Source organism: Zootoca vivipara, chromosome 7 (assembly GCF_965207765.1).
Source record: "Zootoca vivipara chromosome 7, rZooViv2.hap1.1, whole genome shotgun sequence".
Lineage (NCBI taxonomy): Eukaryota > Metazoa > Chordata > Lepidosauria > Squamata > Lacertidae > Zootoca > Zootoca vivipara.
In genome coordinates, this window is record NC_142590.1 from 36785646 (window position 1) to 36928602 (window position 142957).

Here is a 142957-nt window from a genome sequence, read left to right on the forward strand (position 1 = left end):
TGGGTCAAGACTCACAGCCGGCTCATGGGAGCCTTGTGGTCAAATCGCCAGGTTGTTGGCGGTGTAGGGTCAGTGGAAAGGGCTTCAGCAAGGTAACTGTAGCTGTGTGTTGTGCACTGTGGGATATCCCCTTCTGCTCTCTTGGAGCGGGACTTCCACTTCTCAACGAGGAGTTGGTGAGTCTTCGGGCCTGTGATAGCCTCAGTCCCGACTATGGGCCCCTGTGAGACTTTCATCTGGAATTTTCTAGACTTGAAGGCCTTACTGACAGCTACTGTAGAAAGCCTGGTGAGTAGGAAGATCATCATACTTAGCATTCGTATGGCTCATTTCAAGCGTTCAAAGTTCTACGCAAATTTATCTGGGTCCTCCTCATGACTCAGTTCCTTTTTGACTCCTGATTGGCCGGCAGCCATGTATAGGCCTGTGTAGAATAGATCAAATTCCAGTCAGGGAAGGGCCACAGCTCTGTAGTGGTACAGCATGAGCTTTGTAGGCAAAAGGTCCCCGATTCAATCTCTGGCATCTCTAGATAGGGCTGGAAAAGACTTCTGTTTGAAACCTTGGAGAGCTACTGCTGATCAGTGCAGGCAGTAGTGAATTGGATGCAGAAAAAGATGATCCCAACTCAATATAAGGCAGTACTGCACATTTTAAAAATACAGTATATACCAGGCATCCCCAAACTTCAGCCCTCCAGATGTTTTGGACTACAATTCCCAACTTCCCCAACCACTGGTCCTGTTAGCTAGGGATCATGGGAGTTGTAGGCCAAAACATCTGGAGGGCCGCAGTTTGGGGATGCCTGGTATATACTTTTGGTGGCGTAGGCAAGCAAGTCGGGATGGCTCTGCTGCTTAAACTACCTTTCCCCTACTCCCTCACCTGTTCCTCAAGTTCCAAATGGATCCTGACTCCAGCTCTTAGCACCATGGGCTACCATTGTTTCTAGCTTCCTACTCCAATTCTGCCTGTGGGAAGACAGGCCTGATACATAAACAGCCTGCCTATTACCCCATACCCCACAAATGTCCCAGAAAACCTGGGACATCCCATTATTTCCCGTGAGAGCATGGCGGCTATTTTGGGCACCACGATCTTGTGCAATTTTGTGCCGAGATCTCACCCCAGAAAAAAACGGGGCACAATCTAACACACTGCCCCAAATTTTGTGTTTTGGAGAGCACCACCCTAAAAAGCATGTATTTTGGGCTCTGTGGTCTTGTGTGGGTCACATGACTCACGTGGGAGCACAGATGGGAAGACATGCACCCCAGTTTTGGGACCCAGCATGTTGGAGGGTATGCTACCCAGTAACAGAGATTAACTTCAGTATCACAACTGCAAGAAACCAAACAAAACTTACTAATCAAGGTTATTTTTCATTTATTTGGAAACAACCCTTGGAGAAGCAGGCCACAACTCTACCTTGGTATTATGGATTAGAGTTCATTACCATGCAATCACCCATATTTTTCAGTGTTTTGTATTTTAGTTAATAATTAGCATTTCTATTCCACCTGGTACAAAGCCAAAACAAATGCTAACACAAACCTAAAAAGCACCAAAAAAAGCAGTAAAATTATTTAAAGCAACGAGCAGCAGCAGCAGACACTGCAAATACAGCAGCAGCCAGTTTCCAAGTGTCATTTGGAAGAATGATTTTCGAACATCCATTACATCAAAACAGCAGGAAGACGACAAAGAGGCTTCCCAGGGGAAAGAATTCCAAATTCTGAGAAGGCTGTTTCCTGTGTGGGCAGGAAAACATGGAGCAACAATCAGTGTGACCGGGCAGACTTAGATTGAACGAGAGAGCCCTTCAGTGATTCTGGGACCAGGCTATTGTATAGTTAATTTATTGTTCCCTAAATCCAAAAGTGGTTCTAGTTTAGAAAATGTACAACAGGTTAGTCCCTCTGTGTGCATACCAATTCCGCAGTGAAGAAATGAAACTACGCCTTTTAGTATTTTAGATTACAATGATTACAGTGATAACAAAAACAAACTTTGAGGCTGCAGATTTAAGAATCTGAAGCAGCAAAGAGACAAACTGTTCTTAATATCAGTTAGTTATTTGACCAAATTCCTTTTGACTTCCTGAAATAAAGAATGGAAGTGAAACAAATTATAAATGCTAAATAAATTTATAAATAAATAAATGCTGAATATTGCAAATTATTTTATACATTGAAGTGACCCAGATTTTTAACACAGTTCTGTAAATAATAATCAGATATTGTTTGGATTGTGGTCTGAGCAGAGCATATAATGGCTTATTATATTGTTTGTGTCATTTATTGTTTTCTTCAGAATGTTGTCTGCATCTCTTTTGATTTGTGAAATGTTGAATTGCAACAAGCAGCGCTGATCTGTTGTTTAAAAATTTAATTGGTGAGATTGCAAAAGATAGTCCCTCACCCGCCAAAAGTGTAGTGATGGTTGACAGCAATCCAGAGGCCTGTGTATTACAGCATAATACTAAAGAAGACGTTTTCAGAAACATGGGGTCCCAATGATTGTGGAGATATGCTAGCATGTGTGATGGTGGAGTCAGGCGGTGCTCCCAGAATGGAGACCTCTAGTGCCACCTCGTCATTGCTCTTTCACTGGAAGCATTGTGCAAAATTCCAGTGGATATATTGCTTTGTGTGTCTGCATAGCCTCCCAAGGAGTCCTCACTACTCTTCAGGATATAATTGTGAGGAGTGAGAGAGGCAATCATGTCACCTGATCATGCCACTTGAGCAGTTTGTATCAGCAGTTGCCGATTCTGGTCAGCATTTTTACTTTGCTTGAAGAAGAAAACTAAATTGTTACCTACAAATCTCATCAGGTTTAATTTTTTTTTAAAAAAAAAAAGACAAAAAGTTAAGTTGAAACTGAATCTTTACTAACTGATTTGGAACAGATGCTACATGTTGAGTCCAAACAGTCAGCCCCCCCCCCCAGTTGTGAAAGGAGAATGGAAAACTATAATCTTGACTGCCTTACATTTTTAACTAACTTCACTCCTGGGAAAGCTTGCACCTTTGAGGTGTTACATTCCACTACTATGGTACCATGAAAAGGAAGAACATGCAAAGAAACGTTTTGTTGGCGTCTGCCAATAATACTGACATTTTCTGCTTCGTACCAAGATTTCCTAAGCATCTCTTGGCACTGCAATAACATCTCCAACACAATATTCATTCGTTTCCTCCTCATACAACCAGCAGGAAGCAACAGGCAGCTCTTGGGAGAAATCCAATCTGTGGGTGACTGATTTTTGTCTTGCCAGATTTGTCTGCTGCTGTTTCGTACCTGGAAGTGACAGAGAATCTGTCATTTCACAAACAGCCTCATTCCCGCCCCCCAGCTTCCTCTCACTTGCTTGGAATAGTTTTTGAGCCAACTTTGGGGATTATAGCTTTAGAGAAAACTAGGCTTTGGAGTGTGCATGTGTCTGTGTATGTAGATTGGGATGATAAAATAATGTAGTGGGAAAATGGAGGCAACTGTTCACAACTGCTTGGTCCTTGGGAAGTACATTTTCCTAAGTATTCATTAGTTCAAACTATGCATTTCGTTAGGACAACCACCTCATTAAATTGCTGGATTGTAAGAATGAACTTCAGTGTGGATCCTCAAACTACCATTATGATCTTACAGGAGGGAGGAAGCTGTTCAAGAACACAAGGACTGCTGTGTTGAGTCAGACCGGTTCTTGCTCAACGTTAGCTTTCTATCAACAATGAGGATGAGATGGAGGAATTCTAGGAAGCAACAGTCAAAGATAGCCTATCTCTGGAAATGAAGACTGCATTTTTGGCAGTCATGGATTATAACCATATATGTTAGGTGGGCAGAATACATCCCAGGGCAGTTCTACAGATGAAACCATGCATGGGTCTAATAAGCATTTCCTTTTGCTGGGTTTTAACTGACCTTGTGCAGCCTCAAGAGTTTTGCTCTGGATTACAGTGGCGGGGAGAGGTCATGCTCTACATTCTGGTAAAATGCATGGAACTTTGCCTTGCTATTTCTTTTAAACCTTTCCAAGAGCCCATTTATCTAAAATAGGTCAGGGCAGTATAAACGAAGTTTTCAAAAGCAAACAGATCTGAAGGCATGACACACTGGTAATGGCGGTCAAAGGTGAATACACAAAACCATTTCTCAAACGGAAAGCACTACCATATTTGTAGCACAAATGTGCATCTTATCTTCATGCTATGCAACCAATAGACCATGTAGATATCTTGGAATCTGACTGTGTTATCTTAAGTGCACACCCTTTGAGGTAGTGACCCAGAACGTGTCCCTCACCTATTGACTTAATGCAAATGAGTATCATGATGGAACTCGTGTTGCATTTCACCAATGCCTTCCTCCTTTCTTCTTCTAACATTAGGGTATTCCTTGTGATGTGGATATTAACCTGTGGCATGGGTTCTATTGGCTGATATGTTCCATGACTGTGGAACTGCTCCACACAGGGCGGGGGGCGGGGTGGTATGTGACTACTCCACTTGGGACATATTTACTGGGCCATTGCCACAAGCTGTCTACCCAGAGGACAGTTTCACTCATACCAAACATGGTCCTAAGGTGGCTTAGGATGAAAAAAGACAGTAGGTCAGAGTTGTGCTTCTGCTTCTGGTAAGCAGCAAGGAAATGAGATAAATCCAAAAAGATGAGTGAATGTGGACATGCCAGTTATGATGCCATCACATTAGAGTTTTACTCATGAATATATAGTCACATTAAAATGAATTTGCAGTAATTATGTTGGGAAGCTTATTGCACTCAGAGCATCCTTCTAGAAACCCTGACATCCCAGCATCTTCCATTTCACTTCCCCACAACTGCTGCCTGTAACACTTCCTGTGTTGTCAAAAAATAGGTGGCTTCTATTTTTGGTTGTCATTGATTCTTGACAGGGCCTTTTCAGTGGTGGTTCCCCATTTGTGGCATGCCCTCCCTGGCGAGTTGTGTTTGTCTCCATCATTATTGACTTTCGGAGGAAGTTGAGCAGGACATTTTGCTTCAGGCAGCAAAATGTCCAGGGCTGCCCCTGCAATTCAGTATAAGGCAGCTTCCAATCTCTGTAACTGAGATAAAATTTACCAAGTAGCTATCAGAAAAGGGAAGTTGAATAACTAATGTGTGTGGGGGGAGATGCCAATAACCGAGTTCCACCCAGTAAACAAGACTTTGTTGGAGATTGCTCTCTGTCATGGCCCTTAGCTACTGGGGCTGGGAAAGATGTCCCAGGCAACTGAGTGTGTGGCCTATTTGATGCCTTATACACACTGGGAGTAAGCCTCACTGAACAGCATGGGATTTATTTCTGAGCAGACATACATTGGGCTCCAGGTGTTAACAAAGTGCCTTTGAATCACTCTTGTGACTCAGCAACAGTCTTGTGTTATTATTGTGGAACCAATATTGGGAGAAATATTTTAAAATTATTATGTTGAATTTTACCATGCATGGCAGAGGCAGGAAATGCAAACTAAATAAGGAAGTGACAAGCACACTTTCAAGCCAGGGCTGCTTATGATAAACCACTCAGGTAGGTTGTCCTCTTTCTCGAACTTGAGCAAACTCCACAAAGCCTTTAAGAGTACAATGAGCAGGGGAAGGAATTCTTCCAGTGAAAAGCAGGCTGCTATCAGAGCTCAGGAACCCATTGTGAGAATCCCTGCCTCGTGCCTTCTCTCGAAGTTAGCACTGGAGACACATCCGCACTACGTGCAGTGGCTCAGCTAGGCTGGGCTGTTGCAATCCTGTTGCAATCGCCACTGGGGAGAAGGAAAAGCTGTTAAGCCCGGCACGCTTACTCACACGCCCCCGTCTTTGGAGGGAGCCTCTTGTCTTCTAAACTTCAATCTGTGGCACCTCTGAATGCAACACCCGCTTTTATTGACACAGCACCAAAGTCTTGAGAAGGGCTTTTGTTTATCTAACATATTGACAGAATGCTGCTGCTGCTGCTGTTAGCAAAGATGCTGAATAAACAATGAAAGGGCAGAGCAGGTTGTAGGCAGGAGGGATGAAGATGATCACAAGCCTGGTGATGCCACAGCAATTCGGTGGGGAATGGGTGGCGGCCCAGGTAGCTGGGAACTCAGGGCTTGTATTGCAGACAGTTATGGGTGAATGGAAGAGACTGTTGCCCAGACTACTGTAGTGGCATTGGCAGGATGCAAGTTATGCCAACATTATGGGGGATGCAGCGGAGAGAACTGCTGCTGTGGGAGAGGGAAGCTGGCTCCTCTGGATTCCCTCCCCCCTTCCCAATAACAGGCACTATTAGCCTGGGGTAATTGACAAGCCTATCTTAGCAAGCAAGTCCTGCTTCATCAATTTCACATCCAAGGGACAGTTTGCATGGTTTCCCACCTTCTTTTCTTTTAAAAATGAATAATACCTGGGTGAATACTTATTTAAAAATGTATCAGATACAGGGGTGCCAACTTGAATAAAATATTGGGGGGCGGGTAAGCCCCCCCCATAATCGATCACATGACACAGTAAATGCACACCAGTTGAATGGCAAAGCTCCTTCTTCAAATATTTTATGGGGGGGCTGCTGAAGACCCCTCGCCCCCTTGGAGTTGGATGGCTTTGAAAGACAAATTCATGGAGGATAAGACAGTGAGGAGATACTAGCCACTATGGCTATGCCCTACCTCCACTACTGGAGGCAGCCAGCCTCCAAATACCATTTTCTGATGATCTCTGTTGCACTGAGGTTCTGCTTGCATCTTTCTCATAAGCATGTGGCTGGCCGATGTGCAAACAGGACACTGGGCTAGATGGGTCTTTCACTTCATCCAGTTCTGGTCTTCTTATGCTCTGGTCATGGTTTTCAGAAGAGTTGTCTGTGTTGCAGGGGAAACAGGGGGAAACGACGAATTTGTTGCTCGCTTCATCAGAGGCATGGAGTGACATCCTCAGCTGCAAGTACAGAGCAAGGGGCCGTCCGTATGCAGCAAGGTCAGAGGGAAATGAAATGTGACAATCCCAATGTATAGAAGGAATGTATGCAAAGAAAGCATACATTATTCCACCGCAGTTGTTATATTGACTCCGCATTAATAAGTTGAGTGTTTCTATCACCTTTCGCTTCTTTAGGAAAGGGTTGCTATGCTTATTTTGCATGCATTCTAGTCCTAATTGAATTGTCACCATCTGTACTTTTTACATTTCATTTCCCCCTGATCGCACTGCTTCCACACCCATGCACACACACCACAGTCTATATACACTGACAACTGAGCATTGCACTTCCTGCCTCATTCAGACAAAGTGGACACTAGACCATGAAGGTTTATGCCATAGTAAAGGTGCTTGTAAGGTGCTGCAAACCTTGCTCTTGCTTTACTGATCATGGGCATTATTCCAATAAGTGTCTGCTAGTGTCACTCCAACCAAAACTGTAGCGCTAACCATGTTTATGGGGGCAATTTTAGATTCTCCAGCATCCAGCTTAAAAACCCTGCAAAACTGGTTTGTCTAGAGACACAACAGCCTCTAGCCAAATAATGGAGCATGACAACAATTCAGTTTCCAGCATGAACCTGTCGACACTGCTGTTCCCAGACACAACAACATTACAAGGAGCACAAAAGCAGGCCCTGACAACATCTGGTTCTCAGAAATTCTCTGTGTGTGTTTCTCCCCGAAGGCTAGAGGAGAGGGCTGAAATCTGTATACGGCCCTGCGGTACAACAGTAGATAGCAAATCTACTGTGGGGCTCAGTCTCTTCATTGATTAATAACTTACAAATCACCATTTCCAGCCGTAGAGCTCAGTGGCTGCCAATCTAAGTCAACATACAAGGTTAACATTGTTTGTTATTTTTAATAAGACTATCAAAATCTTATGAGCAATGAGATACACATGCTTCTTCCCCTCTTCATTTTATCCTCACTGCGACCCTGCAAGGTAGGCCTATCTGACAGTAACAGGGCAAAGGTCACCTAGTAAGCTTCATGATTGACTGGAGGTTTGAACAGTAGCATCTACCAAAACTTGCTCAGTAGCATCTATCATCACACCTGCAGCCCACAAAGCAATTCTTGGTTACCTGCAATTGGCATGTAGCTTAATTTAAATCAGCTTTCTTGGTTTATAGAAGCTTGCTTGTAAGATTGACTTCAAGGAGGGTGTCGTACCATGCAATGAGGGATACCACAAACTTGAATTTATAATCTGCATCAGCAAGGGCTTTAGCTTCAATTCAGGAAGTATTTCCCGATAAACCCTTTAGGCTTGTGTCATCAAGCATCTCTATTAAAGCATCATATATACTTCCGAGATATCTCAGTGGTATCAAAGCATCAATGCGACTTTCCCAACTTGTTTCATTCAATGGCTTAATAGTTATGCCTAAGTCTGATACATGGCCAGTGCAAAGAAATAATTATCGATCTGTTGAATGAAACTGAAGAAACCATTCGCTTCCAGACAACATTTAACAGGCACCATTGGCTACCAAGTTTAAAAGGTGTGCTGTGATCATGGTATCTCCCCTGCCAGGTAAGTATGCTGGATTGGTTGGCCAAACATCACCCCCACTCCATCCTTAATGTAAGGGATTAGGAAAAGAGAAAACAAAAACCGAACATGTCTTAAAATGGAACAAAGATGAGCCCTGTTATTATTTTCCCACAGACATATTTACTCTTTTCCGTGGTTTAGCTAGCTTAGGCCAGCCTAAAGCTGAATCAAAGAGCCAAACAAGAGTGGCACCTTGCAAATGATGCCCGGATCTCTGAATGTTGCACTTTGTTCCTTTTTCAGAATGTTGTCTCCAAGTCATTGTCCTTAAAAATAAGACAGACCATTTTTGGGTGTCCCTTCTTGTGCTGCTTAGTTCAACCTTTAATATAGGCAGAGATTTAGGATGTTTCCAGATGCAGAAAGGCAAGTGAAATGGCAATCGACTTCCCACATTATGAAGAGTATTATGCTTTTTCCTATAAGCTGCCTTGAACGTAACACAAAGCCAAACCATGACTTAGTGTAATTACATAAGCATGAGGGCTCCTGGTGGAGATGGTGGAGGTTCCTGTGCTCCTCCCCCAATTCTCCTGCTGCTAAGCCCAGGGCCGTCTTAAGCATGCCTGGCGCCCTGGTGCGACAGATCCCTCCGGCGCCCCCCCCCATTTTCCGACGCGGTGCCCTGCGCCATCCAGCCCGGCCGCCCCCTGTTGTGACGCCCCTGCACGCGACAGAGGCGGCCCCAGGCCCGCGCGCCTCCGGAGAGCGGCCTGAACAGCTGAGAGGCGCGCATGGGGCGGCCTCCGCTGCACCTCTGGTGGCCTGGCGCCCTGCGCCACCGGACCCAAGCCTAGAGACGGCCCTGGCTAAGCCATGGTTTGGCTTAGCTTGTCTCCTCCAGACAAACCACAAGTTGTAAACTCAAGAACAAACCTTTGCTTCAGGTGAAGCAAAGGGAGAAGACAAACCTTGAGCCCAGGTTTAGCTAAGTCAAGCCATGGTTTTACTGACAGCAGCAGCAGGACCAGAGCAGGAGCAAAGCTGCCACAATGTCCTTTGGGTCAGCATTAGGGCTTTTTTTCAGGGGAGACTCACCGGAACTCAGTTCCAGAACCTCTCAGGTAGGTGTCAGTGGCATCACAACCGGGGGGGGCAGTGCGCCCTGGGTGCCGTGTCTGGCGGGGGGGTGACAAAAAGGCATGCCGTGGGAGCTCGCACCGCCAGCTCGAGCAGCCATCGCACCGCCGCAGCCACATGTGGAGGATCCTCCGTTTATGGCTGCAGCTGCAGGCAGAGGATCCTGGAGCTGGCGGCAAACCACTATGAACAGCGCACGTGTGCTGTCGTACCCATGCGCTGTACATAACAATGCTGCACGTGTTGTACATAGCGGTTTGCCACTCAAGCACTGTACAGTGGGATCCCTCCGTTGCTGCTACAGCCGCATGTAGAGGATCCTCCGTTCACGGCTGCAGCTGCGAGCAGATGATCCTGGCACCGTCCATACGCCGCCGGCAAACTGCTGTGTACAGCGCATGTGCGGTGTTGCTACATACGGCACATGCATCATACATAGCGATACCCCGCCCCGGGTGTCACAACTCCTTTGTCCGCCCCTGGTGGGTGCCATTGCTATTCTAAGAGAAAGAGGGAGGCATTCGTGGTGAGAAAGGGCTCCTTATGTACACCCCACTATGTTTTGCCTGGATGGAATGTGTGCTTGAACTCCGATGGCAACACTTGCTTGAATGGAAGACAGAGAGGGCTGTGTGAGTGAGTGTTGATACTAGCCTGCTGTGCGCAGGTAAAGTTTACATTCATTTCTCCACTCACGTTTGCTTCTGGCCCTGCCCAACACTGTCATGTTGCCCTCGGGAGGTTGTGCAGCCCTCAGGCTGAAAAGGTTTTGCCACCTCTACTTTGGACCACCCCCGGGCTTATAAATATTCCTGGTTAGTGAAATTACTATACACCCAAAGGGTAGGAAGAAATGTTATCTGTCATTTTCACACTCTTTTGTCGCCAGGTGTAAGGCAGGCTACTGAAACTGTTTTGGCAGGTAACAATAATCCATGTGAGGTAATCTGGAGTACCCACCTCGAGAACGTGCGTGCTTTTCAGTGTCCTTGTGTCAGCATCAGGTAACGAAGGTATAATCAAGAGATCAGCCAAGTGCAGCACCCAATTACAGGTTTCCTGAAGAGAAGAGCCAGCCAAGTGCAAGTAGGTGGAGAAACCCACTCTGCGGAGGCCCCACCACATTTCAAAGTGAAGAATGGCCCACATTTGAACCTGAAGCTCAGGTTCAGGTGTCAAGCACAATCATCTATGTGTGAAGCAGGTTCAGTCACTGCTGGTTTTTCCAGAAAGAGCTGGGGGAACCCTCTATAGACCCAGCTGAACTAGATGACTGGGAGCAAGGTTAACTTCCTTTGTTCAGTGAAGTCAAAAGGTTCACAACAATGACAGGCAGTTCTGCTTAGGAATCCCTCAGGCTGCAATCTACAACTGCATCCTCTGATCTCACAGAGATTTACTTCCTTCCCTGTTTTTGGCTAGGCACAGCGCTTCCTTCCTGGTTGTCAAGAGTCCTATTGCTCTGACAGCTGCTGCAACAGTATGAGGTGTCAACTTGGACAGGATGCCAAATTCTGTTGAGAAAAAAAAAGAATTTAAGCATTCAGGAGTCTTTCTGGGCCGCTGGCTAACTAATCTGAAAACTGGCAGGATCTTTCACTATTGAACTTTATCTGTTGGTAAACCAGACAAACTTAAAACTTTGAACCGCAAGAGGTAAAGCTGATTCTCCATTAAGGAGCACAATAATAAATACAAAATAAAAAGCACAATAATAGACAGCATAATAAAATAACAGCCCCCACCCACAGTTTTAACAAGCCATAGATTATTTAATGGCTAAAGACCTGGGTAAAGAGGAATGTTTTTGCCTGGTGCCATTTTTTTGTTGATGATTATTGAATTCTACTGTGTCTGGTTTATTTAAACCAACAGTCTTATTGCAATTTTAATGGTATGCTTTAATGCTTTCTATATGTTGCTATTAATGTAAGTCACATTGGGAACACTATAGTCTTCACATACTTGGAAAATAAATAAATAAATAAATAATAATAATATTTTTTTGCAAAGATCTTTATTATTTCTTACCAAAAGCAAAATACATATTGGAAATACAAAAATTGTTCCCTTTTACATCTTTTTACAACAGATTGTCCAAACAAATTTCTCGAAAACACAAATAATTTAATACCAGATTTAAGTAAACCTTTAAGTAACATGCTCATAGGAATGATTGGAATATACTCTAGGGTTTGGTAGGAAGTCACAGGAGGGTTATACTTACTGTTAAGATGGGAAAATAAGGGGCACTAAAGTTTACAATTTGTTAGTAGTATTGGACATGGTTTTTTCTATTTCGCTTGTATGAGTTTGTTTAAAATAATAATTGCATAAATAACTTTTACTTTCCATCTTAAGTAGCATAGAAATTATCTTAAGTTTGCTGCAACAGAAACAAAGTAAAAAACAACAACAACATTCGCTGCACATATATTCTCTTCTGCTTGTACAGAATTATTCATTTGTTATTACTGTATGTTTATATCCTGCCCTTCCTCCAAGGAGCTCGAGGTGGAGCACACACATCTTCCCCTCTGCATTTTATCCTCACAACCCTGTAAGGTAGGTTAGGCTGAGAGATGGCAGAAGCACACAGTTTTTTCACTTTGTTTACTAAAAATGGTGTATTTGTATATTATCAAGGAATATATATGGTTTTGTATGCTACCTTTTTTATTTCTGTGCTCAGCGTTATCTGTTTAGCTTTAAGCTGCTAAATCAGGGTAGCTTATTAGTACTCTACAGTATTGTCTTAGACAATGTTCTACTGATTTTTAAAATACTTATTGATATGATTTAGAATACATTTTAAGGACGGTTATATTCCTTTTGTTACAAATAAACAGGTGAAGGTGGTGGTGTTCTCTACATAAGGATGCACAGCTGCCCACTCAGGCTTACTCAGACATGCAATTGGAGACCATCTGCAAAAGACTGAGTTTATGCTCCATTTCATTAAAAAGAATATTTTCTTTAGGAGATTGGCAAAAAAAGAGGAATAGATTATTAATCATGTAGATTTTTATGGTGCTTTAAAAAAAATTAGTTGCATGGCAGCAGGCCACAATTTCTTGATATTTATTTAAATTTTACTTTCCCTGAGCTACTTTTGCATTATAGCAAAGGGAACACAGGGGATCTGCTGAGTGGAAAGCTGAGATTTCTAGGACTTTCGAAAGCCAACACTGCCTGATATTTCAGAACACGATAGCCTTGTACATGACTGCATGCCATATTAGCACATTGTCCCATTCATGCCCCATGCCCCATTTTTCAACTTTTGTGTGGAAGATCCTTTGATATGTCAAAACAATAGCACAATAATATCAGGTGTGGAGTTGCACCAGAGCCAATTGCCTCATGGTGCTCTGTAGTCCTGGTATTGGGTCAACACTGTTTCAATGAATGCCTTTCTTCTGCTAGATATTGTTGGGGTGATGATGTGCAAAAGCCACAGGTAGGAGATATGTGGGTACAGAAGGGGCATGATGGAATAGGCCTAAGGGCAGAACTCATATATGCCCTTCTTAAGAGCCACTGCAGAAGAAGCCCCCAAACCTACATGTCTGAAACATGATAGTACTAATTAGCAGGTCTGTACCTATATGATGATTGAAAGATAGTATTTCACCTTAACTGGACATCAATTACTTGGCAGTGTTACCTTTGGCCTCCTATAGATTGCCACAGTAGCATGCAAGAGAACAGTACTTTCAACTGACCACATAGCTTCCAAATAATTAAGAGCACAATTAATGGTCTGAAATATCATCTGCCAAAGGTACAGGCCTACGTCTTGTCCTCAGAAGACTTGGAATGACCTGCTTTGGTCACAGTCAACCCTTTAACATAACATCACATATGTATATGAGAGAGGAAGTCTCTATCTCTGTTACATAAGTGCTTACGAAAGGGAAGCAGTGGGTGGTGAATAAATGGATAGTGCACTCCAGAGGTCTAACAAGCCCAACAGATACCATTTCATTGATGGCAGCATTGTAGAGTTAGAAACTGAAGGAACAGTAACCATTTCTACATAGCAAACTAGATGTTTGAATCTTAATGACGAAGCTGGGGGCTGGAAAAAACAACAAATTTATAAAGTTGGTGTAACAGAACTTGCAGATGGAGCAAGAAAGTGAACTAATTGCTTGAACAATTGGGCAATTGACTGAGAAAGAGCCTATCCAGGCCTTCTCCCAGGTAGACATCCTGAAAAAGTCCAGGTCACTTTACTCCTGTTCTGTTTCCCATCCACCAAGCCTCCAAGGCAGCTGCTGAGAAAGAACAGCTCTCTTCCTTGGAAGCATAGCTCTGAGAGTTGCCTGCTGAGACAGCAGTCAGAATGCTGTACTTGCAATCAGTGCTAGGCCCAAGCATGGGCATAACCAGGATTTAAGGGGCAGGGGCAGAACCGAGTTAACAAAGTGACCAATTGTGTCACAGGTATTTATTTTTATTTACTTGCTTGATTTGGGAGGTAGGAGCAGCTGCAGCCCCCCCTTGTTATACCCATGGGCCCAGGCTAACCATGCCATTCTGAAAGGTTTGCAAAGTTGAACTTTTGACTCCTCCTTTACCCTTTCCTCCAGTTCTACAGGCTTGGGACCCTTGGGCATTCAAGCAAATGTATCCCACAGAACAGAACATTCCCAAAGAAATACCGTACTTATGTGTTTGGGAGTAGATGCCTTCAAATCCAAACTAGTCTTTCAAACCTGAGATTTTCTGCCAACCAAATGATGTGTCCTGATGCTTTTATCATAATACTGGGGTTGTTGTTTTGTATACCACCTTGTTATTTTTTGTATGGAACTGTGATTTATAAATGTATCCCACTGTAAATGGTTTGCTTTTGAGAGCCATTGTTATCTGCGATAGTTGCTGTCATGTTATCGTGGAGGAGTCAAAGGATGTTCACAAATTTATCTGGGCAGCCAATTCTCAGAAGGACAGTCCACAGGGCATTACGGTTTACATTGTTGAAGGCCTTAGTCAGGTCTATAAACACCATATACAGGGGTTGGTTCTGGTCTCTGCATTTTTCTTGAAGCTGTCAAGCGGTGAAAATCATGTCCACTGCCCCACAAGAAGGTTGAAACCCATTTTGGGTTTCAGGATTGAATCTGGGCCCTTCTGCTTACAATGCCAGCTGCTCTACCACAGAGCCATGGGCACTTCTTTGCGCACCTATGCACACTTCTAGGAGAGTAAACCCCACTGAACCCAGTGGAACTTGTTTGCAAGTAAAGATGAATAGGACTGTGCTGTGTTTTTAATAGCTCCATCCAAGCTGAAGGTAGAGTCTGTTTCAGAAATGGGCATTCGTTGCAGATCCTGATTAGTAGGATCTTTTCCAAGCTAAAATGAAAACATTTTCATTTCTCATGGTTGCAGAGCAGTTTCTTAACAATAATGTGCCACTTAAGCTTTCCAAAACATCAGCTATGAAATGAAGAAGCCTCAGGCATCCAAATCCTAGGCACCTTTGCCTGAAAGCTCCTTTGATGCTGATGTAGCTTATGCATAAATTAAGCATCTCTTGGACTGTGAGTACAATTCTATGAACATTTCCTCTGAAGTAAGTGCCACTGCCTTTCTTTCTTTATTAATATTGTTCAAATGCCACCCAACCACAGTGTTCTGTGGGCTGTTCATAAACCAAACACTAAAGTACAACAATAAATTACAGCACTACACAATAAAACCAGTAAACAAACCCCAGCATTAAAAATTCAGCATTTGAGTAAAACACCACAGGGAAATAATCAGAGCCAATTAACCTATAAAAGCAATCTAAAGTTCACCGGAGTCAAAAATTCATGATTTTAAAGCAGGGAAATGGGGAAAGCTACAAAACAGGACTTGCACCCAAGTTTGTTTGGAGTTGCCTCTGGAGCTTATCGTGGGTTTTGTTTTTTGCTTTGTTATCATCCCCGTCTTCAGCTGCTTGCAGAGTATTCTGAGATTTAAGGCAGCTTCTGACCCTGGGATAGAAAGGGTTAAGCTAGGTGGCTGTTCAGGTGAAGTCACCTTTTAGGTACCGTGATGACTGGGTTGAACCTGACGCTTCTCTTCCCGCCGTCCCTAGCATTTGAAACTAAGCACACCGATCTGAACCAGAGGGAGAAAAAAAAAACACAGGAGTGAAGGAAAACCTAGTAGGGATCGCGCAGACAAAGTGTTAACAAGTTCTTGGCGGGAGCTGGCCAAAACATGACGATTTTTGAACGTAAAGGGAGCGGGGCGGAATTGCAAACAAGCAGATTTTTAAGATCTCTCGGAAAGGTCTATTGCAAGCGAGTTTTCCTTTTTAAAAACAATGTCACTGATTCAAAAACAAACACACACACACCGGACCCCCTCCCCGCCTTGAAGGAGACTATCGCGCTCCGAGACGATCGTAAAGCGGCAAGGCAGAAGGCCCGGCACAGGCACAGCTCTGCCCAAAGTGCCCACACCCCCATCCCGGCAAGTTTGCTAAAGAAAGAGATCCTTTCGGCAGCAGGTATGTTAAGGAAGCGAGGTTTTGAGCCCCCTGCCCCCGATCTCCGACAGCCTCCAGCCTAATGTGCGGGCTCAGAAGCAAGAGGCAGCGAGTTCCACGGGACTGCCTCTCTCCAGCCGCTGAGCGTAGGACAGCCCGATCCCGGCACAGGCTTCCTCGGAAGGAAGCCGGTGCCAACGGGATGCACTTCCAAATACGTAGGCAGCCTCTCTCTTTCTCTCTCGCCCCCTCCCACTTTTCCCCTGCCTGGAAGCCTTAGGCTGGGGAAGGACACCGGAGGGTGCGGAGAGAGCCCTGCGAGGCGGAGGAAGGAAAATCACGTGAAAGTCAGCCCATCACACCTCCTCCCCCGCCCCTCCTCCGGATCCATGTGCCGTGAAACAGCAGCAGCTCCGGAGTCCTCCTTAAAGGACGCGATTGCCGGGTATGGGAGAGGCGCCGGTGGGAGGGATTTCTCAGAAAGCTACATAGGACAGGACTGAAATCCCATTCAGCCAAGTCCACTGAAATCAGGTGGCATCAAGCCAGGGACAAACTGCCTCTATTTCCCGCGGAAAGAGATAATTAATTTTTTTTAAAAAAAATTCCTCCCCAGCACTCTGCGTAAAGTTACCCCTTTGGGACTCTGCTTGCTGGAAATAATGGAGTATTTCTACCCCATTACCTTTTGCCTAAAGTTGCCCCTTTCGAACTTTGCGCGTGTCGTACCACCCCTTCTATTTCCCACTTGGTATCACCAGCGCCCCCTCCTCTCACATTTCCCACTTGGTATATCCAGCGCGTCCCACCCACCGACCCCGTTCCGCGCGCGTATCTATCCCTGCCCGGTTCTTCCAACCCGGCCAGAGCTCTTAAGCGGGTAACCAGATATTCAAAAACAATACGTCAGCCCACAATGCCCTGCACCGGAGTCCAGGCATTACCTCATCCCACAATGCCCCGCGAACCAAAGAGGGGGAAAAAATGGAAAGAGGGCTGGGAAGCTTCTGAAGGGGGTGGGGTGGCCATGGAGATGGGCTGCTCTGCAACAGGCTGGGCCCGGCCGCCCTCCTCCCCCCTCCCCGCGTGAGAGGCGGCTGCAGCCAATGGGAAGGCCCCGGGGTGACATCATGGGCTATTTTTAGTGGGTTACTGCTCGCTGATAAGTGTTGGGCTCCACGCTGGGAAAGAGCTCAGAGTGGGGCTGAGTGCGCGGCAGAGGAGGAGGAGGAGGCGGCGGCTTAAAGCGGCAGCGCGCCCAGCAAAGCGGCACCGGGAAAGACACCCGTGAAAGCGGCAGCAGAGACCGGGCCGGTTCGTGACGCGGAGCGCTCGAAAAACCCTCCCGTTGCTCCCCAAGGGAAGGGCGAGCGCACAGAGAGGCTCGCTTGGGCTTCGCGGTTGGGATCGCCTGGCTGGGATCTTGCCCGGACGTGTTTGATCGGCCGCCGCCGCCGCAAGCGGAGCGACAGGTCTCCGGAGCCTGGGTCCCCGGAGGAGAGCCGGTCGTGCGGGAGTCCTGGGACGCCCTTCTTGCCGCAGCTTGTTAATCGGAGACCGAAGTGGAGATCTAACGAAGTTGCAGCAACTTTTCCCCCCACTGAAAAAGAAAACTCTTCGGGGCGAGTCAGTGACTGAGGGCCACTTCGGTATTGGTGGGAAAAGAGACTGGGAAAGGAGGAAAAGCGGAGAGGACGCGAAACAAGTGTGTTTGAAAACTCGCGAACACTCCGGCGCAGCATAGGACCCTCCCACGAGGAGGAGGGAGACATCGAGGAGTCGCGGGGGGGAAAGGAGGACTTTTCCAAAGTTGTGAGACTCGCGAACCTTCATCCCCCCCCTCCAATTCGGAGCGATAAGAAGCCACGTTTTAACTCCTGGGATTCCTTGGCCGGGAGTGGGAATTCCGCACTTCGATAAAGAACTTTATTCCTCTCTTTTTGGCGAGTTGTTTTTCTGGAGCTCAGCACTCGCCGAACCTTGTTCTTAGCTGAGAAAGCCTCCGCTTGTCAAATCCAGACCTCCTTTTCGGAGTTTGGGGGCGGAAAACGGGGACAGGCGAGCCAATGACTTGTGGCAAAAAAGCCAGACTTTAATTCATCACCTCGCTGTGTTACCCTCACGGAAAAGCTGTTTGAAAAGTTTTTGTTTGTTTTTTTAGAGGGGGGAAAGGGTGGTGTACGCTGTGGCACAGCTTCCTCTCCTTGTTTGTTTGCTTGCTTGTCCTAAGTAGGACCAACTTGTGGACTGTATTCTATGACTGCAAAGATGGAACCTACATTCTACGATGATGCCATCAATACGACGTTCGTGCAGCCAGAGAGTGGTACTTACGGATTTAATAACCCCAAGGTGCTGAAGCAGAACATGACTCTCAACCTGGCTGACCCTTCCAGTAACTTGAAGCCCCACCTGAGGAACAAGAATGCCGATATCCTGACTTCCCCAGATGTGGGCCTTCTCAAGCTGGCCTCTCCTGAACTGGAAAGGCTGATCATCCAGTCTGGCAATGGGCTGATCACCACCACGCCGACCCCAACCCAGTTCCTCTGCCCAAAAAATGTCACGGATGAGCAGGAAGGGTTTGCCGAAGGGTTTGTCAGGGCGCTGGCAGAGCTGCACAACCAGAACACCATGCCCCCCAGCGTCACCACCGCTGCCCAGCCTTCAAACACCGGCATGACCCCCGTCTCTTCCATGGCTGGAAACAACAGCTTCAGTGCCAACTTGCACAGTGAGCCTCCGGTCTACGCCAACCTCAGCAACTTCAACCCCAACGCACTCAACACGGCACCAAGCTACAATGCGAGCAGCTTGAGCTACCCTCCACAACATCACCTGAACCCCCAGATGCCTGTGCAGCATCCTCGGCTTCAGGCTCTGAAAGAAGAGCCTCAGACTGTCCCAGAAATGCCCGGGGAGACTCCTCCCCTGTCGCCTATCGACATGGAATCCCAGGAGAGGATCAAGGCAGAGAGGAAGCGCATGAGAAACCGAATTGCGGCTTCCAAGTGCCGGAAAAGGAAGTTGGAGCGCATTGCCAGGTTGGAGGAAAAAGTCAAAACTTTGAAAGCCCAGAACTCGGAGCTGGCATCCACTGCCAATATGCTGCGAGAGCAGGTTGCACAGCTGAAGCAGAAGGTCATGAATCACGTCAACAGTGGGTGCCAGCTAATGCTCACACAGCAGTTGCAAACTTTTTGAAGAGACTGGAAAGTAACTTGTGTGGTGGGGCAAAACTAAGCAAAAAAAAAAAGAAGAAGGAAGTTGGGAGGTGGAAAGCTTCACTTGGGGGGCGGGCGGGAAGGAAAGGCTGAAAGGCATTGATTCCAGAGAGTGCCCCCCTCTTCCCCCAAAGCATGTGTGGAGAGAGACTGGTGTGCCTTTTGGTTTGAGGTGGTGGCAAACCAGTTGACAGTCCAGCTCCGCAAGAGGGCTGTTCTTTTCAGACAAGGCATGAAGAAGCCTTGTGTTACCTTTTTCTTTTAACATTGACCAAGACCTGCATGGACCTAACATTCAACGATCATTCAGTATTAAAGGTTAAACTGCAGTAGACACTGTAGATTTGCTTTCTCTAGTACTCCTTTAAAAAAAATGGGGAGGGAGTTTGTGGGAGGCTAACAGAAGCTGAACTATACTGCCTGCCTTCAAGTCGAGTTGTGTATGTACATATATATTTTTTATTTTATGACAGCTGATTAATGTCAATAAAACTACTTCATGACTTTGTAAGTTATTTTTATGTTCATTTGGGTTCTGCCCAGTATTGTTTGTAAATAAGAGATTTTTTTAGCAAACTTCTGAGTTTTTTTCCATTTGTAATAAAGTATATAATTTTTTAAATGTTTTTTTTGTTCTGAACAAGAAATGCATAAAGGGTTGGTATGTTTTTTTAAAAAAACCATCAATAATATGTCACCCACTTTCTTTGATTAGTACCATTAAGACAGGCATATACAGAATGAACTTATGGCTATATGTTAAACTCTTGTTAACTAGTGGCTGTAAAGAGGGGAGGGGGAGGCCAGCACTTCTATAACAGTGCAATCCTGTCCATGCCTATTCAGAAGTAAGTCCCATTGAGTCCAGTGGGACTTGTTCTCAGAGCTACATCCATAACAGGATTGCAGCTTCAGCAACAACAAAAATGTCTTTTGGCATTCCTGATTTTAAGGTGTCATAAGATTGTTTCGTCTATTAACTGGAGGGCACATAAATGACCCCCTGTTTTGGAAAGAAACATAGATCCTGCCTGTTTGATCAATTTAACTTGCAGTCTGTATGGTCTACAAGGAACTAGTGAAGTAAAATGGGATGGGCAAGAGTAGAGTTCTGTTGCATCCACTGCTCTGCACCATGAGTTATCAAATATAACTGGTCATTCCCAATTTATGTGTGCAAGTTAAGCAAATATTCTTTGCCTGAAGACAAGGAAAAGTTTTCAAAAAGGGAATTTGGCAATTTGTCACCATGTTTTTGTTATCTAAAAGAGTCTCTGTTCATGAGTATTTATTGCTATGCCTGTTGTCCAATAAAGTCATTCTATTACTCTTTCAACAGATTTGAATTCCTTTCCCCTCTTATGACTTTGTTTCACCAGAAACCTATTCCATGATAGGCAAATGGTCGGGGGGGGGGGGGGGGAATGTGTTATGAAATTTGAGCCATAAAATGCACAGGCATTTTGGGAAGAAAGACACATTAAGATTATTGCTGTTAAGTTTTGTTTTCCAATTGAAGATCTTCATATAAAGCAAAAGGAGGAATAATGTGATCCTCAGTCCGCTGAAATTACTTTGTCCGCTGACTTACTTTTGAACATATATGCCTAAGAATGTATCTTAAGGTTGCTATCCTATGATGGAACTGTGTTTTAACTTAGTGGGATGGTCAAGCTGCACGTCCCAGTTGTTTCTCCGGGGAATGCAAAGAACAGTGTCCTCTAGCTAGGTTTATTTGGAAGCAAGTCCCACCCAAGTTGCAGTCCTACGGAAACTTGCTAGAGAGCAAGGGTTTTCGAACTTGGAACTCGTTTCTAAGTAAACATGTTTAGGTACATGAAGTCTGTTCAACAAGACACTTGAGTAATGCACAGATTTAGCGTATTTCTAAACACATTTGTTTGGAAGGCAGTCCCATTTATTACAAAGGGACATCCTATGTAGTAAACATGGGATTGTAATCTTAAAATGCACCTTTATCCACAATCACTTAATGGTACCACTAAATGTGACAGGACTTCTCCGAGTAACCATCAGACTGGGCTGTCAAAAATATTTAGCTGAGACCAAGTGTTACTGCATTTTTGGGGACTTACTAAGAAAACTCAAAAGGCAAAATGTTTTCTTAGGTTCTTCAGATTTGCAGGAGAACCTTTCCCTTGGCTGAGGAGAACATCCTTTGCATGCAGTATGTCCTGCATTAAATCTCAGCATAAGATTAGTGAACAAGATCTCTTGTCTGAAATGTTGGAGAGCTGCTGTCTGTTAAGTAGACAATGGACCACGTGCAAGGTCTAGCTCTGCAGTTTCCTATATTCCTAACTTTCCTCAATATTGATCTGTATAACTTACACTTCAAAATTCTAAAGCTATTTTTGAATCCAATTACTTTTAATCTTATTAAACCCCCCACCCCAAGCCCTCTTTAAAACTCAAGACATTAGCAGGGAAGAGGTATTTCAGCAGTGCCAGAGATTGAGTCTTGGGAGTTACCAATTCTTGACTACTAAAGAAAAGAAGCAGGTTATGTCTGTCTTATGAATGGAAACAACCAGGCCTATGTTCAGAGTTGCAACCTTTCTTTGTTTTTTAGAAGGTGGGGACAAGATTTGTTTGATTTTACTTCCTGACAAACAGAAGTTCAATGGGTGTAACTCTTCCTTGAAAGTAGGAATATTTCCTTGCCTGTCTGTCAGCTGTTCAATGTATAGAAGGTCCTTAAGAACAAAAGGTGACAACTCTAGCTGAAACAATATGGCCTGCAAAAAATCAAAATTATTTTCTTTAAAAAGTTTCCTCAGTGAATAACAACTCACAAGGGGTTCACTTAGAAATAAATGCTATTTACTTCAAACGTACTAGTGGGGTTGGAGAACTGGGGGGGGGGGAACCGACATCTGGAAACCAATGCACCTTTTTGGTTTCAGATAGTACATCGGTGGACAAGTCTGACCAAACTACCAGTAAGCCTCTTAGAGCAAAACATACACCAGGAGGCTTAGTTTGGTCGGAATTGAGTTTACACTTCCAGAGTTAATGCTAAAGACATTACTTCTGGTAAATGAGCCATCATAGCCATTAGAAGAAGGCCATGGAAATTTGTGTCCCGGGCTTTCTAGACTCTACCCATGTACTATCCAAAACCCAAGGAGTGCATTGGTTGCCAAATGTAAAATCTATTCACATTATTTTCAGCTCTCTAACCCCACTATAGGGATGCGGGTGGCGCTGTGGTCTAAACCACTGAGCCTAGGGCTTGCCGATCAGAAGGCCGGCGGTTCAAATCCCCACGAAGGAGTGAGCTCTCGTTGCTCGGTCCCTGCTCCTGCCAACCTAGCAGTTCGAAAGCATGTCAAAGTGCAAGTAGATAAATAGGTATCGCTCCGGCGGGAAGGTAAACGGTGTTTCCGTGCGCTGCTCTGGTTCGCCAGAAGTGGCTTAGTCATGCTGGCCACATGACCCAGAAAGGTGCATGCGGATAAACGCCGGCTCTCTCGGCCAGTAAAGCAAGATGACCTCAGAGTTGTCCGTGACTGGACTTAACAGTTAAAGGTAAAGGGGGTCCCTTTACCTTTACCCCCACTATAATTCTGTAATGCCTTCAACATTGGGATGAGGGGGGTAGCAAATAAACATTCTTATTTCATATAGGCTTCACCCGCTGGATTTCTGCCTGTTGTGCAACTGCTAGAAAAGAAGCTTGCTGCCAAAGTTCTGAAGAGTTCAAAGCTATTTTCCTCCTACTCTTGGGAGCCCAGTGTCCCTAAGTGGCATAATGAAGCAATAATGTTTTGGGGTGAGTGGGTTTGAGCTTGTTCAAATTCTTATATTCTGCCATCCTTGCGTAAAATAGAATATATTAATAGTGGATACAGACTTTGCCTTTCTGTTTCCAACTCGTACATACTGGCAGGTATAATGTTGGGGCGTATTATTTGCTTACTGCTAAGCAGATGTATACGTTTGTATCAATAGTTACCAAACAAAGAGTTACTGGGAGGATCACAGACTGCTTTGCTAAGTGTACATAGTGCTGACATAGGCAACCCGGAAGGTAGATGATTTTGACCATATGTGGAAGAAGGCGGCAGGGGAGTTGCACAGCATGGCTGGGTGTGGCTTTGCAGCTACTTAGCAAGAGCCAGCTAGCAAAATAAGTCCGGCTACCTGGGGAGGTAAAAGGTGTAACTCTCACTGCAGAGATCTATTGTGAAAGAGTTCTAAAGCTTTCATGCTGCTCCGGAACCGCTCTGTATACATTTGGCACACCCAGAAGCTGAGCATCTTCTTGCCATAACACCCCCCCATTTTGAAGGCTTTTGGACTCTTAGTTTTGGACTCTTAGTGTTGCTGCAGTCGGTTTTTAAGAGCCTTACCCATGTGAAAAAACAGAATCTCCACACAAGTCTAAAGGAGGAATTCCTAAACGTACCACGATCTTCTCTAACACCCCCCCCCCCAAAAAAAACAACATTGCTAGGGTGTCTCCAAATGTAACAACTAATAATGTGCCAGCCCACTTACTGGTCTTGAAGTCCAGGAACAAAAGAGACCCGTTTGGCAGGGAAGGGCTTTATTTCTAGCAAGCCGCCTCCGACTTTGACTGTATGACAGACAGAAATCCAGTAGATAAAGTCCCAGCATTGAGAGGCAGCGATTGCAACACTTTATGGGTTGAATTTCTGCCTGTCATGCAGCTGTGTCACAGTTGCCAGCAATGGTTAGTGTAGCTTAAATAAAGAGTGGTTAGTAATACTGTAATAATTAATTAATTAAAAAAATTTTAAAAAAATTTATTTGTACCCCACCTTCCCCAGCCAGAGCCGGGCTCAGGGTGGCTATCATCATAAAACTAACACAGTATACAAAGAACATAAAAACAGGCAACCAATTAAAATACATCTTGAAGTTAGTTCAGAGCAAATTAAAATCTGGACAGGTGGTTAATATTCTCCAGTGCCAACTGTTACCACTGGTCTTATAAAGGACCTGTGAGCAGGCTAGGAGGCCCCTTTAATGCTTGTTCTTATACAGAAAGAGAAGAATCAGACTGAACCCCGACCAAAGGCCTGGCGGAACAGCTTCATCTTGCAGGCCCTGCAGAAAGATGTCGAATCCCGCAGGGCCCTGGTCTCTTGTGAGAGAGTGTTCCATCAGGCCGGGGCCATGGTTGAAAAGTAGCATTATCCTCAATGAAATTTGCCCAATTCCATTTAGAACAGAAATTTTAAAATCCCACTTTTAGCATCATTGTATAGGAATTTGAGTGACCTGAAACAACATTGTTAGCAAAGAAACAAGCAGCACAGAACTGATGAATGCACATGAAATTAAGTACTTTGCACAGGGTAGCCATGTGGCAAGTGCCCCCTAAAAAGTAGCTGTCTCGTGAGAACCCAACACAGCCAGTCAGTCAACACAGCAACGTGTCTAACAATCATCCAAAGAAGACAGGTAATCCTCGTTTTATAAATAAAATGATAAGTAGCACATCAGACAAGTGGGACAGTAAGCAGGCATTGAGAAAAATGCCACTGGGATCCCGTGATAGTTGTATACCATTCTGGATATCGTAATGTCAACTGTACAGTCCCCTATCAGTCAGAAAGCATTTTGTATTTTGTATTTAGTTATCACACATCTGAATTGCTTTTCAACCTAGCGCTCAAAGTCCACAATACTTATATATAATTGCAAAGTATCAAAGCAGAAAACTGCTCCAAATGTTTATCCCATAGGCATCTACAAATTTGGTACGCTAGGCTGGGAAGCAAGCTTTTGCTTCCAACCCAATCCATGTACAAAGACTGATACGAAAGGATCAGGGGCAGGTTTCCACCCCCCCCCCTCAGTATTTGCATATTTTGAGACCTGTTTGCCAAAGGGAGTTTCTTTAGCTACCTCCTGCACCCAGGGGTGCTTTCTGGAGAGATCCTTCATACCCTGCAGGGAGTTTCTACCAAACAGAAACAAATCCTAGCCCTAACATTCCAAGAAACTGACTTCTCCTTGACCCATTATGCTTCCAGTTTGCTGCACAGTTTTCATACTGAAAGTGGTCAGGTTTTAGAAAGAAAAGCACCTATTCTTCCAGAAGACAACCCTTGTGCTTCCAAGTGGGACAGTGGTCACAGCTTAATGGTGCAACGGACACTTTTCAAAGTCCCTAATGCCCAATCCTTGATAAACACCACCTGGGAGAATTTGTATGGGCATGCCTTGCTTTATTCTTAACAGCAGCCCTGCAGTGTAGATTACGCTAGCAACGAATAGCACATCCAAAGTCATCCAGAAAGCTCCAGTGCTGAGTGGGGATCTGAAATGATGTCCGCCCCGACCCAAGCTCAATGCCACACCTCAATATTGGTTCTGGGTTAGGGAGAACCATTGTCAGTTAGAGTGGATGGTTGTAGGCTAGGGGGACTATGGCTTAGTCCCAGTACAGTCATACCTCATGATACATCCGCTTCATGTGGCGTCTTTTCAGGTTACGGATGCGCTGAACCCGGAAGTCCTGGAACAGTTTACTTCTGGGTTTGGTGCGCCTGTAACCCGTATGCATGGGCAGAAGCGCCTAAACACGCTTTGTGCATGCACAGAAGCACCGCATTGCATCACGCACATGTGCAGGTGTGGCACTTTTCATGCTGTGAACAGGCCGCTGGTTCGCAACATGAGGTACCACTGTATAAGGAAGTCTTGGCCAACCTGATGCTCTTAAGACTTTTCAGTCTAGGGCAGGCATAGGCAAACTCGGCCCTCCAGCTGTTTTGGGACTACAACTCCCATCATCCCTAGCTAACAGGACCAGAGGTCAGGGATGATGGGAATTGTAGTCTCAAAATATATGGAGGGTCGAGTTTGGGGATGTCTAGTCTAGGGCTCCCACCAGTCCCAGAATGCACTGCTGGAGCAGATGGGAGTTGTAGTTCAAAACAACCAGAAAGCACCAGGCTGGCTAAGCTAGCACAAGGCAACTCCTTATTCTGTTTTGTAATTTTCGCTTTAACCAGGAATGTAGGCAGCTGCCATCTGGACATGATGTGAAAGCCAACACTGAAGCACATGGGCTGTTTTGGGCTGTTCTGTTTACACTTGCAGCATATCAGTGGAAATTTCCGCACGATGGCTCTGTTCCATCAGCCACTCAAGACGTGATTTTTATCAGAGGCCACCATAACCGGGCACTGGCGTTTACCTTATTTATTTGAAACATTTTTATACCACCCTTTTAAAAAAAAACCAGAGTGCTTTGTTAACATTTGACAATAAAACCAGTCCATTAAAACCCAAGAAATGCAGTTGAAACAGCAACATCCACAGTAACCAGACAATTCAAAATGGCATGTTCTCAGGATGCACCAAGAACTCAACAGAGCCGGCGCCACCTCGTTTCAATGCTGCAGAAATTGTTCCACAAACTAGAAAAGGCCCTGCCCCTGTGTCCTGAACCCATGACCTACCTGGCAGCAAGACAGTGTTCCGTGTCCAAAGCTGAAAGTCTGAGGGTCGATCCACACACATGAAGCCCAGAGTCCAAAGGTCAGAAACTGAGGTTCAGGGTCAGTCCAAGTAGCCCAGTCTGAAGTCCAGCAGTCAGGATACAGGCCAGAGTCAAATCCAAAACACAATCCCATAGAGGCCCCGAAGCACCAAAGTCCCTCAACATGGACAACTGAGTAGACATAGCACCTCAGCTCTGCTTCCCTCTTTGTATGCTGATTGCAGCACCTGGGCTTGATGAGGCTTGTGACCCTCACCTGTTCTGAGCCTACTCCAGATGAGGAATCACATAGCGAGCCCCACCTGGCCAGCTAGGGAGCTGGGCTGTGGGTTATTGCCTGCCCCAGCCTCCTAGAGAGTCTCTTCTGCTGCTTCCTACGCTTCAGAGCCTGCCTTGTTTGTGGAGACAGGGCCCCCTCTGGCTCCAGTGATGGGTCCTGGTGCTCTGGTTCCTGTGCATTGACCCCCACCACCTCACCATCCTCCATCACTCAGCGAGTATCTCCTACACACCATCCTCAGCTTCCCCATTCCCAACATACCCCGGTGTGTCCCAATCCCAGCTACACCCCTTGCTGGGATCGTCTTCCTCCTCCCAGTTCATGACACCCTGGTTGCCACCAGAGGGAATTCTTCAGGCTGTAGCACCACCAGGATGGCCTCTTTGGTTGTAGCCCCTCGATTGTGGAATCTCCCCCCCCCAGGTCATAATCCAACACCCTAACCACTACACCACACTGCCTCTCTGACATGTCTGGCTTCAGCTTCTGCCTGATGCCAAACATTTAAAATGACACTGCAAATCTCCACAATGAGGGCAGGGGTGCCCAGGCAGGATTTTTTTTTTTTTGGTGCTTCTTCCCATCCTTGCTGTTTTGTTCTCTGTCACCCATATTTTGTTCTCTGTCACCCATATTTGGTGCTTATTTTTACATTAACTAACCATCATTTCATGAAACAGTCAGATGTCTGCAGTGGCAGTCAACAATCAATAGTCAGAACTGATAATGAACAGAAGCCACACATTCCAGTTTATTGTGAATGCAAAGAAGTTTTAAATTCTTTGAAACACTGTAATCTGATTCACTCTCTCTGTCTCCCCTCTGTCTCTAACCCACTCTGACTCCTATGCTTCCCATCCACAAGAAAACAACTGAACTAACTGTCTCTCTCTTTCCAACTGTCTTCCCAACTGTCTCTAACTCTGGCTAAGCCTTTTAAAAGTAGGTAGGCTCCGCCTCTGGGCTTTTCTATTGGTCTACCTATTAACCCTTTCTTTCCCCCTGTACAGACATTTCCAAAAGAACGGGCAAACGCCACAACATCCCTTTCCGAATGTCTGGATTTTTTTTTTAAAGGAGTCACTGCTCTAGCTCTAGTTACAGGTAGGTAGCTGTGTTGGTCTGCCATAGTCAAAACAAAACAAAATTCCTTCCAGTAGCCATAGCTGCCAAGTTTTCCCTTTTCTCGTGAGGAAGCCTATTCAGCATAAGGGAAAATCCCTGTAAAAAAGGGATAACTTGGCAGCTATGCCAGTAGCGCCTTAGAGACCAACTAAGTTTGTCATTGGTATGAGCTTCCATGTGCATGCACACTTGTTCAGATGCTCTAGCAGCTGACAGCTAGAGACCATTTTGCAAATAAGCACATGGTGACTATGTATTTTGTTGGAACCTGAGTGTTGTCAGCAGATTCAGGAACTGAAATCGGAAGAAAACAGGAGTATGGACACAACAGGCTCTACATCCAGGTAAAGGTAAAGGTAAAGGGACCCCATTAGGTCCAGTCGTGACCGACTCTGGGGTTGCGGCGCTCATCTTGCATTATTGGCTGAGGGAGCCGGCGTACAGCTTCCAGGTCATGTGGCCAGCATGGCTAAGCCGCTTCTGGCGAACCAGAGCAGCACACGGAAACGCCGTTTACCTTCCCACTGTAGCGGCACCTATTTATCTACTTGCACTTTGATGTGCTTTTGAACTGCTAGGTTGTCAGGAGCTGGGACCGAGCAACGGGAGCTCACCCTGTCGCAGGGATTCGAACCGCCGACCTTCTGATTAGCAAGCTCTAGGCTCTGTGGTTTAACCCACAGCGCCACCTGGGTCCCACCTACATCCAGATAGGAAACTTTAAAAATGAAACCTAATATTACTCAGAGTATTGGAACCAATAAAAATGTTTAAGCAGGAGCAGAGCAGTTGCTTTGAATCCAGTGCGGCAAGATGCCTGCCTATGGTCCCTGACTGCACAAGCATTGCTCCAGTCTTAGGTCTGAACTTTCCTTCAGCCTGAGGAATAAATGGTGCTTGTGCTGCTGTCACTGTTGATCAGCTGTTCGGCTGCCAGAGTGATTTGCTGTTAAACAGCTGCTTACTGCCAAACAACTGCCTTGTGATTAAAGCAACAATATTCTCCCATCACCCACACTGCAAGATAAATTCCAGGCAAGTTTTGGCAAAAACTCATGCAGTGACCACCTGAATAATGCTAAGAATACAATCTCTTCACATTAATACAGTAATGATAATTATTTGTCATTACTTGTAATATCATCATCATCATCATCTAGAGACCGATGTCCCACCCTCATCTGAAGTGATCTCAGAGCAGATCACCACAATCTAAAATACAACAAATCAATTAAAATGAAAAAAATGCATTATCAGACCTATCTACCTTTTCATTAATAGAGTGTTCCAAGGAGTTCACATAAATTGTCGTAGTAAAACTAATGAAAACTCGGTAACAACAAATTGAGGGGAGATCCTGTAGTTCAGTGGCAGTAAATATGCTTTGAAGGCAGGAAGATCGAAGGATCCGTACACAGCATTTTCAGCTAAAAGGCTCTTGGCAAAGCTAGGAGTGGAAAAATCCATCCCTAAGACCTTGGAGCAAAGCAGGTAGGATTCAATATGTGTTCATTTATGTGACCATTACTATCCTCACACTAGAGATGAGATTCTCAAGCAAAGAGCATAGCTGCCAAGTTTTCCCTTTTCTCGTGAGGAAGCCTATTCAGCATAAGGGAAAATCCCTTAAAAAAGGGATAACTTGGCAGCTATGAAAGAGTGCCTTTGTCTCAGGCAGGGGTAAGGAAACTGTGGTCCTCCAGATGTTATTGGAATCCAGTTCCCCTCATCTGATGCTGGCTGGGGTTGATGGGAGGTGGATTCCAACAACATCTGGACAGCCACAGGTTCCCTATCTCTGGCCTAAACCTATACTCACTGCGTGAATGAAAGAGGTGAGATTTCCACCAGGCCTTCAGTGCAGTTTGTAGCACCTTAAAGACCAACTAAGTTTATATTTTGGTATGAGCTTTCGTGTGCATGCACACTTCTTCAGATACCTGAAGAAGTGTGCATGCACACAAAAGCTCATACCAAAATATAAACTTAGTTGGTCTTTAAGGTGCTACTGAAGGAATTTTTTTATTTTGCTTCGACTCAGACCAACACGGCTACCTACCTGTAACTAGTGCAGTTTGTGTTTGTCTTCTTTAATTAAGATAAGTACTTACCGTACCTAACAAGGTTGTTATGAGGAGGATGCTTTGAGCTCCTTGGTGGAAAGGCAGAATCCTGATCCTAACACATACACACACACATATGTAGTTTAAGCCCGAGGCTGCAATCCTAACCAAACTTACCTGAGAACAAGCTCCACTGAACATAGTAGGATTTATTTATAAGTGTGCCTAGGAATGAACAACATCTCTCACTTGGAAAGCCCATAGTACACTGTGCCGAATTGTGGCCTTTGCTTTCTGAGGAATCAACCAAATATACAAAATAAACCAAATGTACAACAACAAAACAGTGCATTGTGATGTATTGTATGCACACTGTTGGTACCTGGAGCCTGAAATAGGAAGCTGGGCCCCCATCACTTCAGGTCAGTCTGATCAAGGAGTGTGTGTCTGGGAAGATATCAGCACAGAGCCCTCTGCACTGCTAAGAAGGGGGTAGGGAAGAGAGCCCCAAGGCAGAATGTGGCCTTGCCTGTTTCCTTTTTGTTTTGAGAATTGCCTTCAGAAGCCTATAAAAAGTTCAGATATTTCTAAATGTGGTGTGGTTGGGCGGGTGTGTGTGTGTGTGTGTGTGTGTGTGTGGAGGGTGTTTTTTCTTTTCTTTTCTTTGCTGCCATACATGTTTTCCACCCATAATTGTTTTAATACAAACTAGGAAAGGTTTTTACACCAGAAACAGAATATCTCAAAGTGATGGAAAGTTTTATTAACACAGCACTATTGCATGGAATAAGAGAGTTCCCAAATCAATAAGTTATATATTTTTTAATTGGGGGTGGGGGGCGGGGACATATTTCTGATGCCACAATTCTAAACTTTTTCACAACAAGTTCACACAGAGGGCTGGATTCAACTAAATACTTGTGCTAGTGGGAATCGGCACAACGAGGCTTCAAGGAATGCCGACCCTCCAAGTGTCCCTGTTTTCCAGGGACAGTCCCTGATCTACAGAAGCCATCCCAGTTTCTGATTTGATCTCAGAATGTCTCGCTTTTCCTTAGGACACCCCTATTTTCATTGGAGAAATGTTGGAGGGTATGGAGTTATCCAACTCCTGAGTCGTCTGAAGACGGCCCTGTATAGGGAAGTTGCTTAATGTTTTATTATGTTTTTTATATGTGTTGGAAGCCACCCAGAGTGACTGGGACAACCCAGTCAGTTGGGCAGGGTATAAATAGTAAAATTATTATTATGGAATGGGACATCCCTATTTTCATCGGGAAAATGTTGGGAGGGTATGGGTAGGTGGTAGTGCACATAACTTGCATATAGACACTCAGGTTTGCTCCTGGGCACTTCTGGTTGGCTTAAACCCCTTGAAAGAAGCTAAAAATCCCAGCTAAAATAGTTTTTAAAAACAGTACAGAAACAACTGAAAATGGATTTTAAAACAAGACAACATGAAGTCAGAGACCTTTTCATTAAGCTAGGAAAGCTTGGTTTGTCTCTTTAGAAGACAGCCTCATGTATATTCATAAACCCAACCAAGGTCCTAGGTTAATGTACCCTGTCACTCAATAGGCCTAAGGATATCTTTTGCAGTTGCTTTTAGTTCTCCTCAAGCCCCATAGACTCATTCTCCTGTATAGTCTCCAAGTTGTATGCGTAATCTTTTCTGCCTTTGGGAAACACTCATTACCTTTCTCTGTCCTCACCAGAAGAATTTGACGAGCTCCAAGTTCACAACACCTTAAAGGGTGGCATTGTTTTCGAAGACAGCTCAGCCACTGCAATGAGGCCTCACTTAGGTTGCGGTTGACTTGAGGCACACCTTCATTTCAAAGTTACCTGTAAAAAACAAAAACAAAGAAACCCACAAACAAAGCCTGCTACCTATAAAAATAGCCCTGGTGTTTGGCATGAATGCCTGTTAAATATCTTTTCAAAGTATGCCTAGCACACCCTTAATTGCTTTCAAGAGCTCTCTTTGGCACTTTTTGTCTAGGGCCAATTCGTTCCTACGTGCAGAAATGCAGAGCTCTCAAAATCAAGCCACTCCCTTGGCTCATGCAAGGAACCTCTGCTCTACCCATTGTGACACTGAAATGCACATGGTATGTATTTATTATGTGAATTTTTAAATGGATGAATACCAAAGGTACACCTGCCCCTACTCTTTAAAGAAGGAATAGTATAAAGGCAGGGGGCTTTATTGAACATCCTTCCTATTACTGGTTTGCACAACACTTATGTGTAGCTGAGCTTGCATCCTCTCTTTATTGAGCTTTCATTCTGATTTGCTTGTAGGGCAGTTATACAACAGCAAACATTTGTCCTGCATTCACTTGTGGGGCGTTCCTACACCTTCCTGTTAGCTATTAGTTCATGCCACACTTTTGGATGCGTTTTCCTAATGCCCTTCAAACTGCAAAAAGTCCGATTCTTCTTCAGCGTGGATTTGTAGCATGAGGTGGACAGAGTCCTTTATAGTAATAATTTAATAATAATAATTTATTATTTATACCCCGCCCATCTGGCTGGGTTTCCCCAGCCACTCTGGGTGGCTTCCAACAAAACATTAAAATACAAGAATTCGTCAGATATTAAAAGCTTCCCTAAACAGGGCTGCCTTCAGATGCCTTCTAAAAAATAATAATAATTTAATTGGCTTTAACTGTACCAGGTGTGCGCTTGGATCCCTAGCACAAAAATAGTCTGGAGCCACCCAGAACACATACCCATGAACAGGAGGAGATGGGGAGCAGGGTGACTCTGATTTTCCCCTTCCACCTTTGCTCTTGTAAAGACATGCACACAGCTTGCCGATTGACTCCTGGTTGCCTCTTGACCTTCCTGCTCCGGTCAAGCTGTCCACTTTTCTTCCTTGTCTGTTTACTCAATCAACCGTATGTCTGGTATTTTTTTTTTAGAACAAATGCTTCAGGGTTTCCTCTCATCACCACAGAACTACTACAGTACCTTCCCTTTTTTTAACCTCTGCACAATAGCATTCTGAAGCTTATATAAAGCAACAGGAAGGTTCCAGCCAGGGACTCATTTGAACGCCCTTCCAGCCACAACCACCACATGTTGAGGGCGGCTGTGTGCAGGCCAATGCCACATGGAGAAGTCGGTGTGGGTCAGCGTTTTTGTAGACTGCTATGAATGGTTCTCATCTTGAGAGCAAGTCCTAACTGCTCTAGGCTAAGAGTCCGAGATGCCTAGGAGACATGTCTGTGCTCCTGGGAGAGTAAGAGAAGATAACAAGCCAACTGATTTCAATGCATTTTCTCTGACGGAGGGTGTTGATTCTGTGTTCTGTCTTTAACTAAACTGAAATAACAGGTCTGACATCCTTTTGGTGGAGGAGGGGGTGGAGAAAAGCAACTGGATCCAGTTTGTCCTTTTGATTGATTTCCCAGCATCAGCACTGAACCCACTGAAAACTGGGAGCCAAAACAATCAGCTTAGCTCAACTCAACATGCTGATTACTAAGTTGCGCTGCAGCTATCTGCCGAAGCACAGCTTTCCTCCAAAATGATCTCTCTTTTTTGGTGTGTGTGTGTGTGTGTGTGTGTGTTTGTGTGAATGAATCTCTTTACCCAGGCAGAAAAGTATGATAAGAGGTAGGTCTTTGTACAAAGTAGTTGTGCTCAAATTCCAGTGTTAAAGTACTGCCGTATCACTCTCACTTTTGACCTGTTCTGAGATATGGCCTTAAGATCTTGTTGTTACATTCTCCGAAGCAAAATAAGTTTAATTTCCTATTAAGAATGGATACCAAGGAGTCACTGCAAAACGGGGCCATTGATGTTATTTCAAGGTGCTGCTTAGGCCCACCAACAGGTGAGCAAGTGGCTTCAGGCATTTGGAATGGATGCAATGCCTCCTCCTTTCATGTAGCAATCCTTGAGCATTTTGGAGTAGACTGCTAAAACCATTGAGAATTATACTAGGGAAAAGGTTTGCTTACAGAGATTCCCAAACTTATTTGACCTACTGCCCCTTTTTAGGGGGGAAAAATACTCAGCGCCCCCTGGAAATCTACCTTCTTTAAGCAAACAAACAGAAAGATGCAGACAAATTTGTGTTGTTTAATTGTCTTCTCTTCTTTATGCTTACACCCCCCTTATTTTTATTCAATGTTCCCCTCCCATTGCAGTGGAGGTTACTACTGTCCTCCTGGATCATTCCAGTGTCCCCCCAGGGGGTGATATCACCCACTTTGAGAAATGCTGCTTAAGAGGAAGGGTGAGAGGTAAGGAGTTTGGCCACTCAGGGATCACTTCCCATCAGTTGCAAAAGCAGGAAAACAAAAGGTTTTGTCACTTGTGATGGAAAATCAAAATACCACACACCCCCTCACACACAAACAATTATCTGCTCCCCTTTAACAGTGTCTCAAATATGCCACCAGAGGGTATCTCATAGCAAGGTGGCTAAGTTGCTCTTGACTCAGAAACACAGCTGCATCAATAACTGCCCTTTGCACCCTCCCCTAAATTTTGCATATGTTTTCCTGTCCAAGTGTCCCTCCCAAGCAATGTTTTCCAATGTGTTGAAATCAGCCCTCTCAAGTTATGCTTCTCCTCCAAAGCAGAAGCTCTGACCTGAAATAGTAACATCTAAAAATATTCACTTGCCCTGATCGGTTCCTCCACATTTTTCAACGAGCCCAAAGGACAGGATTTTGTGCTTTGCTTATTAGCAAGGGCTTTTCGTTAAATAATAAGCTGATAAATAAAGCATCAAACCATCGCCAAACAGGAACCTTCTTTAGCGAGGGGCAGCTCTTGTTTGAGAAATAGTCCCCATGCAAGCAGAAGATTCACACAGTTCAACGTAGAGTCTCAACCCCTAGGCTGGTCAAGGAACTACAGTAGGGTGAAGAGTGCTGCAGTATGGGGAAATGGGAGCCAGTTGTTCACCTGATGCACACCTCATCCTGTGTTCTCGCAAGCACCTTGAGATATACCCCAGTTTGATAACTGAAGGTTGGTTCACACATATACATGCAACATTTGATGGATTCATTCAACATTTAAATATGTGAGTGGCAGTCCCGTATGCGAACTGATCCCACTGACAAACAACAACAACAAACAAAATTTTATTGCATTAGCCCAGGCATCACCAAACTTCGGCCCTCCAGATGTTTTGGACTACAATTCCCATCATCCGTGGCCACTGGTCCTGTTAGCTAGGGATCATGGGAGTTGTAGCCCAAAACATCTGGAGGGCCGCATTAGCTGGTTGGCCATAGCACATAAAGGATCCAGGCGGTAACCTACCGCTATTATACAGAGAATGTATCAAATACACTTGCAAAACAGTGAATATAAAACCATGCTATATAAGACAGAGTTTGGTAAAAACTATGACAAATCATGTGGGTCTTGTACGTTGCAAAATATTTAGAGAGATCCAAGGCTAGAGAAGGTTAGCCTGTCAAAAGGGCCCTGAGTTTCAGGGCCTGCAAGATATAGATGGCCACTCTGTGGGTAACCCTGGGGTTAAAAGGTAAAGGTAAAGGGACCCCTGACCATTAGGTCCAGTCGTGACCGACTCTGGGGTTGCGCGCTCATCTCGCATTATTGGCCGAGGGAGCCGGCGTATAGCTTCCAGGTCATGTGGCCAGCATGACAAAGCCGCTTCTGGCAAACCAGAGCAGCATATGGAAACGCCGTTTACCTTCCCGCTGTAGCGGTTCCTATTTATCTACTTGCATTTTGACGTGCTTTCGAACTGCTAGGCTGGCAGGAGCTGGGACCAAGCAACGGGAGCTCACCCCGTCACAGGGATTCGAACCGCCGACCTTCTGATCAGCAAGCCCTAGGCTCAGTGGTTTAACCACAGCGCCACCTGGGTCCCTTAACCCTGGGGTTAGCATCCACCAATAGAAATTTCATGTGGTCATCTTCCAAGGCAATGAGTGGTGAAATTAGTAAAAGGAGCCTCGGTCTTATTGCGTCGTATGGGGACAGTGAAAGAAAAAGTGGATAAAGTCCTCTATCTTTCCCTTGTTACATGGGCAGAGTCGAAGGTTGAGGGGAGTGTTGGAGAATATACCCTGTAGGAATGCCGTGGGAATGAAGTGGAAGCAGGCAAGTGTGAAGGCTCTTCTTTGGTAGGGTTTGTCAGGTCACTCAGATAGTGAGCCATAGATCTTACTGCCTTCATGCGAGGAAACCATGTGGATAGCTTGGCCGAATTGGATAGAGCCAGGTCCAGCGCTTCATCCCTGTCTAGAATCCATTTACGGATTTTGTCTTTGTCCCAAGCGATCAGAGCGGAAAAATCTGGGAGGGAATAGCGTTGACAAATGGCCTCCATGCCTTTTGACCAAGTGCGGCTACCAGTAAAGGCTAGAAAGGCTTGTTTAGCAAGAGTCGAGTTTAGGGCTTCTGCAAGTGATTTATAGTAGATGATTATCCTGATGTGGGCTCTTGCAACGATAGATGGCAGTCCCAGTTCCATTCTTAGTTGGGCGGGTATGGTCCCGTTAGGGAGGCCCAATAGCTTTCTTGCCAGGAGGTTTTGCAAGGTCTTGATCCCATTGAAAACTGGTGAAACAAACATTCTACCTGGGGGTGAGCATAATAATAATATTTTGGTACCGTAGTCATTGATCAATGATTGTGATAGCACAAGCCTTCCGTGCATTCTGAAGATACTAGGAGAACTGTTGGCGGTCCAAATGCACCAATGTAGTTTCCTCTAACTGTTGTGGACCCCATCAGTCCCAACATGTATTAGTCATTGGTGAGGGATATTGGGAGTTAAGAGTCTCACATTATCTGGAAAGCACCGTAAAGGCCTGGAGTGAGCAACACTAACCTGGATGGACAAATAGTCTGCCTCGCTATAAGGGAGTGCACTGTATCTTAGGAGTACATTGGGGTCTCGGGGTTTCCTCTTGAGTATCCAAGACATACCAGAAATTAGTAGATTTCAAAGCAAAGGAAGATGCCTTTAAGGCCACAGCTTTACCAGGCCTTTGGCCCAGCAAGAAACAAATTGACATTCCGGCAATGCAGCCATCTTTCGGTCCCTGCATGCTGCACATAGTGCAATAGTGAAGGAATGGACATGGGAGAGCAGCAACTGTTAAAGGTGATGACCTTCGGATGAGATATTGAACTGACCTCTGTTCTGGTGGCTGTCCAGGTGGAGATTAAGAATTCCACAGAGCACTGTTTGGAGAACAGCATCTTCTGCTCCAAATCTTCTGCTAATGCAGGTTTGGATTTCAAAAGCCAAACTAGCAGTCCCAAAGGAAGAAGTTTCCCGGTTCACTCGATGGAACGCTACAAAAGGAAAACAAGCCGAAACCTGTTGTTGTTGTTTTAAATGGTTAAATATTAGCCCAGGTCACTAAGCTGAATGCAACCACCTGTGCTTGATGATGGAGGCTGAGATAAGGAAGCCTCAACAATACGAATGCAACCGGTGGAGAGGCCCGTTTGGGCAAGCTGAATTGGAGGAAGTCCCAACTGCACCCAGAAATGCCCCGCGCGCAAATACTCCAAAGATGCTGACATTCAGGAGCAGCTGAAGAACTGGGGGTGGGGGACCTCAGGCCTGGGTGGCTAAATGTGGCCCTCCACACCTCTCTATCTGGCCCTGAGGACTCTCCCCACCCACACCCTTTACTGACCCTGCTACACACCATCCACCAGCGCTTTTGCCTGGATGGAATATGTCCTTGAACTCTGGCAATCCCTCTTGCTTCCCTGGATAATAATAGAACCATAGAATTCTATTCTATCCCTGCAATGCAGGAATCTTTTGGCCAATGTGGGGCTTGAACCTACAACCCTGAGATTGAGAGTCTCATGCTCTACCAACTGAGCTATCACAGAGGATAGCGTGGGGTGTGAGAATGCTTGCAGAATCAAATTTAGTCATTGCTCCACCTGTTTTTTCCTCTGGCCACGCCCACGCCCACCAGCTGCATGTGGTCCCCAGAAGCTTGTCGAGAAGGGATATATAATTTTTTTTCATTTCTATACCATTTTATATCTTTAAGGGGGGAAAATCTCACAATGCATTAAAACATATAATAATACCCCGCCCTCCCTGGCCAAACCGGGCTCAGGGAGGCTAACATCAAAGTATATAATACATTAAAACATAAAATCCAAATGAAACAATCCAGAATAAAACATTACTGAAGAAAGTCAAACATAAAGTATACATTCAAAGCAACAAAATTAGCAGGAAACCAAAACGTTTTCTTAAAGATTTCCAAATTTTTTAAAAAATGACAAAGGAGAATCACAACCACGGAATGCACATTTAACACAGCAAAGTTACCAAAAATGAAAACAAAAAATCCTTAAACATTTCAAAATAAAACATGACTAAAGGAAGTCAAATATAAAATACAAATAATTAACAAGAGAATGAAATATTATCTCAAGCATATCTGCTGTTGTTGCAGCCAGTCCTGCTCATGGTGGTTTCATGGCGGGCAATGGGCTATGGAAGCTCAGGCTCACTTGGGTCTGCATGAAGCGAAAGCCAAGATGGCCTGCGGCCCCCAGGCTGTAGAAGGCTTCCCACCTCTGAACTGGGCCAAGCTACACTTTTGCCAATTTTTTTTTTTTAAGAACGACATCAGGTGCCTGGATCTCCTCCAAATATTTTAACCAGAAGAAGCTGATCTGCCATGCTTTTTTAACCTTGCAAGTTTCAACCTGGCAACAATCCTTCATACCAAGAGGTGAAAACTGGAGCAGGGGCACTGAGGCTGGGAATGACAAAAAGAGAATCTGAAACAGTGGTGAAAAGTTAAAAGCTACCTACATTCTCCTTTCTTTCTGAAGAGAAATTAAAATTGCATCTTTTTAAAAAATAAATAAAAATAAATTGCCACCGAAATGACATTGTACGCTGGATTAAAATGCTGAGCCCACCTTTAATTTCCTCCTCTTTACAGGCAAGTTCATGACTGACTGGCAGGTTGTGTCGCCCTGTTCTTATCATGTTAAAGGCCACATGGCAAAAAGCCAGAAAGCGCTTTCATAGCCTTTTGACACGGTGCTGGGGATTTTTCTTGTCTGAATAGCAAGGCCTTATTCTCCCCGTTTCCTCTGTTCCCCATTATATAGCCCAGCAGCCATTCAAATCAAATAATGGTGTGTTGTGTTTTGTTTGTTGGCTCTGAACACACCAGCAGCAGTGAAGATGTGTGGGGCGCACTCACAATCCTTGGAAACGGTTGATGAAATATAAGCTCTTGGGGAGGGGAGGGGTGCGGGTGGAAGCACACAAAAGGCGGGTGTCAAAAGGGTCACTTTACTGAGCCACAGGGCTTTTGATTCCGGCCACCAGTACCAAAAGACGACTTGCTGTGAGACATCAAAAGGAAACAACCTCTCCTGAACGCTTTCTGTCATGGCTTGTGCAAACAGCAATGTCACAGAAATGTTAAATGCTTGAGAGCCATGTGCCACACTACCAGAGCCAAATCACAAGACGCCTTCAGCCATTACACGCAGACGGAACTCAAGCCTGCAATCCTAAACTCCCATTATTGAGGAGTAAACCCCACCAAACTTGGTAGGGCTTCTAAGAAAGCATGTATAGGCTTGCACAGTTGGTTTTGCCAACAAAGCTTCAGCAGATAGAAGATCAGAGCCTTCTCGCCAGTGGCGTCACAACAGGGGCAGTGCGCCCCAGGTTCCACATCTGGGAGGCTGACAAGGCACCCCGTGGGGTGCTTGCCCTGTTGCCCCGGCCCGGGCGCAGAGGCATGAGCAGCCATCGCGCCGCTGCAGCTGCATGTGGAGTATCCTCCGTTCGTGGCTGCAGCCACGAGCAGAGTATCCCAGTGCCAGTGGCAAACCACTATGTACAGCACATGTGCAGCTGTACATAGTGGTTTGCCACTGGTTCCACTCGAGCAGTGGGATCCCTCCATCACCGCTACAGCCTCCAGCAAACTGCTATGTACAGTGCATGTGTGTTGTCGCTACGTACAGCGCGTGCGCCGTACGTAATGACGCCGCACATGCGCCCTACGTAGTGATGCCCCACCCCGGGTGTCACAATGCCTTCGTTAATGAAATTTAGAATTATTTTCCCAGTATTGTCCTCACACATGATGCACCAAAACGCCTTAATTAACAAAGATTACACTTAGTCTAAAAAATAATATAAAATCCGGAATGTACCTCAATTGTAATGAGTTGGATTATGTTTTGAATACTGAGGACTATAATTTTATTTTTATTTAATGCTCTTGGTGCAAATATATCCTAGGCAATTCACAGTAATGTGTTTTCAACATCATACAATTATGTAATTAAAAGCTGTTGATGCCCTTCCCAAACAATTAAAGGCACTTCCCAAATTCACTATGCCTTCAAAACCAACTTCGGCGACTCAATTACAGCATTTAACGTATAAGCTTCCTTTCCCATTAGAACTTTTAAAAAAGCATTTCACTTTAAAAATCAACTTGCTGTGATGTTTACATTGTACCTCCATTCTCGGAGGCAGGATAACTCTGAATGCCAGGTGCTGGGAAGTGAGAAGAATGATGTTGCATTCTGGTCCTTCTTGCAGGATTCTCATAGACATCTGATTGGCCACTGTAAAAACAGGATGCTGGACCAGATGGGCCATCGAGACCTGATCCAGCAGGCTCTTCTTACATTCTTAACCAGATGCTTAAAAGACAACAGCACATGCACCAGACAAACTTCCCGGGGGGCGGGGGGATTATAGACATAAAGCAGCACACACACACCCCAAAGCCTCCTTCTCTTACTGCCAGCTACTTGGTTTCTGAGGGTGGTTGCCTTCCAAGAAGGGCCTCCGTTCACTCCCATGCAGGTTGACATGCTGATTTACACACAGGGATGCAAATGACTTCTAAACTCGAGGTCTTCCATAGGCCGTGACCCACTGACATGTTCAAACTTTTGGAAAGTTCTGCTCTGCATGCAAAGTGAATGGGGCACTTTCCAGAAATTATTCCCCCTCCTCAACCTCAGTTGGCTCTGGGTTTCCCACCTCTTTCCCTCAGTGAGCACTTTGTCATGCAAGGCGTTCTCAATCTTCTGTCACTACTTCGTGCACAAAGGGCATTGGGCAGGATCAGACTAGTAAGGGCCTGGAGGGGATGATAGGTTCAAGGCATGCTCCTAGCTCAAATGGGGCCCTGCCTGGCTAGGAGTGGACCTCTGCCCCAGACAGTGGCAGAGCTTCATGCTCTGGCACAGGGGGTGTGTGGAGTGCAGGTGGGGGCGGGGCTGGCGCACGTACTAGGGGCATGGCGCACCACCCGCAGGGGCGTGGCACGCGTCCTGGGGGTGTGGCGCACCACCTGTGGGGCATGGCACCCAGCACGGGCGGGGGCCAGCTGTGATGTCACCCCACCGGAATCACACTGCTGGGGGCGGTGCACTCCCACCGCACTCCTCTTTCTCCACCACTGCCCCCAGATGCCCAGTGGGATCCTGGGTGCTTGTCTTGCCCCACAGTGGGGTCTGACACTGTGGCCAACTCCCATGAGCTGGTTGGGTGCTTCCCAACCATCAAACAAAACGCCGCTCCAATAGCAAGGGCTGGCTGGAATGAACTTGCCCTTGCCCTCGTGTCATGCCAACCCCACTCACCTGCTATATAATCAATAAAGCTGCACTTGTTTTCACCCAACACTCTTGAGGAGCGTGTGCCATTCCTACAAAAACCACGAGCCACAAACCTGAGATTCCCTGGTTGGTTAAGCAACTTCAAGGCCCTTGCTCTCCATTCTTATTGTTCTTTATCCTTCTACCAGACAACCATTCAAGTGCAGAATGCCTCCAAATAGAGGACAGCGCTCTGGAAAGTAGGCGACGTGGCCGTGCTGGCTATATCTCACGTGAAAATGGGATTCTGGTTTCCAATCTACTTAATTTATTTCTCACAGCATCAAATAAGTAGGACAACTGCCTAAGTGGCTCATTTGTGCCAGTTTTCTCCTTCGACTTCTTTATACAACTATTCATGTTTGGATCGGAAGCACAGGAAGTGTGCACAGAAAGGCCTCTTCCTCCCTGATTTATGAAAGCTTTTCTTGGATAGAATGCCAGGCTGCGCTTAAAAAACAATCACATTGGCATCAATAATATAAGCAGCGTCATAGGCATCGTGAAGCTGAGGCTCCAATACTCACCTCATGAGAAGAGAAGAATCATTGGAAAAGACCCTGATGTTGGGAAAGATTGAGGGCACTAGGAGAAGGGGACAACAGAGGACGAGATGGTTGGACAGTGTTCTCGAGACTACGAACATGAGTTTGGCCAAACTGCAGGAGGCGGTGCAGGACAGGAGTGCCTGGTGTGCTATGGTCCATGGGGTCACGAAGAGTTGGACACGACTAAATGACTAAACAACAACAGGCATATACTTCTTACCAAGCATAGGTGTAGCCAAGAGGGGGCTGAGGGGACAGCTGCCCCCCACCCCAATCAAGTAAAACAATAGAAATAGAAATACTTAACTAACTGACCAATCACATTAGTCCTGCTCCCCCCTAACAAAAGTCCTGGCTACACCCATGTTACTAAGCCACACACACAAAAAGCAAACCTCAAGTTAGTAGGCCAAAGCCAGATCCCAGGAATAGGGTGCAATGGGATAATAAATGCTGGAGGCCATACTCTTTTCTTCCCTTTTCTGCATTAAGCTAACACGGCTTCTTACTTTCTCTCCACCCAGCAGGCTGCCAAGGAAGGGACAAGTCATTTGAAATTAAGCTAAGGGCTATATGAAATCCTAGGGTAACCGATTGCCCCATCCCTGATGTTATGCAAGGGACTCCTTCACTTTTCCACTGCAAGCCTACCTCCCCCCCCCCAAAAAAAAATATGGCACTGAATAAAAGCATCCTATTAGCTCCAACAATTTTTCCCTCAAGCCTAATTCTCAGCAAAGGAAGGGAAGGAGGTGAACACTATAAGCTAGATAGGGAGGCTCCACAGTTCCCCGTCTAGTTGCATCAATATTCTGATTCAGTATAAATGCTTGGCTGGTTGTGATGATGGTCCCCAACACCACCCGGTTTGTCCCTATCACATATATTAGGAGAAAGTCCTTTCCTTTCTAGTTGAGACTTTCACAACACGTAAGTGATGGAGAATCTTAAAGACACCTGGGGCTGCTGGGTGCTTTGCTGAAGTTAAAGTACCGTCTGCAATGTTTGGAAGTTTGTTTGTTTATCAGATTTCTTACCTGTCCTTCACTGCATTGGCCCACATCCAGCCCACTGCTTCCTCCAAGCTGGTCTGGCACCTGATGTGCCTCTCCTGATTCAGATGAGAGATGGGGGGGGGAGAGATGGTGACACTTCATTCCAAATACCCTGCTGACACCCAGCAATTCCAGAGAAATATTAAATACCATAGTGGAAAAGATGAAACCACGTAGGATGCCACTGGACAATTCCCATGGTTCTCACGATCAACCAACCCCCCATCCCCCCAAGTCCACTCTGCACTCCATCTTGTGCTCATTATATCTCTACAGATTGTGCCTCACTTTTGGTGTTGCTTTGCTGGAAATCCAGTTCCTATCCTCGTCAGCGGGAGGAGGTTTGTAGCTCAGTGATGCTCTCCACACAAATGTTACCATTGTTTGCAGGGAGAGCTACGGAAGAATATCATATGAAACTCTGGAGAGAAACCCCCAACAGTCAGTGTAGAGACAATGCTGAATGTTGGCCGAACCACTCATTTGGCTTGGTGTAAGCTGGGCCAGCCCTGCTATTAGGCAGAGTAAAGCAGCCTCCTTAGGTGGCAGATGTGGACGGATGGAGAACAGATACTGTGTGAATTACGTGGCTTGCCCTCTCCCTCTTAAGCTTGCCTGCTGGCCTCAGGTATGGTGGAGGTTCTGTCCCATTACCAGTGCTGAAGTAAGATTCACCTGGCCAGTCCTAGGCTTGCCATACGTCCGGAATTTCCCAGACATATCTGGAATACTGCAGTTGGAAGCAATGTAGGGGAAGAAATTGCAAAAAACAAACAAAAAAAACTTCTTTTTTTGCAGCCTCTTGTGTTCTTATGAGACAGTATGGAAGGTGAGCATGACTTACAAACACTGTTCTGTATTTTTTATGGGTGCTTGGCTTTAAAAAAAAAAAAAGGCTAAGAGATATAAGATAGCACGGCTATAAGCAGCAGAAGGCTTGTGCAAGTTCAGAAGTGCCGTGAACTAGAACAAATCATGTAACCTCCTCTTTTTCTTTTATTACACCAGGCAGGTACACTTGAAAATGTACTGGGCATGAGTAATAAATTAACTAAATATCAGTGTTGTCCAAGTAATCTGCCAGGAGGGCAGATTGATAGATAGGTAAAAGCGAAAGGGTACATTATCATTAAGCTGCAATTACATTATCTGGTTGGAGCTATCTAAAAATGTAACAGAACCTAGAGCAGAGAAAAGTGACAGATGCTACAAGCAAAAAGAAAAAACAACAACCCTTGATTTCAAAGCAAACTCCTTTTTCATATAATTAATGCAAAACGGCACTTAGTAACTATTCCAGTTACTCCTCCACAGTGCAATCCTACCGTCTTTCCCCCTTTTTAAGACGTAGGCATAATATAAGCCATAGCAGGATTTCTAAGCAATTGCGCGATACAAGCCATACCCCGAAAATAAGACATACTGATAGACCCTTCACCCACTAGCAATAACCCCCCTCCCGCCAGCCAACTCCCCCCCTAAAAATCTCTCCCCATTTTGCTGTCGTTCCACAGACACGTATTTCCTTTAAAAGCTTGTAAAAATGCACCGAACAGCCGTAGCTGCTGGCTGCCAAAGCCTCGTGGTTTCCCTTTCCCGTTTCTGAGAGCATTTTTTTAAATAAAAGGATCCAAAAATATTTTTTTAGCCAAGCTGTGTAAGCTCTACTTGGTGAAGGGGAGAAAAGTGGGGTGGGGAGGAGATGAAGGCACGAGGAAGAAAAGAGGGGCGATTGAAGAATGCAAAGGCTGTTTTCCCTTTTAGGGAGAGACCTCCGTGCGCGCGTCTGTCTCTCTCTCCCCCCCCCTGCGTCTCTCTCTCTCTCTCTCTCTCTCTCTCTCTCTCTCTCTCTCTCACACACACACACACACACACAGCCCACCTCTCGCTTCCCCCCACCTTTCCATTCAATGCACGTTGATTTCCTCTTAACGGGAATCTCCCGTGTCTGATTGTTGTCTCCTTGCTTTTACCGAAGGCATAAGGCAGCCTTTTAAAAAGCCTGCTGCAGTTTTCTTTCTACCTTATGCTGCTTGGTTGTCTGTGGAGCTGCCCCTTTAAGGATTTGTAAGTAGTTTGGATCGCAGTCCTTGCCTTGGGGACTTTTATTTATTTATTAAGGACTTTTTCCTTCGCTGTTTGCGAGCTGCTAAACGGAGCTGCTAAACGCTGCTCTACACAAAAGTTAAACTGCCGGTCCTAACAGGTCCTAACAACACGTGCTTCCTCACCTCGCTGGCTCAATTGCTTCTCAATTGCTACCATTTACCAAGTCAGCAATCTTAATTGCTGCTTAGCTGGCTTCTTTGTTCTCAGCAGGTAGCTTCTTTGCTATCAGTGACTACAAAGTGCTACATTGTTGGAACATCAGACAATGGGCAGCTGGCTGGTAGAGATCCTTGCTTGCTTTACGTATAGGCTACTGCTAGGACTGTATCACACAGATAGATTCCATTATACTGGTTTAGATTTAAGAAGCTCCAGTGTAGCAGATTGCTATTAAGTGAATCCCCACCTTGGAGGAGAGAGAGAGCAGCCCTTCGCGAACATCCCAGGGCCGGGGAGAGAGGGCTGCACACCTCCCTTCCCTCAGACTCGTAATAAAAATACCAGTAAGACATGCCACCAAAAATAAGCCACCCTGTGGTTTTTTGAGAAAAAAAAGTAATAAGACGGTGTCTTAAAAAGGGGGAAACACGGTATGTTCTGCTTATTCTGAAACAAGCTGCATTGGATTCACTGGCGCTTACTCCCAGATAAAGGTGCATAAGCTTGCATGCTGAGACCATTAACAGTGCAATCATATGTATATGTGTCTACTCAGAAGAAAGGCCAGTGGTTTTCAGAAGGTGTGGTCCCAGTGAAGCTGGCATAGGGTTGCAATTGAAATGGATTAATGTGACACGCCAGCTAGAAGGGGCTTAACTTCCTTGAGTGGTGCTGTGGTGTGCATGCTTGTGAGTTAGGGAAACATGGCGCCTAGGGCGTTCTAGGACGGTAGTGTAGTACAGGTGTTACAAATGCATCTTTCAACCTCAGATCTACTTTCTACTCATGAAATGTACATGATAATGAGCATAGCTGTCAACTTTCAGATTTGAAAATAAGGGATCAGCAGCCTCACCTGTCCCGGGGACAGTCTACGGCAGGCATAGGCAACCTTGGCTCTCCAGATGTTTTGGAACTGCAACTCCCATGATCCCTGACCACTGGCCCTGTTAGCTAGGGATCTTGGGAGTTGTAGTTCCAAAACATCTGGAGAGCCAAGGTTGCCTATGCCTGGTCTACGGTATAGCTAACAATCCAGGATAGCAGCGGGAAACGGCGCTGGAATAAGGGAATTTCCAGCAAAAAAAGGGAAGGTTGACAGCTGTGGCTTGGAATAAGGGAGTTTCCCGCAAAAAAAGGAAGGTTTGACAACTATGATAATGAGGTAAAGAATTCCTTTCACCTTGCTGAGAAAAAAGGCCATGTAAATAAATAATGAAGTGGTGTTGTTGTTCCGTGGAGATGCGGAAGTGGTTTTGTCTGACTTATCCAATAGCTTTTATTTGTCATGTCTGCTGCTGTTTTATTTTTTGTATGTAAATTTACTTTAGCTATATATTATTTGGACATTTGGGGATGTAAAACCCAATAAACAATAGATCAGGGCTTGTTGGGCACAACCAAATATTGGCTTCCATTCATATTGTATACAGTAATCAACAAGCTTTACGGTAAATCAAGTCAGCGGCTGGTTTCATAGGCAAGTTACACCTGGAAAGACTACAGCCACCCACCCTTCAACCATCAGTTCCAGGAACACCTGCTTGGGACTGCATATGGCACAGGACAGTATCCACCAAGAAAGCTCCTTTAGATCAGACTTTCCCAACCTGATGCCATCCAACTGCTTCGGACTACATTCCCCATCAGGCCCAGCCAGAATGGCCAGTGGCCGTGGGTCATGGGAATTGTAGTCCAGCAACATCTGGATGCCACAGGAGGGTACGATGACAAGTTCCAGATGTTAACAGAGCTGGCTCGAGATATGCTTGAGATATGGAACAGCAAATGCCTGTCCTACCCTTATTTCATGGTGATTAGCCATAGTGCCCTAGGCCAGTCAAGTTGTTTTGGGACCAGAGGCAGATAAATCACCCAAATGACTCTCCTGCTCCCAGCCAGTAAAAACACAACAAAAATGAATTAAATAATTAACCATTTGCTGTCCTTTTAGAGCACCCCAAATCATCTGCCTGAGGCGGCTTCTTCACTCTGCGTCACAGGAAGGCTGCCCAGACTAGCACTGTGGGCTATTTAAACTCACCGCAGAATAACCCCAAGACAAATTGGAAAGTTTTGTTGTGTCCTCCCCTAGCCTCAATCAACATCCGTGAAAGTGTCAGCCTAGAAAACTAATAAATCTATAAACAGCAGGAAGAACCTTCCTTAGTTTAAGGGGTTAAAACAGGAAACATCTTACTTTCTGCAAAAATTTACTGACAGTGCCTCATCCTGACTGAAAACCACAGGAGGCTATTTGTGTTGAAAATGGCAAGGAGGAATTCTGGCCATTTTGCAAGGAGCTCTAGGAGCTGTCTCATTTTGCTGATTCTTGAAGCTGCCTCAGCATTTGGTAACCTAATATCTCGCCATCGCTTGAACATTATGCTAATGAAAGGCTTTTGTGCAACTGCTTTACATTAAGCCTTGCCCACAGGAAAGTACGAGTTGTCATGTAGTATTATTATTATTATTATTATTTTAAGAAGACAGATGGCAACTGTTATTTGTGAACAAGCCTCCGACTCAGCCCAGTTCTCCTCAAATCCAAGCTGCTCTCCTGCAGTGGCAGCGGCATGAAGACGGCAGCCAGAGGGAGGCTGCCAAAATCCACTGGCTGCCTATGGTGCTCTGTTGCTCTTCGAGATTTCACAGGATGCGCTGCCGAGAAAATGGCTGTGTGAAAGCTCCTACGGGGGTCCAAGCCACTGAGCTTCCGGGAGGAAGTGGTTGCTCATCACTCTAATCTAAGAAAAGAGGAAAGATGATTGGCTGCAACCCAATCCTTCTCCAGCCCCCAGGAGCATCTCAACTCTGGGTACCAGGAGACCACAGGAATAGCCACCACACAGACTGTAACTTTTCCATTGCCCACTCCAGCTCCCGCTTGTGCCTCTGCTTCCCAACCCTTTTAGGTTCTGCAAGATATCTATGCTCTTAGCTTCTAGGGCTGGCCACTTGATTTCCAGACAGCCGTTCCAGGACATCAGTACTCGTCTCATGTCAATAGCCAATTTGCTCCGCTCCACTCTCTTGGTGCCCTGTTTGCTTTGACACAAGGTAGGGGACTTCTAGGTGTTTTTGGACTCCAGTTCCCATCACTCCTGGTCATTGGCCATGCCGGATGGGGTTGAGAGGAGTTGGGATCCAACAGGTTCCCCTTCCCTGTTTTACCATATCATATCCTTTAGTCAGAAGGCATCAAGGAAGGGCAACAGCTCAGCTCAGTGGTAGAGCATCTGCATTTGACCCAGAAGGTCTCAAGTTCAATCCCCAGCATGTAGCACTGGGAGAGGCTTCTGCCTGAAACCTTGGAGAGCGGCTGCCAGTCAGTGTAAATAATACTGAGCAAGATGGACCAAAGGTCCGACTCGGTATGAGGCAGCTTCCTATACTCCTAAATACAGGGCCAAGCCAGCCATTATGCAGGGTGAAGCCTCAAGGGGTGGAACAGGACACACCACTCCTGCCTATATTGTGGCACCGAAGTCCCCCAATGGTCACTATTGGGACTGCTGATTTTCAACTTGTTCATAAATAACATAGAGTGAACTGATTATGCCAAATTGTTCAGGTTGGTAAGAACAACAAGGGATTGTGAAGAGCTCCCAAAGGATCTCTCTAGGCTGGGCGAATGGGGATTCCAATGGTGAATGCTGTTCAATGTAAGCAAGTGTATATATTGGAGCAAAAAACTCCTAACCATATATATACCAACACAGCAGCTGCAGGCACACAAGTGTCTAGAGAGGCTTTATCTGGCCCCACACTGAATTCAGACTTAAAACAAGTGGGGGGGGAGCTCTGGCCTGCTGGCCAAATTTGGCCCTCCAGGGCTCCCCATTTGGCCCATGTCACATATCTGTTTCAGGCAAGTCATACCCACTTGCTTTATATCTGATGTCATTGATGAAGTCTGACATGGGGTAGGGAAGGGCCAAAGGGGGCTTTGCAGGCACTGTCAATTGGGGGGTGCCTGCAAAGCACTTTGTGCAGTACTTCCCAAGCAGCAGATAACTAGCTAATTGTTGGCCTTTTGGAAGTGCTGCCAAAAGGGCTTTGCAATCCCTGCGCTTGGGAAGCGCTGCGTACAGGGACTGTAGAAACAAAAGAAAAGAAAAGAAAAGAAAAGAAAAGAAAAGTGCAGCGCTTCCCAAATGTGCAACAAGCTCTTTGACAGGTGTCACTCATCTGAATCATTATGACGTCAGAGAACATAACGATTTTGATGCAGAATCTGCACCCCTGTGGCATAGGACAATATGGATCTGGGTTACATGGGACAATAGCTCTCATGTGCACCATTTGTTGAATGGGCACTGATGTTATAATTTTTCCCATGAGTTAACCCCCCCCACTTCCTCACCCTGATAGTACAACGCTGGTCATTCAGATCAGAATCACCATCTGTAGAAGTAAAGATGAACTCCTTGTACAATTCGTTTTAACAGTTCAGTGGTTAGTTAGACAGAGAGCTGGTGGCAAGGCATCACCTGATTGCAGTGACCTCTAAGCCTACCTCCCTTGCTGTGATATGGATCACTTGCCCCATAATGGGTCCTTGTTGGGGCAGGGGGGGGGGCTTCTAAGTTGCTTTAATTAAGTTCAACTTGAAGTACGTAATATAAATATACCATTTTTTTTCCATGCAGCACAACTTCAGACCACAGTCCTAGTACACTTTGAAGAAAGGTCTTCTAAAGTACAGGACGTTTTTCCACATAAATATGTTTTAAATCTTAACATTCACTCTTAAAACACATTTATGTGGAAATAAGTCCTGTTGGTTTTAAGCAGCTTTCTTCCAAATAAGTAAACACTAAGAGAGAGGTGAAGGTTACAGTAACACTGCAAGGGACATATAAAACATTTGGATAATCAGCTGCGAGAGCTATATTTACACTGGGTTACTTTGACATAGAGTTGCATAGGAAGCAAAGTGATAAATAACAAAGACTTGCTGGCAACTCAATATTCACCATGTTTAATCAGAAGTCCTGTTGATTTCAATGGGGTTAACTTCCAAATAGGCAAAGTTAGGATTATGCCCTTAAGTAGCAAAATCCACATGAGGATTCAATTATGAACACATTTATGCAATGATGTTTTATGATTTAAAATGTAGTAACTATTTGAGACCCCAGCACTGCCTTGTGATTTGTTCTGGCAAACCGTTAGGTTCAAAGCAATCTGTAAACATTCGGGGCAACTCCAAGGAAGAGCAGCTTTCTGCTCATTAGGAGTCCTATGGAAAGTTGTCACCCTAAATAAACTCTACGCCTGTTTTCTGGGAACGGTTACACTATAATGCAACAGGGCTCACTCAAAGATATAAGTTGGTAGGACTGCTGCCTTAGTTGGAAGTGGATTCCATTAGAATTTGCAAAGTGTACTTCTACACTGGCTCCCAGAACATTTCTGAACACAATTCAAAGTGTTGGTACTGACCTTTAAAGCCCTAAACGGCCTCGGTCCTGTATACCTGAAGGAGCATCTCCACACCCATTGTTCAGCCCGGACACTGAGATCCAGCGCCGAGGGCCTTCTGGCGGTTCCCTCATTGCAAGGTTACAGGGAACCAGACAGAGGGCCTTCTCGGTAGTGGCGCCCGCCCTGTGGAACGCCCTCCCAGCAGATGTCAAGGCAATAAGCAACTATTTTACTTTTAAAAGACAACTGAAGGCGGACCTGTTTAGGGAAGTTTTTAATGTTTGATGCTGTATTGTTTTTAATATTTGGTTGGAAGCCACCCAGATGGGCGGGGTATAATATATATATATATATATATATATATATATATATATATATATATATATATGTGATTAGCATGGATGGCCCAATTCTATAAATACACTTAGGAAGGCCACTTATGCATTGCCAGCATGGGGGGGGGGGACCAAACAAAGGAAATGCATAACCAAAAGACACACTTGTTCCAACAGTCGAACAGTCTCCCTCAGGAAGTTGTGGACTCTCCTTCCTTGAAGGTCTTTAAGCAGAGGTTGGATGGCCATCTGTCATGGATGCTTTAGCTGTGATTTCTGCATTGCAGGGGTTGGACTAGATTGACCCCTGGGATGCCTTCCAACTCTAAGATTCTATGATAAAATGTGCATGTACGCATTTATATGTATAAATTCACAATCCACTATATAACTTGGAAAGTTTTTGTTCGCTCAGCATTTGGATGTCTCTTAAGTTATCATGAACAAATTTTGCATGACAGTTCCCGAGAATAAAGAGCAGGTTTTCACTGTATGTTTGGACGCAGCTGGACACCATTTGGAATCAAAATGGTAGACCGAACCTTTTGAAACTGCAATGAACTTTTGGTTTCTTAGCACTCCTGAGCAATACTGGATACAAGGCTGCTAGTTAGAAATAATCATCATCCTTAAGATAGGAATGCAGTGGGTTGGATTGAGCATCACGCCATTATGGATGTTCTACCTGCACAGGAATTTCAGCTTGCCGGATGGAACAATCCCCCACTGCTCCCCCCTGTGCACTTTCCTGGGGGCTCTCCCAACCCACCCCAGTCCATTTCAAGGGGCATGCAGAAGGAAGCCCCACTGCACACGTGGAAGTTCTTAAGCAGGGCTCATGAAGTGAACCTTGCCCAACACATTTCACCAGGGTACAAAAGACTAGCCAAGTGACCTGTAGGCTTGCACAGTCTCCTGCCCATGTACTAATTGTATACAGTGGTACCTCGATTTACGAAGGTGATCCATTCCGCGGCGCTCTTCATAAGTCAAATCCTTCGGATGTCGAAGCGTCCATTTTGCACATTCGCCGCGCAGGTGCAGAACGCGTGCGCGGCGAAAATACTTCCGGGTTTGCCGATTTCGTAAGTCAAAACCTTCGGAAGTCGAGGCATTCGGATGTCGAGGTACCACTGTATAAGCCAGGCATCCCCAAACTTCGGCCCTCCAGATGCTTTGGACTACAATTACCATCATTCCTGACCACTGGTCCTCTTAGATAGGGATCATGGGAGTTGTAGGCCAAAACATCTGGAGGGCCACAGTTTGGGGGTGCCTGGTATAAGCAATTCAACACTCCTACTGCTCTTCCTTTTTAGGATTCATTCTCTTTAAAATGTGTTTGGATTAGCTAGCCCTTTGAGTAGAAGACTGTAAAGGAAGACACACAGACACCGTTTTGGGCTGGCTCTACCATTAGACAGAGTGAGATGGCCTCCTCAGGCAGCTATTTCTGGGTGTCATGAGACAGCAGACAGCTCTTTGTAATTTAATGATTGCATTTTTTTTTCTGCCAGGAAGGGGAAGAGGTGTGTGGGGGATTTTCTCCCTCAGGTGCCAACACAACTTGACCAGCCTTAGCTAGGCACCTTGTCTTGTGGGGGAGGGCACCATTTGTTGTTCTGCCTCAGGCAGCAAAATCCTGTCCTGGGCAAGCCCCCAACGTACATTTTCATAACTGCCCCACTTTTCTAACTTTGCAGAGGTTGTAGACTGACTTTTCTTTAGCTGAGCAAACCCTGATAAAGGTACCCTGTTTCTCATATTTTAAGACATACCCATAAAATAAGCCATAGCAGGATTTTTAAGCATTCAAGGAATATAAGCCATACCCCGAAAATAAGACATAGTGATAGGCGCAGCAGCAATGCCGGCCGCAGCAGGAGGAGGAGGAAAAAAATAAGACATCCCTTGAAAATAAGCCATAGTGTGTTTTTTGAGGAAAAAAATAAATATAAGACATGTCTTATAATATGAGAAACACGGTAAAGGACCCCTGGACGGTTAAGTCCAGTCAAAGGCAACTACCGGGTGTGGCACTCATCTCACTTCAGGCCAAGGGAGCCAGTGTTTATCCACAGACAGCTTTCCGGGTCATGTGGCCAGCATGACTAAACCACTTCTGGTGCAACAGGACACCGTGACAGAAACCAGGGCACACGGAAACGCCATTTACCTTCCAATCGCAGTGGTACCTATCTATCTACTTGTGCTGGTATGCTTTCAAACTACTAGGTTGGCAGAAGCCACGTCAGAGCAATGGGAGCACACCTCATTGGGCAGATTCGAACGGCCAACCTTCCAGTCAGCAAGCCCAAGAGGCACAGTGGTTTAAACCACAGTGCCACCCTGATAGCCTTTGTAAAACCAAGCCCTGCCTCCCTCATAAAACTCTTAAATGTCACTTTCTGCAAGAAGTTTGCATGCACATGAAAGCTCATACCAATGACAAACTTAGTTGGTCTCTAAGGTGCTACTGGAAGAATCCCCCCCTGCAATAGTTTAGGTCACTACATTGAGGCAAAGCACTTGTTCATAATGCCACCAAGAAAAATGAAAACATTTGACATTGCCGTTCCAGAACACGCCACTGCCTAGCTTGTAAAGAAAAGGGGGAAATAAAGTTATTGAATGTTTTCAATAAAGAGCTTGGTTGCATTATAGATAAGCACTGTGCTTCAATGGCTGAATCTGAAATTAAAATGCATGCTGGGAAACATTAATAACACAACTTCACTCACTACTGATATATTTATGTTCATTTATTCCAGCTGTTATGTCAGGCCAAACACCCTAGAGAATGTAAAGAAGGCATTGGAAGCCATTCAGTTACATTCAACCCGTTTTAACAGGTTCCAGGTCTCTAATTAGTTTAAAGAGGACCTTCTGCCAACTGTGGCTGTTGAAAACACTCAAAAGAGAAACAGTGACCTCTTCTGGATTTTGTAAAGAAGTCAAAACTGTATTTGGCAAGAGTCTGATATAATATAAATCCACAGAGGAGGGTTTTATTTGCTCTCCTCTATGGGGGGGAAATGTAAATAAAGGATGTCAAACACATTTCATGTTGACAAAGGATGTTTTTGAAAACTGACTCTTGTATTAATTAAGAAACATCTTCATCTTGGGAAAGCCAGGGAACTATACAGCTTCAAAGCACGCAGAGCTTCAAAGCCAGATATAAAGACTAAACAATTAGTTGAAAAACACTCATCTCCCTCTTTCAAGTGAAGATTAACTTGACTTACTGGCCCGGTTATTGGACCAGAATTGCTAGATTATACAAACAAAATGCCTTGGCGGTTACATTTCACTCCAATACAAAGGACCAAATAGAGAGTGAATTCAAATGTTAAATATTAAATGTTCATGTAAGCATCACCAAAGCTCTGACACCCCCCCCCATGCTCCCTTATGCTAGTGGTTCACAGAGAAGCCATAAAACTTATTACATGGTTGGGGCAGATGATGCAAAGTGCCTTGATTCTACTAAAGCCAGAAGATTAGGAGCACAGGAATTAGACTTACCCTGAATCACGCCATTGGTCAATATAGCCCAGTACTGCCTACAATGACTGCCAGGGGTTCCCCAGAGGTTCAGACAGGAGACATTCCCAGTCCTCCTGGAGATGCTAGGGATTGAACCTGGGACCTTCTGCATACAAAGCAAATGCTCTTTCTTCGAGCATGAAAATCTACCCACTGAGCCTCTTTGCTTTATCTCCTACATTTAACTTGTTCAATACACCACCTACAGATGGGCCACCATGTCTCAGGGTCTAACGACACATCATATTAAGTATGAATTCTTTAAAGTGTGCACAAAACTGGCCATTTCCTTTTCAAAAACTACAACAGCCATTTGGGCCCATTGGCAGCGAGGCTACTACTTTCCTCTCCAAGTGCTTTCCCAGCCAAATCTCTCTCTCTCTCTCTCTCTCTCTCTCTCTCTCTCTCTCTCTCTCACACACACACACACACACACACACACACACACACACACTTACTTTTCCCTTAAAGGTGCTGCTTATTGCAAATCCCTAAGATTCCAGGAATACAGATCCTACCTGATCCCAACAGCGTTTACATTGTTTTGTTTTGTTTTGCTTTGCATTTCCCAACTCTCTAATTAATATGCAAAACTTTCTTCGGCTAGAAATTATTAAAGCATTTGTTCCGGTTTCAATCCTACTTTCACACAAGCCACACATTCCAGACCAAAAGACACTTTTATTTATTTGTATGTATTTATTATTCCATTTTTATCCTATCTTTATTCATCCCTGTGGGGAATTCAAACTCTGGTATTCCAGGTCATAGCCCAATACTCTAACCCAGGCATCCCCAAACTGCGGCCCTCCAGATGTTTTGGCCTACAACTCCCATGATTCCTAGCTAACAGGACCAGTGGTCAGGGATGATGGGAACTGTAGTCTAAAACATCTGGAGGGCCGAATAATAATAATAATAATAATAATAATAATAATAATAATAATAATAATAATTTATACCCCGCCCATCTGGCTGGGTTTCCCCAGCCACTCTGGGCGGCTTCCAACAGAAACATTAAAAGACACTAATTTCTTAAACATTAAAAGCCTCCCTAAACAGGGCTGCCTTCAGATGTCTTCTAGTTTGGGGATGCCTGCTCTAACCACTATGCTACACTGACTCTATAGGAAGAAATACAAAAATGTTCTAAGATTGTTCTGGATCTTAATTAGCCACTTCCTATCCTTTAGTTATTCAATCCATTTTTCAAAACAACAACAACAACAATTTGCTGCTATCTGCCTATGATTGTTCTAGGAAAGGCTATATTCGGGACACAGTCCTGTATTTGACCAGTGCTGGCTGAGAATTTGACAGAAACTCAGCACCATAAGCAGAATGCCAGGGATGGTGCAGAAATGACAGATATGCTGATGAAATCTGACACCTGCAGAATAGTGGGGCTTGTGCAGGTTTTCTGCCAGTGAAGATCTGCCTGTGGGCGGGGTGGAGTCAGGATGGGGTGGCCCAGAGAAGTGCAGTTACGTGCTATGCTATACTCCTCTAGGCTCCAGTGACCATGTCATAAACAGTACAACTTTATACCAGCCCCTGTCAAAGATGCAAAGAGTTTCCCTCCTGCTGATGCCAGTGGGAGAGAAACTTCCTTAAAAAGATATGTCTATGACCACCCTGCTCACTTTGCTAGGCCGGGCATAGGATATGGTGTTGTAACTCATCACCCAATCACAGCACACCAAGTATATAAATCCAACATAGGGAGAATGCAGCTGAAGGCTTGCCCCAATGCCCCATGCCTAGAGCTCCCAAAGGCCAGTGTTGGTGATGGGGAAACCGGGAAAGGGAGGGGGGGATTTGCAGGCACAGGAGTGGTTTCCAGAGACCTGTTTGTTGGGCATTTGTTCTCATTGGTTTGTACGACAATTCTGCAGAGGTTATACAACACTGCCATCAAGTGGGAAAATTATCCCACATTTTCTATTGCTTCCCCCATCACATTTCTTACTGCAAAAAGTCTACTTTTTAAGCATGAGAAGCCTGTAGTGCTGTTGCTGTTTACCACAATGTACTCATCTTCTTAGAGGTGGTTTAAGAAGAAGGGCCACGTTATTTCAAGAAGGAGCATAATTGGCATCTATTCAAATGGGTGAGAGATCCAAAAGTGATAGCAGTCTGGAAGCGACCAGCCTGGAAGCGTCCACAGAGAAGTGGCTTCCAGAACATATCGAGGAACCTGAGTACCTCACTTCTAGGGGGAAACCCCCACACCCAACAATAACCCCCATTCCGATCCAACAACCACATCCCACACAGGCAAGCAAGGGAAGTGGGAAACATTGGCTGCAAAGTGTGACAATGGTGACCCATTTGTTCAATGTGAACATTTGTTTTTATATATACCCCACTTTCTTTGAGGAGCTTCCTCCGCAAATGAGGAACTGCCCTCCTTGCGGAGAGCTGTGTATTTTGTGACAGCAGCATGAAGCTGTAATAAAAGGACTATAAATCTATCAACTGCTCGTTAATTCTTATCTGTGAAGTTACCAAAGGGAGGGGAGGACTAATTCTGAGCTTGACACTCTGTGTTGTGCCATCCCATTCTGTGGCGTTCCCACCCCCACCCCAGCATCGCTTGTGAGCAGCGTAAGGAAAATGGAGCCCCTGCCTGGAGGGATGCTGGGTGACTGGTAGAAAGAGCAAAGTTGTTGCTGCCCGATGGTTTTGGGTGCGGTGTCACTCTTTTATACGTTGTGTGGGGATATATCAGAATACACCCCTGCGCAACATGCAAAAGAATGGCACAGCACTCAAAAGCATGTCCTTTTCACTGTGGCTATGTGTTCACAGATGCTGGGGGCCTATTTTCTGTTTTTATGCTATTTTTGAATTTTCTCTTTTGTGTGTTTTCTCTTCTACTCCTGGGCTGCATGTGTATAGCCAACCTACCTGCTTAGCAGTATGCTGCTGACAGACCTATGTAGTTGTCTGCATTTTTTTTTTGAGTAGCCAGTTCTTTTAATGATTATTCCATACAGTTTTTAATGGTTTTTTTTTAAAAAAAAAATTTTGTTATATTGCTGTGCACTGCCCTGATATTTTGTGAGAGGACAGACTATAAATATGTCTATAAATATAAAATAGCAGTGATGTAACTTTACTCCCAGTGTAATTGCTATGTAGGATTGTTCTGCTAATCTTCTGTTTATTAGAAGCCGTCATTATAATTTGCCCATATCGCTTTAATGGAAATTCCTAAATTGTTAAAAAAAATTCCTCCTCGAGGACAGATGTGTTTTCAATGAGAATTCGCCTTTATCAAAACGCCATGAGCTCACAGCACTGATTAAATTATTACATGTTGTGAAAGGTAAAATAAATGTCTTAGTTCTCGATTTTCTTTCTTGTTTCACATATATGGCCCTTTCATAGCATGCCATTATGTTGCTGTCTGAAAAGTTTCATTGTTGTATGTACATTGCTTAGGATAGGTTTTTTTAAAAGTGGCTTATGCATTTTTCTAAATAAATAAAATAAATGCGGCATCTACTTTTTTTGAAACATTAAACTCATTCTTAGCTACTTGCCCTGCAGCTTTTGATCACTGTGTGATATGCCTCTGTGTAACTAACTGACGGGTATACAATTTTATCTTAATGTTACACAAAGGCTAATTACATAGCAACAGTTACTAGCCTGCTTCTTTTCTTCTGACATGTTTGACAGATGGGTCACACATGCCAAATACTTTTTTTTTTAAAGTTTCTATCCATCAACAGCTTAGCTACCAAGTTTGAAAACTTCCTCCCGATTTTATCTTGCAAGTTCTTGCAATGCAACCATTTTTTTACTGGAATACTTTTACTGAGTTTTGTTTTGTTTAAATTCGTCAACTCCAGTCTGTTGTTAAGGAATAGAAAAGAGGATTGGAAGGCAACAGCATTGCACAATGAAAGGTGAAAAGTTTATACTCTCCCTTTCCCCCCTGTGTGTGTGGTTGTCGCTGAGATTTCCAGTTGGACCACCAGAATATTTGTTGGCAGAAACTGGAGCAAGCTTATGTAACAATCTGCACTTTCTCATGCTAAATGCTGAACTTCAAAGGCATGTTTAATGTATTGCGGGTGCATAATCTAAACACATCATGTATTCAGCTGGCATGTTCACAAATCCCTATGCCACAGAAGTACTGAGAACTAAAAAGAACGAACTTGTAGATGGCATAAGGAACCCTGATCAGCTTCTGAACTGGCTGATAGAACATGGCATTTTTACACCGGAGAAAAAAATGGTCTTATCCTACTACAGAACAAGAACTGCAAAGAATTCCCGGGTCCTGGATATATTGGTTTCTCAAGGTGAGCGAGCTTGCAGGCTCTTTTTTTATCCATGTCTGAAACAGATTGAGCCACAGCTGTATAACAACATGAGGAGTTATGTCAGCAATGTGAATGAAAGAATTGGTGATGCCAGAAGGCAACTGATAGGGTATCTACTGGAGAAAGATAAAGGGTGGGTTCAAAAGGGTAAAGATCCTCACCAAGAAAAGAAGGATAGCCCCAGACAGGTTTTAGCTAAGCCAGAAAAGCTGACTCAGATCAAATGTAAAGTAAAACAGGATTCAGCTGCTGTGAAATCCCAAGACAATTCTTTCAATTCTCTTTCTGTCTTTGATTCTGTGGCTAAAGGTAATCTTTCCTATTTAGAAAAAATCTTAAAAGAGAATGATATTAACGCAGTAAACTCTGAAGATGAAACCCTCCTACACATTGCAGCGGCTCACGGGCATATAGAAATAATTGATTATCTAATTGGCAAAGGAGCTAAGCTGGAAGTTAAGGATAAGAAAGGAAGAACCCCACTACACAGAGCTGCTGAGAGAGGTCACGGCGAAGCTGTGAAAATGCTGCTCCAATCGGGTGCCAACATGTACACCTTGGATCAGGAAGGCAAGAGCCCACTTCATTTGGCCCATCAGAACCACCACACCCATGTTCTGAAGAGCATCCTGAAAGAAGAGGCGAGGCGACACAAGAACCAACACAACTTCCTGCACATGGCTGCTCTCAGAGATGACAGTGAGCTGCTGCAAGCCATCCTAAAGAATGGTGCTTTGAAGGATGCCAAGGATGAGAGGGGACAGACTGCTTTGGGCTATGCCGTGTCTCGAGGGTTTGAGAAGACTGTCCAGGTTCTCCTGGAAGCTGGAGCCAACATTGATTCTAGCATCATTGATGTAGCCTTTAACAGCAACAGTCAATCTCTCTTCAAGTTATTGCTGGACTATTCCAAAGGCATGTCGCCGGCTACGATGGTGTCAGCTCTCTTTAAAGCCATTCAAAAGGACCTGCATGGCATCGTAGCAGCTTTAATTGACAAAGGTACCGACAAAAACGCCCTCGACGAAGCGCAGTACACGCCACTGCTTGTGGCGTGTGAGATGGGCAAGACCGAGTCAGCAAAAGTTCTCATTGAAAAGGGAGCGAGCCTGAAGGACAAGACCCCAGACTCAAGCAGTGCTTTACATCTGGCAGTTCAAGCTGGAGCCTCCTCCATTGCAAAGATGCTCCTGAGCAAAGGATTGGATGCCAACATTGCCGGGCAGGGAGATCAGACCCCCCTCCACGAGGCCGCATTGCACAATAAGGAAGGGCTAGTTGACTTATTAATAGACGGAGGTGCGAAAATTGATTCGGTCACTAAAGAACTGCTCACTCCCTTGCACGTTGCAAGTTATAAAGGCCATGTGGAAGTTGCGCAAAAGCTGCTGCGACGAAAGGCTAATGTCAATGTTAAGGATAAGCAGGCAAAGACAGCTCTGCATCTTGCTGCTGAAGCAGGAAATCCTGCTATGGTAGAACTGCTGCTGAACTACAATGCTGACTCCAACGCAACAGACAAGGAGAAAAAGACCGCGCTTCATCTTGCAGCCATGGGAGGTCATCTTAGCGCAGTGAAAGCACTGTTAGCGAAGAAGACCAGGTTTGGTGCAAAAGACATGGACGGATGCACATCTATGCACTATGCCACCATCAATGGGAATGTGGAGATACTACAGGCCCTTCTGGCTGCTGGCAAGAATAAAAATATTGATGACAAAAATATTTGGAGGAAGACGCCGCTACATCTTGCAGCAGAACATGGACACAGCGACCTAATACATTTCTTCTTGAGCAACGGTTCAGCCATTAATGCTCTGGACAACAATAAGGACACACCATTGCATTGTGCTTGCAAAGCCGGTCATTTTAACTGTGTGAGCGCATTGGTCAGCTGGTCTGAGGGGGGTAAAGCAAATCTACAGGCCACAAATAGCCTGAAGAAGACTCCACTTCAAGTAGCAGAATCCAGCCCTACTGAAAGCCAGGCTCAAATTGTTACTCTTTTGAAAAAGAAAATGTTATTGATAAGATAAATGTGCTAAGAAGAAACTACGTAAGAAGCACAAGTTGTTTCTTATTGGTGTCTAGTGGTTGGATCTCTTGATTATTTTTATTTGAAGGAGGGAGGGTTCCTATAAACAAGCCCACTATAGGTCCTAGCCTTAAAAAAGCAACCAGCCTGTCCACTGGAAGGAGTTGGCAGAAGTGTTTCATTGCTCCTGAAGCAACCCTCTCTGCATTCCTACAGAGGCAGGGCTTCCCTTACCTGCTAGCGCACTTGGTTTCTATTCTGAGCACAGAGGAGGAATGGGGCCCTCATCTCTTCTCCTCCTCAAGCCTACTCACTTGCCTGCATGCAATTCCATGCTGCCTACAGATACTTTGTTGTTCAGTCGTTTAGTCGTGTCCGACTCTTCGTGACCCCATGGACCATAGCACGCCAGGCACTCCTGTCTTCCACTGCCTCCCGTAGTTTGGTCATACTCATGTTCGTAGCTTCGAGAACACTGTCCAACCATCTTGTCCTCTGTCGTCCCCTTCTCCTAGTGCCCTCAATCTTTCCCAACATCAGGGTCTTTTCCAAGGATTCTTCTCTTCTCATGAGGTGGCCAAAGTATTGGAGCCTCAGCTTCACGATCTGTCCTTCCAGGGAGCACTCAGGGCTGATTTCCTTAAGAATGGATAGGTTTGATCTTCTAGCAGTCCATGGGACTCTCAAGAGTCTCCTCCAGCACCATAATTCAAAAGCATCAACAGATACTAGGCTAGTACTTAAATACTGTCATGGAAAGCTTAACCTTTTCCTGTAATGGCTCCAAGCACATGGAACGCTATTCCATGGGTGGGGTGGGGTGGGGGCTAAGCTATCTCCCTCCTTGCGAGTGTTGTTTTGGTTTGCTCTTCAAATGTATTCAGTTCGATTACCGCTTAGCATTTAGATTTTAGTTTTAGATCGCCTGCCTATCTCTTATTGTTCCTGATTTGTTTTGATGTTTTATTGTTGCGTGCTGTTTTATTACAATTGATATTAGCTGCTTTGGACATAACCTTTTCGGGGTGTGGTTGGGATTACAGATATTACTGTACTAGGAGGGTTTTACCTGGGTATAGCCAGGATTTTTGTTAGGGAGGGCAGGACATTGTTGGAGGGGCAGAACTGACATGATTGGTTAATTAGTTAAGTATTTATACAGTATTGTTTTACTTGATCGGGGGAAGGAGGGAGGTGCCCCCTCCCCCTCTTGGCTACACCCATGGTTCTGCCCCCCAGCTCATTCCATTTGGCAACCTCCAGTGTCCCCATATTAACCCCCTTTTTATTTCCTTTTTCACCCCATGCAATTGCTAAACCTCCATTTCACCTTCCCAACTATATTTTTGAAGCAGATACTCTCTTCTGTTCTGCAGCCCAACTTTGCACCTAATTTCACCCATTTCCCCCTATGTCCATGCCTCCCCCTCCATATGGGGACCCCCATTCACACAGCCCCCCCCTCCATGCCTACTCTCCTCTCCTATTTTGTAGTCCCATTTGCACACATACCCTCATGATTATATGTTATTGTATCTTTAAAACAAATAAAAATTTAAGAGAAGGTATGTCAGTTAGCTTGTTCAGTTAGAGAAGGTTAAGTTTATGGTTGTTGTTTATATATGGGTGTTTGCTTGATAATAAAATATCTGAATTACTGCATTGAATCTGGAACTTCATGTTGAAGGTAAAACATCGCTTCTCGGCCTTTTGGCTAAGATAAAGTGTGTAGTACAGTGGAACCTCGGTTTATGAACACCTCGGTTTATGAATTTTCAGTTTATGAACGCCGCGGACCCATCTGGAACGGATTAATTCACTTTCCATTACTTTTAATGGGAAATTTCGCTTCAGTTTATGAACGCTTCAGTTTATGAACAGACTTCCGGAACCAATTACACCCATGTTTCAGTTTATGAACGCTTCAGTTTAAGTACTCCGCGGACCCGTCTGGAACGGATTAATCCACTTTCCATTACTTTCAATGGGAAAGTTCGCTTCAGTTTATGAACGGTTACTCCGCGGACCGTCTGGAACAGATTAATCCACTTTCCATTACTTTCAATGGGAAAGTTCGCTTCAGTTTATGAACGCTTCAGTTTATGAACAGACTTCCGGAACCAATTGTGTTCATAAACCGAGGTACCACTGTACATGGTAGGAGTGAAACACTCTATGGGAACATACTATGAAAAATTTGTGGGGTCCACATCCATTATCTCTCTCATATAGGGTAGCTGAGGAATGGAAGAAGGAAAGTACTGTAAGTGAAGAGGTGGGGGCTCTGAAAGGGGAAACATACATGACTGTTTTAAGCAATGGCAGAAGTCTGAACAAAGCAAGGATGGAGAACACTTAGAGTATTACTTATTTCATAAAATTTGTACAGTACACTGCTAGATTGCAAAAACAACAAAAACCTTCAAAACAATTTACAAAAAAATATAAAACCAATTTTTTACTTGATCATTGTACCTGTTCTTCCTGCTATATTGTTTATTTATGGAATTTGGGTCCCATTATTCCTTCAACCAAACTGCAGGAGGCAGTGCAAGACAGGAGTGCCTGGCGTGCTATGGTCCATGGGGTCACGAAGAGTCGGACACGACTAAACGACTAAACAACAACAACATTCCTTCAACAAGCTCAGAAGAGGCTTAAGCAGGATAAAGCTGAGTCATGCTGACATCATTTAAGGCAGCTGAGGTGCTGTCTGCTCTCACACAATTCTTGGTACCTCAACAACTTTATAGTTAATAAGCTGAAAAGATACTCCCACATTTATGATTTCAGTCCTCTCTTTTGTCGTAAATGGTATGAAATTTCTCGTTAAGGATATGCGAAATGCGTGCATTTTATAAAACTCCTATACCAAGGAATAGGGCAAAAATCTAACATCGGCAGTGGCTACTGGCGTGTGATAGACGTATTTTTAACTGAATTCTAAGTAGGACCGGAATGTTACTTTTCTCACGGGTGAGAGCTCTCCTTTAACTTCTGTCCTTTTCTTTTGATCAATATCCATGGCTTGCAACCAGAAGAGGTCATTTTATCCCGTTTTAATTTCTCCCCGAGCACTCCCACTTTCCCTTTTACGTTTTCATTGTGGAAGCTTCCCCTTGTCATTCAACTACTGTATGTGTGTGTGTGTATAGAGACAAGAACATACTCGATTCTATTTACCCAGCTGCTTCTCTCTTCCCATCGCAATCCACTTCCTACCAAGCTCTCTTCCTATTCCCACCGCGCACTGCCCCCCCCCCCAAGTTCGCCATCCACGTTAGAGCTTGAGGCCAAAAGGAAGGGCGCCCGCAGCTTCGCAGCTTTGTGAGGCGCATGCTCGCAACTCTCTATGGTTGAAACGCAATCCCTGGGCCGGCCTTGGAAGCCCCGTTTCCTGTTTTGCTCCCGCGACTTCCGGTGTCGGCGGCTGCGGCGTCGGCGGGCGGGTGGGTTTCGGCATGGAGGCCGTGGAGGAGCTCGATGTGGACGTCGAGGGGGACGCAACGGCGGGGGGCGCCGGGGAAGCGGAGCCGGGGTGAGTGCAGGGAGAGGCAGGCTTCGGGCCTTCAGCCGGGCCCCGTGAGTTTATGCCAGGCTCCTAACGGCAGCCCCTTCATTGGCGGCGGCGGCTGCCTCAGGCAAGCCATGGCTCTGACCGGGGCCTGGCCGGGGGTTTTTTGTAGCCTCAGCGCCTGGGCCTCTGGCAGAGGTCTTTGGCGGTGGGACTCCCTCTTTCTCCTCCTGTATCTTTATGGAAGTGCTCAGATCTTGTTCTGGCCTCACAGCCGCGGCCGTTATGTCAACCTAAAGGAGCAAGAGAACGTTTATTCTTATTAGTTGGTCTCTAAGGTGCTACTGGAAGGATTTTTTATTTTTATTTTGACCTGAGTGTGTTCCTCGTGTGAATGCTACCAGAACAAGGCATGCCTCTCCGTTCTTATGGAGGCAAGACAGAGAGTGGTCTGCTTGGCACCCTTAGGCGAGGAAGTGTCAATACCCCCCCCCCACATTTCTCTAGTTAAATTAGGATGTCCTAAGGAAAAGCTGGACATTCTGGGATCAAATCAGAAACCGGGATGGTTTCTGTAAATCCAGGACCGTCCCTGGAAAATAGGGACACTTGTAGGGTCTTGTGATGATCCCCTCAACAGTGCGCAGGTGGTCCAGGAGAATGACATAAATGAGCTCCACAGGAGTAATTTCTGACCTGACCTACCTGACAGCTGGTGGGTGGGTTTCTCTCCTGGAAATCTTCTGGAGGAGAAATGAAACAAGAGTTCTGACACCTTGAATACATTTAATGGATTTATTATAGCACAAGTTCTTATGGACTTCAGTCTCACTTCATTAGATGCATTGAGTGCCATCAGTTGCTTGCATGTATAATTCGTGGGAGGGGAGCTTCTAAAGCAGCAAGATCAGAGGACTATGAAATGCAAAAAGCACACTTCACTTAGGGTTTCAGTGTGTGTAAGCACAGTGGTGGGTTAGCCACTGCTGACTTAGAATAATTCCTTCTTAATTTTGACACACACCAATGCATATTCACAGCACTGTCAAAAACGCTTAAATCAGTATCCTTCCTTTCTTTCCATTTAGATGGATCTGTCTGTAGCACAGGTGCCACAGGAATAAGTATGAACTTCTTACATTAGTTCCTCTAATGTAGATCACTTTGCCTCCCATATATTTGACAAAGGGAACACTTATTCTTAAAAATAAACACTTCCTGAGTCTCAGGATTTGATTTCCTACTTGTGAGAATTGTGAGGTAAAGCATCATATGGGTACATCATATAATAGCTTAAAATGGTCTCTGCTTAAACGGTTTGCACCTCAAATTTATTATTTCTTGTACTAGCAAAAAGGAGGTATAGGATTGGGTGCAAGGTATAGGATTGGGTGCATTAAAATGCTAGCAGCTTCTGAGAGGATCAGTTTTTAAAGTATGTGACTTTTTTTATTTCATTTCAGAAGCTATGAAAATCCTTCATCCAGCTTACTCCAAGATCATTACCTTGATTCAACTTGGCGAACTGATATGGGTCTTGTAAGTGAACTATGAAATGGACTGTTAACTCTGAGTGAACGTCCATCTTTTTGAAGACATCTTAAGAGGTCTTTCTATCACAATCACTTAAATAAGTTGGGATTCAAAGGGCATAATAAAAATACAACTTGTGCTGCTCCATGGAAACATACTGAAGGCTTTGAATGATCTGTGTTCCCAGCTAGCTGTGTAAAACAGCTGATTGCAACCTGAATTTTCTATACACAGATCTTGTTCAAGTGCTTGCACAAGGAGTATTGCTGATCTGTGCATGACAAGGGACCTCCAGATTTCAGCCATAAAATCTAAAGAAGTGTCATGCCTATGTTCTTTACAATATGCTTATTGAAATTCTTTTCCATGTTCTTTTATCATAGTTTTTAAGAAAGTCACGGGACCGCCTCTCCTGGTATGCCCACGGAGGACCTTACGGTCCGTAAATAACATTTTGGAAGTCCTGAGCCTCAAGGAGATTAGATTGGCCTCAACCAGGACCAAGGCCTTTTTGGCGTGGCCCCAGCCTGGTGGAACGCTCTGTCACAAGAGACCAGGGCCCTACAGGATTTGACATCTTTTCGCAGGTCCTGCAAGACTGAGATGTTCCGCCAGGCCTTTGGTCGGGGTTCAGTCTGACTCCCTCTCCCTTTTCATAAGAACTTGCATGAAAGTGGCCTCCCAATTTTTCTCACAGGCCCATATAAATTCAGCACAAACAGTTGGGCCTGGTGAGCATTTAAGGTTCCCAACCCTAATCTGCGGGTTGCCATCTGATTGGATTTTATTCTGATCCTGATCTGATTTTAGGATGTATTTTAATTGATTGCCTGATTTTATGTTAATGTGTTATACACTTGATGTTAGCCACTCTGAGCCCAGTTTTGGCCGGGGAGGGTGGGGTATAAATAAAAATTATTATTATTATTGGTGCAAATTTCTGTTAATCTTTCAAATTCATTATTTGCCACAAATTCCCTGGGAGATCTTGAAAATAAATGTTGGATTTAATATATAAAACAAGTGTTCCATAACTTATGTTTTTCTCCTAGCCATGGAGTCTTGATAGCACAATTAGTGAAGAAAACAGGACTGCCATTGAGAAGATGTTGTTGGAAGAAGAGTATCCTTTACTTATTAATCAGCATGACAAAATAAAATCCTCACCCCAGTAAGAAATTAAGCTGTAGTGCAGGATTATAATCAATAGGCTACACTTCGTGATTAGAAATTGCTCCCTGACTTCCTGATGGAAACTCTCATTAATCACCAAGGTGCCAGACACCTCTGGCTTCTTTAACAAGAGAGCCTTGCTGTTTCTATCCTTCTACTTGCGTCTGATTGATCATTAAGGTCTGATGAATTAACATAGCTCAGTCAGCAGGTTTTTGTGTCCTTTGAGTAGTCCTTTGTTTTTTATTTGTTTTCAATTACAGTCCAATAATAGCCTCATTATAACAATAGCAATTTATAATACAATTATTAATACGAATCATTTAAATACCAAATTATATAATTTAGATAAAGTGGCCCTCCGCATGCTAGATTTGATGATTTTCTTTATTTCTGCATTCCAAAATCTTACAGTATTAGTTTCACTAACATTCCAGTCATAATAATAATCCCTTATACAACTGCAATATTAATAACTTCTATTCGTGTTGACACATTAAATGATTTATAAAACTGCAAGTAAGGAACTCGGACTATATCCTTGTTCTTCCTTTGTGTGGCAGTTATTCTGACCGTGGTGCTTCTTCCTGTCCTTGTAAGATATTACCGGTATGTCTTTCTTTCCCCCGATTGTTGCTGTTATCCATCATGCCTTGGGCGGAGCTGATATCCCATTGTTGTTCCAGAAATTTCTGCATCGCTCCATCCCGTGCTTCATAGTTTTGCACCAAGAGCTTTAACAACTGCTGCAAAAGTTGCTCTGCCCCAGTAAATAAACTGTTGTCACCATTTTTCCTCTCTGCCTGGGAAGAAGAGTGGTCTGTTGAACTGCAACCTGTTACTGAAAGTTGCACAGTTGGTATCAATTTTCTGGCTTTATACTTTAATCGTTGACATGCTTAATAGGGAGTAAGCCTCATTGGACGTAGTTTGACTTCTGACCTTTGTATTTCTCTGCATTAAATAATGTTCTGCTGGTTTTGCAGTTAGTTTATAGCTAATCCATTTACTACAACCTACAATCCATTGGACTGCAGTTACAGATTTCTGGTATGATAAATTATTAATTATGAAAAGAGTAGCATGCAAAGAACCTCATTAACAGTACTTTAGAAAATCCTTAATGAATTCCAGATACTATCTATCTAGCAAATCCCTTCCAGAAAAAATTTGGCATGAACTGAAAGAAAGTGATAAAAAGTGCACAAAAAGGTAATATAGAGTGTAATATTTCAAAGGGGGGAATTCGTGTTAAAAAGACTCACTATCTTTACAAACTTGCATTTGTCTTGCTTTGTACTTTACAGCCACAAGAAAGAAGCAAAAGTAACGTATGTACTTCTAATGTCACGGCTAAGAATTAAGTGATTGTACTGAATATCTAATACCTTTAGGACTCAAGCATGCTTTTTTAAAAAAACCCCTGCAATAATTGCATTTTTAATGCTGCTTTCTTTGTTGCATACCCTGACCCCACCTCCCACTTTTTAAAAAATAATAATAATCTAGTTTTCTATTTAGGCAGTTGACTAAAAGGCCTATACCCAGTTTCCAAGTATATTTATGTGCATGTTAATTCTAGTGATTGAGATTAATTTAAAAATAATAATGTACATTTAGATACTGTTTTCTGGCATCTTTTTGTTTCACACAAAGGCATTTTGCTTTATTTTTTATGTAAGGATACGCTCACCTACAAAATCAGCTAGTGGATCGCTAAAGTGGACAGTGAAAGAAAAAGAACTATTTGAACAAGGACTGGTAAATTTTTCCTGTGGTTAATGTTTTAAAAAGTAGCAAATGCCCTTAGAAGTGGAAATCTCATGTTCTTCAAGTAATTAAAAGTGTTTTACAGTTTTACTGTATGGCGTGTTATTTGTTTTCAATTGTAACAAAGTGTTATTGAAGAGCTTTAATACTAAAATAGTTTCATGCTGGATGAGATTCCTATGCAAGCTGACATTAATTTTTAGATGAAGTGGGATTACTCATGTATGGTATAGGTGCCTAGCTACTTAATGGGATTTTAAGCCATGGGCTCAAGTACTTTTCCTTCACTTTCTCAAAACTCTTAGCTGCAATCTTAACACATTTCTCTTGGTAAAAAGCTGCCACAGAGTGGGAGAGAAAAAGGTTTTTAGTAAGCAAGTAACGAAAGCACATCAAAGTGCAAGTAGATAAATAAGTACCGCTCCGGTGGGAAGGTAAACGGTGTTTCCGTGTGCTGCTCTGGTTCACCAGAAGCGGCTTTGTCATGCTGACCACATGACCTGGAAGCTGTACGCCGGCTCCCTCAGCCAATAACGCGAGATGAGCGCCGCAACCCTAGAGTCGGTCACGTCTGGACCTAATGGTCAGGGGTTCCTTTACCTTTTTAACTTACATGGGGTCAAAAAGCAGTGGAAGCTTCATATGATATATTAAATTGATTTGTTTTGACTTAAGTGCTAAAGTCATGTTTACTTTCCATTAGGCTAAATTTGGCAGAAGATGGACAAAAATTGCCATGATGATTGGAAGTCGCAATGTTCTCCAAGTAAAGAGCTTTGCAAGGCAGTACTTTAAGAACAAGGTAAACTTCATATAACAACTTTCAGTTGACAGAATGACTTAGTAGCAAACCTTGCCAACAGATAACTAAAAAGGGATTACTTTGTTTGAACCTTGCTTTGTATGTCTCCCGCAGCAAATGATTTTTGCTTTCATGTTTAATTTCCTGTAATATTGGCCAACCTGCATTTTTCAAAAAGGGCTTTTAAATTTGATTAAACTTTAAGGGAGAACTCTACTGTTCTTTGTCCACTGTGGACAAAGATCAACAGGGTTATTCCCTATCAACCTTGCTCAGACATGAGCAGCTGAGGTCCATAAGAGGAGGACTCTTACCATACATCACCATACTGTCCTACTAAATTTACTAAATAAAGGCTTCTTAAAGTCTGAAGCAAGGAACACATACTTTTCTTTTCCACAATCAAAAACAGCTGGATAAGTTTTGAGGTGGCAAATGCTAAGCTGTGATAGAAACTCGTATTATTATTTGGTTTGATAAGCTTTATATTTCCCTTGTGAATGTCATTATCTGGGTACATACACATTTTAAAAATAGAGCAGTTATGGGGAAATTCACCAAAATTGGCAAAATTAAAGGTCTTTTGAAAGAGGGCCCAGTTTTTATTAGGGAATTTAAGAAATAAACAAACAACCATGACTTAAAATTAATGTCTCCTTTTAGCTACTGTTATTTATTTAGACTTTCTTACTTTGTCATACTTAACTCATTTTAATGTACTTCTCTGTTAAGGCAAAAACGGATGGCTCAGAGAAAGTGGAACTGCAGCAGTATGTCAATGTTCCTCTTCCCAGTGTCAATCAGGATGATGAAGGGAAGGTGGTGTCATGGGCACTCTTAAGAGGTCGGGCAGACCCTAATCTAAATGCAGTGAAAATTGAAAAATTATCAGATGACGAGGAAGTAGACATTACAGATGAGGTGGATGAGCTACTTTGCAATGTACCTCAGCAAGAAGCTGGAAAGTCTGATTTATTAGATATTCCAAAAAGTCCATCAGGAGAGAGCAATTGGACAGAGCCTATCTTGGATTCTGCTGGACACATGCCTTCAGTTCTGTTAACATCAAGATACATTCCAAAGCCAGAGCAGAGCACAGTTGAAAGTCTAGAGACTGCAGTGTCATGCTCTGAGAATGGCGGTCATGGAACCATGTTTTCAGAAAATCAGAAATGTGATGGGAAAGGAATTTCTGATGATACTGATTGGTTTCCTCATCCAGAGAATTGCAGAGAACAGGGAGACTTCACTGAAAACAGTCTTCTTTTCCATCCTTCCAATCAACTGGAAGAGGAGAATCAGATAGATGCAGAGGAGCTCAAGCCACCAGATCAAGAAGTAGAAATAGATAGGCAAACTGTGCTAGAAGAAGAAAAGCAGGCAATACCAGAATTTTTTGTGGGACGACAAGCCAAAACACCTGAGCGCTACCTGAAAATTAGAAACTATATTTTGGATCAATGGTAAGCAATATAAGCCTATTGGAAAATTATACAGTAAGGGGAATGTATGCAAAGCAACTGTGTGGATATTTAATATCCTTCCTTTGTTCAATCCATTTTCTAGACAAGTGATAGCCAGTTCCTTTATTGACTGCAGCTGGTTGATTGTATCTTTCTCCTTTGGAGCTTGACCAGGGTGGGTTAGCTCAAAATTACACATGTTGTTTGTTGGCTAGCTTACCCCCAAAAGTAGGGAACCTGCCAGACCCTCGTCATTTGGCCCATAAGGTTGTGCTGGCCAAGCCACAGCCATGTGTCCTACACCTGGTGTCATATATGATGTCATGTACGAGTCATGAAAAAAAAATGTGATTGAGCCGAAAGGGAGCCTTGCACACACCAAGACAAGGAAAGTAGCTGATTGTTGGGGCTCACATAATGCATTGCCTTTACCTTCAGGGATTTCAAAGCATTTGGTCAAAAATGGTACATCTGACATGAGGTGATGGATAGGTGGGCAGCTGTGCCCACTTGTTAATACTTGGCTCATGGGGAGTTGGGAGATAAGGCTCTGGCTTAGCCCATGAGAGATGACTTCTGACCCAGGTGGGCAAATCTCTGCATGAGTGGAATGGTTCGTGTTTAATGGACTCCTACTACTCCCACTAATGGGATACATCAATGAATATCAAATGCTGCTAACTTAATTGCCCAGGTAATGCTTTATTTTATCATTTGTGGTGGTCTTTTATTATAGGGAAAGAATCAAACCAAAATATCTGAACAAGACTTCAGTACGCCCAGGGCTGAAGAACTGTGGGGATGTTAACTGTATAGGACGGATACACACATACCTGGAGCTAATAGGAGCAATTAACTTTGGTTGTGGTAGGAAGAAAACTTCAGTCTGTTCATTTAGTTTTATATTTTTATTCTGCTTTTTCACAAGAGTCTCCACAATTGCTTGTAATGTTCATCAGTTCTATCGGAACACATTTACTATATAGAAGCTAAAACCAGAAAGCAAATGGGCCATGGAAAGCATATGGGGGCACATTTAGAAACATATATTGTAAAATTCTGAACAGAAAGAGATGGAAAACATGACCAGTGTGGTTGTTGGTTGAGGCAGAAGTTAGTCCAGAAGGTGCCATGTGGCAATCCTTAACTTTCTCTTAATTATAAATTTTACCCCAAATCCTTTTATTTGTCCTTTTATTCTAATTTAATCCTTTGTCCTTTTATTCTATGTTGCAGCCTATACACCAGACTTAAAAAATACACTTATGTAAAAAAAAGGGGACTACTATTTAATATAATTCCTGTTCTTATGGTTACCATGGCTGTAGTGGTGTCTAGAAATATGTGACTTTCTTGGACAAGTGATGATTAGTCCTCCTAAGTGTTAGATCTGTTGCCATGGCAGCAGGCTATGGCCAGCTAACATCCTTTGACTGCCTGCATAGATGCTCAGAATCTACATGTAGTTTTGTTTTTGTGTCCATTCCCCACTGATAGGCTTCACAAACCCTTCCTTTCCCTCTCTTCTTACTCAAGTTCCTCGTCTGTGGGAAAGCTAGAACAAAAAGCAAAGCTTTAAGCTCAAACCTATCCTCCAGTCATGGTCAAATGGATCCCCCCCAAGAACCACAGGAAGGAGTTGTACTGGGTCAGCTAAGAACTGAACGTAGCTGAATGGAACATAGTTGAATGGCAAGGGGAAGCTCTGCCATTATGTGACCCAGTTTGCTTGTCACATTAAATAATGCTTCTAAACAAACTATGGTTTGCATACTGTGAACAAGCAGCATGCTAGTTCACACTGCAAAAGTGTCACTGTGTCTATTAAAATACTTAACTAAACGTCCCTGAAGGACCCAGCCACCTGATCTACACCATTTGGGCCTAGCTTCGTTTTTGGATAAAGCCATTCAATATTTTTTCATATTAAAAAAGGACAACCCTTTATCCTTTCTTTTCTTTCTTTTCTTTTAAGGCTTTGAGAAATAATTGGATCGGTACTATATATTCAGTGAATGGAAGCTAAGAGACACCTGCTGAAATAGTGTATCGTTCAATATGGCCTAAATGCCACTGCCACCTGATATTCATGTTTTTTCTCTTAATTTTCCTGCTGTTGTTTGGCTTGGTTGGCTCAGATGGCTAAACATTAGGTGGCATCATTGTTTTGTTTGTGAGACACATGTCATGACTTTCATGTTGTGAAGAACAATTAAACAATTTATCTTTAACTCTTGGTGATTAGAATTCAAAGACATTCAAGAGTAAAGCCATCGTTTGCTTGTGACATCCAGGTAGCTCACTTCTTATGCATCTGAGTTAGTTCTCTTGCTCATTTCTACAGAGCAGGCGATATATAATAGACCACAGCAAGTTGACAAAATTCGACCCAGAGAAGGCAAAGACACTATAGAAGCATATCAGCTTGTGCAGCGTCTACAGTCTATGGTAGGATGGAAATGTAATTTATGTGCCACATTTCTTCTTTTACTGCCTTTTGGTCACATTCCTGCAGAGTGTTACTATAGTATTTCTGATTGGGAAGCAAACTAGAGTACCTTTTCTCACAAACATTGCTTAGATCTTTCTGGGCTAAATAAATTATGTATTGGAGTTCTGCACATAGTACTATTTTGGTATGGGACTTTTTAAATTATACATTGCTTTCAGGAAAGAATGTTTGTCAAATACATAAAAAGTGGCTCTTTGGATCCAGTGCACTTCACTTCACTGACTGAAACAAAATAAACCATCTTTTAAGAAATCAAGTGAATAGGAAAGAAACGTACTGTATATGCAAGGTGTGTGCTTATGTGTATGTCCAGAAGCTGTAATCAGATGCATTTTTACTTTGATTCAGCATATAATTTCAGGGGTTGTTAAAGCTCCACTGAACTTCACTGAGTATCTCTACCATAAGTAGAAACCTTGCAAATGATTGGTGCATAGAAGCAGAAGTACTGGATTCTGTGCTTTATGGAGTGAATAAATGGCAGTGCTGGTTTCTTAATTCTTATAAAGCATGTCACTACACTATCTGTTGCCAGCTTGGAATTGGCCCACATTTTGGAGTATAGTAAGGCAACGTTCACTATGGGCCCAGGTGGCTGATGGCTTAACCTTGACACAAGTTCAAAAAGTAGGTTCAGACCAGTCCAAGTAGACCAGTGATCTGTATTCAGAAGCTTATTGTGAGCATGCCAATCCACATTCTGCTACTCCACAACAATAATGTGAACAAATGCTGCTGACTTTATGCCCTTGAACAGACCTGCACATGTGTTTCTGTTTGCCGCAGCGTACAAGGAGACGGCGCGTCAGAGACCCCTGGGGAAACTGGTGTGATGCCAAAGATTTGGAAGGACAGACTTTTGAGGTAACATCACTTTTAAACTTTTCTAATATTTTTCAACTCCTCGTGAAAGTCAAGCTGTTCCTGCAGTGATACGCTTTTATTTAATTATGTGAGCTGTAACTGTTACACAAGCTTTGAGGTTTCAGGGTGGCTTACAAACATTTAGACTTAAGTAAAAATATTAAAATATTGCAAAATATAAGGATAGAAGATTGAGAAGTCAGGGAAAATAAAAAAAAAACCTTTGCCTGATGCCAAAATTGCATGAAGGTAGGAACAACATGAGCCTCTTCGGGTGAGCCCTAAATCTGGTGCTGACCTCTGTCACATCCCCCGTTACTTGCCTTTTTTATAAACTAAAAAGCTCCAAATTTTGTAACCTTTCTTCGTAGGGAAGTTGCTCCAGCTCCTTGATCATTTTGTTATTGTGTCCTAAAACATGATTCAAGAGCCAGTGACCAAAAGTTCAGAACCAGAGGTCATCCATGAAATTTATATGCTGTAAGTTTGAAACAGGCAAAATCACGAAGTGATTCATGTAATGTGTGGAATAAACTGTTGCAGCAGTAGCATAAGTAAATAGATCTAAAGTTCGTGAATGAAAAATCTTTGTGTAAATAGGAGATAAAATACTTGGGTATGGGACTTCTGTGTTCCAAACCAGTATACTTCTTAACGTCAAATCCCACTGAGAGGCCGTATTTCCTGTTTCACGAGCTTCCCTAGAACATCTACCTGTAGTTGCTGAACTAGGTGAACCTTTCAGTTTAGCCATCCAGTGGTCTTAACAGAAGCATTATGTAGTAAGTAGGATAGAAGGCTAGAGGTGGAGTGACAAAATCTTATGCTGTTTCATAGTTTGCTTGAACTTGGAACACTAAATGGAAAAGTGAAGGAAATTCTTCCAGCTTTCTATAAAAACAAACAAAACAGCTACTTTTGGTCTTGGTTTCCTGAGCCCCATCTTTACAGTGACAGCAGCTATGGGCACCTACTAAATTCAGGACAACTGAGGTTCAGTGTGCTTAAGCCCGCTGATTGAACTTCAAGCTGTTTTAACTAATCATGATGTTTTGTTTTTAGCACCTTTCTGCTGAGGATCTAGCTAAGAGGAGAGAAGAGGAGAAGCTGAAACCACCAAAAGCATCTAAAGGACAAAGGCAGCCCAAAAGGTTTACATTTTTGTATATGCCTACAATATATTTTAGAAAAAGTAGCTTATGTTACTTTCGGTATGACTCCTGCCTATCGGCAGCACTTACATTGTACTACTTCACTGAGCCCAACTGCAGTTCACAAATGTGGAGATACTCCTGTGACTCTTAAAAACTACCACATAAGTCTACAAGTTCAAACAATTTGCAAGTTTTGTATATAGTATTTAAAACTACAATAGAAAAAATGTGATTATTTTTTTTAAAAAAAATGATTTCCCCCCTTTATTAATTGTATATTTTCAGAGCAATTTTCTTTCATTTTATAGTTCATTTGATCCCTTTCAGCTGATCCCTTGCTGTTCCTTCACAGAAGAAAAACCAGTAAGTATGAGTTAATAAATAAGCAAGAGCACACCTTTGTTTACTTAAGCAGGCTTTCCTTATCATTTTTATCTTTTCAGGAGCCATTCCAAGTAACGGTAGCTGCAGAGGCACTTCTCATCATGGACCTGGTAAGAACTATACAGTGGTACCTCGGTTTGCGACCGCAATCTGTTCTGCGGAGCCAGTCGCTCCCCGAAGGCACGCTTCTGCGCATGCGCGAAGCACCAATAGAGCGCTTCTGTGCACTGTGCAGATCGTTTCTGCGCATCTGAGCGCCGCAGATCCCGGATGTAAACACTTCCGGGTCCGCGGTGGTGAGAAACTGAAGCGGTCGCAAATGGAGGCGGTCGCAAACCAAGCATTGACTGTACTTTATAACCACTTTTCTGATTTGTTTGGTTCCTTCAAAGCACAAAGGGAAGGCTTGATCCATGCCAAAACCACAATTACCCTCCATATTGCTGCTGTTGAGACTACTGCTATACAATCCGCACCCTTTAACTGGCTAAACTTTTTTTTTTTTTGGCTTACCTAAGGCATGGGTGATGGCTGTAACAGCCCATAATTTCTTGTTTCTGTAGAAGATGATAACCCTGAGATAATCTCTAAGCAGGTATGGCAACAAGCTGTCATAAATGTGATGCTGCTGCACAATAGTATAATGCAGTATAATGTGTGATTAGTCATGCCAGAAGAGAAACTCAGAATGTTAATATAACCACCTACAAAGGAAAAGTAAATTCTATCTTTCTTGCTGAAATGGGGGAATATTTGTATTTTTGCTTTTTTCATCTGTTGTTGATCCATAAGTAACTGTTGGATTCTCAAGGCTGCTTTTTAGTGCTTTTCCCACTAACTAAGTAAAGATGGCTGTGTAGTTTTTGATCTTCACAGTCCCTTATGGGAGCACCTGACTTAATTTTTTATCAGCACTGGCCAAAATGCCCAGGTGATGACCTGGTTTAGCCCCAGGAAAAGGGAGGGAGTAGGGAGTACATAAAGCTCATTCACATAGCACTAAACCACGGTTTAGGGTTGGGTCTAAATGCAGCATCTGTGTAATTATTGCTGATAAAGCAGAGGTATGAAGAGGTTTCAGGGTGTGGGTAGGTGGGGTTATCATATATGCTCACTACAGAACTCTTTAAGATATCCAAATGATATTTTCTTATGTCTTTAGCATGCCCATGTTTCAATGGCAGAAGTAATAGGACTGCTAGGTGGAAGATACTCTGAAGCCGATGGAATAGTTGAAGTAAGTATCATGCATGTTTAAAATTCTGTAACATGAGAGTGCAGGCCTTATCTGGGATGGCTCCCTGAATGTGGAATGCCCTTCATCTGAGAAGAATGGCTAGTGCTCACTGTAGTGCCCTTTCAGCACCAGCTAAGACCCATCTACTTTTCCAAGGAATATATTTTTATGAAACACTACAGATTTTTTTATTAAAAAAACACATTATTATTATTGTTCTTGTTTGTTGTTGTTTTATCTGCTCCTTTGGGACATTGTTATAATATTTATGGTTTAATATGCTTGTAACCTGTAGTAATCAACATAAACACAAAACAGCCTTGATCTAGTTAGTGCAATAGGCATTAAACCAGCCTATTAGAAGCACCAGTTCTTACTACCTGTTCATGTGCTCAGAGGGATTAGAGGGAAACAGGATTTTCTTATGATCTATCAAGGCATCTTTGAGTAGACTGGATGCACCCCAAAGGGCATTGCAGCATCCATGTATAAGTATCCTTTAAGCATTTTACTATATCCTTGTAATACTTTTACTGTAGTCAGTATGGAATTCAGGAAGCTGCTAGTTTTTTGAACAATGGAGCAATCCTACATCCAAGAAGCTGGTTCAAAGCAAGGTGTGAGTGAAGCTGGTGAAAAGTATACCAGATTTAAACTCTTCAGGAGCAGGGCTACATATGGCTGAGTTGGGAAAGTGTAGCAGAGGGGAAACAAGCCTTTAAGATAGTATTTGAGTTATATCACCCTTTTTGCTGTAATCTCTTGTCATGCCAGTTAAAGTTCAGCCAGGCTTGGGGGGAAATATGCCAGCGTATCTCTTGCTGGAACACAAGGATGAGGAGTTATGTCAGCATAGCCTGACTACCCTGAGAACCTCCTGGCTCAGGTGGCTTTCTGCTGGATCCTAGCCCTGTTCATCCCAGCAGATTTTGCTCTATCGGATTGCTCCCTATGTGTATTGTCCTCAAGAATCAAACACTACACCACCACGGAATTGTAAGGCCTCCAATCTGATTGGTTCATTACAGATTTGCGCAGCAGAACCGTGCAATAGCATCAGTACAGGATTGCAGTGTGAGATGGACCCAGTATCTCAAACACAGGCATCGGAGACACTTGCTGCTAGAGGTTACAGTATTATTGGGTGGTATCATTCTCACCCTGCCTTTGACCCTAATCCTTCAATACGAGATATTGATACCCAGGCAAAATACCAGGTAACAACCCCCCCTCCCCGGGTGTATGATGTTGAGCAAAGGAAAACTAGAAATGATGTAAATTATAATATTTCAAAGTATTATCCAAATAATTTATTGACCCTTTACTTTAAAGCGACTACTTCTAATTGTAAGATGTGGGGTTATCAGAAAGCAAGTTTGCATTGCATTCTTTATTATTTTCATAGACACACACTTAAACAAAATAAAATTATTGCCCTTTTATATTTTTCCATACAGAGCTATTTCTCCAGAGGTGGGTCAATGTTTGTTGGTGTGATCATAAGTCCTTATAATCGAAATAACCCTCTTCCGCATTCCCAGATTACTTGTCTGGTAATCAGTGATGAGACCAGTCCTGATGGATCCTATCGTAAGTGTTTTTAAAAATTATTCTTAATGCCTGTCTGCTTCCTATCTTCATCATTTAAGTTACATTTTGAAAGAGGAAAAATTCGGTGATTGGTAAGACAAGGGAAATAGCATATATAATTTAAAAGACAGAATAAATATACTACAATGGGCTGCAGCCCTAACACTGGTTACTTCCAAGTAAGTCCCATTGGATCCAGCAGGGGTTCCTTCTGTGTAGACATGGTTAGTATTAGAAACTTTTGGAATATAAGATTTGCACTGTAAATAATATGGGGGTGTTTTACTGGAATGGAGACCATAATGTTAATCCTCATGGATATCAATTACTGCATGTTTTAGGGGGTTGTGGTAAGGTTGTCTTTTAAGAAATGAAAAAAGCAATAGCACAAGGTGATCAGGAATCAAGGATTCATTTGAATCACTCTGTTAAGAAGATGAATGTTTTTGGGTGATAACCAACATTAGAGTGGAATTGTTGAGATTAGTGAATCTAAGTAACTTATATTCACTGACTGCAGTGAATCTTCTCAACAGTAGATGGATATTGCCTTCTTTGTGTAACATTCCATGGCCTGGTTGGGATGGAACAATAGAATCAGAATTTACGGGTTCAGATTGCAAAAAATCCTCGCACTCACCTCCTGCATACAAATTCCCCACCCCCCTCTACCCAGATGATGAAAGGTACAGTAGATTAAGAACACTCCTGGGTTTGTTTTAACTAGAGTTAATAGTGATCACTTGTAGATAGAAGGGTCAGGTAGGGAAGGAAATTCATGCACGTGGGTGGGGGTGGAGAAAGCACGTAGATTTGAAACTATTCCCTGAACACTAGGTCTTGTTACAATTAAATCTGGCTCAACTATTTAACCTTGTGCTCCTTCTTTCTACTTGTATACAACTTCCCTTTATGCTGCAATTTATTGCTTATCCTATAAGTGGGGGGAAACCTCATCAGTATCCATGAAATGTCTGAGAGGCTGTAAGTATAGGAAGCACTTTTTTCCTGAACACTTTTTTAAAAAATCTGATAAAATATTATTATTCACAAAGCAATTTTGATAATTGTGAAGAATAAATCTTTTAAAAATAGAAATCTGATCATATGGAATACGGTGAAATTCAAAAGTGCCAAAGCTAGTCTTTAATCTCTCAGTGACAAAGCTGGTCTTGAAATCCCTCTTTTGATATTATGCTTTCCTTAGCTTTCCTTAGCAGATATCCTGAGCATGAGGACAATTGCAGTTTGAATATCATAAATGAAAATGCAGATTTATCTTGCTGTGGAAAGAGAAGGGGGAAAAGTATTGTGAATTTCAACCATTGAAGGTTTACATGTGCAAAATGTTGTGCATATGAGAGCGAGAGAGAGAAGGAGAGAAACAGCCTAGTTCCCTCCAGATATGTTGAACTACAACTCCTATCAGCCCTGGAGCCTGGCTTAAACAGACATTTGTCATGTGATACAGGACTTCAGAAATAGAAGTCCAGAGCACTTTGAATGAATGGGAGTTGTCCCGTGCTTCAGATCAGAGTCTTTGCATTCAAACAAATATTTCTACTCAACAAAATATTGCTGTTAAACCTAATTCTGAGATTGAAGCTTCTTCAGGCTACAACTAGGCTAAATGGGCTCACTCTTGACAGTACATGGTTGTTTTATGTGCAAAAACTTTTGCTCTTCTCAGGAATTTAAGATACGCATGTCAAAAAGTAGGAAGTGTAATATTCCATGCATAATATGTTTTAATGGCTTGCAGGCCTGCCATACAAGTTTGAAGTGGGACAGATGTTGGAAGAACCTAAATGGGAATTAGTACTGGAAAAAACACGATGGATAATTGAAAAATACAGGATGTCTCATAGGTGTGTGGCAGCTTGCATTTCAGAATCTTGTAGTAAGCCAGTTCCAAATTACTGTATTTGCATTTCAATACAGAATGTTTTTATATATCGACTGATACAGTGTTGTCATATTCTTCCAACAGCTGGGTGCCCATGGATAAAATCTTCCATAGAGATTCAGATTTGACCTGTCTGCAGAAGGTAATAATCGTAAATACTTTTGCTTCTTGCCTATGAATACCTAAAGAAGTCTAATCTTGTCTAGTTATAATAGAAATATTAAATATTTGTGGAACTGGGTTGAAAGCAACAGGCATATGCAAAAGCTACCCAAACGTAACTAATGTTTGTTGGCTACTGATGTTTTGTGTTTGCCTTCAGGGTGGCTTGTTGTTTTGGTTTTTGCAAATGGGTTTCAAAATGTTTTCGTAAAAATGTCTTTTGATTTAATTGTTACATTTGAAGATGGGCTACGAAATAGGATGTTTTCCTGTCATGGGCATCATTTTGAGGTGCCTGTCTCTTAATCGTATTATGGGTGTCTTACATAGGCAGTGAAAAACAAATTTATAGATGGTGCTGTGTGGAATTATTTTTCTTGGGCCGTAGATAGAGATGCTAGCAAATTAGAGAGGTTATTTTACTTTGGTCACTTTTGCATGGATTTTGGTAAAGGATACTTACAGAATTATGAACATTTGTGACAAGTTGCACATATAAATAATAGTACGTGCTAGTAGATTTTAAAGTTCAAATGTGTTAACACACTGTAGGATTATTCACTGCTGTGACAGTTTTTTGAACAGAAGCCAGTTGTTGAATGAATGAAAGATCTGTGTAAGTGGTCAGATACAGTTCAATTAGTGCTAACATATATAAAGCAAGTCCTGGAGGTGTTCGGATTAAGGAATACCAATAGATTTGTGATGGCTTTTCTTCCTAAATGTTGCTTCAATGCTGGTTTGTTTGTTTGTTTTTTCTTCAATCTGAAACTAGTTGTTGGAGTGTATGAGGAAGACTCTAGGCAATGTGGCAAATAGTTTCATCGCTGAAGAATTCCTGGCACAGCTAGAAAACCTATTCCTTTCAACATACAATAATGAGAAATGGAATGATACTACTGAAGAAAATAGCATGTGTCCAAATGACTTGCCAATATGATAGTGCTGAAAAGAATAAATGCTCACTTTATTATAAAGTGTCCATTCTTGAACGTGACAGCATCCACTGCGGCTCAAGAAAATGACTGTTACTGAAAGACAGTGTGAAACAATCATGACTATCTGATCTCTGACATAACTTCTAATCTTCTGAAATTATGGTTGTGTTGCAATGAGATGAATGAACTACTTGGCAGCCCACCACTTGGATAAAACAGTTGTGCCAATTGTTGCCCCAAATAGCTGAAGTGATAGTGTTCTGCTTGCACCAAGAGTTATTTGATGTTAACATAAATTAGTTATTGCTTACCTTGTGCCATTTTAGGGAACACCCCTGTGTTATACATTTCAATGTCTAATGCATCTGCAAGCACATTTTGTCCAGTGGATAAACTGAGTTGTATTGCATATTGCTGAAATCGGGAAAGGATGGAAAACGCGTCATAAGACAACAGTGATGATTTCTCATTGAGCATCTCAGCCTTGAGTTTCTCACTTGATGTGTGCCCAGCCCATTCAAGAGGCTTACTGCTTTCAAAAGAAGTCTGCGATAGCAGAACAATATTGGACTAATAAATCCTGCATATCAAATTCTTCTATCCAGATTAATTGTATAGATTTGCAGAGTTTGGGTAGCCTTGTTCATTTCTCAAGAACGAGGGAAAGAAGGCTGAGACTTTCCAAACAGAAATTAAGAATTGTGCTTAAAGCATTCCCTTGACCCTTGGGTATTGCAGCTCAGAATATGTCCTAAATATGAAAGACATACAAAGGAGTAAGAAATTTTTGTAAGGATTATAAAACTTTATTCTTGAATCCCAGGTGGACTTCTTTATTTTTATCATGTGGAAGTTATGGATGAATGTGCAACATGCTCCACTTCAGCCCCTTTAGTTCAGCATTAGAATATATTTGACTCAGTAATCTTCTGCATGCAAGGGACCCTATATAATATTTTGAAATATTACCTGTTACTTGACTCCTAAGACCATTACGACATTCCAACTTGCATGTGATACAATGCCTCATCATCCCCACTGAAATTCTAGCATATTGCTAAATAATATTTGGGAATTCCTCTGGATTGGAATATCCAAAACCATAGTTTATGTTTTACAGAGTTATGTGATAATCATATTGCAGCTTCTAAATTTTATTGTTTACCGTACATCCTTATTGTAAATCTACATATTTCATAGGACGGCAATGTAAATATTGTATATTTGTACAGAAGAGAATTACTGGACTATTTGACCCTCATATAAAAGCACAATACAGGTATATTTGCCCGTGATGTCTTTTATCAGGAATTGAGAAAGATTCTATCATTAAAACAATGCAAAGAACTCTTCTTGCTCATATTGCCCCTTCAATAAATTGTGTGAAGATGGTATCAATGTTGTTTGGCTTCAAATTTGTATTTCTGTGCATAAAAAAATTATAAAAATTCCCACGGACATTGCAGTTTCATTTGTCATAGATTTGCATTTAGGAGCATCATTTTGTATCAAATAATTAAGTACTAAATGTTCTGGGGTTCAGCTAAACAGTACAAGATCAATTTCTAGTTGCACATAATCCGATCTTCAGGTCAAAAAGCCAGGCAGACTTTGTTGCTTGTTCATTGTGTGTAAATATTAAGATTTTGCACTGGCCACAAGATTTGGTTTTCATCCTGATTTGGCACTTATTTGGAAATTGGACTGCTGGATAGTTTGTCTGAGTCAGTTCTGGATCCAAATTAGCTTTAGAAAAATGAAGCTTAAGTCCCCCTATCATTAATCAAAAGTGGCCGAGGATTTTTTTCTCCTTTTCTTTTGACAGAATTAGATAACATCTTTAGGCAAAGTAGCGCCTCCAGAGTGCATATAGCCTGCCAAATCACAGACAAATCGGTCAGGGATTTATTGTGCTGGGCACCTTTACAATTTGATTTTTTTTTATAAAGAGAAACATCTATAGGTTTTTTTGGGGGGGGGAATTGGATGGCATCTACAGGTATGACGGACTCTTCTGAAGGAATGTATGCTGCTAAATTGCATAATGATCACTCCAGTGGTTTTTCTGAAAGGGGAAACCATTTTAAAGTTTGGGAAAGGTGCCCCTTCGGTAAGAAACCTGCCCAGTTGCAGACAAATAGTGCCAGGGGGGGTCTTTGTAGTGGGCACATTTAAAGTTGATTTTGGTGGAGGAGAACTATACATTGCAACCACTTGGTTTGGTGTGCAATGATTTTTAATGGAAACAGCACACATCAAAAAAGTGCCCCATGGAAAGTAACCTGCAAAATTTCAAGCACACAGCTCTAGCAAAGAGCACAGGACAGAAAGGAGCAAGGTGATAAATTTGACACCCCTTCCCCAAAGCACTGTGATTGGAGAGCCTTGGTAGAATAATTCCCTCTGATTTCAAGTTAGGCCTGTCTGTCACAAAAGAGCTTTCCACATCCTGGTGTTATGTCAACCCTTGGGGGGAAATGCTTCAATTTCTGGAGACACAATGCCATAGTTTAACATCTCGGTCTCTGAATTATTTTCATCAGTCCTCTGTTCAGGATACATTGAAGAGATGCCCCTTTGGCTCAGACAAGCCCAGAAAATTCCTGAAGCAGCCCCACTTTGGTTCTTCATTTGGGAGTTACCTGAATTGTTTGCACACCCCTAGTAAATACTCCATCATTACAGCATTTAGCTCTCACTGACACAGGAAAAGAATCAGTTCTTAAACAATTTCATGCTGCAATTATGAGCAAGCTGTTTGCAGTATCTCTTTGCGAGGGCTTTATTTTGCAAATCAAAATAAACTGTATGACATCTTTATTTTACAGCATCTGAAGATGAGAATTATCACTTGTTAGAACCATACATTCTGGCATCAGTGAGCAAGTTCAGGCTATTTGTGTAAATACTACAATGGCTGTAATTAGCTGTGGTTGAAACCTGGATGAAGCCAGCAGAGGGAGCTATGTAACAACTAATTTAAAGGAGTGACTCCTTAATTTATAGTAATGTCCCAGTTATCCCAAAGACACTGAAATACTTTTGCCGTTGCAGTTACTAGTACATATATAGAATTATAGTTGGAAGGTACCATATAATCCAAACTCCTGCAATGCAGGAATCTTTCACCCAGTGTGGTACTTATATGGACAGAAATGCTCTTTCTATAACTATAGCAGTAAAGTGCTGAAGTAGTTAGCATTTTACCAGTGATTGCAATAACTTGATTCTACCCCTCTGATTTCTAATAATAATAATAATAATAATAATAATAATAATAATAATAATAATAATACCACCCATCTGACTCAGGGTGTCACCCAACAAAATATTAAAATCACAATAAAACATCAGCCATTAAAAACTTCCTTGAACAGGACTGCCTTTAGGTGTCTTCAAGTCAAATAGTTGTTTATATGTTTGACATCTGATGGGAGAGCATTCCACAGCTGTATCGCCAAACCAGGGAATTTGGACCCCAGCAAATTCATGGCTGCCCCCCAGTTCTGTTAGGTTCTAACTAAAATTCAGGTTGCAAAATCAGCTTCAAATGGTTTCGCTGACCCTCCCCTTAGAAGGAGGTCACCATCCAAAGATTGGGGAGAGATTCCCAGCCATCACGGGATGAAGGTGTTTTTGGTTTTTGTCCACTCTGTTGCCCAGTAATTAAGCTTGCTCACAGTAATTAAGCTGGTCAAAATTCACAGCACTAGTCTCTTTAACTCAGTAATAAAAGGCTTCTGTAAGCTTGGCATCAGTGTGTCAAAAGATAAAGAGGCTGGAAAAGATAAGGAGTGTAATCAGCAGGAAGTCATGCAAACCGCCCTGGACTCACTTTATAAGCTTCTGAGCTAATGGAGGTGAAACGCAGGAAGATGGGAGGCAAGAAAAGTGGTTCAGTGGCTTTTTGTTCATGTCGCTTTTTGGACATGCAGCTGAATATTAGATCAGAAGTGCAGTAACAACAAGCAGATGATCAGATGTGTCGTAACATTTACTCAAATCCTGGGTAATAGGCATAATGAGGAGTGGTAGCTGGTTGCATTAAATCTAAATAGGTGTGTTTGTGGGGTGGTGGTGACTAGTGAGATGGGTTCTTTGGTTCCTTTGCCAGGCTGGAAGCCGCAGCACTGCAGCTTCACCCTGCACTTAACATGGCAGCACAAAAAGGCCAAGAGACCTTCTTTGTGAAGGTTCTTCCCTATGCCAGACTTTACATTTTCCAGCAGCTTGATGCTAGCGTGTGGCATGGTCTGCCACTCACGCATCACCCAGAGCTTGTTACGCCAATAACAAGGAACTGGGAAAGGAACTGCTTTGGTTCTAAAATAGCATTAAAGAAAGGTGGAAAAGACAAGGATACAGAGTTTTAAGGGTGATTAGCAGCTCGTGGCCAGCTACTGGACCAATAGTTATTTAGACTGCAAGCCAGTGCACAGTTACCTGGGAGGAAATCCCACAGAACTCCGTGGCAAAGCTTTCTGATGGATGGGATTCAGCTATTAGAAATATTCCTGATTTGTTGTCCTGTAGCTTTGTGTTCTCCATCAGGTAATGTGATTGAGAAAAGTCTCTATGTTTGTTAGCAGAAATTTATTTTGAAAAGGAGCTTTCTGGAGATAAAATGGTGTTTGTAGGGCAAAATTCTACTAGTTCTTTGTAAGGGCTAAAGCAGGCATCCCCAAACTGCGGCCCTCCAGATGTTTTGGCCTACAACTCCCATGATCCCTAGCTAACAGGACCAGTGGTCAGGGATGATGGGAATTGTAGTTCAAAACATCTGGAGGGCCGATGTTTGGGGATGCCTGGGCTAAAGCAAGACCCAAATATGTCAAGTTTTTTTTAATACTTAGGGTGATCTTTCACTTAAGTTTTGCTTAGAATTAATGAACCTAACTTATGCTGTTCATTGAATTCTATGCATCTGCTCTGAATAAACCTTGGTGTGTCCTAGGTGAGATTTGCACCACTGAGCTGCATGTTCTTGACCACTCTGGTTGTTTCCAGACAGAAGCTTAATATGAGTTGGCATTTTGATTTAGATGGTGTATGGATGCGCCAAGCCTGCAGTAAACACCCATCTGCAAGCCCCCTGTATTATAATAGGCTCTTGAATGGTAGTGTCTTCCATGTATTATTCTTTCATGGGAACAGAAGGGGAGTTTGTGTATTGGCTTGCCTAATCATAGTTCAGGATTGGATTGAGTCCAAAGTATAGTATTATCCAGGATTCATGTAAAAGGAGATGTATTTACCAAGCCAATTGCATCTTCCAATTAATTATGGTTCTCACTAGTTGAGTGGCTTGTAAAAAGTAAGCAGAATGGAGACCAAGCCATCTCATTCACTTCTCGACTTCACCCACTTCTGTAAAAGCAGATATATGGATCTAGACTTGTTAAGCCAGAATAAGATAAATTGCACACATACTGACAAGCTGCATGGTTAAAACAATTTGGAAAGTGTTTACAGTGAGCCTTGCCATGTGTGGATTCAGTTAAGAGCACACCCTGGTGAAACCCCATGGAAAGAACAGAGTGATATTGTTGCAAATACTTTATTTATATGAATTCTTATCCACTCTGTACCACAAAGGCCCAGGAAGGGTTACAACAATAAAATAACCATTATAAAACAAACATGTACTTCAGAAATAATAATACTCAACATTTGCATAATCCTTTCAAGGTGCTTCATAAGCATTATGAAGCTGCAATCGGTGAAACAAACTTGAAAAGTAAGTCATTATAATCATTTCCCCATACTACAGGTGAGGGAACGGCTGACTGAGTAAGTGGCCTGCTAAAGGCCACCTATTGACTTCCTCAAACCAGGGACTTCCTGATGGCAGCCAGTCATTTAATTACCATGCTATAGTGCCAAAGTGGCAGAATAGACAAGTACCTTCTCATATCCCTCCTATTTATCCAGTGGGATATATGCTTGGTGGATGGGCGTGCCGTGCAAAATAGAAAACTAGCACTGTGGTTGAAGTTTCCTCCATGAAGTGCTAGGTTTCTGTTTGCAGGGAGGGCTTTTTATTTTATTTTAAAGAAGACAGAGGACCTTTTGCTTGCAGTGGTGCAGTCAGTTCTGCCACCTTAGCAGTTTGTCACTTTATCCTGCTATGTGAGGACACCAGGCCTGTGTCCAGGGGCTCATTTTGATGGCAATAAATCTCTGATGAAGTATGAAATGATCCTGTTGTCCTGCTTCTCAGATCTCAGGCTGCTGTTTCCGGTTACTCCTCTTTTTTTTTTACTATTACTCTCTAGACACCTTTCATCAGTGAAAGAACCCTGACAACTTTGCCTGGTATTCCCCAAGCATTTCCTGGCCCCACCCCTATTTTCTACCTACTTTCCAGAGAACGTTGGTATCTGTGATATAAAACCACACCCAGACAGATCATAGAAAGAGTCGTCTCCTGCGGAAAGATTTGCATGGCTCCAGCAACTATGAGTAGGGGCAGGTGGTGCCCTCCATACATTTTGGAGGGCATATTCACTGGGGTTGATGAGAATTGTGGTCCCAATTTCTGGAGAGCACAAAGTTGGCAAAGATAAATGGAAGGATATTCAAGAGCTGGTTTTTGGATATATTTCGTCCCAAGCCAATATATGCCAGAGTCAGTTCTATAAATTAACTGGATATGTACTTTACCCCAAGCCTTTAAAAAAGAAAGAGCAGAGTCTTTTGTTAGCGATTTCTCAGTGCACAACAGAAGCATGTTAGAGCAACCTTTAGCACACATCCACCACCTCTGCAGAGGTTGTGTAAACTTGGTCTTGAGTGAGTTCTTGTGACAGTGGTAAGCAGAAGACAGGTTTTCTTACAGTGCAAATCCCCTTAGAAATCAAAATCCCATGGAGTTCAGTGGGGGTTCATTCCCAAATAAGTAGTATTGCAGCCTTAAAGAGTGCATGTGTGTGTTTAATTCTGTGTACATACACTATTTTATTCTAGTATCAATGGAGCCTGAGTACCTTTTTCCCTATGCAGTCCACACGCAATCTAGATCTACTGCATATTTCTGCCCCCCAGAAAGGGGCTTCCTGAGAAGCTGGTTTCTTTCAAAAAATAAAAATAAAAACTCATTCCAGATTACAGGTAGGTAGCCGTGTTGGTCTGGATCGAAGTAAAATAAAAAAATTCCTTCAGTAGCACCTTAAAGACCAACTAAGTGCGGCTCAATGTGGTGCCTTCCATAGTTCTGGTTACAGGTAGGTAGCCGTGTTGGTCTGGATCGAAGTAAAATAAAAAAATTCCTTCAGTAGCACCTTAAAGACCAACTAAGTGCGGCTCAATGTGGTGCCTTCCATAGTTCTGGTTACAGGTAGGTAGCCGTGTTGGTCTGGATCGAAGTAAAATAAAAAAATTCCTTCAGTAGCACCTTAAAGACCAACTAAGTTGGTCTTTAAGGTGCTACTGAAGGAATTTTTTTATCATTCCAGATTGGTTCTGCAGTTTGTCCATTTAGAAAGAGGTGGAAACAGACACCAGCAGTCCTGGCAATGGGGTGTGTGTTCCCACGTCTACAGCTGCCCAATGACATTGTGGGTGGGCATAAGCCAGGATGCCAATCGCCACTTCCTTCTTCAGTCATCTGGGGCATGTGCATGGAAGAAAAGGCATGAATAACCCAACCAAGGGGAGGGTTTGAGATGCTTATCAAGTAACCATGCCCATCCTTGCGGGAGGTAAGATCTAGAATAATTTGGACTTAATCTAAGTGGAAAACAGTATGTTGAGGATAAGCGTGAATAATTCTGGATTGAGAAAAACCTACATTTTTCTGCCATAAACGGGTTGGTGTGTATGCAGTTTATAGTTATCACCTTGTCATCTCACCATGTCAAATTTGGCCCGCAGGGGGCAAGGAAGATAAGTGTCTGTCAGCTGATCCAGTTCCCCACCCCTAACATATGGGCGGTGAATTTTGCATTAGGCTTAAAAGGGGGCATATGTGTATATGTGTACATGCAGACAGGGCTTCTCTGAGCAAGTGGGAACCTTGACTGGCCAGCCCTGTTGGAAGTTCAATGGGGACCAATCCAAAGGCAAGAGCTTCTCCAACTTTGTGTGGAGCAGTTTGGGAGGACCCTGAAGAACTGAATGGGAGGGAACTGCTTGAAACCAAAGTGCATGTCTGGAGGTCCATATGCAGCTCTTTGAATCATGCCCCACATCTGAGATCCCAGCAGTCAAAGGGTGTGTGTGTGTGTGTGTGTGTGTGTGTGTGTGTGTGTGTCAGTTTTCATTGTGTTTTTTGACCACTTTGAGATCTGTAGCCCCCACCCAAGCTGCTGTCTCCATGGTTCCTTGGACATGTCTGCTGTTTGGATCTTAGCCTCTCTGTCTGCTAGAATACCACCTATGAAGTATGGTAATTACTCAGAGTTTTGATTGCAAAATGCTTCCTGAAACTTCCCTGGTGATCTTAATCATTGTATTTTTAACTTTGCAAAGCTCAAGTGAAAGTTACTGTGTCTTTTATTGGCTAAGCTTGGAACATTTCAAAAGGAGCAGGTTATGTTGTGACCATCCACAAGGAGCAGAAACATGTTTTGTTTTAAAATGAGATGACTAGCGAATCCATCAAGGATATGCAATAACACCAATTTTGAAAATCGTATTGGATAACAAGAACCCTACAGGAAAGACTAGCATACGCCATATGCCCTAGTGCAGGCATAGACAACCTTGACTCTCCAGATGTTTTCAGACTACAACTCCCATGATCCCTGACCACTGGCCCTGTTAGCTAGGGATCATGGGAGTTGTAGTTCCAAAACATCTGGCGAGCCAAGGTTGCCTATGCCTGCCCTAGTGGTTTGACACAAAAATGGACCTATAGGCCCCTGGAGTAATGTGTTTTCTGTGTACAGAGAGCAGGTTTGGATGGTCATAGCAGAGGACAATGGTAAAGAATCCTGAAACCTAATAGAAGAAGAAACTGTAATGGGTGTTATTGTGTTAAAACAGCCTGTGCTAATATGGCACCCTTCAGGCGTTGAAACTACAACTCCCATTAGCCCCAGTGAGTACAGCCACACTGCCCAGAGATGGTGGGAGTTGTAGGCCTAACCACTTGGAGAGCACCCTGGTCAACAAAGGCTGAATGCCCCTCACTGATATCATAGGGTTATTTGTGCTGTTGTTTTCAATCTTAATCCCGCTCCCCTGATGTAATTTCAGGCCTGGACAGGGCCTCTCCATGAGGCTCAAGGCAACAGAGATCAGTGGTATGGAGAACAGCATTTCCTAAGAGTTGATTGTGAAATGAGGGCCACTTCACACATTACACAGAGGGAAAGCCCAATTTGACACTCACAGGGCACACTTAAATAGGGAGCTATGGCAAATCGCAGCTACCCCAATGCACACTTTTGGTGTACTGTACGGTTGAATTTTATTAGGTATACATTTTTAAAAAGTGATAAAAGGCAGTGAAACCCACATTAGAGGGAGGCAGTTACCGTGGCTGGTGATGAGAGTTGTCATCCCAACAAAATCTACAGAGGACAGGTTGGGACTGGCTGCTTTGGGCATTCCAAAATTTTTAGGTATAACACTGCTTCCAGAACTATCCTATTGTCTGCTCACCCCCCTGACTTTCTTACCGTAGTTTGGTGGGTTATCCACGGAAATGGCTCAGAATTACGTCTTGAATCACTTGACACATAATGAGGATTCTCAAAGAGAGAGAGAGAGAAAGGAAAATAAAAGGAAAGGAAAGGAAAGGAAAGGAAAGGAAAGGGGGTGTTCCGGAGGCTCTGATCTCTTCCACTTTACCTCCTGTCTCCTTTGAGTACTGACCACTGGAGCAAGTGTTTGTCTTCCCTGTTTAGTAGGCCTCCTGGGTGGAACAGAACGGAGGCTGACTGGGCTTGGCCTCACAGTAGCCTCCAACCCAGCACTTATGTATAGTTTGGCCCATGGGGTGGGCACGTTTCTGTATGCAAAGAGCTTAATGTAGTATTGGTTTCTGTGTTTCTGGCCTGATGTGCTTCCTCCTTCAGTGGGAGGAAAGAAAAGGAGGTGGTGATGGTGGAAGTCTTGGCCATTATTGCTGGAATTACCTCACTTGTGATTACCAGGAGGTGAGGCCGAGGGTAGGGAAGTATGAGAAGGCAGAGAGTTGCTGCCACTCCCTACTGAAGAAGGTGCAGCTCTCTTGGTCTGTGGGTTTTCTGTGTCACCACACACCTGCTTTGTTTGAGCGTCACCAGCCAGACTGGTTGGGCAGGTCTGATGGTAGAAAGAGAGGCAGCTGTCCCGCCCTAGCACTCAGAAACCGGGAGGCTCTTGTTGTGGATGTGTCTTGTCTTCAGGCCCCGTCTCTCCCTAAAGACCTCTTTTGCTCATCCTCCATGGAGTCTGCTTTTGGGGCTGCCCTGGTGTTGATGCTTGTGGCCGCATCAGCTGCCCAGAACGACTGCTTTTGCCCAACGTTTAACCGGGCGTCTTGTAGTTTGGAGTCCGGCAGCTGCATCTGTACAGCAGGAAGTTTGAACCAGAGGCTGGACTGTTCGACGCTGATTCCAAAATGTCTGCTGTTGAAGTCGGAAATAAAAGCCAGAAAAGGGAGGAAATTTTCCAGGCCCGAACATGGGTTTATGGACAATGATGGACTTTATAACCCAGAATGTGATGCCATGGGCTTCTTCAAAGCCAGGCAGTGCAATCAGACAGAAAGCGGCACTTGTTGGTGTGTGAACAGCGCTGGGGTAAGGAGGACGGACAAGGGGGATCTCGACATGAGGTGCAACGAGCTGGTCAGAACAAGCTGGATCTACATTGAGATGAAGCACAAAGAGCGAAAAACGCCCTTGTCTGAATCAGAAGTGGCAAACAGCTTCCGACAGTTCATTGAAAACCGCTATTTGCTCCATCCGAAGTTCATCACAGCAGTTGAGTACAAGGACCCATTAATCCATATCGACTTAAAGCAGAACATTTCAGACAAGTCTTACAGAGATGTTGACATTGCAGATGTAGCTTACTACTTTGAAAGAGACATCCAGGGTAAAACCTTTTTCCCATCCAATAATATGTTTGATCTCTATGTCAACGACGAACCTCTAGCTATTGAAGATATCCTAGTATACTACGTTGATGACAAACCACCAGAGTTCTCTATGCAGCGCCTGACAGCGGGCATCATTGCAGTGGTGGTGGTGTTAGTCCTGGCCATTGTTATTGGGATAACTGTGCTCGTGGTTACCAGGAGGCGGAAGACGGGCAAATATGAGAAGGTTGAAATTAAAGAGATGGGAGATATGCGAAGAGGACAACATTCATAAGTGCCTTAATTTGACTGTAGAACTAAGATTTTGACATGGGCGGAATGGAAAGAAGACGGCAAGATTACTACTACCGTATGTCTTTTGAAGGTGGGGAGGGCACTTGGTTTTCTTTTTTAAAATTAATGTTTAATCAAAGATAAAAGCAACAGCTTTGTAAAATGTCCACAATTCCAGATTGGAAAAGCGATTGGGATATAGTTAGCATTTTCCTTTAATTATAGTGTACTATGTGATAAAAATAATAATAATTTGAGATGAATATCAATGTGTTAGGGACAAAATCCCTGTACTGTACCCGCTCCTGAACTTTTCCAGATTTGAGTTTTTTAAGAAAACAATGTTCTGTAGCTACATGGTTAGTTTAATTTATTTTAACTGCATTTCTACATCTTTTTGGGGTGTGTTTATGTGTAGCTATCCCCCAATCCCCCACCCTGTTCTCTTTGGCCCAAGCTGCTAAAGTGTGTGTGTTCTGTCTGTACATGTGAGACGGACTTTCTATTATTAAAAGTGTTGGAAATGTTCCCTTCTTCCATTTAAACCTGATTGTCTCTGATCTAAAATATTTCTTTTGTAAAATAGTAATACCTGCTGTGAACAAATGTCAGCGGAGCGTTTTCCGTGGAACTGGTGTGTGTGTGTGTTTATAATGTAATCGTCATTGAAATAAATTTTCTTAACTTTAAACTGTTGCTAAGTTTCATGCTGTGATTCTAAAGGATTTTTCCTCCCAGCATAGGCTGCCCGTGGTCCTTAACTATCTCCTGGTGTTTTACTGTAAGGGTAAGCTTTTCTGCCCTTGCTGAATTCCAGCGCTGGGAAATCTACATGCCCACCATGTACTGGGTGGTGTGATATAAATTACTCAGCATCCAAAGTAAATGAGATAACCAAACCATTGCCAGCCATTTCCATTTCTTGGAAAGTGTCGCCCGTTTTCATCTGGTGACAGCAGCTGCTGGTAGTAAGCATCCTGGTGACATAGTCACTGCTTGCGGTCTAATCTTTGCCATCACAGTCCAGCTGGCAAGAAACCCCCAAAAACCTTTCTGCTGTTTTAATAGCCCTAAAATGACTCAGTACAACGTAGTTGCATATGCGATGGAGTGTACTCCCCTTGTTAACTAACTTGCCCAGGCAAGATAGGATCTTCAAGAGGAATTTCCATGCTATTGTGCCACTTTAGATTGTTCATCTTAGCCACAGAGCCTCTCCCCGAAAGCAGTAAGTCACTACAAGCTATTAAAATTGTCATTACAAACTATGGTAGTTGTTACAGGCCACCACAATCTTTGCACCATAATCTGTAACCACTGCTGCTGAATGAACAAGCACTCCTCTATATAGCTGTGAGTCGCATGCTCTGGAAGCATGTCCTTTCGTTGTAGAGGCTGTTTTGGTTTTGCCGCCCAGGAATAGAAAATCGCCCCTTTTCAAGTCAGAGGTACCCAAGTGATCTTAGAGCTTCATTCAGATGTTCTGCAGAAAGGTTGCAGAATAGTTGAGAATATCTGTACTAGGTCCTGCTCTTAATTTTTTCTTTTTTTCTGACAACAAATGTCAAGGCTATTTTGACCAGGGACAGAGTTATCAAATAAGCTAAGAATGAATATATGAAAAAAAACACTGCTCCAGTACAGAAATATTGATATGTAAAGAACAAAGTTTGTAAGGGGGAAAGGTTACAAATGCAAGTAAAATCAGAATATTTGTCAAATACAATATAACAACACAACTGTAAAAATAAGTTATAGAATTAAGGTCAAGCAATGATGGAAGGAAGTCAGATTTTAACTCACATTGCGAGTTATGTCGAACCGATGGTGGTGGGGTGTGTGTGAGGTGGTGGGGTGCTTTGTGTTACTAACATGTACATATGTGTAAACCTTTCTTTCTGTTATTTTGTAGAGATAAAACTTCAAAATAATAATAATAATAGTAGTAGTAGTAGTAGTAGTAATAATAATGCAGCATAGTTAAAGGAAATGAAAGATTATTAAAGAGACAAAAAAGGGGGGGGGGTATTTTGGCCAGGGACAGAGTTATCAAATAAGCTAAGAATGCCTAGGGCCCATAGTTTTCATAATGTGGGTGGCAATGTTGCGAACATACAGAATGCTCCAATTTCACTCCCCCAATAAGCAAGTGGGCACAACAAACCTTGGTTTAGTGTTATATCCAAACCAGGGTTTGTGGTTTGTTTTGTTCCAAACGAACCATGGTTTGAAGCCAAGGTTTGCTGTTTACTCACCAATTGTGGCTTATAAGTTTTGTGCAGAATTTTATTTTTGTTTTAAAATATATTATTTGCATGCATCTATGGATAAGATCAAATAACACCCCCATTATTTGTTATGTCTAATCCCTGGATTAGACATAACATTAAACCAAGGATTGTGGTTTGTTGCTCCTGTTTGCTAGCAGGGAGGACTAAAATAATCTGAATGTTCGTGGTAAACTATTGACCATGTGACTTACTATGAATTGTAAATGTAGCCCATGGATCCAATGGCTAATGAGTAAGAAAACAAGTGGAAGTAATCATAATTGTTGCAAAAAAGCAGAAAAAATAATTGAGAATTGATGGGTTAGGAGAATACTTTCGTTTCTGTGTGTGAGAGTAGACTAGGCCATGCATAGCTACAGATGTATCAAAGTTTCTATAATTAATTAACCCCATCTAAAAGTGGATTTCTGTATGCCATCAAGACTCAGTTGTATACGCTGCTAAGGGATAAAGAAAGCTCAGAGGTCATAAATGGGGAGGGATGCACTATATGCCAGCAATTAATCAAAAGAACAGAAAGATTAATTGCAGCAAGACATGCAGAGAACATCTCTGGCCATATGTCATTCTAGCTGGCATAAAGACGCAGGAAGAACCTGACTTTTACAAACTCCACGTCCTTTCTGAGTCAGGTTGCATTCTTTTCTTGCAATTTCAACCTTCTCACCACTCCTACTTTTCCTCCTCTACCTACCTGTGGCTGTTATCTCATTCATTTTTAACTGGGACCTTGTGATGGCTACCAGTGTTTTACCAAAAATGTTCACAGAGTTTTTAATTTCATGGGAAATGCATGAAAGGGAATCATAGACTGTGAGCAAATTCAACTTACCCTTTCAATATGCTGAGTTGTAGACCGACTTCAATCCATACTTTAGTGAGTACTCATAGGAGGAAGAAGATATCCAATTACATCACCCACACACCCAGATCAAGTTCATTAGAGGTCTTATCACAGACCCATTCCAGTGTGAGATCAAATCAACCTGCAACTTGCTCTATGATAAAATAATCCATAACAGGCACTGGAAAAGCCAAATGATTTACTGAGGCAGGCATGTTGATGGATAGTTGAAAGGGCTGTCTAGAGGTGGGTTTGGGGAAAACTACTTTTATTGTATGGTATTAGACCAAAAACTGAGAATAACACTACAGGAGAATCCTAGAAGCTCTCTCCTCGATCTTTAGCCTTAACAACTTTTGTGTCCTAGCAACTCTTGCTTTAATAGCCAGCCACAGTTCACACTCCTTGAAATTGTTTATTCTTTTTGAATTCATGGTTAAAGCCTCTCTGTTCTGCTTCTACTGTAATCTGGTGTAGTCGTTTGTGTGAGTGGAAACAGCTCTTACCAGGACATCATTGGAGGTTGGTTGACTAGGGGGCATGGGGCACTGCCCTCAGCCAGCCCTCTTCACATGCATCCCTACAGTCCAGGGAGTGACCCGAGCTGTTAGCTGCCTCTTCTTTAGCGTCAGCTTTGCCCTTGTAGAATTCAGCAGGAAGGACGAGGAGGAGAAGGGAGCAAAAGTAGAATTAGTTGACTTTGACCGAGCCTTCTGTTGGCTTCCCAACTTTACATCCCACCAGTTCCAATAGGCGCTAGACACCATCAACGGAACTTCTGTGTGTGACAGTTTCTAGCCTGTCATTCAGTTGGGGAGTTACAGGTAGGTAGCCGTGTTGGTCTGATGCAGTCAAAACAAAATAAAAAAATCATTCCAGTAGCACCTTAGAGACCAACAAAGTTTGTCATAGGTATGAGCTTTTGTGTGCATGCACACTTCTTCAGATACACTGAAACAGAAGTCACCAGACCCTTATGTATAGTCAGAGAGTGGGGAGGGGTATTACTCAGAAGGGTGGTGGGAATAGGTGATTGGCTGATAGGAGTGGTAAACCTGTTGATGACTGTTAACAACTGTTAACATCTGCAATTGGTCTTGCAGGAAAAAGCAAGGGGTGAGATGGCTAAAGAAAGCGTTATCATGTATAATGAGATAAGAATCCGATGTCTTTATTCAGACCAGGTCTCTCCATGGTTTTAAGCTTGGTAATGAGTTGCAATTCAAGCTTAAAACCATGGAGAGACCTGGTGTCAAAAATTGAACTTGGTGCTTGTCCATGGATTCACACAATTGGCTGATCAATGGCCAGGATGCAGTGCAGAGGGTTCTCAAATGCCTTTTCTGTGGCTACTATACATCCAGTGGGTCACGTTCTACTTCTCTGATCTGTGTCACACAAAAGCTGCCTTGTCCAGGCTTACCCAGTGGGCAACATTCACTTTCTCTAAGAATGTGGAGGGTCAAAATGGTTGCCTCATTAAACATGATCCAGTTGTTGCTAGAGCTGAAACCAGCCAACAAAAAATATTTCACTTTAATCAGCACATAGTAACAGGTTTTGCATCCAGTTTCAGTAATAAGAAAAAATAGTGATGATTGTTTTATTGAAGAATGGAAGCCGCTTTTTTGAATTATTTAAAGAAATATTATAGTATGAAGAACCCATGAGCAGGATTTGAACTATGAGCAAAAGAAAGAATTAGACATTATTGTATTGTGATTATATAAGAGACAGAAGATAGCGTGCAGCAAGGGGCAGAAATAAAAAAAGGGAAGTTGATAAAACAAAACAAAAAAAATATTATGTATTAGAATTATATGTGAAATTTGTAGAAATTTAATAAAACATATTCATGCTTTCTGATGAAATGGAATCTGACCCACAGAAGTTTGGGCGACAATAAATTTAATAGTTGTTGAGGTGTAAGAAAACTCTTTGTTGTTTTAGCGCACGTATGCTGTATATAATGTAAAGTGATCTCACCACATTGGAAATGGTTTTCTTGTCCTTTGACATGCTTAGGAAATATATAGATATATCTAATCACAAGTGCTTTACAAAAAAGCTAGGTATATGACAGTTGGAACAGTTTAAGTAATTAAATAATTGTGATAAAATAGTGATAAACACTACATAATTTATATCTTAGAGTTTTATCCACTTCTTCAGAGAATGGGTTGTAATATTAACAAATTCCCTATTCCTTAATTGGGATGGTTTAATACTATTACAGCAATAATCTTTCCCATGCAGGTACAATTACCCTTTTCAAAACCTTCCCATTGATCTGTTTCAGGGTTTTGATAAATTTCTAAGTGCTGCAATTACTTCATTTTAATGCTAAAATTAATCTTAAGATGTTACAATTGCCTATCAGAGCAGGAAGACCTGACTTTTTCTATATTATATTTTTTAAAAAATAATAATAATATTGTTTGGCAGCTGGAGCACTATTCCTTATGCCACAGTTTTGCCTCGTTAAAATTTTGCACACGCTGAATAAGCTGACAAGATCCTCATTTTATTTTCATGAAGGTCTTTGCTCCCTGAGGGACAATACACTTAGAATCCTACTCCAGTACACTTCACTACCTAGGAAACAATTATGGGGAGACACATGGTGTTATCTAAATGAGAGGCAGAATGAGAATGGATTTGTAATCCTCCTCTGAGGTTTTAGCGATGGACCCCAAAAGAACTGGTGACATTTGCTCCCATTATTTCTCAGGCAATTTTTATTTGGAATAAACGTCTGTTCCCACTAGACATGTGTATGTGTGTGTGTAAGTGTAAAAAAATGTCTTTTTACTCACCAGAAGAAAAACGCTGAACAACAGTATAATAATTGGATCTTTCTAGTAAATGGCCTGTTTGAATGGGTTCTCCAGCACACAAAGGGTGGGGGGAAATCCTAGTTCTAATTCTCTCTCTAACCTCTGTCCTTCCCTGAATATTTACACAGATACAGTACAGTTACTTTGTACAAGAATCTTAAAATCTGTTAATTCTTTCTTGGGACTATTGAACAATATTTGCAAGCATAAAAAGGTAGAGAAAAAATAACAAGATTTCACCCATAATCTTTTAGTAATCCATCACACTGAGGAACCTGGCAGCCAGGGAAAGTTTATATTTTATGTGTATTTAATTGTATAAACAGTACTCTTTGGAGGTAAGGTAAATTCCATTTGGGCTTGCATTTACAAAAGTCATGTATCTATCATACAAAGGGAAATTGAAATTGTTTTAGCAACATTTTATTCAGCCATTTCAGGGTTTTTCACACATACACTCCAAATTTTGACATCCATAATCCTATGAAATTTTAATTCTGGAAATGGTACGCATCTCAGCAAAATACAGTTTCAGCTCCTCCTGCTTCCCCCCCCCCCGCCTTTTCTAGTCACATTGTTTGGTAGGCAAAGCAGGCCTCCTGTTAATGAAATGCAGATGGTGTTTTTCTATTTTCTTTTCTCTTTATCTCAGTAGCAAAATGCTCGAAGCATATTTTAAAGGGATGCTATATTCCTGGATATACCTCAGAACTTGCCCTTGGTAAAACCTGTAGCAGCCAAGGTCTATGTACAACATAAGGTGTCGGGTGTTTTGTATAGAAAATAATTTTAGTTCAGTTGTCCAAAGGTTGACCTAAGGCCAGAGTCTTTGGGGGACTTTATTTTAAAAAGCTCTTTTTGATCCTCTCCTCAAAATAAAAGGTGTTATGTCTTCATTAAAATTCACGAAGAGCCGCAGCCTTTAATAACTACTTATGTCTTTAGATCTAGCTGCCTATTTAAAGAAAACCAGCACTTACACATTTCTAATTGTATGACTATACATGCCACATTTCTATATTAAGAGGTATTCACCGTTGGATTTCAATGGAGTTATCCTGTAATTACTCATGCTATATTTGGTGACGACTTCAGAATATTAATATGTAGGATTGCCAGTCAGGGGTGTTTTAGAAAAGCAGGGTGCATAATGTGAATTTAGTACCATAACATATGCTTCATACACCCACAATTGACAGAGTGTGTGCAGCAGCCATGTTCAGATAGCAAGTTAAACCATAGTTTAGTGTGACAAGAATGAGTCACAGCAAGCTGAGCCTCTGGCATGTTTGAAATGGCATGTCAGAACCTTTCACTCTTCCATTAACCACAGTTTAGTGTGTTTCCCTAAACCAAATTGTTGTTCATTTTAACTGTGGTTGTTTAAACAAGCCAACTTCATAGCCCATGGTTTTAAGGTGGCTTGTTTCAAACAAACCATTATTAATAGCAAACACAGTTGTTTGTTGTTTCTCACAATATGAGAAGCTGAAGCTAAGCCAAAATGGACGTGAATTTCTCATAGCCAGGTTGGAAGAGACAAGGGGCAAGCCTGAGGCTCACTGTGGCTCGCTCTGGTTTAGCAATTTCCAAAGAAGGATTAGGTATCAGTATCAGCAATTTAAGAACATAGAAAGAACCTGCTGGATCAGGCCAGCGGCTCATCTAGTCCAACTTCCTGTTCTCACAGTGGCCAACTATAGATGCCTATGGGAAAGCCTTAAAGGAGGACATGAGAACAAGAAGTCTCTCATGGTGGGTGTCATACATCCTGTGAAGACTTCTTGGCAGGGCTGGTCCAAGGGGGATGACGAATGGGAAGCATTGGGGAGGGGCCAAGTGGTCTGTTGGGAGAAAGCACCACCCCTGTGCCATTGCATGTTCCAGCTGCGGAGGGAGAGCCATCTGATCCAGTCTCCACCCTGCCTTGAAGCTTTTCCCACCTCAAGGAAGGTTTCTGAGCCTAGGTTGGCCAATGAGATGGATGCACCGCTCCATATCTAAGGACATTCCATTGGCCATGTCAGCACCGAGAACAACACAAATGACCGCACCTGCCCTGCTCTTCAAAAGGTGGGTCAAGCATGTGTGTCGAGTGTTGAGACATCTTAGCCATTCATCTTAGAGCGCTTTTGAACTCCTGACCTGTGTACCTGTAACCTGACCTGTTTTTAGACCCTGTAGAGAATTTTGGAATGAAGCCTTTGGCAATAAAGTTGAAAGTTCAAGTACTGTGTCTATGAGTGGGAGCCAAAACAGTGGGTCTCAGGAATTTTCAGCTGTCTCTGGTAAGAACTCCGGTATCTGAACCAGGCCACAGTCTGCAAATGTGAAGGTGTGGACTGCAATCCTAGGTGCATTTGAAAGCACATTTATAAAACATGGCTTCCCCTAAAGAAACCTGGGAACTGTCATTTAACCCCCGCAGCTGGAATTTCCCAGCACCCTAAACAAACGACAGTTCCCAGGATTCTTTGGGAGAAGCAACAGGCTTTCATATATGGTGTGGATGCGAGCTTATACTTGTTTGCCCGGGAATATGCCCCATTGAGTAGTTCAGTGGAACTTTCCCCCAGAAAGGAGCATATAAGATTCAGCCTGAGTAAAGGTAAAGGTAAAGGGACCCCTGACCATTAGGTCCAGTTGTGACCGACTCTGGGGTTGCGCGCTCATCTCGCATTATTAGCCGAGGGAGCCAGCGTATAGCTTCCAGGTCATGTGGCCAGCATGACAAAGCCGCTTCTGGCAAACCAGAGCAGCACATGGAAACGCCGTTTACCTTCCCGCTGTAGCGGTTCCTATTTATCTACTTGCATTTTGACGTGCTTTCGAACTGCTAGGTTGGCAGGAGCTGCGACTGAGCAACGGGAGCTCACCCCGTCACAGGGATTCGAACCGCCGACCTTCTGATCAGCAAGCCCTAGGCTCAGTGGTTTAACCACAGCGCCACCTGGGTCCCTTTCAGGGAGTTTTAGTGTCAGGACTGGCAGCTTGACAGCTGCAGCTAATATTTTATTGCAAGCCTCATAATTTTATGCCACAATTATTATTTTTAAGACACTCAGCTCCCAGAGCTACTTATTTCAGGTTCATGGGTAATATCTCCTTTCTTGTTTGCAAATGTCATCTTCAAAAGCAATGCATAAATATCTCTCTAAATATTCAAAATCTCAGTTCCAAATCTGTAGAGTAAACCTGTTCCTTACTGCTCTATAAATATTTCACAGTGGTTTAACATTCTTATTATTTTATGAATACTTAATGAAAGATAAGCATTTTTTTGAAAATAGAGGGGCTAATGACTTGCAAGGTTATGCCATCCGTCTGGCTGAAGGGCTGACAGGATGCAAACATGACTTGACAATGGAGACAGTGTTGTTTGCTGTTTCCAACATTCCCTAGAATCTTGGAAACAGCAAACACGGCTCCATATTTCTGAATAAGGCACAGGAGAATTCAACCCACTGCCTTCCTTTTAAGGTGATTTGAGGGCCCTAGTTCAGTTCCCAAAAGAGCCCCCCCTTCCTCCCAAAAGGAACAAATGGAATAAAGTCTCACAAAATATGTCTTATGGTTTATTATCACAAAAGCTTCCATGGGCTACAAAAAGTACTTGTGAGTCTGTTCAGCTGCACAATCATCAGCAAACCACAAACGAAAAGCATTCTCCCAACCCTGATAAACAAAAAGAAAACATTATGAGCATGTGTAGTTTCACATTTTAAACTCACTCAACTTGTCTGTGTTTTTGCTCACTTCCTACCGGTACTTTAGGCTATTCACCAACTCTCGGCCTAACCTATGTCATAATGGCTGTTGTGAAGATACAGAAGGTGGTGTAATACGGCTGCAAAGGGGAATTTAGTGCTTGCATCATTTATTTTGTTTACATATTTATATACCATACTTTCCTATGAAAAATCACAAGGTGGCGTTTCGAGTTCGCTCCCAGGTTGGTGGGGGACTGTGGAAAGCAGAGTGATCTTCTTTTGAGCTGCTTTGGGCAGGGGTTGGTCCGCTGCCAAGTTCTCCACGGGGAACTTAGTAGCACAGCTGAACGCAACAGGATCACCCTCATTACCAGTGACAAGAAGCCTCCCTTGCTGGGGCACTTTAAGGCCCCTGATTGTGCATAGGCAGCTGTGTTTCTACCAGCCCCACTCCTCATGTTGCAGGTGTGGGGCAGTTGGGCATGGTTTTAGGAAAATGGGTTTGTGCCCCAAACAGGAACCCATGCAGAGCCAAATTAGTCCCACAGGTCAGAGGTTTTCCCACCCCTGAGCTGAGTGAGCCTAGTGCATCTCTGCTTTCCAGCCACTCAAAACTTTTCACAGCTCACTGCTTGGTTCCTTTAATGCCTCCTTAGATCACAAGTAAACTCTGGTTCTGTATTGGATGACAGGCTAAGGGCAAGAAAGTTTATTATACCACTTTTATTTGTCTTGGGGTTAACTGATGTGCTCCTAGGCCAGGGGTCAGCAATCTTTTTCAGCTGTGGGCTGGTCCACCGTCCCTCAGACCATGTGGTGGGCTGGACCATATTTTGAAAAAAAAAATGAATAAATTCCTATGCAACACAAATAATCCAAAGATGCATTTTAAATAAAATCACACATTCTACTGATGTAAAAACACCAGGCAGGCCCCACAAATAACCCAGAGATACATTTTAAATAAAAGGACACATTCTACTTATGTAAAAACAAGCTGATTCCCGGACCGTCCGCAGGCCGGATTGAGAAAGCTATTGGGCCGCATCCATCCCCTGGGCCTTAGGTTGCCTACCCCTGTCCTAGGCTCTAATTGGGGTATGCTCTGGGCCCTGCAGCCACTGAAAAATATCCTCTTTACACTATGGTCCATTATGGCATAACTTGGGCAAGGCCTCACCACCATAGCAACCACTTGTTTGTCTTCCCCTAATTTTGAAATCCAGATGTTCAGGAGGAGAAAAATCTCTGTCCCCGCTTGCAACAGGAAACACTGTTCATGAGCCACTGTTTAAAGGTTTCTCCCATTTGTTTTCTCCAGTACCCCTGGCCTCCGTAAGAACATACCTACAAGGGCTGCCGGATTTATAAAGGACTGGGCTATGGGAAAGCCACCACACATGGACATTTCCCAGTGTTACCTACTTGCATGTAAATGCACTTGCAATGTACGTGTGCCCATTTGTGCCCATTTGAGGGTAGTGTAAGTGCCCCAACACACTTCTGAACCATCCATCGCTGGTGTACTAATGGAAGTAGCGGCAGATCCGCATCTGGCAAGCATGGCCGTAGTCAGGACTTTTGTGGGGGGGGACAGATGTGATTGGTCAGTTAGTTAGTTAACAATTTCTATTTGTTTTATTTGATCTGGGGGGGCATAGCTGCACCCCCTTGGCTACGCCCATGCTGACAAGCACATTTAAAAACCTTGTTGTACACATGCCACCCGCAGCCACCGCATATGGCATATTTCTGCATTGCAGGGGGTTGGACTGGATGACCCTCGGGGTCCCTTCGTTACAATTCTATGACTGCATTCCATCACTCCGGACTGCCGGTATATAGGTGCAGAATCACATCTCTGAATCTCCTTCACGCTCAACTCGCTCACAATAAACACAGCGGCTGGAGGCGGCCTTCTCTCGGTCGCGAAACAGGGAAACTCCGCCACCGATTGGCTCCCTCCCCAGCCCGGAAGGAAAGGAAAGCGGCCGCCCCAGCCGTAGTGCGCCGGGGGAAGAGGCCGCTTGGCAAGGCCTGGCGCACGGGGAGGGCGAAGGGCGCGCCTCTCCGCGGCCAAAGGGTTCCAGAGGTGGCCACTGCGTCTTTACGCGCAGCGCCCCTTATCTCCAAGGTCGGGCGGGCGGCGAGTAAGGGGAAAGCGCTGGTATCTCAAGCCCCCCCCCCACTCCATTACGTCTTCACTTGCTGGAGGGATCGCCAGCCGCCGGAGCAGAGGATCTTGCTCCTCCCCCCCCCCCTCCGCGCCTCGTCTCTGACTTGAGCTTTTGGCAACCTCGCCTCCTCCTCCTCCTGGAACGAGTTTGTTCTGTCGCGGCTGGTAGGTGACGGGAGTGGCGATGGCGGGGGAAAGGCAGCCAGCCTTGTGGGCGCACAGCTCCCGCTCCTCTGCAGGCTCGCGTTATAGGGAGGCGTCCCGCTTGCTCTCTATTGGCTCCGGTTTCCCTGCTGCTGCGCCTTCTTCGGAAGGCGTTTCCCCTTCCTGCCCTGGCAGCGTCTCCTGTTGACGTTGGCCAAAGAGGCTCAGGTGGCGCAGGGAGGCACCGGGTCGGTTCCCCGGGCCGCGGCGCTTCTGCGCCAAGGGAAACCTGGGTTCTGCTCGCGTGGCTTGAGACGCAGGAGAGGGTGTGCGTGTCCTTCCTCGCCCTCGAGCCTAGGAGCTGAAGGAGACCCCGGGGCACCAGCTGCGATGGATGTTTCTGGAACCACAGGAGCCTGTAGTTGGAAAGATCTTGAAGTTAAAAGCGTGCGAAATTTATTTAGCCAAGCAAAACGTTACATCGTCTCTCTGGTCCTCCAGGTCTCCGCATTGTGACTCTGCTCTTGTGGCACGAAGCCACCCAAGTCACAAGGCGAACCCGCATTTCCCCTGATACTCATGTAGCAGATAATATGGTTTAGGATTCCCACCTAATCCAGCCGTTCCCTGTTGGTTTTAATTAGCAATGGAAATTTGACTTGAAATTTAGGTGAGAAATATTTGTTCTATGAGGGAAACAAGAATGGCTCTACTTACCGAAAAAAACACCTGCCTGCTCCTCATTTTGCTTGCCCTGGTGCCCCTTTTTTGACATTTGGATAGGTCAGTCTTAGTTAAAGCCTCACCTATTTCGTTGTGTCATTCTCTCCATGCAATTGTCTCTGGGTTCAAATATGACAGCCAGAATCTTCTTCCCTCACAGGGAGTTGGCTCCTGATATTGAAGGTAGTACAGTCAGTACATGAACTTTCATGAGGGTGTTTTCCATGGGACACGAGTGCATTGTTAATGAATCTGTCCTGGACAGCCAAAATATGACAGGAAAGTGCCCAAGCTTTTGACTTCTCAGGCTAGATTAACCCGGTGCCTTGTAGATTTGGACTATAACTCCCATCAGTCCCAGCTACCACAGCTGTGCTGGCAGTGTTGCTGATGGGAGTTGTAGTCCAGAACTTATGGAGGGTACCAGGTTGGAGGAGACTGGGCTAGATGGTAAACAAAGCAGGGGGTTAGCTGTTAGTATACTACTTGGTGCTTATATAGCACTTCAGAGAGCTCAGAGCATTTTACTTGGAATCTCAATAATCCTTACAACAACTCTGCCAGGTAGATCAATATTACTATCTCTATCTTGCAGATGGAGAATAGGGGGGTGGAGATGAGAGATTGTGGCTTGCATAAAGACACCTAGTGATTTAGTGATGGAGGTGATACTTGGAAACTTTGAAAGGGAAGCCAGATCAGAGAGTTAATGGAAGAGGTCGACTGTTGGCCTGAGGGAAGGAGTTTGCTGCTGACACTAAAGAGAGAACAAGGTAAAAAAGTGGACAGAGGGCCATGGGCTATGGATGCCAAGGAAGTTGCGTGTGTGCCGAATTTCATGTGGTGGGTTGTATTCAACTATCTTTTATTCAGAGTAGGCTCCTTTACATTAATGGCTGCAATTAACTTAGGTCCAGTAATTTAAGTGAGTACAAGTTAATTATTCTGAGTAAACAGTAGTTGACGGCAACCCAGTGATTTGAACTAATCAACCAGAGAAATGGTCAACTAAAGAACAGAACTGGGACCTGCATTTACTGCAGTGGGATATTACACCCAAGTCAACCTTTTCAACTCTGCAATCACTTCATTGTATCCCAAATTTTGGTTGGAAACCAAAGTTTCACATATGGAAAATAAGTGCCAGTGGCTGTGTTCAGGATTCTTACATTGGTTCCAACCCTTGATGTTCTTATGGGGACCGCATATTCTCTCCCACTCTATGTGTAAATTGCAAGTTTAAAAAATGGGGTAGATGTATTATATAAGTCCTACTCATACAGGCGTGTCCTGTTAGGAGAAAAGAGTGCAAGGCTCACTCCCACACATTGCTGTGTACTAACTGGTTACCTGAACTATGTGTGATGTAGCTCATGGATGTAAAGATTCTGTGTGACCCATTGGCTTGGTTTGGACTATTTTTCTGGGCTTCCGAAACTGTTGTTCGGACCAAAGTGGGGGAAGTCTATCTTAATAGTTTGTTAACTTGGGAACTAGCAATGGGATAGGGGGGGAACTGTACTCGTTTGATCCTCTTTTCCTCCTCAGTGTGGTTTTCCCCCATGCTTAATAGTGTGTCTGTTCAGCACTTCATTTCTGGCTTTTGCTAAGCCTGAGTTCCCTATTATATCTGGAGAATTCTGGCTTATTGTCAGATATTATACTGGTGTGCTAACTAACACTGACAGATTTACACAGTTTTGGATCCACAGCTCTGTCTTTTTGTAAATCAGAAATGAAGCAGAACAGTGGAAAGGGTGCAGGTATTTGGCCCTGGCTCATGCTCCTAATTCATAAACCATAGTTTTTGAAACCTGGAACAATAATCTGAACTAGGCCATTGTCCCCAACAACTACTCCTGACACTTTGGTAGAACCATGCTGAGGTTTTCCCAATACCCAGTACTGAGTTCTAGTGAATACAAACCCTAAAAGAGCATAATGTCTTCTAGCGTTATCATTTGCTATTGCATCATTAAATATATATATATATATATATATATATTATATTCTTGATTTACATTTCTAGGTGTAACACGCGTGTGAGAGAGAAAGATGGCTGCTCTTAGTGGCTCAAGGAACTGTCTTTTAACTCGATTTACATCTTTGGCCTGTTGGGGAAAGAGCATTAATCCTTACAAGTTTTCCAGCGAAGCCTTGAACAGCCACCAGCATCAAGTGACTAAGTGCCAGTCATGGAACAAAAGTAAAAACAGAAGGTGCTACTTAATGACTGAAAGTTCCAACACCTACAGTAACCTCATTGATAGAAGTCAAGTGTGGCTTTTGAACCCTAAGAATGCAGGAATTTTCAACGTCGCACACAGCTGTTCTAGGAGGCCTTGTATTCTCTCTGAGCAAAGGGCAAGAGGACTTTCCTTTCAAAAATCTCGACACTTGACTGCTTCTCACGATGTCCAGTTTCACAGGCCTTTCCACAGATCTTCAGCATTGAAGGCGGCTCCCGTTCCAATCTTGTGGATCCTATTGAAGCCAGTTCAGAAAATATTTGCTATCATCCTTGGGAGGTAAACATTAATATTGCTCTGCAAAGCAGACTATAGAGTATACTACATTGTTGCAATGTAAATTTAGATGCAAGCTTAATAGGATACTGTACTTTGCAAAGGTCATATGAGATTGTTTGGTATGCTCATAACGGTGCTAAGCATAGCTGCCAAGTTTTCCCTTTTCTCGCGAGGAAGCCTATTCAGCATAATGGAATTTCCCTTAAAAAAAAGGGATAACTTGGCAGCTATGGTGCTAAGGAGCCTTGCAAATAGATGGTGAAAGCTCACTTCTTGCGAGAATCACTGCTGCTTTTGTGTCTCTGCTCCCCTCCTCCTCTCACCTGTTTTAAAGCCTGGTGAGGTTAGCTTGGAAGAACAGGTGTAACTTGGATTAAAAAAAAGGTAAAGTACATTCCTATGCTGTTTCTCAAACTGTTCCCCAAACTATGTGAATGTTCTACCTCTATCCTCCAGCAAAGGATGCTAGAATAGCATTGTGGTACTTTCTGGTCCCCTGCCCACCCTCCCAGTACTGAGGGATAATGCCTCCTGGCTCTAGGCACTAGGTCAGGAGTCAGCAACCTTTTTCAGCCCTCAGGCCATGTGGTGGGCCGGACTACATTTTTTTGGGGTGGTGGTGGTGGAATGAACGAATTCCTATGCCCCACAAATAACCCAGAGATGCATTTTAAATAAAAACACACATTCTTTTTTTTAAAAAATTAATTTTTTATTGATTTTACATAATAAGATTTTACATAATATCAAAAACCATACACATACATAACATATTTTTCACATTCTCCTACCCCCCTCCAAGAGCCCTCTCCTCCCACAAGAGACCCCCGAAGGGAAGGCAATCGAATGTGGTTCATTTTATAGTTTGGTCTCTATCCCCCCTCCCCCCTTCCCCCCAGAACCTCCCCCTGCCACCAAGAGGTCCCAGGATGGCAAGGATAGGCACAGGCGAATATCCACCCAGCTATTATCTAACTTTAACGTTCAAAAACGATAAAAAAAGAAAGGATAAAATAAAAATAATAACCAAATAAAAACAAAAAACGAGAAACCACAGCATAAAAATATGATAAAAATAAAAACAAAACACATAACATCAAAAATTCAAACCTTATCTAATTTCCTAAACATTGTCTCTTGGGCTTCCCCAGACCCCCCCCCCTTTGTTGATTTTCATTTGCCAGCTCCATCTTTACAGTTTTCACTATTTACCAACCATTCTAATCTCATTTAATTTTAAATTGTCCATTTAGCCAATAAATCAGATTATCAATAAATTTTTTATTTGTTTACTTATATATCTCCTTCCATTCCCCTCCTTCTCCCCACACCCCAGAACTCTCCCTGCCACCGAAAGCCTCCAGGGCACGGAAGAAAGGAAGAGATGGCTCTTTTACAGCTGGATCCCCCCCTCCCCCCTTCCCCCCCACTCCGGAAGTCCCCCTCTGCCACCAGGGAACCCCAGAACGGAGACGACCACGGGGGGAGGGTTAGAGAACCCCGCTATCCCATTATTCATTTTTCCCAGCTATACTAATAATCTCCTTTCAAATCTAAAAAGAAAAACACATCTCTGTTCTACTTTCCCTCCCTTGCCTAAATTTTTCTGCAAGAACTTTCATACTTTTATAAAATCTATATCTCATTTTCTTATTCCATTTTAAATCTTATCTTCTAGTTTTAGCCTCTTCCCCCCTGTTCACGGCACCTCCCTTCTCGGATCAGCAAATTCCATAATCCGTAAGCCAGTTTCGAAACCGTTTTAGCCAGCCTTTAAACAAGAAACCTTTTTCCATTTACCCCACTCCCTTTCTGCGAAATTTTACATGTCCAAATTTTCCATTCCCTCGCTGTTGCCCCTTTATTGTTTGTATCATCCACTCAATGTAAGTAATCCTCTCCCACGGTCTTTGTTCCCTATGGGTATTCTGAAGTCCAGACATAGTTTCTGCTCCCCCTTCCATGGGAGCGTCATTCCCCTGATTCACGTGCTCAAAAACTTTTTCCTCTTTCTTCTCATTACAGACTTCCTCCTGATCCAAAAGTTGACATGTTTCTCGCTTTCCTTCTATTTCTTCTTTATTCTCTTGTTCCAACGTTTTTTGTCCCTTGTCCCCTTGAAGAAGTCGATTTGTTTCCTCTAATTGAGCAATCTGTTTATGTGTTCCAATAGTAAGTTCCCATAAGAGTCTCAGAGTTTTTTCTTTAAATCCAACTGTGTAATCGTATGTTGACATTTTTGTACTCCTCTCAAGGACACAGTGCTATCCCAGAGCACAGGAAGTGTTAGCATTTTTCATTCGATCACCATTTTTCCAAACTGGTTACAATGTATTCACAAATTAAAATTCATTACTTGTTTCTAAATTGTAATCCAAAGGGAGTTTTCGTAGGCAACTTTTACAGCTCAGTTTATCAACATTGTTTCAGAACTCCCTATTACACAAATCTTGCTGAGTCCGCCAGGACCGCCGATTCCAGCGGTAGTAAGAGACTCTTCTCTCTTATTAAATCTCACACTCTCCCCTCTGCCTTATCGCCAAGGGGGATTTCAGCACAGTTCTTGCGGATGCCTAGATATAACAAATCCACAAATGTCTTGGCAATGGGAATTTTCTTAACTGTTTCCACTTTCAATCAATATGGGGGAGATCGGCTTCCGTTTTTTAAATCTCCTCCCACTCCAAATTTAAGTTCCAATAAATTTTTTAACTTTTTTACTCACGGACATCCACTTTTTAAATCCTTTTTCTTTGGAAGTATTCAGCGCTCTCCGCCTCCGGAACGGAGCTTCTCTCTGCGAAGGCAACAATGGTGCTCAAAATGGCCCCGCGACTACAACCCTCCTCGCTCTGGAGCTCTTATTAGAGCCTACCAGAGAGTTGGGGAGTCCGAATTGGGGCACCGCTGAGACTTTCCGTCCCTATAACGCTCGATATAGGGCTCTATGGGGTGCAGCGTCGCCCCCGCTGCTTCCCCTAAAAACACACATTCTACTCATGTAAAAACACGCTGATTCCTGGGCCGTCTGTGGGCCGGATTGAGAAGACAATTGGGCCGCATTCGGCCCACAGGCCTTAGGTTGCCTACCCCTGCACTAGGTTGATAGTACAGTACCACTTTTGATTCTTGTAAAGAGGATGGGGCAGGAGGTGTAGGAAGGAGAGTGTGAGTATTGTGCATTCTCGGCCTGGAACCATGATAAATTGCACCTCTGTTTCCGTGCTTTCCCATGGTAGAACTTGAAAGCAGTCCCTGCTTTGGGGATATGTTTTGTTTTTTATGGGTTTCCATTTACCTTAGTCAAGTTTTAATTGCTTGAAAGGCCAACTGCTTCCTTGATTTGAAATCTGTGAAGCTGTCAAACACCTCTGAAGTGGAGTATGCAACTCTGTTAGTCGCTTTGGTGGGAAGGTAGGAATGAAGCAGAAGAAATAAACATGCTTTAAATATGGTTAGTTTGAAATGGCATCAACTTGGTGGCTTAGGTGCAGAGCGTTCATCCTGTACTTTTTGTTCTATACTGTCTGAGCAGTGCCTTTTTCTCCTAAATGCCACCAGCAGACACTTTATTATCCTTTAAAAACATTTCCTCTTTATAATAAAATAAAATTTAGAATGTTTTTAACTATGTTGCCAAGGCACACCTTGTTGTGTAATTTTCACCAAGGAAGTAGTTGCGCCTCTCAAGTTTTTAACAGTGACTCAGCGCGGTGAGTTTCGTTCCTTGCTTGCAGACCAATCGGTTAACAAAATTTGGATCTTGGTAATGCACTTCTAATATTAGGAGCACATCCTAATCTCTAGTCACCTTTCTAAAATGTAATTTGGCTACTAATCTCCAATCTAGATATCATGTGCACATAAGAGGGCTGCTGCAGCACTGTCCCCATGCAGGTCCTATCCTGCTGAGGAAGCCACACCTTGGCAAACTTCCTGGGATAGGAGTGGAAGGTTCTCAGAATCTGGGGCATGGCATATATAGGCCTGCGTCGCACTTGGATTTATGAGCGCTGGTAAAGGCATGTGTCTGATGCTTCACCTTGTATGCTGTTTTTCTGGATTGGAGGTTGAGTAATTTAGGCTTAAGAATAGGTAAATCACAAAGCATGCATCTAGTTTTCTAGTGTATATATAGTTCGTGATCCAGAGAGCTCAGGCTTGCGGTAAAGGTAAAGGTACCCCTGACCGTTAGGTCCAGTCGCGGACGACTCTGGAGTTGCGGCGCTCATCTTGCTCTATAGGCCAAGGGAGCCAGACAGCTTCCGGGTCATGTGGCCAGCATGACTAAGCCGCTTCTGGTGAACCAGAGCAGTGCACGGAAACGCCGTTTACCTTCCCGCCAGAGCGGTACCTACTTATCTACCTGTTCTTTGATGTGCTTTTGAACTGCTAGGTGGGCAGGAGCTGGGACCGAACAACGGGAGCTCACCCCATCGCAGGGTTTTGAACCGCTGACGTTCTGTTCGGCAAGCCCTAGGCTCTGTGGTTTAGACCACAGTGCCACCTGCATCCCTAAGGCTTGCGGTAGTGCAGTAGAATTTTTAACTTTGAAGAGCTGACTCCTTCACTTCCCCATGCCACGTAACAAATCGCTTTTGAAAATCATCCTCAGTTTTGGAAGTCCTCAGGTTTGCCTTGTGGCATAGAGGGAGGACTTCTGTTTGAGGAAAACAAGTTTAAAATCCCCCTTGGAGTTTTTTTTATAGTGCTCTGGATTCTGGCCATAAACTTTACATATTCACTATGCAGGCCAAAACAGCAAATGATGCTCCACTTGTGCTTTTGCAATATGGATGTTCTGTTGCTGCTCAAGGAACCATCTATTAAATTTAAATTGTATTGTATATACAAGTTGGGCCCTGTGGAAAACCATCATGGTATATCCCATCCCTTATTAAACCTTTCCTTTGTTATTAAATGAACACATTTTTCTTCCTGTAAATAAGGTGTTCCAGTGTTTTGAAACTTGGTTGTTCTTCTTATTCTCCAGAGCAGAATGTTGTTGTTTTTTTAAATAGAATATAATAGTTAATGTTTTCTCTGCCTTTAAATATGCATTAGATTTTTGTTTTGGCTTTCCCTTTCCATTCTCAAAGGCTTCATTGAAGCCAGATTTTAGATCTGTAGAAATTAACTTTTAAAAAAAAAGTTTAAAAGGAGAATAGCTTTAGATTATTTAAACTGCTGTTTGGTTCCTCAAATTTAGCAATCTCCCACTTTTTTTTGTATACAGTGGAACCTTGGGTTACGTACCGTCCTGCTTACGAATGCTTCAGGTAATGAGCTCCGCTAACCCGGAAGTAGGTCTCCTGGTAGTGAACTTTGCCTGGGATGCGAGCGGAAGTCACGTGTTGGCAACGTGGCGGCAGTGGGAGGCCCCATTAGCGAAAGCGCGCCTCAGGTTAAGAACTGTTTCGGGTTAAGAACGGACCTCTGGAATGAATTAAGTTAGTAACCACTGTAATATCTTGCCACTTGCCTGGCATTACATTACCTCACTTTTGCTTCCTCTTCATTTGAAATGGAAGCTCTTTCTGTACAAACATGTGCATGCTAAGTAGGTACTGCCCCATCTCTCCCTATTTATTTGTTCTTGAAATCCATCTTCTTTTTAAACTCACCTTCTCAGCCTATGACTTGCCTTAACCTGGGCACCTTAAAAGCTGCCTGATCCACCTATGGGTTTAATATGTACAGAAGCAAGACTTTGTGCGGATCCCTAGCTTTGCGGGCAGCTGTATGCAGAAATGGGCCCTGGTTTCCTGTCCAGCTGTGGATATGTGCACATAGCCCTTTAAATCCCAAATATGAAGCTGCCCATTTGTTTGATGAGAGTGATGGTGGTTCCATGCTCATTGTTTGCCCTATCTTCCTCCTGTTCACTTCCCATTCAGCTTTCCTCCTTTCTTACACCAGCTCTCTCCCCCCCCACTTCTTCTTGTGCTTATGCACAGCCCTCAGCTGCTGTTCCTCATCTCTCAGACTCCTCATAATGCACAGCTAACCAATCTCCTTAGGTTGAGAGGCCCCACATTCCCCAGGTATCTGAGACCAGACTGAGGAGTACTGTTCTGATGAGGAGTGGTGGGAACATTCCCCTCCCTCTGCTCCTGGCCAGGATCCTGAAGCTGCCCAGGAGCAGTGGAGCAGTGAAGATTTGGAACAGTGGTTTGCAGAGGGGCATAGTTCTGAAGACAAAAGTTGGGAAGAACTGGGGGGGTGGTGAACAGCAAAGTGAAGAAGAACAGGAAGAGAGAGAGCTAACAGACTCTCTCGCTGGAAAGTATTCCGCATATCAGTCCAAGGTCATGCAGATAAGGTGGCTACGAGATCTGTTCTGGTTGCGAGATCAGGTTGCGAGACGGAAGAGATTGGGGGGGGGAATCCTTCCTTGGGAACACCTTCAATTCTGATAATGGATGCTTTGTTCTTTTGCTGTGATCATTAAAGACTCTTTAAATGGTAAGGGACTCTTTTCGCTTTCTCCTGCTTATCTACGGCCAAAGGCGGGGAGGAAGCCAAGTCCCTGGAGTCTGACACCTGGTTAACCAGCAAACTTACAGTGCCTCTCTAATTCCTCATTTCTCTCATGTGTACAAGAATGTGCAACATATCTGTTTTACTCTTGTAGGGAGTTAGGTATCAAAGTGAACGTTGCTGCAGCCTGATAGCTTGTTGTGTCAGTGTCACATTAAACCATAGCCAAAGACAACTAACAATGTTAACTATGGTTTAATGTGAGCACTCAACGTGTTAGTATATGCCACTGAAAAGTTTTTGCTCTGCTCTTTTTCTGTTTCTGATGTTCCTAAGCTTACAGGAAAGAGAGCCTGGCTTGTTGTTATGTCCAAACCCAGACCTATGGTTTCTTTCCAAATAAACCACGGGGCAATCAAGGTTTGTTCTTGGCATACCACTTGTGGTTGACACACCATGAGCCTCAGGTTGGGAACTCAAAACAAGCCAGACCATGGTTTGTTTTCTGGTGGCATAGCAGGTGAAAGAACTTTGGGGCATCGTGAACTAGCATGCTATTTGTTTGCATTAAGCAGAGAAGCTTGTCTTTTAACTCAACCAATTAACTGAATGCGATGCTAGCCTCTTCGGAATGCATCCTGTGGCTTCAGCGTGGCAAGTATGGTTTTTAAAAATGGTGGCTTTGTACTCTCCTCTTCTACAAGCAGGGTGCTGGTAGCATGGCTATACATGCAAGACTGCCAGGTATGAAGAGCACATTCACTTCTGCTGTTAAGTTTTGACATTTATAACACGTGCTGGTAGCACTGATGAGGGTGCAGCAGTTGGGGACACGTGCAATTCGCTCTGGCTTCCTTGAACTTTGCTGTATTTGTGCCTTGCAGGAGCATAAGAAAATGGTGGAGGGCACTTCCTCCAAACAAGAAGGAGCTGTTTAAAGAAGCCGCAAGAAGAAATAAATGGAAGATAGCCTTAGGCCTGTGTACTTTAGGAGTTGTATTTATCCTGTTTTATTTTACTCACTTGGAAGAGACACCAATCACTGGACGTTCTCGGCTTCTGGTGTTTCGGAAAGACCATTTTGCTGAATTGTCCCAGATGGAGTATGCCATGGTGGGTAGCTGTTCAAAAAAGCAAATAATAATAATAATAATAATTCCCCTGCCCCACTTAGCAGTAACTGAGATGACTCACAGTAACAGTTCAGGGTCTCCAGCTCTACTACTTGAGACCCTTATTAATGCACAATGCTGGTGATGGAAGATGGGAACTTCTATGAAGCATATATCCTGTTTTCTGGCCTTCCCATGTAGCTGAGGGAATTTTTCTTCCATTTAAGGAGTATTGGTAGTGCAAGGATTGAGAATATATGTTTTACTGCTTGTTACATGAGGAAGATGAATATTGCTTGTTAGTAAATAATATATGTATATATAATTGCTGATGTTTTCCATGTCATTAGGTCACCTTTCCTGAGTTAAATATTTTGCTCAAGCACATCATTAAATTTTATTCCCTAAATGGATATCGTACAGCAGGGCATGTCATTTTAGGGGGTGAAATTTAATTTTTGCAAATTTCTTCCATGAGGGGGGGGGTCTTAAAAATATGTTTTTGGGTGTGAGGGATTCAAATCTGCTGTTATATTTGCGATTGGACAACATTTAGCTGGCTAATACTATGTTTGATTAAGAAGCAAATAAACTGCTTTCGGAAAGCCAAATAATTTTAATTTTGCCTCCTGAAAGTGTCAGGTAAAATAATAAATGCATATAATATAAGTAAATAAGAATAATATTAAAATATAAGTACTTGGCAGCCATTTTTAAATTATTTCTATGCAATTTTACACACATTTTTACTTACCAAACAAAATTAGATTAATGTAACCAAAATATCTCTTGAATTCCCAAGTCATTCTATAACTTTTTAGCACCCTTCGGTTTGGGAATTTGGGAGTTGAAAAATTCATCATGCCCTAATAGTATGGTGTAAGTCTCCTCCCTGCTCTGAATCAGATTGCGTCATATGTTATTTTAAATTTATACTGACCTCTCTTCCATGGATATTCATGCATATTGTACCTCTTAACTGCAATTTTACTTTGCTTGAATCGGTCAGTATGCTGCACCCTTTTTTTCTTTTAGTGGGTCGAAGAATTTAAAAGCAGAATGTTGCCTGAAACAGACCCCCGTTACCAGGAGGTCAAAGAAGTCTTTTTGCATCTGATTGACAGCAACAAGGATTTTCCAGGACTCTCTGAGTTCAAGTGGACTATCCATGTGGTGGAGGGGCCAGACATTAATGCTGTTGTGCTTCCAGTAAGTAAAAAATCAAACACAAAAGGTGAGATGTAATAATTCGGAAAGAAGCTACTGACAGCGCATTCCTGTTGTCCTTGGGAGGCCAAAGGATTTTGCACATCTCCCTCTTGGTGGTGAGGGTGGGGGTGGAGGGGTCGTAGCTCAGAGGCAGAACATCTGCCTGCCTTTTCCAGATTCAATCTCTGGCTTCTGCAGGCGGGGCGGAGAATGTCACCAAATCTGGATCCCTGCCAGTCAGTGCGGACAGTACTGGACTTGACTTGGTACCGCTGTCCTTCCTCTGCCATTATTGCTTTCACAGTAGAGAGGGGGAAAAGGTGTTGGAGAAGAAGAGGAGCTTCTGGGACCCAGCCTCCCCTAATCCACATACACGGGTTGACGGGTTGAGAGAAAACATGTCCTGAAATTTGCGTGCTGATTTTCTCTCCTTTTCTGACCAATGTGCTGAAGAAAAGGAGGAATAAAGAAGAAGCACAACTTCTCTTTTTTTCCTCCATTCTGTCTCTCACCCCCCGCCCCAATTTTGCTGCTGTGTTGGTGCTGTTCTGGCCGAGCTCTGGGTTCACCCCCCCCCCACTTCCACTCTGTGAAACAATTTGTTTGCAGTATTATTTTTCCTCTCTTTGCCTGCAGAATGGACAACTGTTTGTTTTCACTGGTATGCTGTCTGCTGTGTCAGATATCAATGAGCTGTCTTTCATTTTGGGACATGAACTTGCTCATGCTGTTCTGGGACATGGGGTATGTATTCTGTTTTAAATAGTGATGTTGCCAAAGCCCCCTGAAACTAAAAACATACTTGTAGTCATAGTTGACCAATGTTGAGACCACCATATTTGACTGGAATTATCCAGCGATGCTCACAGCCTGCCTCTTTGGGCTAGAAAGCTTTGCTCCAAATTCTGACCTGTGGTGTTAATTGAACTGACACAGTCAGAAGTTAGGGGTGTGTAGTACAACTGAATAGTTCTTTATAGGCCTTCCTTACCCAGGGCTGGTGCTATCCAGCATCCAGTGTTTCTTTTGTCAGCATTGTAGCTTCATACAGTGTTTCTCAAAGTTGGATCTCCAGCTGTTGTTGGACTACAACTCCCATAATCCTTAGCTAGCAGGATGTGATGGGAGTTGTGGTCCAACAACAGCTGGAGAACCAAGTTGGAGAAGTAACAGCAACTTCTGCGTCTTCACGTTTTGTAAAAAGGGTCAGTAGACAGTGCATCGTTTTGCATACAGGAAACCTTAAATATCCATATGCAAGATTAGGAGATAAATAGGTGGTTTCAAAATACAATTTCCCTTGTTTTAAGGCAGAGAAGGCAAGCCTGATGCATTTTGTGGATTTCGTGCTCCTCATTCTTCTCATAATGATTTGGGCTGTTTGTCCTGGAGACAGCTTAGCAATCGTAGGCCACTGGCTCCAATCTTGGTTTCAAGAGGTAAGTTGATCAACGTTCTACAGAGCATTCGTCTAGCTCCTGCATCAGGGTGTTCTTTGTGGGGGGAGATGGGGATGTCTCTGTGTTACAGGACACAGTGCGTCATTTAATAGACTATGGACCTGATCTAGCAGTAAACGTACGGTCTTAAGTCAGCTTGCGTGTTGGATCTAAGAAGCGGAAAGAAACTGCAGTTCAGCCTGGGTGAGTAGCTAATTACAAGCCCTGGCTTGCCTTTCCCCCATGGGAAGCAGATCTTGATCTCACTGTTTTTAAAATAAGACAAAGTCGCAACAAATGTAGGTCACTTTGTGGGTGTATTATGCACACTGTCATAGGTGTGGTTTGTTTGTTTTTAAAAAACACTATTGGATTGATTCATGAAAGACACATACATTGCCTTCTAGTTTGTAAACTTCAGACTGTTGTGAGCTGGGAGTGAATGCTAGGAAATGGAAGTACTTTGTTATTTCCCTGGCCGCTGCTATGAGCCAGTAAACATTTTTCTTATAAACTCATTCTGCTGGCCCTAGACATACTACTGAGTGGAGCAGACTTACCTAGAATCAATAATTCAAATTCTACTGTAGCATTCATCACCCACAATATTCCATCTCTGGAGGGTGGCATGCGTTTTGCAATAGAACTTCCTTCTCCTTTTAGGCCTTTGCATTTCTAAAGGTTAGCTTGATCACCCGGAAAACGATTTAAAATGCAATATTGTTCTTCGTACATCTGTTGAGCCAATATTGTGCTATTTTAACATTCTTGGGTGAAATCCACAGATCTCCCCAAGTGATCCGAGAACCTCGGATGCCCTGAGATCCTTCCACTTGCCTTTCTTTCTTTCTTTCTTTCTTTCTTTCTTTCTTTCTTTCTTTTTCTTTTGCTCCGTGCTACAAGGCTCATTAACCAGGAACCGAGAAGAGAATAAATGGTCCTGCTCTCCCTGCAAAGTTTCTTATTACACTTGAACTTCCTGCCAGTCAGGAATAAAACCAGAGATGTAGGAAAAGGCAGTTCAGTAACCTATCCTAAAATGGCTGAGAGAACCTGTCAGGATGATCAATGATACTTCAGCACCAGGCTTGCTTTATAGTACACAAGTTGCCAAACCCAGTTCTTCGCTCTCTGTCACATTTGGCAGTTTCTTTCCCTTCACGCTCCAGAAGTGTAAAATGCCGGTGGTAGCTCTTTTCTTTTTGAATAGGGAGGTGCCAGGAAAACTTCTGAGGTTGCAGAATTGTGGTGATTTTATTATTGCTGTTTCTTGGTTTCCACAGCTGTCTGGGCTGGGTACGGTGCTGCTCCCTCTAGCAATATTCCATATTCTCCTCTCAAGTAAATGTTGTAACTTTGTACAGTGGTACCTCACAAGACGAAAATAATTCATTCCGTGGGTCGTGCCGTCTTACGAAAATTTTTGTCTTGCGGAAACAAATGGCAGACGGCAAAAAAAAAAGCGGCAAAAAAAAAACGTCTTGCGAGACGTGGCCATAGAAAGCTTCGTCTTGCGAGGCAACAAAGAATCGCTAGACGCTTTCGTCTAGCGAGTTTTTAGTTGCGCGAGGCATTCGTCTTGCGAGGTACCACTGTATTATCACTCAGACAACCGGAAGTCAATAAGTCGCATAATAAAATGTGATTTCTGGTGACCCACAAGGCACTGAGCAAGACCATTTTGCTGTACCTCTTTGAAAAGATTGCATTCTCAAATTAATTTTTTTAAATTTCATTTGGTACTGTTCATAAACCACCTTTCGTTGTGAAAAATAAGGGCAGTTTACAAAATAACAATATAACATAGTTAGTGCCTTGGAATAATCGTATGGCCAGGTAGTTTTTTTTACCAACTGGTAAAAATGTGTTATTTCCAAGTTTAATACATGATTTGTTTGAAAAACTGCATCCTCAGATCACTGAATTAAAAAGGTCCCACTATTGTCAGTGTCACCGAGACACTCTGGAAGGGGAGTATGTTTATGAAATCTGTGGTCCATGCAAAATACGAGGTATTTCAAATGCAGTTGGAAATACGGTATCAATTCACACGGACTTTGCTCTATTATAGAACTAGGGCAGGGGGCCCTGTGGCCCTGCAGATGGTTCCTGACTGCTAGGCATGCAGGCTGGGGCTGATGGGAGTTGGAGTCTATCCACCTCTGCAGGCCCCATGTGCTCCCCATACCTGTAGGGTTAAAATGAAATTTGGCAGTATTGTCAAATATCAGGCGGAAAAATCAGGATTGTAAAAAAAGAAAAAAGGAACAAACGTGGGAACTGAATAAATTCTATTACAGCTGAGGAGAGTCTTGAGGCTGTAATAAGGCATGTCCATCTTTCATATCCACAATTTACTTTCAGTTGGGCTACTGCACGGGAAACCTGCTATCCAAGGTTTTTTTTTGCTGTCATAATTGCAGTGTGAAGCCTTACAATGTGTGGGTAATTTCCCATGACATTTTGGGAACTGGGCGGCAGGTAGATTGGAGCTGGGCAGGGCTTTCCTTGGGGCGAGACAGTGCCTTTTCTACAGTCATCCTAAGTTGTCAGCATCTGCCCTCATCACCGCTCTCTCTGATTTTGATCTCTGTGCTCCGCTGTCACCGCCAGTCATTGGTTTACACTGTATTATAACTCGTCGATATTTGCATTACGTTTTGCATTGAAAAGCTTTAATATGAGGGGGAAAGCACTCTGCATGTGCTCCAAGGTGCTTTTTCCTTAAGACCTCTGCCATGGATTTAAAGGTGAACACACATATTTCGGTGGCTCAGTGTTTTTTTTAACCATCTGTAAAATGGGACTATTGACAGCTAAAGGGTCTAAATGCAATAAAGCACACAAAAGGTAAAGGTAACGGGACACCTGACCATTAGGTCCAGTCGTGACTGACTCTGGGATTGCGGGGCTCATCCCGCGTTATTGGCCGAGGGAGGCGGCGTACAGGTCATGTGGCCAGCATGACAAAGCCGCTTCTGGCGAACCAGAGCAGCACATGGAAACGCCGTTAACTTGCATTTTGAGGTGCTTTCGAACTGCTAGGTTGGCAGGAGCTGGGACCGAGCAACGGGAGCTCACCCTGTTGCAGGGATTCAAATCGCCGACCTTCTGATCAGCAAGCCCTAGGCTCTGTGGTTTAACCGACAGCGCCACCTGCGTCCCAATAAAGCACATAGATGTCTTTTTATCTTGTATCTGATGTGTCTGCAGAATACCTCACTGCTTTTATTATCAAAACCCATCTGGCTGCATGCATTTTTAGTTTCCCTTTTTCACCTGTGGTTAGCTCTGGCCTCTTGTCATTATTCGCCAGGCCATGCAAATACTCCCCGCTTAGCTGCACCCACTACCGGTACTTCAATCTATAAAACGCTGGAGGATATCCTATCATTCTGTCTACTATAGACCAGAGAGAGAGAAAAAAGTGAAGAAGTATCACTGGCATGCATGACTTCTATTGGAACCAAACTCTAGAACACAGCAGGTCCTCAGCCAGGCTGCTAATGCAACTGCTGATTTAGCTGCTTCCTAAATTCCCCAGGAAAAATGCACATCATTCTACAGCTTCTTCTCTAAGCCCTTTGCAGAAAGAGTAGGAGGGGGAACGCTTCTGCTGAAACTTGCCTGCTTGTTGCATGTAAGTTAGGAAAATGCTTACTTTGGTTTCAGAAACTGGCAAGAACAAAGTTCTGATGTCTCTTTCCTTTCCCTTCTAGTTGCTGTTCAATAGGCCATATAGCAGGACATTGGAAGCTGAAGCTGACAAAATTGGGCTTTGTTTTGCTGCTAAGGTAATAATAGTTTTTGGCAACAGAATAGAAAAATGTTCCTTTGCTTCATTTTAAGTAGACAGTGTTTTTCACAAATGGTTTTCTGTGTGTAGTTGTACCACCTTAAATAAACGGGTCTTTCCCTTGCCATCTGCTGTATTAGGGTTTTAGAACTCGGGCCAGGAGGAAGATGAATTTCAAGTAAATCTTCAAAAGGTTTTATTAATGTAATGAAGAATTCAAATAGGAATCAATTCCAGTATAATAGGCAAATAAAAATAAATTCCAGTGAAAAAATCCCAGGACAAGGCCCTGTTTTGACAATTCTTCGTCAGCAATGTTTTAATGGTCAGGGTGTACCAAGTATGGTTTTAGTCTTGTATTTGCTGTTTTTGTGTTTTCAAATGTTTTTGATTGTCTTGTGTGTAAACCACCATGAGACGGTTGCTTCGAATGTGATTAATAAAAATGATATTATGAATAATAATTTGGGATTTCAGTATGAGGCTCATCAAAATACAAAAAAAACATTACCATTTCGTATGTACAGGAATGGGATAACTGTACCACCACTGCCACCTAGTGTTAGTATTATCATTAGAATTTTTTTATTATTAGAACACACACAAACTAGTTACTAGCTTGACTGCTGGGAGAGGAACAAAGTTAGTGGACCACTTATTTTCACAGGCATTTTTGCAAACAGTGCTGTTCACAAGATCTTTTATTCCTCTGGGTGAAAATCCACCAAGCTTCTTTCTAGGGTTGACGATATTGCCAATGCTTATTGGTTTGTTATAATTATATTTGGCCTTTGAGGATACAGAAAAGTAGGAAGCGTTTATGCCCAAAGGAGCAGCTAATGCTTCAACATGTACAGTGGTACCTCGACTTACGAACGACTCGACAACTGAATTTTTCGAGTTACGAATGGGGGTAATGGCTGCGCGCTTACGAATGTCTTGACATCCGGGAAAAAACCGCGGTGGTTTTAGATAGGGATTTTTCGAATTTTTAGATGGGGTTGCTTCGACTCATGAATTTTTCCATTTCCAATGCATTCCTATGGGAAATCGCGTTTCCAATGGCGTTTTTCGACTGACGAATTTTTCGACCTACAAAGGTGCCTTCGGAACGGATTAAATTCGTAAGTCGAGGCACCACTGTACTTAAAAGGATGACTGGATGAAGGGAAACTGCCTTGTTCATATTTATTTGCTTGTTTGCTTTTTCACCTCGCTTTCCTCCATTCTGGAACGAAGGGCAGCTTCATATAACAAATGGTTAAAACCACCATCTTCAAAGAAATATAAAACATAAATAACAAATTCCTCCCTTATAAGAGATATCACAGTGCAGCTGCTTTATTAACCAAGGGCCATAGGCTCTGGCTCCTGGGGGCTGAGACACTTCCTCCCCCCCATGTGTTTTGTGTTGTGCATGAACGATGTCAGGATGTTGCACAACATCTCCTCAATCGCCTGGAGAAGCTGGTGCCTCTGATAAGGGCGCACATCTCCCCAGCACACAGTAATATTTATTATCCAAATGCCTGGAACATCTTTAACCTGGCGTCTTAACCACAGCTATGGAAGACCTCTAATTGCCCGGGAGAGTTGTGGGTTTCAGACCATTCCAGCCTAGGAAGGTATTTGAGTACTAAGCCAAAACAAGGGAAAGGGTTAATCAGATATTTATAGGAAAAGTGATGCCACTGAGAAAAATATTTGAAAAGAAATGTAACTTGGGACCATGTAAATGTGCTGGTTGCTGGAGAGAGACCTAGATCTGTGGAATCAGTGCTGCTACAAATGCTTTGATTGTTAACCAAAACTCTTAAAAACAACAACAACAACAACACACACACACACACTCTCTCTTTCTGTGTGTGTTAATTCAGAGAAGTATCGGGTTTCAAGCCAAATACAAATTTATTTATTTATTTATAAACAAGCTCTTCCCTTCTTTCCTTCCGTGGTGTGTTTATTTGTCTCGAGCACTTTATAAGTCTGTTTCCATTTCATCCATTTTTCTGCAGCAGATCCTTCTTTGCCTGTAAAGGTCAAGAACTTAACCCAGATGGTTTTGCTTCTATTAGCATAATTGGTATCTCCTCCTCTTGCATTGACATATGTGCACAAATGCCACCTGTTCCGTTTCAAGAGTTGTTTGCATTTGCAGGCACTGTGCGGTTTTCTCATGACTCGACTTCCAGTCTTCAATACCTTTATTTTTTTTAAAAAATCAAAAATCAATATAGGTTGGTTTTGGTTTTTTAAAAAACAATTTCCCAGTGTTAGTTGGGTAATGTTAAGCAGTTCTTCCTTTTACTCTTCCTTTAGCATTTAGCATATGCTAAATTATAACCCAGTAGTTCTGTAATTTTAATTTTAATTTATAACCCAGGAGAGCCAGTGTGGTGTAGTGGTTAAGAGCGGTAGACTCGTAATCTGGGGAACTGGGTTCATGTCTCCGCTCCTCCACATGCAGCTGCTGGGTGACTTTGGGCTAGTCACACTTCTCTGAAGTCTCTCAGCCTCACTCACCTCACAGAGGGTTTGTTGTGGGGGAGGAAGGGAAAAGAGAATGTTAGCCGCTTTGAGACTCCTTCGGGTAGTGATAAAGTGGGATATCAAATCCAAACTCCTCCTCCTCCTCCTCCTCCTCCTCCTCTTCTTCTTCTTCTTCTTCTTCTTCTTCTTCTTCTTCTTCTTCTTCTTCTTCTTCTTCTTCTTCTTCTTACCATTAGCAAGGTCCAGCCTTTCATTTGATATAAATGCTCATTTATTTTACTTTTTTCTCTTTCCCATGGTTTTCTTCTTTAACCAGTTTTCCCTTGATATCATAACATTTATGATACTTTGTCACTTACATTTCCCTTCTAGAAAATGTATTCTTCTGCTGCCAGCTCTGACTATTATCGTCTCAGGTTTCATGCATGGTGAGTCATTCAGAGTTGCATCTGAACCAGCTCACCTGCCAAGCACTTTTTGCTCAGCCCAGATATTAACAACTTGATTTTATTTCGTTAAGGCTATGCCTGTTGCTCCCAAGAGTTTCAGAGCATTGAAGACGTGGAGAAACCTACTTATCTAACTATGCTTTTTCTCTGCTTTTAATGTGGAAACGGCCAGTGATGTTTGCAAGCATCTTAAGATTGCAGTTCAGTATGTTTCTGAGATATCGCCTTCTCTTTCTTTCTAGGCTTGTATGGATGTAAGAGCAAGTTCTGTATTCTGGCAGAAAATGGAGCTCGCTGAGACTCTTACAGGGCAACCAAGAGTGCCAGAATGGTTTTCTACACACCCCTCCCATGAGAATCGAGCTGAGCATTTGGACAGAATTATTCCAGAGGTGAGGTTGTTTGGGTTTTTTTTTGGTGTGTTTAAACTGAGTATCATTTTTCACATGTCTTTCCCATCCTTCTTTGAGTTACCAAGGGTGGTGTATATATAGGATTGATTCGCACACGCACACACTCCAAATCTAATGGTCACTATGGGTTGCTTTCTTTGCTCGCAATTTTCTAAGACAAAGTACAAATACAAGTACTTGGTGCATATTGCTTAGATTTATTGAAATCTATCTTGCGGCATACCTTCAGCTTTTTTGCAGGAACTAATAATAATAATAATAATAATAAAAATAAAAATAATAATAATATATTATTTATACCCCGCCCATCTGGCTGGGTTTCCCCAGCCACTCTGGGCAGTTTCCAACAGAAATATTAAAATACAATAATTTATTAAACATTAAAAGCTTCCCTAAACAGGGCTGTCCTTTTAGAGATGTCCTCTAAAAGTATGGTAGTTGTTTTTCTCTTTAGCATCTGGTGGGAGGGCGTTCCACAGGGCGGGTGCCACTACAGAGAAACTGCTAGGTTGGCAGGAGCAGGGACCAAACAACGGGAGCTCACCCGGTCATGGGGATTCGAACCGCCGACCGTCTGATCAGCAAGCCCTAGGCTCAGTGGTTTAGACCACAGCACCACCCATGTCCCAGGTAAATGTGTATGCAATACTATTTCAGCAGCAGTAGGAAGCCTTAGACTACAAAGACGATAATGGATTTACCTAGTTTTCAGTATACTCCTTCCAAAATACTGTAAATTAAATCAGACGAAGGCTTCAAACATTCAAGATATCACATGAGATAGGCTCAAACATGCAACTTCTCTCTCTTCAGCAACTCTTATCCTATTCCCATTTCCTATTTATCATTTATACATTTGCAAACTGCTTTGTACTCTTTGCCCTCAAATGATCCTGTCATTATTCATATTTCAGTCATGTCTAGGGCCATAATCCTATGGCAAAGGTGAGATTTGAAACCAGACCTCTTAGTCCAGGCTAACTGTTACCTAGTATTAGAGCACAAGTTTGTCCGTAAGTAATCTTAATGGAGTGCTTTAATGTGGCCTCAGTCTCAATGCTTTTTGGATTTTTAGCAGTGGACGCTAGTCCAGGCGATTATGAACAAGCTGTTCCTCTAAGCTTCTGTCAAATCTGCCGTTTCATAGGATTTGAGCTCAAGTGCAACTGCTTGTCTCTTGGGCCCTAACTCACAGGCACTAGATAATAACTGGTTTGCATGCAATGTTAAACCATATTTAAACAGAAACTATTGGTTAATGCAGAGCATCACAACACGCACAGCTAATAAAGTGCAAACTTCAGTCCTCCTCTATTCTTGCCATGTAACAAGCCAGAGTCTCGTTTGTCATAATGTCTGAAGCTCATAGCTGTTTTTTCCCTCCATTTCCCCAAACAAAGGAACATTGGGAGGAAGTTTGTTCGAATAAAACAAGCCATGTGTCTGAATTCAATGAAACAGGAGTTGGGAAAGAGCAAAGCAAACAGCTGTTTGCATTAAACTATAGGTTGATTTTAAAAGGGGGAAATTAGAGGGGCCTTAATATTTTAGGAGTAATGTTTTCTCTTCACATTCTAATTTCATGGTACTCTTGGCTTGAGCCCATACCCGCGAATTTCTGGTGCAGTAATAATACTTATTAGTGCTGTGGTCCCCAGTCTTTTGCAGCAAACAGTTCATGAACCTTGTATGCTATGTCCTGTTTGATCTGTAATAGCAACTTTTCTCATCAGAAATTGGTTTACTGTTTAGGGATGAGATGAAAACCAATTTATACAGAGCAAGTTATGTACTCCTTTTTATATGTTGCTAAATAATGCTGTTTTGAAAGGCATCAGTTGACATGCTTAGTGTTTTCTTATTTTTTTTAAATGAGAACAACTACCAAATCTGAAAATAGAGTGCAAATTGCAAATACACATATTAGATGCAGAGTCTGCAAAATAATGGTGATATATAATGAAACAAATTTATACACAAATTGGCCAGTACAGACATAATCTTAGAGGGCAAGAAGATAATTTATATTGGTTATCTTCCAGTCTCCTCTTCAGTCAAATTTTTCTGTGACAGGAATAGTAAGTGGATCACAAGTGTGACATGAAGGATCTTCTCGCTCGGCTCACTCTCCTAGCCAGCAGTATCGGGAAAGTTCATTAACCGTTTTTGTTGTCCTTGGATTTAGGAAGAGAGTTGTGGTTTGCATGTTGTTCTCCTTTAGAAATGGCATGTATATTGTGCGTTTTGTTCGTTGACAGTTAGTTAAACTGAAGGTTGCTCTGCTTTATTTGGAGACATACTTCGTTTTGTTTTATTCCATAAAGTTGCATGCTTACATATAGATTTGCTTTAACCAGGCTTTGTCCCACAAATCATAGGTTGTCTCACAGATGAGAAAACACACCATGACTTCCCACCCCCTCCCCTCCCTGAACTTGCTTTGTTTTCCAGCTGTGCTTGCCTTGTGCCTCTCTTGCTTAATGAATGTCTGGGGTGGGGTGGCTGAACAAACCATGGTTAAGCAAAGTTTATGGATTTGGACATAATGCCATGATTTGGATTGAATGTTCAAACTAACCATACCGTGTTTCTCATATTATAAGACACGTCTTATATTCATTTTTACTCAAGAAAATAAGCCTGTGGCTTATTTTTGGGGGTGTCTTATTTTTTTAAAAAATTACCTCCTCTTCCTGCTGTGGCTCGGTGCCCGGAACTGGCTGCTGCGCACTTTGTTGGCGCTTCAGCAGGGCACGCTGCTGGGTCCTGCCGGGTTGGGGCTCCAAGCTGTGCGCGCTGCAGCTCTTGCTGCGTCCCGCCGCCGGCTTGGAGATTGGCAAAGCGCGCACTGCTGCCTTTGCCGGCTCCCGCTCCGTTGGGGCTTGGCAAAGTGCGCGCTTTGCCGAGCCCAGACTGAGCGGGAACCAGCAAAGGCAGCAGCCCGCCGCCGGCTTGGAGCTCGAGCTGGCAAAGGGTGGGCTCCCCGCCGTGTAGTGCTGCTCCCATCCGGAGGAGGCTGCCATGGGTGCCGAGACCCCGCCTCCTCTTCCTCCTCCTTCCCCGTGTCCTTGTCTCGGCTCTGGCTGAGCCGGAAGAGACGGTGGGAGAGCAGCACAGCGCAAGCACAGTGTGCACCAGGGAAGGAGGAGCCAGGCCAGGCGGAGCCGCCGCGCTGCAGTACACGAGCCGGAACACGCATCGCTTCCTCCTCCTTCCCAGCTCCCACCGGCGGATCCTCTGCCCCGCCACAGCCGCCCGGCCTGCCTGTCTGCCCGCCCTCCGGCTTCCCCACGCCAGAGGCTCCTCCTCGCCCTCCGGCTCCGGCTGCACTCCCTCTCGCGCTCCCGGCTGCCTCCTTGTCTGGGTCCCTGCTTGCAGCTGCCGCCGCTGCCGCTGCCTTCTTCCTCCTCCTGTCTCTCGCCTGGGCATGTCGTCCCGTTTTCCCTCTCGGAAGGTTCTTGCTGTCGGCTGCTGCCTGCTCCTTCCTCGCTTCCCGGAGCCGCCCTCTCAGACCTTTGCCGGGTCCCGCTGGGTTGGGACATGGCATGGTGTGCCCTGCCATACCAGCATGTCTTATTTTCGGGGTACGCCCTATATTTCGCTAGGTCTTGAAAATCCTGCCATGCCTTATTTTGTAGGGATGTCTTAAAATATGAGAAACACGGTAGGTAGGCCAAACAAACTATAGTGGTACCTCTGGTTAAGAACTTAATTCTTTCCGGAGGTCCGTTCTTAACCTGAAACTGTTCTTAACCTGAGGCACCACCGCAGCACGATTTCTGTTCTCATCCTGAAGCAAAGTTCTCAACCTGCGGTACTATTTCTGGGTTAGCAGAGTTTGTAACCTGAAGCGTTTGTAACCTGAAGCGTTTGTAACCCAAGGTGCCACTGTATGGCTTAGTGTTTGTGCAAAACCACTCAGTATAGCTTACAATTCTTACAAACCCTTCAGGACATCAGAAATTATGATTAGGCATTTGTTATTGTTATTAATAAGAATAATAATTAAAATGTGTACACTAGCTTTCATCCAAGGTTGGTTCTCAGGGTGATTGACAACATGTCTGGTATATTATGCTAAGGGTTGAGTCAGGCATTTGATGCTAAGGAGGCTGTCGATGAAGAAGTTCAGATGATCATTAGAGAAGCTGACTCTGGAATAGAAATGCAGCCTGCTATGGACTGCTTTGTACTCCATCTGAAGTCCCAGGGGGTTCAGGAGCTGGCATAGCTCCTCGATATCCAAGTGGAGTGCCTTTGCCCAGCTTCAGCTGGTGTGCAGGCTGCACCTCTTCCTGAAGTACCAACTCCTCCCACAAGAAGTGACCCAACAGTTGCCATTGATATTAGGCAGATGCCTTATATTTTTTTTAGCATGAGTTTAAAACATTTTTGTTTAGGCAAGTCTACCCTAGTTTTTAATTATTTGTTTTTAACTGTAAACTGCTTAGAGGTTTTGCTACAATCAAGTGGTATGCAACTTTCGTTGCAGAAGAAGAAGTTGTGATTGTCACCAAAAGTCATGCCCTGTGTTCTGTTGCCAAGGGAGTACACTTGTCAATGACACAAAACCAGGGCTTTTTCAGTGACAGTACCCTGGTTGTGGGACTCTCTGTAGTTCAGCTGGTCTTGCCTTTGATGGCTTTTAAGCATGCAGTCAAGATCTTTTTATTCTGCCCAGCTTTTCATGGTTCTTAAGTGGTGGTTAGTTTTTCTCTCTTGATGCTTTTTTTATTGATTTGTTTTTAATATTTTTTATTGCTCTCACTTCATTGTAGGGTACGGCATGTGGCCTTATGGACTGCTGGGGGTGGAGTGAGTCTGGGGGAAAGCAGAGAGAGAGAGAGAGAGAGAGAGAGAGAGAGAGGGAGAGAGGGAGAGAGGGAGAGAGAGGGAGGCATATTTAGTAGGACCACAATTGCTGCATATGCACATGGGATAAACCATGGTTAATGGCATGCCAATTGCTTTTGCTTCATTCTTTCCCTCTAGCAAGTGGGAGCAGCAGACCATAGCCCTCTGCTTACTTTTATACTTGAACCAAGGATCGTGCTTTGTTGTTGTGCTCCTCACTTTCATGGCAAACAGTGGTCCCTTGTGTGCAAATGCAGCCATGTTATAACTTAACCATCCCCTGATTTGTGACCACAAGGCATGTGATACCTTCATCATCTTACGTACCGTACCTTCTTTCTACAAATCTACTGATCGAACTATATAGCATGAGAAGAATAAATGCAGAATTTCCTAGAGATGACCTAAAGAATTTATCTCTCTCTCTCTCCCCCGCCCCCCATATATGAGAGGGGAAAATCCCAGCTGTTTTGAAGCCTGTGGTATTGGAGCCTTCCAGGATTAAAAGCAAGTGCTGACTCTTATTGAAAAGCTGTGCGATCCATTCTCCCTGCAAGGCTGACTGTTTTCAAAACACTGATACATTCATGTAGAGAAAAGCCATTCCTGGCTTACCTTGAGCTGTGCAGCAAGAAGTGGAAAGGGGTTTTAAATTTGGCATGGGAAAGGAGGATCATTGGTTTTCAGGGTGGTTGGGGAGATATTTTAAAATGTAAGGTTAGGTTTCAGAGATTTAGGATGAGAAGGAAGCCAGATGGGAAATTTAACACATGGATAGTCAAAGGTAGGAAATGCAGAGAACCAATAATTTTAAATGCTCTTTTTTTGGATTAGGTTGCCGTCGGACCCATGAGTAAAAAGTCCCCTGGTTAAGCAGCTAAAATTAATGGCGTTAGGGAGGGGTTCCTATGAAGAAGTTCATCGAATGCTCATTGCATTAATTTCAAATTTGTCCAAATAATATATATCACTGCAGTTTTCAAGGAAACATATGACCATTTCCTCCTTAGAGTTGATAATGCAAAATGTGCCATTGAAAAAGAAATTAATTGAAAATACAGAGGAATGCATGCATTAGTGTGTGTGCTGCTACACATGTGTGCCTGAGAGGGAGGGAGGGAGAGGGAAAGATATATTTCAGTTTTGTATCTCTCAGTGGTAAGATGAAGATTTTCCAAACTGTGTATTATAGCTACTTAAATTATGATGAGCAGCTATGGTTGATACTGAAGCCTAGGAAATACTCTGTTCTGAGCTTAAAAACCACAAACAAAGCATATTTTTATTTACTGCTCTCTTTCATTTGATATCACTTTGTGAATTCCATTTTAAACTAAGTGTTCAGTGTTTGGGGAAAGATTTTCAAAAGCAAAATGTGGCATTTACATCTCATCGGATGTTGCTATGTATGGCACGCTTTGTCGTTGCCTGGGAAAAGCTGTCCCTTGGGTTTCATTCACATGCCGGCCTTTTAAAAGGTAATTGTACTTCCTGGCTACCAAATCCCTAAGTAGATGCGGTGACTTTCCCCCTACATCCATAATTAATGCAGTAGTGGCATCTGCATTGGGGGGTCATAAGAATATGTCACAGAACACTATATACTGATTCTGTGGGGCTGCCGCCACGAGATACTAGACAGTTGAACTTTCCATAGGCATGATTTACATGGTGGGACTTGCATCTGTCATTTTAGAAGTTCTCTCAAATGCCACAGCTCAGATTGTGTATGCATGTGATTGGTGGGAAAGAAATCGTTGCCTGGCCCCTAACAAAAATGCTGCTCTACCTGGTATTTGCTAAGCCTTGTCTCAGGATAGTTCTAGGCGTTTCAGGCAAATTGCATTGCTGTGTTCCTTTGCGTGCCCATCTAGATTAAAGGTCATGAAGGCTCTGTGCTGAACCATATTAGGGTTTTGTTACAGAGACACACAGAGCCTCAGCCCAGTCATGTATTTCCCCCTTAAATCCTCTGCAACACAAGCAATACTGTGTGCTTGGTCAAGCAGTATAGCCTGATCACGTTTCCAAGTTACATGTTGATAAAATCATTTTGCCACTGGAAACACAGCGGAGGCTTCTCTATCTTGTGACCAGGGATCACTTGCTCTGCTTTGAATTGTGCCCTTCGAGGATAGACATTTTTCCCCTGGCATGCCTCCTTGAACATGCCAGCACAGGCAGAAATTCAACTAGAGCAGCTTTTCCTAGCAGGCCTCTTTACCTTTTGTCTGGCTGCTTTCATGCAAGGGCTCCCAGCGACAGCAGCCCCAGGTGGGCAATCCGGTATTCCAAACCTCTCCCATAGGTATGCCCCCAAACGTGGCAAAATCCTGCCCAGCAGCTTATCAGGCATTTTGCGTAATGGTTAGAGCATACAGGCAGGGATTGTTCCAAAGCAGTGGTCATTCTAGGGTAGCAAAGGTAACTTTCTGGAGCGCTTACCCATTTGCTAAAGGCCATCGCTGCTGAAGCCTACGTATCTATCTGCCTATTTAAAAACCTGCATGTTAAACTCAAAGGCACTTCTTTATTTAGGGGCCAGTGGTGTAAATAGACTGTCCCTGTTTGACAGGAGTAGGACATAAAGGTAATCTTAAAACAAAACAACACAGTATAATTGTTCTGAAGCACAAGTATTGGCTATAAAGTATGCTCCAGGTTTTAGATAATTTATGGAGAAGCAGCTTGCTCTGTACAAACATCACTCATTCTCAGCCCAGATTTCACGTTGCTTGTGACACAGACAAACTCAAAGGTAAATATTTTACTAGCTGGTATAATTGAATTGGCCTTGAAACTGCACGGGGCTTGAAAACCTAACAATTTCAGAATTGGAAGAAAAGAACACCCCTTTTCTTGGATTATACGATATGTACCTGCTGTACAGTAACAAACAGGCTGTCAACTAAAGATTGCATTTGTGAGAATATGTATTTTCTCAGGAAACTTGTTAGAAGAGAAGGTGGCCACTTTTATTTCTACTTCTAAAGCAATTTTCTTCTAAATTACCTGGCAAACCCTCTCAAAGCTGCAGAATTTTAAAGCAGCTTGCCTTTCCATAGTATTTTCTTGTTTTTGTTTTTTAAAAAATATGATAAAGTAGATTACTTTGAGGACAGAATTTTGCCATGAGTTCTGTGGGTTTCCTTCCCTCAAATGCTTTCTTGCTATGATGATGATGATGAAGAAGAAGAAGAAGAAGAAGAAGAAGAAGAAGAAGAAGAAGAAGAGTAGTAGTTTGGATTTGATATCCCGCTTTATCACTACCCAAAGGAGTCTCAAAGCGGCTAACATTCTCCTTTCCCTTCCTCCCCCACAACAAACACTCTGTGAGGTGAGTGGGGCTGAGAGACTTCAGAGAAGTGTGACTAGCCCAAGGTCACCCAGCAGCTGCATGTGGACGAGCGAGACGCGAACCCAGTTCACCAGATTACGAGTCTACCGCTCTTAACCACTACACCACATGATAGAGCAAACACCCAGATAATCTACCATGATGCATTCTAAGTATATTGCTGTGCACAAGTCATTCAGCTGTGTTTTCTAAATAACATCCAGCCTTTGCCTCAGGGGGAAAGATGCGGATATTTTACACAAGTGAGAAAGAGGCGTTCACCATCACATCATAGGAACAAGCTACATAAAGAAACATCTGCCATGAGCTCCCGTGGCTAAAGAATTAAATTGAAAAATATTTACTTATAGGTCACTACTTATTCTTTAGTATACCTAAACATACAATAAATTAATGTGTTTTCCTGCTATCTAAAGCACATTTCAACCCAAGGCATGGCCTTAGGCTTCACTTAATGAGTAACCCCACTGAACTAAATAGAACCAAGTAAACATGCATGGGATTGCAATGCTATTGTTATTCCTGCCATATATTCATATGAGGGGATCTCTGCTGTTGCGGCACCCCTTAGGTCACGCTGCCACCCATTAGCAGGTCCTGACCCCACCAGTTGCAGAGCAGCAGCATCTGCCAGCAGTTGCCAGTAATGTCAGCGCACTGCTGGCCTTAAACAAAACATCAGTAGCCAAGGAAGGGCACTCCCTTAATGAGACTTAACTTTTCCCATAGCGGTTGGAAATTGCTGCAGATATCACTTTGTCTGGAGTGTAGCTGCAGGAGGGCCACCCTGAGTCCAGCCCTCCCTCTGCCGTGCCTGTAGTCTTCATCTTGTATTTAATGGAGTGTGAATCAGTGTTGCGGGTGTTTAATCAGCCCCCTCTTGCCCCCTCAAACTGCTTGATGTGGAATAAGAAAGCAAAAGAGTGGGGGGGGGGGAATCCACCTCCACAGGATACAAATGTTTTCTCTGAGCAGTCTCGTGTCTCTTGATGGTTTTCCCTCTACATGCACCAGTGTTTTAGATAAGTTAAGCAGAGAAAGGGGAGATAGACACTATACAGTTAAAAGGGAGGGGGGGAAGCATAGAGATTTAAAAATGCTAAATTAGTTTAAAAGCGGATTACATTGCCCTTTTCAAGATACAGCCTAAATCTTTAGATTTCTACTTGGCTTGAATAATGCTGTTTGACATTAATGCAGTCTTGCAGTGGCTTCTGTTCAGCAAGAAGAACAAGAGGAAACTCTGCCATTGCGAATATCTGTTAAGGAATTGATTGGTTGCTGAAGTAGAAACGGCTTGATATACATCTTGTGAATTTCTATGGGTGATATTCGGAGGGCCATCTGGAAAACAAAGTTACATTTTTTTTAAAAAAGAAAAATGTTCTCACAGCAGGGGCGGGGGAGATGGCAGCATAATAAAAGTAAATAAACGATGCCAGAGGGGTATGTGAGACCCTCAGCTCAGAGGGGTTTTGGTGATGAGTCAACTATTCTTTTTCCACCATTGGATTGTGCAAATAAATTTTAAAAAAAGTTGTTTGGCTGGTATTTCTTTTTTGGTTATTTTTAGAAAATAGCATTTATTTACGTACTTTTAAAAAAGGCATTTTTGGTGGGGGGAAATATGGCTTCAATAGCCAGCTGTGCAAGAGAAGCTTTTTATTTCTCTGTATCTGGGGGAAGCCACACAGACACAAAATGATTCTAAAATTTAAACTTAAAAATAAAAATTGCTTCCTCACGCCAGCTAGAATTGTCTGTGTACCTAACTAAGGCAACAGGAGATGGTCTCTTTGTGCTCCACTGATGTGAGGGGTAGGCTGTGGCTTTGAGAGCATGATTGGTTTGTGTGAACATGTCTAAACTACTCTTAAGGGTTTCTGCAAAATGCCAGCAGAAGCTACCTAAGGGCCAGCTTGAGCATGAAGCTTTTGTGAAGGTGGAGCGAGTGGGTCTTCATGGCATTTGCTTGATAAAGGCGCTCCATTTTGCAACTCCCACTGCTCTGTAATATGGCTGGCACATACCATTTTCTGCAATGGCTCCCTGCTTGTGGAATGCTCTCCCCAGGGAGGCTTGCCTGGCACCTTCATTACGTATATTACATATATTGAGGTGCCAGGGAAAAACATTCCAATCTATGGCCTTTTGAACTGTGTGGTAGGGTTTTTTAAAAAATTGTTTTGGTTTGTTACTATGTTAAGTATTTTGTGTTTTTATATTGTAAACTGCCCTGTGATCCTTGGATGAAGGGCAGTAAGAAATTTAACAAATAATTTAAAAAAAATAAAAAATAGCCACCACCTAAAGACCTGCTTACCGTATTATCCGGCGTATAAGATGACTGGGCGTATAAGACAACCCCCAACCTTTCCAGTTAAAATATAGAGTTTGGGATATACTCGCCATATAAGACTACCCCTCTTCCTATGATCGTCCTTGGGCCGGACATGCCCACACTGCCCATACCCAAAATGTCCACAGTGCCAGAAATCGCTTCTGCACATGTCCGGAAGCCGAAAATTATGTCTGGACATGCAAAGAAGCGATTTCCGGTGCCGCACTGCCCATTTCCAAAATGTTCGCAGCGTCAGAAATCGCTTCTGCGGCTGCGTATAAGACGACCCGGTGTATAAGATGACCCCCGACTTTTGAGAAGATTTTCCTGGGTTAAAAAGTAGTCTTATACACAGGAAAATACAGTATTTGTCCTGGCTTTCAATAATATCTGACTCCGATATGAATGGTTTTTGGTTGACTGGTTGTGACTTACCTGCCTGGCTTTTAATAACTGTGTTGTGAATTTGAAACTCTTTTAGTAAGTAACCCTTCTCAAGTCGCTGTGCAATGAAGTTGGGTAAGAAATGTTTCGAATGGATTTATATTTTTAAAATATAATAAAAAAATAAAAAAATACATTGCACAACATGTATTCAAGCCACTTTTGCAGCACCATAGCTGAATCAACTTTGAGTAATGTTGCAGTGATTCAAATACGGTTTGATGATGAAACATTCATATCCGTGATCTTAATTTTAACTCTGCACAGAACCACTGTGCCAACAGCATGCCAGTCTGGACAATTCCAGTTTGCCCATCATGTGAGTGCCATTTAGAACAATATGGAATATCGCAATAAGAATTTCATGACCAACTTGACTTTTATGGAAACAACTTATCGGAAGCATTTCTCTCTCTTTTTTTACTCTTAAAACATTCAGCATGCTTTCATGCACAGCCAAAAAAAAAGAATTGCTTGAACTCAGCTAGAGGACAAGGAGAGGACAGAGGGTGAAGAAAGAGCTGTGAGTGGAAGGTGGGCTTTTCCCACCCTTCCAACCCCATGGGAAACTCAACAAACCGGGTGTGGTCCATGCCCCCCAGGGGTTCCATCCATGGATGGGGTCGGAGGACTGGACACAAACAATGGTTTCCCCATTGCAGTAAAATACATGCATGCAAAATTGTGTGTGTGCGTGAATACATTTTCCTGGGAAGGGGTTCCATATAGATTCTCAAAGGGGGTCTGTGACCACCTCCAAAAAATGTTTAAAACCACCGCTATAGAGTAGTCTGATATATATATATATATATATATATATATATATATATATATGCCTGCATTTAAATTTTAATTAGCTGATTATAAATTATTAAAGCTATTGAAATAAAGTTTTGTAATTTAGCACTGGCATCGAACCAGTATTCTTCTGGGTCAGAGAAGTATTTTTTTTGTCTGCGATGTGATTACATATTAATGACATTGTGTCCCTCAGAGGCTTCTGTTTTAGTGGACGCAGTGGATTGGATCAGGAGAAAATGGTGCAGTAGGGAGATGAAGAAAGCGGACTTCCCTGCCCCTGCTTCCTCCCCCCCCCCCCTTCGTGCGCAATGCCTAGCTCCCCACAAAGCCTCCCCTAAGGGTTGGGAGTCCTGCTGAATTGGAGGGTGGTCTGTAGCATGGGCAGGAAGGGAGGCAGTCTTCAAAATCAGACTGAGCCAGTATGTTTAAGCACCCAGTATTAAACTTTATGCAGCCAAAATTATCCAGTGAACTCCCAAGTGCACAAACCCTGACCACTCGTTAAAATGCTCCGTTGTATTCATCTTTGCATTGCAGCAATCCTGGGAAGAAGCGGTCATTTCCGTTTTAAAAACTGGAGTTTGTTCTCCCACGTGGTAACTTACTTTCTTTGGTCTTTTTGTTGTCGCCGCCACAGGCCATTAAAATCAGAGAGCGCTGCAATTGCCCAGCTCTGCCTGGACAGGACCCACGCCTTGCTTTCAAACTGGCCAAGCAACAAATTCTGCAAGACGAGGGAGGCCTAAACCTCACTCACGATGCTCTTTACAGAACAAAGGAGAAGACACACGTGGACATAGTAGCTGAGAAATAACTCTGCAGGTAAAGGCAGAAATGCTTCATGGATTAACGTTACCTAACTTCTCAAGGCAAGTACTGTGCTTTTCAGGAGACTGCTTTGGAAATTTGAAGTGTCCAGACTGACAGACAGTGCTATTAATTTATGGCCACAATTTTTGACAGTGATGTGCCTCTGGAACTCGGCTCTTGGATGGATTTGCAGAAGAATGCTTCATATGCACAAGGAATATGAGGAAGAGAACAGGAAACCTTTGTCTGCATGGGGGCGGGGGTGTTCAGCAGTGCCCCAGAGGGTACTCCCATACATAGTACATGTATAACCAGGCTGCAATAGCAAATCCCCTTGTACACCAAAATGTTAGTCTGACTATCAGAACTATGTCTTTTCCGAATCATGTTATAATCTCCTCCACCCCCCACCCCCCGTTTCCCAATGGATGTCTCAAAGGGATATCCAGCTGAGTATGGTGGGGAGGGCAGGGATATTGGAAAAATGGAAACATTGCTTCTGTCTAAATGTCTATCCAATGGCAGTTCTTGCAATGCAGTTTTAGGTTGTATCCCCAGGCTCCAGTTGGATACAGATCTGTCCCTTTGTCGCAAATAATGAAATAGTACCCCTTACCTGTGTAAATCCTCTTGAATTTGTTGCAAGCTCAGTTAGTTTTGTCCAATGATATTTATAAAAATAATGTTAATAATTCGCTGCCTTTTACAAGGATCAAGATGCAATAAACTGACCAGTGGTCTGTTTCGAATATCACCTAATTGGTTGACCTGCTGTTGGGATTCCCTTTCTTTGTACTCTCTAAAAGGCAGATTGAGTCAACATTTCACTTTGAAGCAATCCCCAAGGACCGTGGAGTTAACCTTACAATGTAAACATGTTTGTAAGGCACAAGACAAAATTTTATTGGATAAAACCTGACATACAGCACTAAGGAGTGCAGTAGATTATTTGTCGGTGTCATTTAAGTAAACAGAATACCACTTGGAAAGGTTAAATTAGTTACAGTAGACCTTGTCCTGGTCAGATCAGTGCTTGAAAACCCAGTGATTGATGCTCAAGGAAACTCCCTGGAGTTGGATGACATGCTGTGAGGTGCCTGCTAGTGATTTTAAAACCACATGTCCAGACACTGATTTTTTTATGGGTAAGTGTTTTGAGGCATAACTTCACTGATGACCCGCCACCCACATGGAGTAAGTAAGACACAAGCACACAAGATTTTAGGTTAATGGATAAAATAAGGCCTCAACTTTATTGGTTATAGTATGTGAGTGATATTGGCTTAGGCATTGGACGGGAACGGAACACGTGACTCCACCCGACCAGTGTGGAGCGGGAAGCAGAGTGAGAAAATTCCTGCTGCCGCAGCTGCTCCAAAACAGGCACACTCCGCCTCCCAGCGAGCCCTATTGGCCAGATGAGGGGCTTAACACGGCAGCGAGGAAGGGCTGATGCAGGGGGCCGAACATGCCCCCCTGCAAGCACAGGAGGCTGGCCCCACCCACAACCCCTCCCCTCTGGAATGGAGGAGAGGTCTTACTGGACCATAATACTTCTTTGCTCCTTGTTGTCCTTGCAGAGTTCCTCATTTTCACCTCATGTTCCTGTTCTCCTGAATATGCCTGCATTAAAGTTTCAGCCATGGTTGCTAGAGTGCATTTTGCTGCTATCCAACACTGAAATGGTTCTCTGAGTTCTATCCTTTCTATGGAGTGCAGACTATTGGGAAATATACACCCCCCCACACCACACACCACGTTTGCTTACTCTGGAAAACTGAAATTCCTCCGCTTCATACTGCAGAATAAATATTAAATACAGTCATACCTCGGTTTAAGTACGCTTTGGTTTGAGTACTTTCAGTTTAAGTACTCCGCGGACCCGTCTGGAATGGATTCATCCACTTTCCATTACTTTCAATGGGAAAGTTCACTTCAGGTTAAGTACGCTTCAGGTTAAGAACAGACTTCCGGAACCAATTGTGTACTTAAACGGAGGTACCACTGTACAAATTACTTGACACAGTACATCAGAGAAAGGCCCATGGCTTTCTACCTTTGATCAACAGCATGGTTCTGTAACATTTAAAAGTTATTTGTATGTTCTTATATGAAAACCTGGGGAAATGTGGGATGATGGAAGCTTTATTTTTTTCCCCTGATGAAAATGTAAAAACATGAAACAATGCCACATACACAATATTTTTGCACACTATTTCCTCAAATAGGGCCCCCTGGTTCCATGTCCCCACTCATTGTAGAGCAAGGCAGTGCCACAACTCTAATATTCACAAAACCTGCCATTCCTGACAGGACATTGAAGAGGGCCAGATGAGGCTTCAAATCGATCTCAACTTTTAAGGGAGGAAGACTATCTTCCATTACTTAAGAAAGCTAGGGGTTGCCCCCTGTCACCCCTTCTGCTACCCAACAAGCCTTCAGGAGGCCAGTCTCTTGGCCATCTACCATTAGATTGCAGCCATAGTCATGCCCACTAATTTCAGTGGGTTTTCTCTGAGTATTACTTGGTGTGGAACAAACTGAAGGAGATGAAAAGCTGCTTTTAATTATTGCAAACCTTCCAGTCTTCTGAAAGTCCATGAAACTCAGAATTGGCAGCTTTGGATCTTTCATACACTGCTTCAGAGAAACAAAAAAATGAAACGATCAAAATGAACCTTCAGTCACAGAACCAATAAGACTGCAGTGTTTTTATTAGAGATGGTATCCGAAGCAGTCCCCTTGTTAAGGGTAGAGCTGCCTTGTCTTGTGAGACAGCACAACACCATATTTTTGCTTTTAAATTGCCTCTTTGTTTTGATTTCACTAAAAGAAAGCATCCAGTATCGACTGGACAAGAGTGAACTAACAAGCTCGTAAGTTGTAGTTTGTTTACTGACTTCAGCTGAAGAACATCAACTCTCTGAGCAGTGCCAACACCTACCTAATTTATCTTGATTTGGAGGAGGCATTTTCAAGGTTAGCTCTGCCTCTGATTGCCAGACCTGATTCTTTGTGTCTTGATTTAGTGCATACTGCTCCTAAGCCATGTATATAGATCAGTATGCAAGATGCCGGCAACAGGTAAAAGCTCACCTTGACCATCTCCTGCCACTTCATTCTTTTTATTTGTAGTGACAGGAGATGTTTGTTTTTTAAGCAGAAAAGCTCGGAAATTTGGCCACTGTCACATGAAGTAATCAGAAAAATGCACACTATGATAGTTGTCCTCGCCCCCAGATTTGTACAACTTCTTATCTCATCGAGGAACTGAGGTCAATTGCTGTAGAGCACAAAAGGCAACTAATTGCAAAGGCCTTTGTGAATGTGCAAGAGTTTTTACTTGGTTTTTAAAGTCACTCTGCATCCCAGAAAGCTGGTGGCACTACCAAGAATGCCTTGTTCCTAGTATGGCACCTGTGAAAGTCAGTTCTTGAAATTTATTGTGTCTTCAGCTACATACTGAGGAGGCAATTGTTTAAAGTGCCTAGGCCCCAAGCTGTTTACAGTTGTAAAGGTGACACCCAGCACTCCTCAAAGGGAGCATGGAAAATGCCTCACATAATGCAGACTGGACAATGCCAAAAATAATGTGCTCAGTCTTTTCCAACAATTGGATAGCTGCATTTTGGTCCAATTGAGGTTTCTGGGCATTTTTGTGGGCATCCCCAGGTAAACTGTGCTACAGGAGTCTAGTGAGGAAGTTAGTTACGCATAAATAACTGGCTAGGTCTGGCCTTTCCAGGGAAAGACATGGCTGGTGGTAAGAGCTTGGGTGAGGGTACCATCTTAAATGGATGAGGGAGGAAGAAGTGCCTATACATAACATCAAACTTGTACATAATGTGTGTTCTTATGTGTGCTTTTCAGAGGCTTTTAATACC

General features: G+C 43.3%; 6 protein-coding genes across 13 annotated transcripts; 5 read left to right on the forward strand and 1 right to left on the reverse strand.

Annotated features, from left to right (window-relative positions):
• Window positions 1-1369: 1369 nt before the first annotated feature.
• On the reverse strand, window positions 1370-64808 carry LOC148685042 (uncharacterized). 3 transcript variants are annotated; one of them, XM_088673996.1, is made up of 8 exons: window positions 64687-64808; window positions 43543-43616; window positions 37461-37622; window positions 32014-32162; window positions 10592-11145; window positions 6678-6945; window positions 3121-3303; window positions 1528-1751 (listed from the first exon to the last, which is right to left on the reverse strand). In XM_088673996.1, exons 5-7 carry the CDS (start codon window positions 10778-10780, stop codon window positions 3146-3148), a joined length of 615 nt encoding a protein of 204 aa, XP_088530122.1. In that variant the 5' UTR covers window positions 10781-11145; window positions 32014-32162; window positions 37461-37622; window positions 43543-43616; window positions 64687-64808; the 3' UTR covers window positions 1528-1751; window positions 3121-3145. The 3 variants fall into 3 exon arrangements, 2 of the variants coding, with proteins under 2 accessions (XP_088530123.1, XP_088530122.1); XM_088673997.1 differs by lacking the exons at window positions 32014-32162; window positions 37461-37622; window positions 43543-43616; window positions 64687-64808 and adding an exon at window positions 30495-30717 and having other exon boundaries at window positions 1370-3303; XR_015951034.1 differs by lacking the exons at window positions 1528-1751; window positions 3121-3303; window positions 6678-6945; window positions 10592-11145; window positions 32014-32162 and adding an exon at window positions 35410-36899 and having other exon boundaries at window positions 64687-64789.
• On the forward strand, window positions 16955-20681 carry JUN (Jun proto-oncogene, AP-1 transcription factor subunit). Its single transcript, XM_035123514.3, has one exon. The coding sequence runs from the start codon at window positions 18378-18380 to the stop codon at window positions 19323-19325; it is 948 nt and encodes a 315-aa protein (XP_034979405.1). The 5' UTR covers window positions 16955-18377; the 3' UTR covers window positions 19326-20681.
• On the forward strand, window positions 58827-83970 carry MYSM1 (Myb like, SWIRM and MPN domains 1). Of its 5 annotated transcripts, XM_088673990.1 has the most exons (21): window positions 64937-65055; window positions 66120-66155; window positions 66495-66570; window positions 67617-67687; window positions 68872-68949; window positions 69045-69068; window positions 69420-69498; window positions 70211-70309; window positions 71042-71772; window positions 72509-72639; window positions 74117-74220; window positions 75071-75148; window positions 76211-76299; window positions 76611-76665; window positions 76746-76796; window positions 77849-77923; window positions 78952-79140; window positions 79381-79513; window positions 81276-81381; window positions 81504-81561; window positions 82357-83970. In XM_088673990.1, exons 3-21 carry the CDS (start codon window positions 66562-66564, stop codon window positions 82519-82521), a joined length of 2325 nt encoding a protein of 774 aa, XP_088530116.1. In that variant the 5' UTR covers window positions 64937-65055; window positions 66120-66155; window positions 66495-66561; the 3' UTR covers window positions 82522-83970. The 5 variants fall into 5 exon arrangements, with proteins under 5 accessions (XP_060132854.2, XP_088530116.1, XP_088530117.1 ...); XM_060276871.2 differs by lacking the exons at window positions 64937-65055; window positions 66120-66155 and adding an exon at window positions 58827-59059; XM_088673991.1 differs by lacking the exon at window positions 69045-69068.
• LOC118088143 (CARD- and ANK-domain containing inflammasome adapter protein-like) lies at window positions 59053-63179 on the forward strand. The gene is made up of 2 exons (XM_088673992.1): window positions 59053-61869; window positions 62250-63179. Exon 1 carries the CDS (start codon window positions 59248-59250, stop codon window positions 61516-61518), a length of 2271 nt encoding a protein of 756 aa, XP_088530118.1. The 5' UTR covers window positions 59053-59247; the 3' UTR covers window positions 61519-61869; window positions 62250-63179.
• An 8765-nt stretch (window positions 83971-92735) lies between the features above and the next one.
• TACSTD2 (tumor associated calcium signal transducer 2) lies at window positions 92736-94515 on the forward strand. The gene has a single exon (XM_088673995.1). The coding sequence runs from the start codon at window positions 92893-92895 to the stop codon at window positions 93823-93825; it is 933 nt and encodes a 310-aa protein (XP_088530121.1). The 5' UTR covers window positions 92736-92892; the 3' UTR covers window positions 93826-94515.
• An 8753-nt stretch (window positions 94516-103268) lies between these two features.
• On the forward strand, window positions 103269-139827 carry OMA1 (OMA1 zinc metallopeptidase). 2 transcript variants are annotated; one of them, XM_035121377.3, is made up of 9 exons: window positions 103269-105847; window positions 108579-109077; window positions 116442-116670; window positions 117705-117878; window positions 118515-118622; window positions 119189-119317; window positions 123037-123111; window positions 126295-126444; window positions 138901-139827. In XM_035121377.3, the coding sequence occupies exons 2-9, from the start codon at window positions 108605-108607 to the stop codon at window positions 139075-139077; spliced, it is 1515 nt and encodes a 504-aa protein (XP_034977268.2). In that variant the 5' UTR covers window positions 103269-105847; window positions 108579-108604; the 3' UTR covers window positions 139078-139827. The 2 variants fall into 2 exon arrangements, with proteins under 2 accessions (XP_034977268.2, XP_088530120.1); XM_088673994.1 differs by lacking the exon at window positions 103269-105847 and adding an exon at window positions 106225-106496.
• The last annotated feature ends 3130 nt before the right edge of the window (window positions 139828-142957 follow it).

Bases quoted from the DNA above. Each gene is read 5' to 3' on its own strand.
- LOC148685042 (XM_088673997.1), bottom strand. From the start codon at position 10,780: ATGTGGGCCATTCTTCACTTTGAAATGTGGTGGGGCCTCCGCAGAGTG. The intron at 6,946-10,591 runs GTGGGTACTCCA...CTGTACTTGCAG, and splicing joins AAAGCACGCACGTTCTCGAG to CTGAGGATGTCACTCCATGC. The intron at 3,304-6,677 runs GTAGGGCATAGC...TGTCACTTCCAG, and splicing joins GGCTGCCTCCAGTAGTGGAG to GTACGAAACAGCAGCAGACA.
- JUN (XM_035123514.3), top strand. From the start codon at position 18,378: ATGACTGCAAAGATGGAACCTACATTCTACGATGATGCCATCAATACG.
- MYSM1 (XM_060276871.2), top strand. From the start codon at position 58,830: ATGGGTCACACATGCCAAATACTTTTTTTTTTAAAGTTTCTATCCATC. The intron at 66,571-67,616 runs GTAAGTGAACTA...TTTTTCTCCTAG, and splicing joins GGCGAACTGATATGGGTCTT to CCATGGAGTCTTGATAGCAC. The intron at 72,640-74,116 runs GTAGGAAGAAAA...TCATTTCTACAG, and splicing joins AGCAATTAACTTTGGTTGTG to AGCAGGCGATATATAATAGA.
- LOC118088143 (XM_088673992.1), top strand. From the start codon at position 59,248: ATGTATTCAGCTGGCATGTTCACAAATCCCTATGCCACAGAAGTACTG.
- TACSTD2 (XM_088673995.1), top strand. From the start codon at position 92,893: ATGGAGTCTGCTTTTGGGGCTGCCCTGGTGTTGATGCTTGTGGCCGCA.
- OMA1 (XM_035121377.3), top strand. From the start codon at position 108,605: ATGGCTGCTCTTAGTGGCTCAAGGAACTGTCTTTTAACTCGATTTACA. The intron at 109,078-116,441 runs GTAAACATTAAT...TGTGCCTTGCAG, and splicing joins TTTGCTATCATCCTTGGGAG to GAGCATAAGAAAATGGTGGA. The intron at 123,112-126,294 runs GTAATAATAGTT...CTTTCTTTCTAG, and splicing joins GGCTTTGTTTTGCTGCTAAG to GCTTGTATGGATGTAAGAGC.